General features: G+C 43.5%; 1 protein-coding gene and 1 long non-coding RNA gene across 9 annotated transcripts; one reads left to right on the top strand and one right to left on the bottom strand.

Annotated features, from left to right (window-relative positions):
- Positions 1-17,396: 17,396 nt before the first annotated feature.
- ADCY9 (adenylate cyclase 9) lies at positions 17,397-113,203 on the bottom strand. 4 transcript variants are annotated; one of them, XM_074841192.1, is made up of 12 exons: positions 112,310-113,203; positions 111,079-112,198; positions 94,354-94,404; positions 65,246-65,418; positions 59,839-59,943; positions 55,359-55,576; positions 50,581-50,683; positions 47,357-47,565; positions 39,326-39,485; positions 36,225-36,373; positions 33,199-33,240; positions 17,397-27,208 (listed from the first exon to the last, which is right to left on the bottom strand). In XM_074841192.1, exons 1-12 carry the CDS (start codon positions 112,775-112,777, stop codon positions 26,020-26,022), a joined length of 3,987 nt encoding a protein of 1,328 aa, XP_074697293.1. In that variant the 5' UTR covers positions 112,778-113,203; the 3' UTR covers positions 17,397-26,019. The 4 variants fall into 4 exon arrangements, with proteins under 4 accessions (XP_074697293.1, XP_074697290.1, XP_074697292.1 ...); XM_074841189.1 differs by having other exon boundaries at positions 111,079-113,202; XM_074841191.1 differs by lacking the exon at positions 59,839-59,943 and having other exon boundaries at positions 111,079-113,203.
- A 570-nt stretch (positions 113,204-113,773) lies between these two features.
- On the top strand, positions 113,774-123,915 carry LOC141930341 (uncharacterized). 5 transcript variants are annotated; one of them, XR_012625275.1, is made up of 5 exons: positions 113,774-114,316; positions 114,462-114,570; positions 115,080-120,987; positions 122,394-123,237; positions 123,744-123,915. It is a non-coding gene; the product is annotated as an uncharacterized LOC141930341 (long non-coding RNA). The 5 variants fall into 5 exon arrangements; XR_012625273.1 differs by lacking the exon at positions 123,744-123,915 and having other exon boundaries at positions 115,080-120,088; positions 120,591-120,987; positions 122,394-123,715; XR_012625274.1 differs by lacking the exon at positions 123,744-123,915 and having other exon boundaries at positions 119,918-120,987; positions 122,394-123,715.
- The last annotated feature ends 1,757 nt before the right edge of the window (positions 123,916-125,672 follow it).

Below are 125,672 nucleotides of genomic sequence, written 5' to 3'. Positions count from 1 at the left end.
GCTTAGCACATTTTACCACACTAAGCATGGCTCCTTTCAATCAAATGCGATCCAAGCATTTATTAACCTACTTGGAATGACTGCATATTTCTTTTGTGGAAGTAAATTTGTTACTATAAATCTCATAGTTCAGCTGTTTTTCTCTCTCTGCATATAGCTTTCTTTTTTTTTTTATTGGTAGCAGTGCTCACAACAATGCAGTGACTTCCACATAAGCGTCTAAGATGACATTTGGAAATGCCCTCCTTGCATTCTGGCTGACAGTCCTTATTTTTTGCAGCAGCAAAATCTGATGTTCCCATGAAAACTCTGCCTGAGCTTGTAGTCTCACCATCATCCTGTTAGTCACCCGTCTGCAAAATTCTGCTGAGCCTTTGCAAAGCCAGGCCATGGGGACACTGACTGCATTTTTCCCCTGCCCTGCCATTGTTCTGGCTGGTGGAGGTAGCCACAACAGTACAGCTCCGCTGAGCCTTGCTGGTCCCACCGCCTCAGTCCTCCTCTTTAGAGGAACTCTAAACTGGTGTCAAACACAGCTTTAGTGCAAGACCTTTGGTCATCTCTAGGAGCTTCATTCCTGGAAATTTCTCCTTACCTTGCCAAGAGTTAATCCTGGCTTGCCCACCAACCTGTCAGCTTTTTGCTTTGGGTTCAACTCGTCACGCTGGTTAAAAAACTTTATTTCTTATCAGAGACTCTGTTGAACTCCCAGAGTCACCCAGAGAGCAACCCCAAGCTTTTCTGTAGTGTCAGCCTCTCTCCATTGCCTGAGTTAAAAGCCAGCTCTGTGAAATGTTTTGGTTTTAGGTGGCTGACAGGTCCCTCATCTTCTATGCAAGTTCTCGGAGAAGGGTGAAGCCTCAGAGGCGGCTGCCCTGCCCTTGCTCAGGCACCGTCATGTGCCACCATGCATCCCACAGGCCCGCTTGGGCAGAGACCAGCTCCAAAGGCGAAGGCACAACAGCACTGTGCCTCTGCAGACCCTGCCCGCCCTCCCAGAGCTGAGCTCTTTGGAAGGAAATGGTCAGCTCCTCCACAGGACTTCCCTGCCCTACTGCTCTCAAGCACCTGGTCACCACTCAGTCTGCAGGCTCTGCTCAGCCCTCTCCTTTCCCCCGAGGCACCTACATTTTGCATTTGGTGGCACTTCCAGCAATGGAAATGCCTGGTGACTATGGTTCTGTGGCTGGACACGTGCAAACCCCTCTAGCTTATGGCACACGAAACCTCTGCAGCACTCAAGGCCCAGCAGCTTTGTGGGTGGCCATCAATCCATCCCACTGGCCTGGGGGTCCCCCCACAATCACCCTTCTTGGTGAGCCCCCCAGCCTGCATCTCCTGCAGCTCACCCCGAAGAGGAACAGGGCTGCTCATCCCCCTCAAGCCTTTGAGCAAGGCTGCGGCCTGCACTCTCCTCCCATGGAGGAAAGGGCCCCCAGCGGCGACCAGGAAGCCTTTCTGGGCTGGGTCTCTGGAAAACTGTCCTGCTGAACTAGTTCCAATTTGTATAAAATTCTTCAATATTCATCAGGGCAGGGAGCCCACTGAGCTGGGTCGACGAGGTGAATACATTAACCGCCTGTTTGTTCCTCCAGCCTCGCTCTTCCTCCACCACAAGGATTCTTTCCTTGTTTTAACAAAAAAAGAGCAACATCCACAGGAGCTCGGAGCTCAATGCTGTCCAATTCAAAGTGGGACCTGTTGTGGCCCAGCCCCACGTTGCTTGAAGAGCACCCCACTGAGCCATGCTGTGGGTGTCTGGTCCCCATCAGCTATCAGGAAAGATCTAGCTCCAGGCTCACCCTTGGGGTGGGGGTTGGACATGGTGGTCTCTTGAGGGCCCTCCTGCTCCAGAGCTGAGGTTCAGGAGACCTGGGGCCAAACCAGACAGGCTGTGGTGTAGGGCTGGACATCAGGAGAGCGTTACAGTGGCAGATGTCAAGCAGAGGAGACTCCTCACTCTGGTCTGGAGTTAGGAATTGCATTTTCTAGAAGTGAAACTGAATGCTGGTTGTCTTCTGGGCATTTCTGAGGGACTGGTAGAGTTGGATGATGATGGCTTTTTTTCCCCTCTTTCTAGCAAATAACAGATTTGTGGAAAATTGCACTTTTCTGCAGGTGGATAACTCTTGCATGTTCAGGTATTCAGTGAGTATTCAGAAAACCCCTGAGGTTTCAGCTTTTGGAATGTGGAAAGCACTGAAACCTTCTGATCTATTAATTGATAAAGAAAACATTTAATTTCCATGCTGCATGCGCAAAGCTTTAAAGACATCTTTTAGCTCTGAAACTGGGAAAATAAAAGGAGTAAGAAAGGACAAAGTGACCAAAATATATCGTTTCACCAACCTTCCCCTCACTGAATTTTGCAAATCAGTTTGATTCAAACCAAATTCCTTATTTTTTCTTGTTACGGCAACAACCAGTTCAAAGGCTCCACTGTTTCTCCAGCCCTGTGCTTCTCTCAGAGGACTCCTTGGGTAGGGCTGGCTCTCGTGCTTCCCACTTGGATGAATCTCGTTTCCCTTCTATTGACTGGAGTTGGCTGCCTGAATCACACCTGGCATCTCCGGGGTGCTCAGCGTAGAGTGCGGCAGAGCCAAACCCAAACCTTTCTGTCGCTTCACTCCAGAGTTTCTCCCAAACACAGCACGAGGGCTTCAGCTTGTAAAACCTTTTTCAGCAGAAATTGCCTTTCACTGTGCGTTTGCACAGTGCCTAAATAATGGGCTCAGGCAAAAATAGAAATAATTGTTGTCATATGGCTTCTAGCTCAGGTTAAGGGGATCAGAGCAGGGCAGCAAAGCGAACTGTTGTGGTGGTGATAATCAGCACAGGAAAAACTGGGATAATTTCCACTGGAAAACCTGTGTGAGAGCAACTCTGAAGAGGTGCTCTACTCTGTTGCTTTCAAGGTTATCAAAAAAATGATCACCTCATCTCAGCTGTGATGTCCCATTCTGTGACATTAATGGCAGGAAAATTTAAAGCCGAAGGAATCTCTTGGCACAGTATGTAATTTGCCTGGGGAAATTAGTTTCAAAAAGGATCAGAAAGTTAAATACTATTGCTGGGCTTAAAACGAAGGTGAATAATTTTATAGACAAAATAATATTTTTCTATGATAAATTATGTAGAAGGCAAGAGTAATAAAATGTCATGCTCCAGGGTATAAAACAATCCCTGTAAAGGTCAGGAAGCACTTTTAACGTACATGCACATCACCACGCATTAGTGCAGATGCATTTTAATTCATTTGGATTTTGTGTCCTTGATTGGACACAATACTCTTCTCGCCTGAAGTTCCTCATCAAGGCCAGACACCTTGTTGGCTGGACCAGGCGAGAAACCTTCCCCGGCTCTCTCAGATTATTGCTCCCTTCCTTCAAGCATAAGGGTGGATTATTTTTGTTATGCATGTCACTCCTGTCCCATTCTTGCAAGACTCGACACACTGTAAGGTCTTGGTGGCATCCCGCCCTCTGATTTGTGACTCTACAACTTTGCTGTTACAACACTGTCTCTAATTACAGCAGGATTAACTTTTTGAAGCAACCTGTCCACCTTATACACTCTGCTTACTTCCTACAACGCTGAATTCAACCGGTTGGCTGTCGATGTGCACAGCCATGCACACACACTCTAAGGATCATCCTAGGTGGCTTGTTTTTCTCTTTTCTTAAGCCAACAGCAGATTCAGTGTTAGGAAGAGAAACTCCCTTTTTTCCTGCTTTTCTTCCTACCCCACATCAGCCATTAAGGCTTATCTCAGCCTTGTGCTTAGCAGGGGAGTGGAGCCAGATCAGCTCTGAATTGCCCAGCCCGGAGGTCCCATCATCATCACCCTGGAGTGGTTCTTGGCAAACTACCACGCTTTGGATCTGTTCCCCAACTCCAGCACACCCAGTTTATGGTCACGTCTATTAAAGCAGACTGTAAGCAACCAGCCAGTTTGGCCCCTCTGCCAGGTCAGCTCCACTCCCTGTGGCCCAAGCCCACATTTCCCTGCTTCTCTGAAGGCTTCTCAGCTGCCTTCCAGGCTCTTCTACACAAGAAGGCACTTGGTGCTCATTTAGGGCAATTTACCAGGCTGGTTTGAATTTGAGAGCTCTGAAATACACTTGTGAAATAAAACCAGACCCAACCTTTTTACAACGGCTTTCAGTGATGCTCACAGCATCTCAAAACGCTTGGGTGGAATTTGCTTGCGAGCTTTGGAAAATTACCCTCTGGAAGAGAGCAAATTGGGGAGAATTCAAGCTAGGAAAGCCAATTTACATTATTGGAGTGTTAAACCAGGACAGAGCTCTGATCTCAAACCCGTATTACAAAAGCAGCCGAAGACTTGGTAAAATACAGGATTTTGCATGGATGGAGACTCTATCAGGAAGAGTTTATAACTCAAAACACCACAAAATGTAGCAGAGCCAGCACAAGCCCAGTTGTTGGAGCAAGTGCAGTCCTGTGAGCCCAGACCACGTGTGGAGAGAGTGAAGCAGCTGGTAGAAGAGTGACATGAGACTTCCAGCTACGGAGGTGACCAGCCTGGACTGACGCCCTGAGACACACGGTGGCACTTGGGTTGAGCCTTGGTTGACAGCACCAACACCAGTTGCCACTGGGCTCTCGAGCCCCTTTTTGTGCCCCTGGTCCTGCCTCCTCCTGTGGTTCCAAGGAAAGGGCCAGGCCAGCCCAGGGCAGCCCAGGCTGAGTGGCTGGCACCACTAAGGGTGCAAACCCACCACAGGGTTGCTTAAAAGCTTCTAGGAGGCGTCCAGTGAAGAGGAGGACCTGGATGAGGATTTCACTCGCTCACAACATGGCGCTTCATTTACCCTCTTGTGGCTCCAGAAGCTGGTGCAGAGCTCTCCGTGGTGGAGCCCAGATACCGATTTCTGGGCCTCTTTGAGGGGTCTCCCAGGGCTGCTCCTTTGGCGGCTTCTCGTCCTGCTGAAGCCAGGAAACTTCCCGGCACAGTTTGGCAGCAGGTGGGCAGCCTGGGGCTCTGGACATGGAGTTCAAATCCCTCCTGCTAGACATCCTGGGCTTTTTGGAGAGTTGCTGGAAAGAAGTCTCATTCTCATCCTTCTCCTCCTTTGGTCTATAAGTGGTTGCTGTCGTGACATGGCCCTGGTTTCCCCTGAGCCTTTGAGCAGAGATGCTCAGAATTATCTCTGCCTCTTTCAGAGCAAAGGCAGCCCCATCTCCTTCTTCCCCGCCTCTCCTTGAGCAAGCAGTGACCCTCCACACTCCCACTTCGGTGTGATTTCCCACCATGACACTGGGATAACTTTATAGCTTTGGTTACGAATTTGGATCATTGGCTGGCTGTGCGGAAACCATCAAAAAACCATCCCAAAAACTCTCTGGCTTTGTATTTTCCTGAACTTCCACTGAAATCATTAGATCATCTTTCATTAGATCATCTTTTCTGCATTTTTGGATGCCACAGGTCATTGCATTTCATGTGAACGCTGAGCCCTGTAGCTTGGGTCAGATCAAAACCCCACAGCCCTCAGGAGAGCAGAGCTGCTGGGGGCTGAGATGGGAAGCGAAGAGGTGCCAGCGCGGCCCCAGCGCTGCCAGGGAGGGTTTAAACGCTCACAGCTCGAGCTGGGCGCTCCAGCTCAAAGCAAGGGGGATGATCCAGGCACCCCGAGTCCTCTCCCTCCCCGGCTGGCACAGGGCACCGAGCTCTCAGATGGGGTGATCTTGCAGCACTGGGGCAAGGCAAGAAACCCTCGTGGCTTCACCTACCCAGCTCCCCACTTGCAGGCTGAGCTGTTCCTCCCAGAAACGGAATTAAAAACGTGCGGTTGAAAATGAGCTAATTTTGCTTTAAAGGCTGCAAGCCCTGGTGAGTGCACCGCTCCCCTTGCAAATTGTCGCAGTATGCAGTTACTGTCGCTGCGAGAGAGCTGCAGCTTATTTCAAGGTTGAATTTGTCCAGCTTCTCGTCCCCGGGACATTTACATCTCTGGAAATAATCTGGGGACGTTGCAGTCTGTTATGGAGGAGTTGTCGTTTTCCTTGGTCAGATCTCTAGGCAGAAGCCTGGTTTTTAACAGTTCAATGTCACTATATACCCCCTTCTTTATATTCTCTGTTTTTTTTAACATTAGGGAAAACATATATTTTATTTTCAAGCTTTTCTTTGCAATTGCAAGGACCGGCTACTTTTCTAATGACGAGAGCTGAGTATCTCCTGCATTCGTGTGACTGCAACCAATGACTTTAAAAACTCCTTTAACTAAATCACTGCCCAGAATTTATCAAAGCCTCGCGAGGCTGATGTACATGAGGGCTGCTGACACCCAGCACAGAACATATGAGCCCTAAAGTACCTAAAATTATCTTGTGTTAGCTTTTGAAAATATGTCTCCACCCTCCATTCAGAATGACAACTTTTGGCAACAACAAGAAAACAGAAATGACAGATGGTAACAAAATCTGGTACACAAACATGACAGTAGGCAATATAATGAACATTTCACCCACTCGTTCATTTATGCTAATCATCGCTTTTGAGCAACCTGAATTGTTATGCCAGACAGCAGCGGATCTGAAGCATGGCATAGCAAATCTCAAAGGGCCACCAACCTGAAACCAGAATAAAACCCCCACCGGGCTACTCGTTGTGAATGAAATTAAAGTATCGCTAAACTACAGCCTGCTCTGACGGCTGCTGAAAAATCCCTCCATTCCTAAAAAGCACATTGAACTCTCCTCCTGCCCGGAAATTCCTGCCCTGAAAAACACCACATCCACAAAACAGAGGTTGCCCAGTTTTCCTGCTACCCAAAGCTTCATCAAAACTCACATGAACCAGCAAAAATTTGCAGGCAAAGATAAGAATTAGCAATCTTGCAGTAAATGCATCTTGTGCTAACGAAACATATTTTTTTATGGGAACAAAAATTTTCTTTTAAAAATGCTTTCCTCCCAGACTAAGCTCTCTGGTATGAATTCAGTCCCCGTGGGAAAACATTTACTCTTTTATTTGAAGCCCACTTATCTCATGCTGACATTCTCAGTGGAAGGTGCTATGTCACCCACAAAACTCCTTTTATTTCCTATAAAAATGTAAATCAGCCTATTTTTTTCCCCAACAACCTTATGTAATGAACGGTATCCTTGCTCTATTATTTTGAAGACTTGCTTTTAGCCTCTATTTTATGCAGAAATCTGTAAGGCTGAAACCATTCCTCCCCTTCCTTCCCTGGCGTTGCAGTGCTTGCTCCTATGCCCGCTGACGCAAAGGTCTGTCGATGTGCCTGGGGTGTTTAGGACCTAAAAACATCTCAGAGGGCAACAGCAATGCTGTTATGTTCTCCTGAGGGTATAAAATAAGCTTTCCCCACAAATAAATTGCCAGTGCTTTCAGGAAAAAAGAGGCAATCTTGAGCAATTGCCCTTAGAGCTGGCCAAGATGTGTAATTGTACAAAACTGTATACATCTGTAATTACAAATGAGGCCAGTCCTTCATAATGAGGATTTCCAGACACTGCCCTTTGCAAGACCCAATTTTCATTTGCTTACAATGCTGTCAAACGTTACCTACAGTAGATTAAATGCTCTCTTCTGGGGCCAGAATCGCAGTCAAAACTCACAAGAAAAAAAAGCAAATTTCAGCCAAAACAGTGCAGTTGCTTTTAAGGGGGGAAAAAAAGTACTATATGGTCTTGGTAGGTTTCCAGTAACCAGGTCTGCAAGTCCTACACTCAGCCTCAGGAGCAGGGGTTGGAGATAATCTTTGTGTCAGTGATGTATCTCCCATTGTCCTCACGAAGATCCACCCAGATTTGTCTGACCTGGGGGAAACTTAGCTTCTCCTGCCTTCTGTCTTCTTTCCCTTGTCATCTCCTGCCCTGGATGAAGCATCCCAGCCTGTTTAGTTGTTCCTTGGGCGGAAGACACTCCATTTCTTTGATCATCCTTGTCGCCCATTTCCACTTCTAGTCCTTCTTCACAGAGAAATATACCTGTGTTGAGTCGAGGGGATCTCAACAGCATGGAGCGGTCAAAGCACAAGCCCACCATGGATGGTGACAGGCCAGACCAGGGCTTTCTGTTTTCCTCTCTGCTTCTGCCTCAATCGTTCCTAAAAACGATGCCTCAACCAACTCCCCACCTCGGCAATGCTGCTGCTGGAGAAACACCAGTCAGCAGGGCGGGGGCCCTCCAGAGAGCCCTGAGCTGCAGTGGTGGCAGCCAGAGCACACCCGGCAGGGTGGGTGCGTGTCCCGCACTGCGGTCAGCGGCTCAGCCCGCCCTCAGGAACGACGCCGCTTGCTTTCAGCAGCCCTGCCCTCGAGGAAACACTCTTTGGGACTCATAAGGCTCCTCCTCGGCTGGTTCGTGCCTGTAGTGGCTCCCAGCCCACACGTTGTCTCTGTTGATGGCAAGAAGACATTGCTGGATCTGACTTCCCCAGATCTGATCCCATCTCAGATCAAGGCCCTTTTGGAAGCACCTATTCACACGTGCACCAGACAGCATCTGCTGGAGACACTTCTTCCCTCCTTCCCCTTGCTCTTAACAAGACCAGCCTCCTGCCCAGGCCACTGATGCCCATGCAGCCCAGGATGCTGACAGAGCGTCTGAGGGCTGCGCACAGTGCTGCAGGTCTAGGATGGCCCAGCAGCAGCACAACCTGGGCTGAAGATGAGGGCGGTGGTGGTTGGGCTCAGCAGCTCTCACGGCAGCAACAACGTGTGGCACAAGACTCCCTGTGGCTGCAGAGTGGCCGTGGCCGTCTGTGAGCCCAGCACCTCCTCCAGCCTCTCCCTGTCTGTTGCAAACCATATCAGCATGGACAAACAGACAGTCAGGATGGCTGCGTCGAGTGTGGGGCCCATCAATCCGTAGGTACAAGTGCCACCTGTTAAAAGATAAGCAAATCCTTTTTTTTTTAGGGTTTTTCCCAAGGCTTTGCACACACACAAAGGCTTCCCACCCCCTGCCACCTATGCCCCCCCCTCCTCTGCCCAGTTTCAAAGTTAAGAAGCCAGAGGTGATGTTGCTCTGCTCCACTCCAGGGTGTGGTGAACTGCCTGGCAGGTTGTCTGGTGGGAAGGGATCTGGCCAGGGCAGGGTGAGGAGGTGGGACCTTCTGCCTGTTGTTTGCCATGGAGAAGGGAAGATGTCTGCGTCCTGCTGACAGCACACACTGCTCCCAAAACCAGGAACACCAGCTTGGGAGGATGCTGCTCCAATGCCATGGCTGAAGGAGGCTTAACCCTGTGCCCTCGGTCACCTGGGGGGGGGTCCCACAACCTGGGGTCCCTGGGTGCCCCAGTGCTGCCTGGCCATGGGGCACCCACTCTGGAGTGGAGTGTGTGGGTGCCGGGACGTGTCAGCAGATGGTCTCGGTTGCTTTGCTGCAGCTCTGGGGCCGGGACCCCCAAGAGCCTCCAGCTCTTGCCGGACCGTCCCCACGCCTCCAGCTGGGGTTTTGCCCGCTCGCTGGACATGCTCAAAGTTCACCGTGCTATAAATACCCGGGTGCAGGGCTGCCAGCACGCTCCTGGCCGGGGGGGCTGCCAAAACCAAACGGGGTTTCATTGCAATTAACCCTTTGGGTGCGTGACTCCCCTCTATGAGGTTTGAAAAAAGAGGAATTCTCTGATTCAAAATGTTTCTAAAGCCAGAAGAGTGCAGCAAACTCCTTCTGCGGGCTGATTCCTGCTGGGAACGGCAGGAGCAGAGGAGCACAGGGGGACTGGGGGACAGTGCAGGGGACGGGTGTTTTGTAGCCGGGCACGTGTACAGCCCCCTGTGACCCCCTGGCTTGGGCAGGTCCTCGCATCAGGGACACGGTGGTGTGGGGCCAGTGTCACCTGTGTGTCCCTGCCCGCCCCCCCCCAGAGCAGAGGCTGCCCCTGCGCCCCGCGCTCCCCGCAGAGCACAGCCTCAGGCTGCCCAGCCCCACGTCCTGCCCTGCGTGGCCCCACAGAGCGTGACCCCCACGCCTGGCACCGGATGGTCCCGTACCCCAAGGCCCCACGCCCTGCACTGTACGGCCCTATACGCTGTGACCCCACAGCCCCCCGGCCAGTGCTGCCCAGCCTGCCCCGCGTCCCCGGCCCCACGTGCAGGTCTTGCTCCTAGCCACAGCCAAGCAGAAGGGCTAAAACACCTCTGACACCCCAAAGGGCAACAGAAAAGCGCTAAATCAGGATAAGCTCTGACCCTGGCTCTGGAACAACCTCAAAATGTGGAGTCCCCGGTGGTGTCGGGTCACCCGAGATGGAGCACAGCACATCGCAGGGTGAGAAGGGGCATGAGGTTCCCTGGGAAGACCCCCAATACCCTGTACCTGAAGCTGTACAAAGCCCTTTTGTGGTGCCAAATGTGACTTTTCAACCACTTCCCTGCCATGAACCTTACCATGCTGGGCTGATGGTCGAGCCAGTCTCCAAGGAAGAGCCTCTTCCTCCTTTTATCCTGTTCAAAGCCCAGGAGATGGACAGCTCGGAGCTAAGGGCAGACGACACACCAGCAGCAGCAGAGCTGAGCCACCCGGGGAGCCCCGACGGGCTGTGTGCGACCCCGTGGCTCCTGCTGAGGCTGGACGTAGCTCAGTGCATGCATGGCCAAGGGACAAGATGGGCTCAGGACCAAGCAAGGTCCTTGTCCCCAAAGGTCCCCAGCACCCAGGATGCCAGATGCGTCCTTATTGCTGTTGGATGCCACGGCCCTGCCTGGCATTTGCTCGACCAGTTTTTGGGTTACTCGGGTCATTGCTCCTGATGCTGACCTGGGTCCTGCCCCACCACAACACGCTGTGCCCTGTGCCGTGCCCAGTGCCCCACGCCCTGGCGGTGGCTGCGCTCCCCACGCCAGCCCAGAACGGCCGATGCCCCGGAGTTGGGCATCCCCAAGGCCCATGGCCACGGTGTGCCGGACTCTGTGCACCACGTACGGCGCCGGAGCAAACGAGCCGGGCGGGTGGCACTAGGGGGAGATAAAGGCCGGGACATGCCGGGCCCTGCACCTTCGCCAGCCCACTCCTGTCCCCGTTTTCCCAGGGCCACCCTGGCCCCAGCTGCAGGCTTCTGCGTGTCGCTGTCCCTTTGCTTTGCAGGGTCTTTCCTGGCATCTTCAGTCTTTGGGAAGCACCTTTAGCAACGAGGGTCCTTCAGGCGCTTACACCTTCTTGCAGCAGGTGTAAAAGCAAGAAGCCGCCTTCTGCCACGTACAGATAGCACAGGGGCACCCAAAAAATAAACCCAGGAGGAAGGAAAACAGCACATGATGCCCAGAACAGGGTCCAGCAGTGAAAGAGGGGTCTGGGGACCCGGCCTGGAAGCAGAGTGACACACGCTGCAAGACCTCAGCTGGAAACTCAGCCCATCGCTGCCCCGGCTCCCCTTTCCTGGTGCCCCCACAGGTACACTCGGCATCGGCACAGCGGTGCCAGCCCCCACGGGGACCCTACACCAGCAAACTGGGCACATCCAGGGCTAAAACACATTTCAGGGGGATCTCTGGCTCCAGGCACCACCCCAGGATTGTGCCAGCTCCTCTCCTCCCCTGGATGCTCCTCTCTCCGTAGGCTCCCTGTGATCCTTCTCACGGGAGATGGGAGGATTTCACCAGGCAGAGTTTGGGGGAGCTCCTGGGAGATGAGGAGCTGAACCAGCAGGACCTGCCCCATCATTGCTGCTCATGCACAGCCGGATCTCACAGGCACCCATGGGTGCTGCAGTGGGTGCTGCGGATCAGCACTGCACACTGGGGTAAGCACGGCACGACAGCAGCTCCATGGGGCAGGTGCAACACGAGGCGGGGAATTTTTGCTTGTACTTTCGATGTATTAAAAAAGAAAAGGTAAATCTTATCCCCTTTTCTGGGAGGCGGGATTCAGAGCCCGGCTGGCCCAGCAGTTCTAGAGTTATAACCACAAGTGATGAGGATAAGGGTTTGTGCATCGCCCACGATGCCGTGTCGTGGTGCTGTGCCCTGAGTCTGTGCTCACCAGGCACATTGTCAGGCTCCCCCTGAAACACCTGCGGAGCACCTGCCTCCAAACCCACCAACCTGCCCCAAAACCACACACCTTCTCTCCCCATTGCCCACAGCCTGGATTTGCAGAGGGTTTGGGCTTGTGGCCTTCCCAGATTCCCAGTGCCGGAGGGGAGCTGGACACAGTGAGGAGGGGTCAGGCTTTGCTGGCAGCTCCTTGCGCAGAGCAAAGCCCGTCCTTGGGTCTGCACTGGCCGCCAGCACCTCGCCGAACCCTTCTCTCTCCCACAGGAGTGGAGGGGCTCGAGCATGGGCTTTCCGCGTCCTCCACCACGGCTCGGCGAGGGTCCTTTGGCTGCGAAGGGGTCCCCGTGCCCGTGGTCACACCGTGGTGCAGAGCAGCATTGCTCACCCTGCAGTCACATCTCTGTTTCACTGATACTTAAAATTTTTTAGAGCTCCAGCTCTGAAGTTTTCAATAACCTCACTCCTAAACTTTGTGTCTGGCTGTGCTGGAGGGAAACGGGGAGGCCCGAGTGGCTGGTAACTCGATAGTGACATTGGCCTTGGACCAGGGTGGTGGATGCAAAGAGGGAGGAAGGCGGAGGGGTGCCCGGGCCAGGGTGTTATCTGAGCCCCTGCGGGAACAAGGTGTCTTTGCCATGATGTGAGCTGGCAAGAGCAAGAGAAGGGAAGGAGATCCTCCGTCAGCGCTTTGCTATGCGTTGCGGCTCCCTGTTCCCCGCTCGGACACACGGACCCACCGCCGCGGTGGCAGGACACCCGTCCCCTGGGCTGTGCAGTTCCAGGGTTGCTGCACGCCAGGTCCTCGCTCCCTCCCAGGCCTGGAAAAATTCACGTTCTGCTGCATTACAAACATGCTCAGAAAACAGCAGTTTGGTGCAAAGCAACATCACTGCTTTTCCCAGGAGGAGAGGTCAGCGAGGTGCATGCAGCAGCACCCCGATGGGTTACCCCTGTGCGCTGAGTGTCCGCCGAGGGGGCAGCTCTGGCACCACACTGTCGTAGAGAAGAGCTAGAGGTTTGTGCTCAGCCCCCGTTAGAGCTTGTAAACCCTTTGGGGGCTCTGGCACAAGTCTGGGATTTGCACTGTCTCTTACCCAGTAGATCTATGATTTGCACCTGGGAGTAAAGGCTCATTTTTTCTGATATTTTTGAATAAAATTAAGTAAGGACAAAAGCATTCCCTCTGACTCTGCTCACGTCACCCAGTGCTGTGACTGCAGCACAGCTTCCCCACTGCGAAATGCGTTGTGTGCCACCAAGGGATGCAAGTTCAGGATCCTGGGCTGCAAACGGGCAGGGTTTGGGGTTTATTTTAATCGTTCCCCATGCAGCAGATGTGCCAGCCATGGGGAAGGCTCAGGTGCTCCACATTCCCCAAACCAGGCTGGAGCACTGACTGGCAAACAGGTACCCGCACCTGGAGATTCAGTTTGGAGAAGATCCCATTGGGCTCTCAAATGCTCTCGTGTCTCTGCCGTCAGTTTTGCTCCGTGCACCGGCAGGGACGCGGGGATTCGCACGGCAGCAGAGCTCGGTGGGACACAGCCCCTCGCTGCAGCGAGCCTGTCGCCCTTGAGTGGCCTCTCATTGCAGTTCTGGGTGCTGCCACCCCAGCGTCTCTGAAATCATGCAAACTGTGCCTTGCTTTCTGCCAGGAACCACGTCAATCACCCAGGTTTTCAAGCTTCGGGTGTCCCCTACACACCCTGGTCCAGGGGCTGGAGACTGCTGCCAGTAATTGGCATTAGCACCCGGCACCACGTCATCACATGTGTCAGGCTGGTGTCCGAGCGGGGCACCCACAGGTGCTCTGCCAGACCCCACAGCTCTCCCACACCACCAACAGCCCCTGGGGGCGAGAGGAGCCTGATCTGAGCGTCACCACAAAGCTCTGTGACAGCAAACCCTGACAGCAAACTCCTCCTCTGCACATCGTCTGGCTTAAAACACCCTCACGGCCAAGCGTGGGAGGGGTCCGTCAGCGCGGCACCATGGGGTCAGGTCTCTTCTGGGGACTTGCCCAAAGCTTTTCTACAGCGAAGCCCCTTGGGCAAAGCTCCTGGCTCCGGCTCTGCCTCCCCAGCCCCGACCTCTTGCCCATCAGGGAGCTGCTGGCCCGGAGCCTCTTGCCAGCGTTTCTCCCCTTTTGACACATCAGAAAAGTTTCCATGCTGCTTTTTTGCTTTTAGCAAATCATTCCTAAGATCACATCATCCTGCCGCGTGTTTTACTGGTTCATGGCCAGTCTCACAGCTCGGACACGGCCTTTGAAAAACGACATTTCACCCCCAACATGCACCCCCGGCACTGAAGCCCAGTCCCTCCGCAGGCAGAGCCGGGCTCTCCCCAGCGGCTCCCGCTCGCAGGCGCCTTGTGCCAAGCCTAACGTGGTCGCTTGTCTTAAAGCGTCGAGTACAAAGCATATGCAGGACAGATGGATATGAGGTTTATAAGATAATTAAGCATGTTAATGAAGTTCATTTGCATCTAGCTCTTAAATTCCCATAAACTCCGCAAAGCTGTGAAATGAGAATTGCTGCTCAACACCACAAAGCAACAAAAATTTAGTTACCAAAAGCAAAACATTGATTAACAAGTGAGAACAAAAGCCGGCTGCGGCCCGGGCGAGTGAAGCCCCGGCAGGTCCCTGCTCCCCCAAGCACTGCGGCAGATCCACGATGCCATCAACGGGGGCTCCAGCGGCCACGGCAATGGAATGCAAATTGCTGATGGGCTTTGGCTGGGCAGAAACGCTGTGAAACCAGGGAGAGCGGGGGAAAAAATATTCTTGCTTCAAAAAAAGATTTGGCCCCAGAGCTGGAGGAAAAGCTTTAGTGGTGTGAAGATGAAAACCAGTCACCGGGCTCGAGCACCCTCGCTGCCCCGGCCACAGGCTGCACCCGGAGCAGGTCCCGGGCCGGCAGCAGCGGCAGCGCCTGTCGGTGAAGCCTCGGCGATGGCGCAGCAGAGGCGCGGGTGGGCGTCCCCACGAGCAGAGATGGAGTCCAGCTCTGGCTGCGCTGCCAGGTTGTGGGGCTGAGACCCAGAGGGAGCTGGAGCAGCCCCAGGAAACTAGGGGAGCAACTGGAGCTTGGGGATCCCCAGGGAACCCCCCAAGGATACCCCCGGAAAGGGGTCAGGAGCTGGCAGATGTGCTCCACACCCACCTTCCACTGCACTGGAGCCCGAGGGCAGCCGGGTGTCCCTGCGCGGGCCGAGCCCAGGCCAGCAGCGACCCTCAGGCTCCTGCCGCCCGGGGAAGGTTGAAAAACCACCTCTGGTGAGCTGGGGAGGGCACACGCCAGGCAGAGTTTCCACCCACCCAGGGCTTGTGGATGGTGAGAGGCTCTGGCAAGGCGAACATTTGCGCCTCTTACCCCAGAGCTGCTGGTGGCTCCTCGGAAGCAGCTGACCCCAGCGCAGCTGGGCAGCCCACAGCGGCCTGGGAGCCCCACGCCACACTACCGCACCCGGGGGGCACATTAACGCAGCCCTCCCAGCACCCAGGGCAGTCCTAAACACACAGGAGGAAGAAACGAGCGGCTCCAGATCTCCCGCGGGTGCAGCGTGACTCAGGGGTGGGAGCTCTGGCAGATGGGAGATGCAACAGCCTCCAGGTTGTCCTGGTTGTCCCTCACCATCCGGCTCAGCCGAGGATACCAAGCTGCCCTGAGGCTGCCTATGGCCAAAAGCAGCCTGGGCTTTTGGGAAGTGCTGTGAAACGTGTCCCTGAAAGATCTCTGGGCTTTTCTTGTAGCCACAGTCCTCATATAAACTGAACAAACATAGGATGCATCTTTCAATACACACAAGGTGGGTGTACAACGTGTTCCTGACCATGAACCAGAGCACAGAAAGAGAAGAAACTTGAACGTGGGGTTACCTGGGGAGAAGACAACGTAGAACTGAAAAGGAAAACAGGAAGACGGGCTTTATTTGAAATGCCTTGGTAAGATTTATTAAAAAATATCCCTTGGCAGTTGACAATCACCACGATCTACAGTAGGACCCCAACTGGATAACACGGGAACAGCTTTCGCCCGCAACAGAAGGTGAAGACCCAGGAACGCTCAAGCATGGCTCACACACACCTACTGGCACGAAAACCCTGGGGTGGCCTCGAGGAACACAGTGCCAGCGCCGGCTGCAGAGCCAACGCACCACCCGTGCATTACACATGTGCTCCGATACTTACCTTGTCTTTGGGGAATAAAAACCTATTTAAAATATGAAGGAAAACGACAAACAAGCCCTGGAGAAACTGGACTCCACCTCTCTGTGATTCCAGGAGGACAAAGCTCTTGGTCTGCTGCAACCCGGAGAGCCGGGGGAAGGCAAAGGCGGACGTCCGACTGGACCCACACAAAAGCTTACGGCCACATGGCCCCGGCGGCCGCACGTGTGGAGAGGAGAAGGTTTGGTGCGGCAGGAGGGGACGGCGGCGGGTCTCCGGTTATCGGCGGGGAGGAGCGAGGAGCCGAGCGCCTGGGTGAGGAGGAAACCTTCAAATCTTCCAGGTCAAACCTCCCTTTGCAAGGACTCGGGGCTTCACTAGGGTTGGTTTTTCCCCCAGAGAAACCCAGCGAACATACAGTGGGATGCTTAAGAGAGACCCCGAGGGAGGCAGGGGGTGTGTGGGAGGGACGGACAGACAGACAGGGGGGCTTTGCTGCCGAGCTGCCTGCAGCAGTCCAACACCGTCAGCTCCTTCAGCCGGACGGGTTCAGATTTTGAAAGCATGAAGGCTCCTCTTCTCAGAGAGCCGCTCCTGGTCAGCCATTTCTTTTTCTGTGGACTCTTACTCCAGAAGAACAATGCCTCTCTCCACTTTCCAAACGGATTAAGAGAATCTGAATAAGGCACTGGTATTCCAGAATAAACCATCAATGCTCTTTGGTAAAGAAAAAAAAAAAATAACTACACAAAATTCATCCCCAATTTTGGCTAAAGCAAGCTCCCCGCGTGGAAAAGCTCTCTGCCGAGACCTCCCGCCACAGCCAGCGGTGACAATACGATGGCTGCAGAGGTGCTGCCGCCGGGCTGCTGCACAGCCCCTTCCCAACACTTTAGAGCAGTATTAAAATGAGGAAAAATGAGGAAGGAGTCGTCTTCTCAACTGGCATTGGGAACATGAAGGTCGTTTACTGCCAACTGACACATGAAAGTGCAGTGGGTCTGTGTGACAAATTCCTTTCGCATTTAAAACGCCTTCTAAATATGCACCTAATCAAAAATTAACTCGGTGGTTTAGTGATTTATCAAAGAAACATTGTGAAAAGCCAGATCCAAAACAAAGGCTGAAAAAACTTCAGTTCCAAACTATTATTCTTTGAAACAATGTGCAAACGGCACAGGGGTGCGTCTGAAGTCGTGCTGGAGCAAAAATAAAAAAGCAAACCAATTTTAAGTTGACATAGTGTATTGTGAATTACTTTCTCAGCTTTTCTACATCTAAGATAGCGTGAAATGATCTGCCATACAGTAAAACGGTTTAATATACAATTGATTACAGAGCCGTAGTAACGAGTCGGAGATAATACGCGGTTTATCTATATACATATATAGCTTAATATTTCACAGATACAACTTTTTTCCATTTCGGTTTTGTCAACGAAGCATAGGCAGAATATTTACAGTGAAGCCGCTGTGAGGAAGCCCCGTCCCCCAGCAAAGCCCCGGCAGAAGCTGCCAGCTTCCCCCAGCGGTGGGTGTAAACAGGCTGGCGCTCTCTCTTTTTGCAAGAAGGGAGTGGAGAAGGTAGCGGGAACACGGGTTTCGCTGGGGTAGGAAGAGAAAGAAAACAGAGACGTCACGAAGAAACAATTTCCAGCTGACCTGAAGACTTCAAAATGTTTTAATTTGCCTTTTGTTTTTTTCTTATTTTCTTTCTTTTTAACTGGAAACTGTTCTCCATTAATGTTTCAATTCATAATTCAATAACGTTTCAATTACTTTCTCAGTTAACGCTTTCTCTGCCATCTCCACGTGTGTTTCTGCAAGGACAGGCAGTGCTGAATTCTCGGGTAATACTGTCGAGGCAGCTTTCAAAGAAAGCAGGGGGTGGGGGGGAGCCCGCCCCGCTGCCCAGCTGACAGCCACTCTATAAACCAAAGCCAACCCTGATTTGAGTTTCTCACTTCAAAAATAATTTCTCGCAGGCTGTTTGTAATGGGGTACCACCGCTCCTGACGCGCGGCGACGGCGTGTGCAGGGTCCCGGGAAGGTGCGATGCTGTACGAGCTGAGGTGGGGCAGACCCAGCCCCAGCCCCAGCCCGCAGTCAGACGGCGGCGCCTCCCTTTCCAGTGCACGTCTTTAATAACCAGCTGGAATTTGCTCACATGAAATTGTGAGCAATTTCACATGAAACCAACAGGCCAGGAGGGAAGATGCATTTACAAAGGCATCCAAGAGCCGTCGGGCTGACCGTGGACTGGCTCAACTGAGCAGGGCAGGGGGTCGCTGCCCCCAGCACAAGCCTGCCCAGACCCCTGCACCTCCCCAGCCGAGCGGGGCCGTTGCCCTGCCGAAGCCCACCGCTGCCCGGGCACGGCTGCGGGACCCACACGGCGGCTCCTCGGCTCCGGCCCCTCTGCCAGGTCCGGTTCCAGGGGCACATCCAGCTCCTTCCCGACTCACCCAGCTTTCCCATCATCTACATCCCTGCCTTCTCCATCTCAGTGCCGCAAGACCAGAAAACCCTGGGGGTCGGAAAGGAGGAATCCAGCCCCTGCTGCCAGCAAAGACGTTTTATGCTAAATTAAAAATACTGTTCCATGGAAAGAAGGAGCTTTTCTGAGCAATGCAATATATAAACATCAGCCCTGGGGGAGCAAGGTGACTTTCCTGAGAGCACAAGGGGGGAGCCTGTCTACCTCTTCCTGGGTTATTTGGTGAGGGTGGCCAAGGTCCTAATCATCTTTGGATACTGCCGCCGCCTCCTCGCAAACAGGAGACACCCACCATTGAGCTGAAAAAATTCCCAAATATTCAGCACAAACTTAAAACTGTGTTTTGTCTCTCAGCAGATGTTTGGAGTTGTTAAGGCTCTTGGCTTTGAAGAGTTTATTACTTTGGAAGTTTAAAGCTGTACTCGCAGTAGGGTATAACAAGTTTGTCTCAGCATATATATATTCTATTTTTTATATATATATATATATATAAAAAATAGAATCATAGAATGGTTTGGGTTGGAAGGGACCTGAAAGATCATCTAGTTCCAACCCCCCTGCCATGGGCAGGGACACCTTCCACTAGAAGATGACCAACCTGGCCTTCAACATCTCTCTCAACATGGTCTCTGAAAACGAGAAATTAAACTGGGGAGAGGGTTACTCTGGCAACTGTGGACTCCTGAACTACTACACATGAAGAGAAACATCTGACGGTGCTGGTGGGACTGTGCTGGTACCTGCACAGTGGCCAAATCCTGGTTCAGGCAGCAATTAGAGCAGACCACTGCAATATTGCAACCTGCCTCCTTTGGGCAATTTCTAGGGGCAACAGCAAGATGGAGCTATACAGCTAATATTAGGAATAAATCACAAACGAAGCTCTGGTCTCACTCAAATAAAGGCAAAGTTTCGAGGATGCTAAAGAGGAATTTTCCCTGGGCAAACCCGCAGATGTACCACATGCTGCGTTCTTCCCTGCCCTGAGCTTAAATCTTTCAACCACAAATTGATACAAACCATCTTTCAATTGCAAACTAATATTTAGCCAATGCATTAAGTTAGAAACAAGCAAAGATGTCATGACTAAGGGAGAAAAGAAGGAAAAAAGTCGCTTTGTTTTGACTCATCTGAAGGAGGATTTGAGAATCAACACTCAAACTGGGGACGTGCGAGGTTAGAGCAACACCACTTAGAGCCAAAACTTAAAATCTTAGTAAGTGTTCCCAGCCACGACCTTCTGCAGTTCTTCAGATTCAGCAAACACTGCAACTTCTGGAGATTAAAATACGTGTTGTTGCAGCGTTGTTGCAGCGAGCCAGAAAACGGAGAGAACAGAACAAACCACGTAAAGGCTCAGGCGTGAGAAACCAACACAGCAGCCTCGGGGCCTTTCCAGAAGTGTAAAACACAAGCGGCTACTTCCTCAACACTGATTCCCAACTTGGAGACACGCGTGTGAAGCAGCTGCTAAAAATGATGTTGAACATATTGCATCTGGAGCAGCGCGTGTGGAAACGCTGGTCCTGCTCCTCGCCAGCCTTGGGCCTGGAGGCTTGGTTAGCCCGACAAATGTTTAGCAGCTACAATAAAGTACCAAGGGAAAAAAGCTTTAAATATCTTCTACTGGTCTATTTTTTCCAAAATAATCTTTCTCAACAGCTAATGTTGACTCCTGGAGGTAAGTAGCAAACACTTCTATACACGTTGTACAGCCCAGCCACTTATGTGGGCTGAAGACAGAAGTTAACTCGCCTGATGAAGGCTTGAAAAAGGTTTTACGCAGAAAACTTGCATTACTTTTTTTCTAAGAGAGCTTCACAGAGCGTCTATAAAGCACCTCAAAACCCTTCCCCATGGCACCGCATGAACTGAGCCACTATTAAGACAAAATACTTTTCACCCCTATTTTATTTTCTACTTGAACCTCTTCAGAGCCTGATGTGCATTTTAAATGAACTCTAATAAAACAAAGATAAAAAGCTCCTCGTGTCTGATTTTCACTGACCAAACTCTTCATCGCTCTGGACAGAGTTCAGAGGGTGGCATTAAAGCAGATTTTTTAAAAATAGGCCCATTTTAAGACTCCCTGATCCCACCACAGAAAACGTGCTGCTGGGCAGCCAGGACTCTGCTTCCCAACCAAGAAACCTTTTCCCTGCAGCAGCCAGCAAAGACATCACACCCAGAAACTAAGGATGAGCCTTTGAAACAACCTGACACCTCGTTTCACATTCACCTTCTCCTTTTCTCACTGACTGCAGACCTGGAAGCACAGGTTATGGTACAGAGCATCCCCTGCGCTGTGTACATTTGCACAGCAAGCCAGAACCCCACCGTTACGCTGTACCCTACGCTGCTCGTGCTGCATTTCTGCAGACTGGGGTCTTCCACCTCTCTGGTTTCCTTTACATTTTTGGTATATTTTAGCAGAAAATGGTCCACGATTTCACAGCTCTTGACTGAAAGATCTTCAGACCATCGGGGCACTCAAAACCTGAACAACTACAGCGTCTGCCAGAATTAGCGTTACGATCTCCAACTTTATTACTGGACTTCACAGAATCGTACTGCTACTGGCAGTGGAGGATCTTCTCAGCAACAACAAACAGTAGTTCAGGTTTTTCCCCCTAAATGTTGCTCCCTTAGAAATCAAAACAACGGCTACAGCCTGCATAGAGACCTTGAAACAAAAATAAGTTGGAATAAATGACTTTCCTGCCCAAGCTGCTGTTCCACATAGAGCTAGCCAAGTCTCAGGATTACTCCGAGACCCCAACTGGGTTTTCACAGCTGTCTGGGCATCGAGATGGTACCACCAGGGCGCTGGGGGATCCCTGCACCTCTGCCTCGACTGTTGCTCTTTCCACATGAAAATCACTCTGTATTTACTGTCAGACCACTCCTGTGACAGCTTCAGCATTTGGGAGAGTCACATCAATAAATAATTACTGCATTTTTAGCAGTTTTGTAATATTTAACTAAAACAGGACTTAAAAATTTGCTTCAGCAAATCCCAACACTGACAGCAAACACTGGATTTTATTTCTTACTCTCTTCTGCTTTTGCACACTTCCTAAAACTCAGGGAAATAAAAGTTTTTTCCACTTGTGGTGTGACAAAAACCATATTTTTTCTCAGAATTCTTAAGCTTAATTATTGGGATGTGTCTGCTGCTCCTCCTGTATCTTCTGTCAAGCAGTTTACCAACAACACAGGGAGAAAGCTGCAGCTGTGACCAGACAAATGGACCAAGATGGACCAAAGCAAATGTACTCTTCCCCTCTATATTAGGAAACAGAGGCAAACAGCAGGGAAAGCAGCATCTGAAGCCATGACCTCGCAGCAGCAGAGTTCAAATGCTGCTGTGCAGTACGGAAGATGCAGTTTAGCAAAGGTGAGGAGGAGGGTGGCAAGAACCACTTGTCCCATTCAGACTGAGCAAACAAGACCACAGCAGGGAAGGAGGGAGAAATCAGACAGTCTTTAAATTTGGCAAAAAACCCCAACTCAAGCTGCACAGTTAAATAGCCGATTGCATTATATCCAACCTCAGGCGCTCTCAGCCTCTTGTGATGTTGCAAAATAAAGACATGAAATTTGTAACTGCTCCCTTGCAACATTTTTTTTGTTGTATTCAGAATTAAAGTTTTAGAAACAGGTTAGTTAGCAATTTAGAAATGCCAGATATCCTAGAAGCTTGACTCTTTAATCAAGAATAAGCTCTTCTTTAGCTAAATGGCATGGGTACAGTGTCTGGTTTATAGCTCCTTGCATTTTTGCTCCGGGCGCCTCCTTTCTGCGTTTTAGGCCTGAAGTAAGAGTATCCAAATACTTATTTTTTGTAAAGCCCTTGGGGAGTCCATCCTCCCCACCCCCATTTTGTCACATCAAAATCCTCCTGCGCTTTGTACTCTTGCAGAATACACTGGCCAGGAACCTGGCCAACTCCTCAACTTTTACACCGTGTTCGAATTGCGCTGGCACTAACAGAACAAGCACAAAAGATACTTTAATGAAATGAACTTTGATCACGGCCTCCCACAAGCACACACGTGTCACAGCTGCAGAGAGGAATGCAGAACCGCACAATGCCATTAAAAACGCCTCCGGAGTAATTTTTGCGAGTATTGGGACATCTTTTCAAAGGTGTAAAGGGAAGGTGTAAAGGTTCGGCCCCCACTGTTTTACAATAGAAAATAGGTATCTCCTTGCTCCTTGTGCCTGGGAAAATCTCACTAGCCAAACCGTATGCTGAGAGCTTGGCTTCTTGATTTCATTACTACACTGCATTAAAGAGAAGATTTAAAACCTCTGAAAGAAGACCCGCAGTCTCAGTTGTTGAATGCCTGCTGCTGTCCTGGTGGCAATAAGCAAACAGGGGTACCACAAGTTACTCGACTTTTTGTGACTCTCTTCCCAGCTTCAGAGTTAAGGCAGAGTAACATCACCGACAGTCCCCAGAGCAGACAACAGCCCTTGATTTCAGAGTCCACTAACGCTTCTGTCCTCAGTCATTTTATTTGCTTAGTGCCAACAAAAAAGAGGCCCTGTTTTTGGTTTGTTTTTTTTTTTTGTATTCTAATGTTACCAGAAACCCAACAATACTCCCACTGCACCACACCATGACAGCATGGGAGCGTTATTTACTTTACAGGCTGGAGGATGAGGCTTTTGTATTCTGCAGTGCACTGCTTGAATAATGAGAAGGAAGGTGCTCTGGGCCTGGGGCCCTACTCCAGCACCCTCTCCTTTCAGGTTTAATCACAGGGTGCAAACCTATCACTGGGTGCAGGGCTGTTGCTGGTGGAGGTTTAGCTATTGTGCAGCGTCTCACATGAGAGAGAAGCCGGCGTGTCTCGACTGAACTCTGCCATTGCAAACAGCTGATTAATGAGAGAGAAATGCTGGGTAGTCGTCTATAAAATTGGGAGAAAGAAGTGAAAGGGAGAAAGGTTTGAACGACTCAGACACTAATATAACACTAGGAGGCATGTAAACAATTCTGGGCCACGTTAACTCCTCTACCGTAAGAAAAGAATACTGACACACACTTCACTGAAACGAGAACCCTAAAAATGGTTTCAAGAATACATTCTTCAGATGCAAGAGGTATTTGCAGAATTATACTACCTGAAAGTTGGAAGTGCAACCCACTACGTGGAGGGGGGCGGGAGGGGGCTAGTTTTAATCTACGGTGAAGGAAGGCTGCTGTAAAACTGTGCACTGATAAAAAACTTGTATTGTTGCTTGTCAGGAATAGCCCCCAAACAGGCTACAGCATCTGTGGCAGAAGGGCATGGGGATGAGTATCCCCTGAATTTTTGTGTGCTGGCAGACTGAGCAAGTAAGATTTAATTTTAAATAGTTTTCCTATCAAACACGACTTAGACGTGCGTAACCAGCAGCTTTTGAGAACAGTGTGCAGAGTCTTGTTTAACTAACCAAGATCCAGAAATCTCACAGATTTACATTTGACAAAGACTTCAAGGGCTCCGTGCTGACCGTGGAGTGTAGATGGATCTCAAATAGCTGAATAGGTACTTCACAATGTACGTATTTATCACTCAAACTCCAAAAATCACATCGGGAATAAAAAGAAGTATCCTGACCTTAGCTCAGATGGAAAGAAAGAATTAAAAGCCACAGCTATACGCAGACAGCACAGCATTGCATTTCACCAGCTGGCTAATGAACTTATTTTGGACATTGTATTTTTGGCATTTCACCCTGGCTAATGAACTTATTTAGGGCATAAAAATTCTTTCAGTTTATTTGGTGTCACAAGGAGTTAGCTGAACTGGAATAGCTGAATAATTAGTATTATCCAAAGCAGGACATCAAATGGAAGTGAAGGAAGTGATGGAAGCATGCAGAGGGCAAACTGGTATAGTCTAAGGCCCCCAGCCTGCAGTTCCCTCTGTGCAAGCAGGTCCCTGGGCTCCCGCAGGTCTCCAGTCCCAGGGACCTGCACAGAGTCATCTGCAGGACCGGGAAATTATTGTGCTTCTCAGCTCACTAGAAAGGACTCTTTCCCTATTCCTGCTTTCAGTGGCACGCAGGGAGCATGCTGTTCTATTCCCTGCTGCAAAAGCACAGTGTAGGGGGGGAAAAATCCTGAAAAATATTGTGCAGCACCATTGACTCAGTACAGAGGGAAGCTGGGATACTCAATTGTGTTTGGTGGCTTCGGAAGTTTCACCAGCTTTGAAACAAATATTGCCTAGGTAACATCCTCACAGTGGTTGGTAGTTCAAAGAGGCTGAAACACCATCTTATTACTCTTATTAAACCAATTAACAATTCATCTCTCCTGATCCCTTCTGCCCACACACACAAAACCCCCCAAACAAAATAAAAACAGGAATAAAATAAATAAATAAATAAAGGCATTCCCAAAACATTTATTTCGCTTTTCTCTCTCTCTCAAATCAGACCAGCTTAGAGATACCGACTTCACCTACCTTCGCAAATTCAGCTAGTGTATGGAGTAACATGAAACTGCTTTAGACTCGTCAGACCTGAATTGCAACACTCCTGTGGTCACTCGTCTGCTTCTGGAAACCTGTCCTGAGAGCTGGTGATGTCCGAACCCTTATTCCATTCCCACATATCAATAACTCAATGGCTATATGGAAAAGAAGTGTATCCAAAGCACACAATGGCACATTAAGGTTGAAGAAAGCATTGGTAAAGGAGAATAAAACTACAGCAGCTGTTCAGCCTACTCTAACTAAATGTTGAGCCACTGCAGAACTCCTCCTCCAGCCCAACACAAAGTCAAATTGTGTCACCCCCTCGCCAAGACATTCTTTCGTGGTACGTTACTGGCACTTTATGTCAGTCTCATATGGTAGATACATGCACATTTGTCTGTGTGTTTACATACAAAAGGTCTGATAACAGTAAAACATTGTTCAGAGAGATATAAAAAACCCAAGGAGTTGCATTAGGCAAAAAAAGTGTTTTGTGAGAAACAACAATAAAAATGATATAACCACAGCTTTTCTTTTTAAAATTAGATAAATACCCAAAGCTATGATTTCACTTGGGGCCTCTGTACCTTGACAGGGAGTCCAATGGAGTATATCTGAAGGCACTTAATATCCTCTACTCAGCTGTAAGATGGTTGCACAGGGAGCTGGGGAGCTTGGGATGTGATTTGGGGCATGGAGGAGAGAGATGGATGAAAACAAGCCCTGAAGAGCTGTGATCCACACAGCACCAGGCGCTGAAATGAAAACAAACGTACAACCCAGGTGTTGAGAAGGTCTCTCTTGAAAAAGAAAATTGCCAACTGCAAATGTCTTTGTGTTTCTATTGACAGAGCACTTCATGCAACTCTGACAGTGCATCATACACTCTTAGAGATATTTAGCTTTGTCAGTTCATTGACCTCCTCAGTTCCCGCTTCCTCACAGTCAGTCTTCTCCGCGGCTTTGCCAAACCTGCACCTCTCCTCTGCTTTCACTGCATCTTTCTGGAGCTTCTTGGCGGGAGGAAGGATGTCCTTGGTTTCTGAGTTATCTGTGCCATGGGCTATCTTATCAGAATTCTGTACAGAAGGCACCAGGTTGGCAATCTCATCCGTTGGAGATCGCCCAATGCTGCCATCCACTTGAACCCGAATGTCTGGAGATATAGACAACTGGTGATGTGGCACGATCCCATTGTCCATGCATTTTGGGTAAAGGTAGGTCTTCATCTGACCTTTCCCCTTCACATTGACTGTCCCCCTATAGTCAAAGTCATACCCCATCTTGTTGAGGATGCGGTAGCTCTCCTCACTCACCTGTATACGACACTCGACGCCAGTGGTGTCCATTCTGCTCGCAATGTTCACAGTGTCACCCCAAATGTCATACAACAACTTGGTGGTGCCAATGACCCCAGCTGTGAGGGGGCCGTGGTTAAAGCCAATCCTAAGTTTAAAATTAAACCACAGCATGTTGTTGTTGAAGTCATCCACCACTCGCATCATTTCTTTGGCAAATTCAAAAAGGGTCTGCAAATGTCCATGGGGATGGTTGTTGTCCTGACACTGTGAGGTGTTCAGTCCTGAAGCAGCCATGTAGGTTGCCCCAATTGTTTTGATTTTCTCAATGCTGCTGTAATGTGGTTTGCTCAGCAGCTCATCAAAATCCCCGATCAATTCATTCAGGACTCTGTAGCACTCTTTGCCTCCTTCGTAGTTCTCTTCATAGAACTCGCTGAAGTTCACAATACTTGCAAAGATTACTCCGCCGCTGTCGTGGTTTTTGGAATAGCTCTGGGAAACCTTCAACTGCTCAGCCACGTGGTACGGAATAATATTCCTCAGCAGCCAGTCAGCTTGATCCCTCATGCTCTGAATTTTGGTGCGATGAAGATCAGCCTCCACATCTCCATGGTAGTGGAGACGGTAACTGACCTCAAACTCTCGATTCAGAAACCAGACCAGGAGGAGCAGAAGGAAGGAAACCAAAATCACTTCTTGACCGATCAGGTCCGCTGGCCTCTTTGTGTCATTTGGCACCGAACTGTTGCACGGGCTCTTTCTGGAGCTGGAAGCAGAAGAAAGGAAAGAACACAAAACGTGCATTTAAAAACACAGAGTTAGGGCACTGCCATTTCTGCTCCGTGGTTAGAAATCCTTTGCTAGAAAAAGAAGTGTAGGAAGAGTATGTTACATACTAAATTATAAAATACACTTCAATAACTTTATCTGCTGTTAAACATGCTAAAGAATTAATTTCATTCTTAAACTCACTGATACTTACTTAAAGGGATATCATCGGGTTCACAACGCAGAAATTGCCCAGACTTTACAGTAGTCCTATTTGAAGGACTTCACCAAGGAAACAGTTATCGTTATATCTAAATATATAAGTAAAAGCACCACGTGTAAATACGTATATAAAAATACTTAACAATGCCTGTGTGTGGGTTTAGATATATGTGTGCACATGTATGTCCGTATGGGGGGGGGGGGGTGCATGTGTAAGTTTTGTGGAATTTATCTTTTTTTGTATTACCTCCAATATTCAGAAACATCTGCTTTATCCTCCTAGTGCCTCTCCCTTGTTTCCTCAAAGACCAGTAACCTTTGCAGTGTGCCTTTACTGTTAACACATGAAGGTTTTGGAAGAAGATAACCCTGTACAAGACACTTCATGGAGAACTGCATGGAAGTGGAGAACATGGAGCTCTCAGCTGACATCTTTTGTACATTATAACTACTGAAGCTTTTTATGGTGGAGATGGAAAGTTTCTCAGAGTGCCAAGATTAAAAAAAATAATTCATGTCTCACATAGATTGAGAGTAATATTTCAAATGCTTTCGACAATTCGTCGACTGCCTGTGCAGATTATGAAGCACGGATGGAGCACGCTTCCAGTGCCAAACCGCCCTTAACAGGGAGACATCTGCAGTCTACAATCTCAACTTTCTGAGGAGATGCAAAGACACAAATTTAATCTGAGAAGACAACACCTATGCAATCCTAGAAACTAAGTCTGAACCCAGACAGATTGGCATGCAGTGATTTCTGGAGTCACTTAACTGCAATTTTTTCTATAAACTTATGCCAAAGTTTAAGATTTGATATGAGCAGACACATGCTGAAGTTTTTCAAGTTAAGAGATGGTTTGATAAGGGAAAGCATCACATCAACCTTTCTCCTTGAAAAACAGAAAGGCAATGCATATCTCAGTGTCTGTTTGTACTTCTCTTATGAAGGTATGTTAGCAAACAAGATCAAAACTCAAAGCACAACTGTAGCAACAGCTCAAAAGAGAAAAGTCAATTTGTTTCTGTAACACATGAAAACATTTCCAAGTTCAATTTGTTTCTTTATGTCCATGGGGGACATGCTTCCACTTCTGAAATTGAAACAGACATTTTAGCAGCTGAGCTGTATTACAGACGCAGTTTCTCTTTCTGAATGTTCAATTCTCAAATATTTGATTGACAAAAAAGCACGATGAAGCAAAAACATAGCACAGTTGTGAAACAGGTGAACGTGCACAATCTCCGATAACATTTGTACATGCTATGGTCTTTGTATCTATTAGCTTTTATCGTAGTAAGCCTATAGGAGAAAGAGTTTCTCCTACGTAAAATATTTACAATAGAGAGCTTACAGGTTGAATTTCAGATTAAATATAAGACTGCATATTATGTTGGAAATTACTCCTTTTGTTTTCAGCCACAAATACATTTCTCCCAGAAGTGAAGGTATATTCATTTTATTGGTTCGGTATTAAAAAAACCAACACGAGGGAAGAATGAAAGGAGGAGATTACTCCCAACTCACAGAATAGGTCCCCACAATCAGGTTTCTGTAATTGCTGGTGTGTTGCTGTATAAGACTCCTTCCTTTCTCCCTTACAACTACTTTTCTCAACATAACCTCTGTTATGAACCTACTCATTTTCTCCCTAGAAAGACAAGTCAGAGACTAAGACAAAGGCTAAGTTATTAATGACTAGAATAGTAACTATTCCTGAAATACAATCCTTGCTACCTATTTTGCAGGTGGCAAAATACCCTTCCAGTTTGATAGGTTTATAAAACAAAATGAGCAGAGGACAAGTAAGAGAAAAACCTTAGAAAATAAATAAGGCTGGAGAAGGTGAGGAATGAATCTCAGTTAAGGAGCACGACTCAGGTTCTTTTCAGAACAGTCCATTATTTCCCATATCTTGTGGGAAGAGATCTGCTAGAGGATCTGAGCAACGACATGTTACTCCTTTGAGAGTACAAGTTTGATCCAGATAATCTGTTCCAACATCAAACAACCCTGCCACAGGGATTTAAGTCATTAAAGGCTTTTTATTTACAGTTTATTGTACAAAATACTCCTCAAAGTACTTTAATTCCTCTTAAATGAATTAGGCAAGCACCACAAATTTTACGTTACAGAAAGTGGCTTGTGTTGAACGCAAGATCTGCCTTTTAAGAAGAATCTGCTGCCTCCCGTTCACCACTCCCGACGTACCAGCGTGTGCAAGCTCTCAGTCATCTCCTCAAGCGCTGGCCTGACCTTGTTTCCCACGTGGGTGTACAACCTTAGAGATCTGCATGTGAAATAACTGACTCACTTGTAAACTGACCTGATTTCATTAATAAGGTAATGGGTTAGTATCTCAAAAAAAGAAGGTGCAGTATCTTTTCCAGAGCAGGCATTTTTGATCACGAGGCAACTGCTACAAGCCTGAATACAAAAAGCCACGATGCCAGCCTGAAGGAGGCAGCAATTACATCTTACTCATTTGGAAATCAAATTTCTGAATGTTGCAGCAACCAAGTTACAGGACCTACAGGACTATAAATCACCTTACAGAATCAGTTATCAAAGATGACCTGAAGCTACCCTTTAGAATTAAAAAAAAAAAACCAACCCACACACCTATTACAGAAAGGATCACAAGCCCTCAAATCTTTTTAAGGTCTACTCTTTATGATGTGCTGCAGGATAAAACTGATTTTAAAAATAATTCAAATTTAAGTCTTAAGCCGACAATGTTCCTTTAACTCAAACTGGTGAAGTGCTTCCTGGCACAGATGCCTAACTATTAACTTGGCATCTTCATCCAGGCTGTGTGTTGAATATGGAACAAGTGAGAGCTCCGGAGATAGAATCTCCTTTGGCTTGATCACAAATCATAAAGATAATGGCTTTCCACTTATAAAGATTTTTGGAAAGCCATTTTGCTTCTGAGCCAGTAACCTATGTTTGGATTTGGATATCTTGCTATATTTAAAGAGGATGCATGCCTGCTAAATCTTAAAAAAGAACGCAGTGGTGGAACACTGTGGAAAAGGGAATTCAAACTGCTGCTTTCGATGCAGAACATATAGTGGATGCATATAAACACATCCCCCCACCATGAAGCAATTTTAGTCTTCCACTCCGAGTAGCCTATCACTGTTCCTCCTCGAGCAGTCAGAAACTGGAAAATTATACACCCTACCTGCTCTGAGATAAGAAATAAAGGAAAACGAGAAATATTTCGTGCTTAAAAGACAAACTTTATGGTTTTATCTCCTTTGTGCTGAAGAACCAGTCAGTCTGGAAAACAAGGCAAATTCCATATTTTGGTTTATTGAGCATAGCGTGGACAGTCCAGAGATGAACTTTGTGCTAAGACCTCATTACCATTACTAGTATCTCACTTCCCAGGCAACATTAATAATTATCTCAATTTTTGATCAAGAAAAGGGAATAACCTCATTAAAGGCATGCGAAACAAGTAAGTTTGTCTGGCCCTCTTAGAACACAGGAAAAGCTTTTGTGCTGACTGGGGTGAACAAGAAACATTTTTTATTTCAGTGAGAAAGGAACAGCAAAAAAGTTTGTTAGGATAAGGGAGTTTCAACTTTTTATTAGTCCATCACCAGGAAAAAGGGGAAGTTTTGTTTGCACAGTACTCTAGAAATGTGGTATACAACAATGTACATTAAAAAAGCCCTGAAAAGAGAAGACAAATTCTGTTGCAAATTAATGGGAGAAACAGAATAGGATTAACTCCTAGTTCTCTCTTAACTTCTACCACTTAGAAGAATTGTGGTAATTTACAAGTTTGGGCAGCTTCAGACCAGCAGAGCCCAGACTGTTAGCAAAGATCATGCTGGACTGTCACAATTCCTGCATTAAAACAGAGACAGTGACCAACCAACCTGACAAAACTGCTGCCAACAGGCAGAAAGGGCAGTGCTATGTAGTATTAACTCATGCACAACATACATACATTTTTTCCCACCTGAAGGAGTGACAGACAAAATACAAATATCGCATCTCATAACAAAAAGTTAAAAATTAAGTTTAGAAATGTTTAATAAGCAAGATATTTTGGTCACTGCCTTATTTGGCATTTAAATTGCAAGCTAGGATTTGCAAAGCAGGCAGAGCACACTCCGTGTTTGCAATAGCATCTACTGCATGTTTTGGTTTCCTACCCACTCCTACCTTTCCTTGTCATGAGTTAGAAGTTATATATTTACGGAAGAAAAATATTTGCATGCAAACAATGCTTGATAGCTAATTTTTTGACAGATTTCTAATAAATCATGATGTAGAAACAGTCACTGAATGGAAGACTGGATTGTCAATTATTTAAGGCAGAATGAATTATTTATTAGTGATTAGCAGCTGGTCAGGAGCCTGCTAAGCTGTTGTCAGTGCTGGGCAAGACGTTTGTAATTCTGAGCAGCACAAAAGGTTCGGCGATTTCACAAACTAATAATAAACCTCTAAGGATCCAAACTCAGCCTAATCCTAAGACATTACTTCCAGTGAGCATCATGCTTTAATATTTCGTGCGTTGCCTTTTCAGCAAATTCCCTCTGGTGTTTTAGTTTACAAAAAATCAAGCCACCTCTGTTCTTTTTGCTTTAACTTTCCATTCTGGATTTAGTGAACTAGAATTCTGTTATGAAAATGAAGTTATCTTTCATGAATCAAAGCCATACAAAAAGGAAAACCCATGTAAAAAAACCCCAATACTGTAATAAGCGCTAACTTCTTGGTGAGTAAATATCTAACAGGAAAGCACAATTACCATCTCTCTGTACTTAAAAACCAAACGTTTTCTAAACTACCACAGCATTCATGTAGACGACATTTTTTAAAAAGTAATTTTGTTTTGATACACACTCCCAGGAAAAGTAACGTGCTCCTGAACACACATTTGTTTAGATGAATTACTGAGTCACATATTCACAGGGTCATGAGTTCCATCAAGTACAACATCGCCCCAGTATTGCCCCCAAATTTGTCATTACCAAACACATACTTTTCTAATACCAAAGACCAATAAAACCACTTTAAAAATGGTATTGCAAAACTTGCAATAAACCCATGAGAAATTCAACACTGAAATAACCAGAGTGAATCTTTAACGTGTATATTTATAAGGGGCTATTAATAGCCAAGGAAAAGATTTTTGCTTGTTTAAGTCTGCAGGCTAAAATTTCATTTGCTCTCAATGATACAACTTGCTATCCTGCCTAAGCGAGCTCAGTGTGGCAGAGAGCACCCGGACTGTCATCACCAGCATGTCTCCATCCCCATGAAGGCAGCTGGCTTCACAGCCAGCTTTTTCAGCTGCAGCTCCTCTACCACAGGGAACTCTCACCTGGCCAGCTGTGGATAGCATCCAACTCAGAACACTTCTGAATGGTGCAAATCAACCAAGGAAATTAAATAAATAGCTCATGATGCACAGATAATGCTTTAAAAACTTCTACTACTAGAAAACAGATGTTATTTTATATAGTTCCTCCATAGTTCTACTTCCTAGAAATCAAATTTAAAAAGAAAATAGCATTACATAACTCGGTGACTGCAGCATCAGCTCTCTGATGACTTTTGATCATACCTAAGTCCTCTGTAAAGGAAATTACGTACACAAGGAGCTTAAACACAACTTGATGAACCAATTTGTTGAATTCCCGAGTGTATTACTGTGGATACAAAGCTTTGCTCCATATAATTGACTGAAAATGTTCCTATCCCTAAATATAATGACGGTAATTTTATATAAAGCTTACCTGAAGTTCTGTGCCAAATCTAGATGAAAAGTTTCTATGGAGCTGAAATAGAAAAGCATTGATTTCAGAAGGAAAGTTAAAGCAATAAACAAAGTATCCTGCCCAAATTTCAGTTACCATTTTAAACTTTTCTATTATTAGACCATAGGACCAATAATTGCATTGCACACTTGATCAGCTTCAGACAAACTTTGTTTGAACGTGACTTATCTGCACTTTTTGCTTGAAAGAAGCAACCAGTCAGACAGAGATGCAAGCACCTCTAAAGCGTAACCGATGATAACGCGGTCAAGGTGATGCCTGGAATGAGTAATTGTTAAACAATCCAATCCTACCTTGGAAACATGGAAAAGCAATTTCAGAACTCTAAAACCCAGTTATGCCTTCATCTAATCTGACCACATAATGCAAAGATTTAAAAAAAAAAAAAACCCAAAACAGAAAACCAAACCCCCAAACCTCCCCAAGACAAAAAAAAAACCCAAACAAATATAGAGCCTATTTTTGAAAATGCCATTACAGAAAATAAGTAGTTCAAGCAATTTTTGTGTTTACTTGCATTATAATTTCTCTACCACAATCAAGTATTACAATTCTCAGGATTAGTTACTTTTGGAACAAGAAGTAAAGCAATCTGCAGAATGGATTTGCCTGTGATGCATACAAAGCTGCAATTACCACGGTGACAAAAAATATTACCCACACTAATGATAAAAGAGAGGAACAAAAAAGTGATTATTAACAAACAAAAGATGGGTCTCACTAATTCAACCTGCATTATTTTTGTTCATGATCAATTCTGTGTATCACTTTTTCAGATCTGCAGTTGAACAGCTCTGTTTATTACTTTAAATATTTATTTTTAAAAGATGAAATACGAACATATTCCATGATTTCTGTACTTTGCCCATTAATGGTCACAGCTATTCAAACCACAGGCAGAAATATGCTATCATTAGCAAAATTTCTTAAGGTAATGTTTCTTTAACATTCATACCACCCGTTTAGTAGTCAGCAAAAGCTGATGCTATGAACTGATACTGCTATTAACTGCTCGGGAACAGCCTCCCAGTCCCTTAATAAAGTTGAAATGCAGGAAAGTCCCAAGTTTTGTGTCTTTCTTTCTGCACAAAGTCTTAATACAGAGACTATGCACAAGCTGATTCAGTAATCACATATATAGTTTTTTTCAAAATTTTGTCTGGATAAGGAATTAGGAGTTACAATTATGGCACCAAACCTTCTGATTTTCTTCTGCAACAAAATGCCTTTGACATGGATGCACAGAGGTCTGTTCAAACGACCACTCAGGGGATGTCAACCACTACGATACCTTTTTCATGCTTTGGCTTGACTGCCTGCCTTTGTATGAAGACTTTTGGTACTACAAATATTTTATATGACCCTATTTTAAAAGGCTCTGCTGTGAAACAGCATCTAGTTATGCCACGCCAGCTCCGTGCAGACACACTAGTACACGTGCAGTAGCTTAGTGAGCTGCAAGAACCCCTGCTTGAGGGGAATTATGGAAGAGTAGCCAGAGAGTCCAGAAATGGCACCAAGCGTTTGCTCTTCACTAACATCCCTGAAAAACCAGACCTGGGGCTAGCTTCTCAGTGAAGCTGGTGGTTGGACAGTGAAAGCATCAGTGTTACAAAGGAAAAAGTCAGCAGGTGGAAAGTCAGCTTTCCTACTGGGAGAGGGTCACTCAGTGTGCTGAAGGAGAGGTGATGTTAGGTAAGCTGGACAACTAAAACCAAAGGGACAAATCAAAGACGAGAAAGGGGAGGCATCCAGAAACTAAACACTATTTCCCTTCACTGAAGCTAGAAAGAACTGTCCTGCACTCCTTGCCTGAGTGCTCTGCAGACAGACAACAGGATTTTTCTTTAGTCTAATATGATCTAGAAACAATCTGTCAACTGACTCCAGTTCCAAGTTATTTTTTCTTTCCAAGGAAAGACTTTCTTCCTACAACCCTTACAGCCACCTTCAAATTACAGATGTGAAGAGGTGATAAGAGGTGACTTCTGTTCTCCTTGTCTTTTTTAATATAAATTAGATCGAGATTAAAATAGACCAAAGATACTTGAAGAGGGGACTAAAAGCTCACACAAAAACTCACACAAAACATGTATCTTCAAACTCTTTTTGGTTTGTTTTGGCTTTTTTCATATTTTTCACCACATGATTCAGCAGGCATCTGAAGAAGGAATAGGAACTAGAATAATCTAGCATAAGAAGTCCTTGTAAAGTCCACACTATGGTAAGAGTGCCAAAGGCTGGGGTATTTCTTAAGCCACTGAGAAGTGCAAGTTGATTATAAAATTTTGACAATAGGAGTGGATGGCTGGAAGGACTCCCTTGACTCTCTTGGCAAGAAAATGGGAGGAAAACACTGCAAACAAGTTCTCGTATGGGGAACATTGCTTATCAGAGGAAAAACTGAAAAGCCTTAAGGTTATTGCACAGAAACTGCATTAACTTGATTCCTCTGGTTACTGTCTTGCAGCATCCTCTGAAAAGGCAGGAAAGTGAGAAAGGAAATAGGATATTATAGAATCCTACTAAATCTAAGCACCTGCCTTCCACAGTGAAAAACTCCTTGAGGAAGGAGATAGAAGAAAGATACATGGTTCCCAAGGGTAAAAATAAATCCAGAGGTGTGAGGAGAAACAAATGGGCTCTCTGGCACCACCAAACGCCTCAGAATTTTCTTAATAAAATAGATTTTCAAACAAATGGTGAAAAGCAATTTTATGGGTCTGATAGGAGTAAGGGTGCCCTGGAAACACGTCAGTTGAGGACAGAATTTCAAAACAGATTACAGGAAAGGGCCCTTCAGAGGTCCTCAAATCCTTCAAAAAAAATGCAGAACTCTTCCCAAATAAAATTAAGTTTGAGACACTGGAGAAAGTCATGGCAGATACTAAAATCCCATGCATTAGACCCTCACTTCAGAGGCAGAAAAAACCAAATTTGTTCATTTAAAACACAGTCTATGAGTGCTAAGGTGTGATCCTCACCTGTCTGGACACAAGGAGATGTAGAGCAGAATGAGAAGCACTGCTCCTACTACGGTTGCCAACAGAGATCGCATCCAGGAGCTAAGCTGGCAGAAGTTACAGTACTGCACGATGGTGATCAGAATCGCGCAACACATAAACATGGTGTACTGCAACAAAGAGAGAGAGCGTGAGTTAGCTTCCTCCTCCTGACTGGAGCCCTTCTGCACATAAACGCCAGCATAAATTAAAGAGTGTGTGATATGAGAGAGAAGGATCTAATTTTGTATGTATTATACGCACAGTAAGTAATCCCTCACAGTGTCTGTATCAGGAGACAGCACTTGAAGATGGAGGTCTTCCCTTCAGAGAGCAAGAAAACTTTTAGCACAGGTAGTTTGTAGCAATTTTCCCTAGATGGGGTTTTGTATTACTGCATTACACAACCATTATTTCAGTAACTCTCAATACCTTCAGCTTACCTTTGCAAAAAGCTCAGTGTCTTTTCTTATTAAAATTAAAAAAAAAAACCAAAAAAAAACAACCAAAAAAAGATAAAACATTCATGGTAACCTCCTCTCACTTGCTGGGGTTAGACCCTGCCTGTTTTAAACTGAATGTCAAAATTCCACTGCACTGAAAAATGTGGAACACATTCACCCTCAGAAACTTCACCCAACTGCCTAGTTTTAAAAACACTTATTAGAGGACATCATCATACTGGCCAGCAACAGGTGAATTAATTTGATAACAAAAGACAGGCATCAGTCATTGTCAACTGATGCTTGGTAACACTATCACTTGTGCCAATTTGAAAGGGCAATTTTAGATTTTCTGTTCTTTTTATCTCAAAAAACTTTTCCCTTTCCACATCTCTACTGGATAAAGAAAAGGAAGTGCAGGACACATATATTGCCCAGAATGTCTTTATTCCCCCAAGATACAATCTTACAGTGGTCAAAATTCTCAAGCTGACATGCAAATTTTGGTTTTATCAAGAATATTCATGATCATCCAAGCTAAAACAGAGGCTCCACAACTGCATTATGGAATTCTGTTCTAGCTACATACTGCATTTCACAGTATCAAATGATCATTCTCTCTCATTTTAAATTTCCTTTGCAGCTGAAGTGCAGAGACTGCAGACTAGCAATACTGTAGCATAACAAATAAGCATGTGATTCAGAAGTAGACACAGTGTATGGGAAAAAACCTTACATAATTTACCATTTTTAAACCACAAGCACAGTTGTTGTTTTTCTAAATGACTCAAAAATGGATAAAAGGAATTTCAGAAGTGTCCATAAAAAAACCATAATTTAAACTTACTTTTTTCCCCCATTTCAGGTCTCCTAAAGTGGCAGAGCACTGGTTCTCACTCCAAGTGATGCCCCAGCATGAAGCCAGCCTATAGAGGGTCAGTAAGTGCTGTGTTTTACTATGTATGCATGGCTTTGGAAAGTTTTTTTTTTTTCATTGCTGTTTTTGTTAATTTTGATTTTAATTATTTTATATCCAGGGAGGGTATAAAATGCTATGAATAAAAAAAAACTTTGCAAAACCATGTCATAGTAAAATATGACACTTACCTGACCCTCTATAGCTTAACTCCATTTCCTAGAGCTCCATGACTGTTGAAACACTGAGCACAAGACGAGTTGGGACATCTCTTGGAGAGTGAGCCAACAACCCCACGACTCTGGAGGACCTGCAAGAGGAAAGAAAGCAAAGTTCATTCTCAGTTTGGTGATGAACACCACCATCTTACTGCTGCTGCCTGAAGCATTTAGGCTAACAACCTGATCTCTGCAGGTATTGAGAATACACTAATAAAATAATTCTTCAAACATTAGTTTCAAATGTTTGGAGAGACGATCGATCAAGGATGGTGATGAATGGGATGAGATAAAAATCAATGGACAGATTTGAAGGGTTTCAGCTCCCTTCAGCATAAGGAAAACATTCCTACAATTGGTTTACTAGTAGTCATGAGGGAGGAAGACCATCACTAAACTGAAAAAAAGAAAAAATATTTACAGTTTAAAAATAGTTAACTAACATTCACCAAAGGGAAAAGCTGCAGAATGATTTTAAGTATGGGATGTGAAAGAGTATCAAATACACTCTTCTGTGACTGTGATAACCATGGAATGTAAGTTTAAATCAGGAAGGACCAAAAAATGTCTGGTCCACACATTCCCATGGAACAAACACTTCCTAACACCCAGTAATAAACTGTGATAGGAAGACTGAGGGGATCTGCCTGTTACCTACGCCCAGGGCCCTGAAATAGCTAGAGATTTGTGAAACAGAATTTCCTGAAGATCCTGGAAAGGAAGAACTGTACACTGTACTACCTAAGAGAAACTTGCAGAAAAACAAACTTTCATCTCTGGTTCCAGTCCATTTTATTCACAAACAGTTTTTAAGTATCGATTTTATGCTACACTTCACCTTTAAATTAATTATTTTTCCCCCTCCTCAATATTTAACCCCTTGTTCGCCCCTTCTGAAAGTTTTTATTAAAGGAGACACCAAATCCCCTGCGGACCTTTCTGTGGCTGGGCTAAATACGCCAATTTTTTTCTGCTCCTTTTCAGAAGACAGCTATTGCATTTCTTTACCCATTCCTTCAGCCCCTGCACAGTAATCATTTCTATGTACCAAGAGCTCTCTCATCTAACTCTGCAAAGAAAAAACATCCACTGCTAATACTGGTTTTGCTGTTGAGATTCACTAATGTGCGTGCAAAGTTTTTAAGTACACACGGCATCTGTGATGACAAACTCTAAATTAAAACCAGAATGAATGCAATGAAAAGCCTGAGATACACTACTTGCATTATCTAGAATAAACACCTGGAGAAGCGTTCGGTCTAAGAAAAATAAGCATGTATGTAGGCAGGTATCCCTCTCCTCTTTTGTATGAGAGTTTTCAAATAAGCAAGTGACTGTATTTACATAACAAACTAGGCATTTCATCATACACAAAAGCCCTTTCCCTCTAAGGGATCTGTATCAAACAGATGTAAAGCACGAGGGAGGTGAAGGAAGACGGCAGGCAAGCAACAAGCTTTGTTAGAGCCAAAACGTCAGATTATGAAACAGAGTTCGACAACTTACATGTATATTTGTTTCAAAATCAGAGGTGAAGTGTGAAAAAACTGCAAGAGCTGGGAGAGAAACCAGGATTGCACCGAAAAAATGTCGAGGCAGCCAGCCAGATATCACCTCCAGGAGACGCTTGGTGCAAGTCATCACCTCCTCCAGAAAGAACGCCATTCTGGAACAAATGACATCACAGATCGAGGCATTAATTTCAGGGCATCGCTTCATACATCTAATTTACCTGTAATAGTATAACTTCAAATCCTTCACTTAAGACTGTGGGAGCAATCACAGCACATTACATGCCATAGCACCTGTTGGTAATTTCAGGAAATAATCCACCTTTGCTGACAGACGGCTGGTTGGTTGCTCTGGCGAGGGGTGTCAGCAAAGGGAGGGAGAGCAAGTGGGATGGTGCGGTTTGAGAAAGCAAACTGAAATCCAAATTTCACTTACGTGGAAGGGAAGCGTAGAAAAGACTTCTCTCCATTCATAAATATTTAGCCTTAAAGCAGGTGGGGAGAGGAGAAGCTTTTACGAGTTAAAAAAAATATTTAAAATAACACCAGAAATGTTTGAAAAGCAGGGCTGTGTACCCTGCAAACAGCTCAGTCACCCAGAGGCCGTGCAAATCCATGCGGTCTTGACATTACACTGCAATTGAAACCAGTTCTCCCAGTTACAACCACCCCGACAGAAGTTCCCGTCTGCAGTCAGACTCCGTTCCCTCTCATTAGGGAAGGGGAAGAAGAGTGTGGGCTGAGAGCTGGCACCCTCGGCAGGCAGCAGAGCCCGAGAAGCAGTTGCGATGAGCACCTCGGAGGCCAGCTGGCAGCTGACACGCTCCTCCGCTCGCCTGTTGGTATCTATCATAGCAACCCAGTTGGCTCCGCACAAGGCAGGCGGGAAGGAACGGTTCTTGCCTCAAGCTGCCGAGAAAACGACGGCCCAAACCTGTGAAGTGCTGAAGGAGCCAACTGCAAGAGCTCTGGAGAGCAGCTTACTTCTTAAAATGAGAGCATTTCTAATTGCTAAAAATGAATAAGGAAAGGTAAAAGGATGCTTTAATGCTTGAGAACGCTGCATAGAAAACTATTATTTATCTACAGAAACAAATCTTGGGATAACTTCCTTCTTAAAGCTCAAAACCATCAGTCACTCTAGAGAAACTGCAACTGCTGTTTTAAGTTTCTAATTATTTTTATGAAGACATAAAAAGGCAACGTAGCACAGTTAGCTTCAAATTCATCCATACATGTGCATGGATGTAATTATCAGAATCAGTCTATGCAGGTAATTCTACCATCCTAATAGTGGACTACAGCAGAGCCCAAACAGTAAATAACTACTGCTTTTTTTGGACAGAGATGCTCACAGCTAGGGAAAAAAAACCCAAAACAACACACACTAAATATGAAATTAATCATCTCCAAAGTTACACAAATTATTCCATACTGCCTATATCTTTTAAAAGAGAAAAGCTATCCACTGATTTTTAACACTGTTGTCTAAAATACAAGGTATCACACTGGATGAAAGCCTGATACAAAACAGAATAAATTTAAAGTTCTTTATGTGAATTTGATACTTATTCCACACCTTTAGGTATTGTTTATGAATGATATTTTAATTCTCTGGTGTAGACTTCTGCGAATTTTGCAACCTCAAGCATTTTTTTGAAGTGTCAAGAGCTCTTCTCTAATTTACTATATTAAAATCTTACTTAAATGCATAGAAGATAAATTTGGGGTAACAGGATGGAAGACACTGTAATACACCAGGGCCCCACGAGAGGGTGCTCACAGATCTGTTAGTTCCTAGTTTAATGGACTTCCATTTACATCAAAAATTATAGCTGTATTCCATCATAAAAAAAGAATTTCCAACAAAGCACAGAAATTTAGAAATTGTATATAAAGCAAAATGAAATTTTAAAAAAGCTCCACAGGGTAAGACTTGGGTTTTCTGAAGCGTTATATACTGTCCGAACTCAGTTGCCTCTACCGTCAACGACAGAACTATCCTCGTCTTCAGTGGCAGCCAAGTTCACCCAGTATCGAGTACTTCTGAAAATGCCACCCAAGTTCAAGCCTCTAAAAATAAAGTTCAATTCTCTCAAAGCCTACGAATTAAGATTAACATTTACAAGGCTGAACTGGGAGAAAGGAAACCAAATGGGGCTCCAAGGCAGAGCACTCCCCGGGCTAAGCTCCATGCCGGTGCTCGCCGCCGGCAGCTGGGTGGAGAGCCAGGAGAAGCCAGTCTCTCCGAAGGCAGATCAGCGACACCTCTGCCCACGCTCTGCGTGATCTTCCATGTCGCTCCCATGTAGGCTGGCACAGAAACCAGCTCGGTGGCACGCAAATTGCGGCACATACCCAGTGCAGCTCATGTCTCTCACCCCAACCCACACAACAGCAACTCCATGGTGCAGAAAGCTTTTTAAATTTTTTTTTTTTTTTTTTTTTTTTGCCAAGCCTCCATGCCAGGACAAATTCTTGTGGGAACTATAGCAACAAATCCATCAGCGAACCCGATCAGTTAATCCTGCGATGAGGACACTTCTTTATTTAGGCAGCTGTGTGTTTCAAAAAAGCTAGTGCAAATTCCAGGACAACACCATTTCTCGTGATAATGTTTACCTTCTTGCGTTGATTTTTTTTTTTTTTAGTCTGGTATTTATCGCAATGCTCTGCACTCTGGAATTAAAATGATTGAAATCTCATCCTTCACAAAGCAGCGAAAGCCTGTGAGTACAGCACAATCCTCCCATCGCAGGAAGTAAGAAGCGCATTAAATCCAGACAGCAATGAGAGCTGCAGACAGATTTAATGGCTACAGGGCAGTATCAGTAAATAATGCAGTGTCAGTGGGTAGCTCAACAGGGCTTAAATGCTAAAGTATCCGAGATGTTTACACAAGCTGGAGTTCAAATTAGTAACTTTGACATAAATGATTAATGGGTAATGGAGAATGTTACCATCATTTCTGTATTTACTGGCAGTTTAAAATCAATTCCCATAGTTCAAATCAAAACCTTTTGGCATAGCAGCAATTTGGTGGGATATTAAATACCGAAGTCACAGATGTTAGAAATAAATAAAGGCAAACAGAATACATTGTTTTCCCTTGCATCAATGCTCTGTATCACTCACATTAACAGAACGGGTTCATTAAGCTCTAGTAGCAGAGAACAATGTCTGTTCCTGGTCATCAGGAATTTAAGAAGATCCAACCCGCTGGCCACAGGGTCTCTGCTGTGGACAGACCACAGGTGTTAATTTAGCAAGCCTGGGAAGGTGAAGTACCAGGCAAAGGGCAGTTTGGCTTAGTCAGACAACAGCAGTTTCCCATTCTACTGTTTTGATTGTACTGGCTTTCTTCATCCAGAAGATATTTTTTTTTTTTGCTCTCTAGAAAGGTCCTTCCAAATTCGTGAATCAACTTCTCAAGTGCTCCCACCTCCCACTCTTTTGAACAGGGTTGAAATATCCCCTATTCTGGCCTCATCTCTTCATCCAAGTCTTCACTGAAGGATGCTATCAAAAGCAACGCTTCTTTTTAAACAAACTTATTTATAACAAATTTTACTTGAGAACAAGAACTAGATGTCAAAAGTATCTCATAAAAAAAATCCTGTATTTATAGCTAAAATAGCAGGCAGATGTCTTTTACCTGTATTCCTGCAGAAGCATTCCTAAGAATCCCAACTGAAATCTCACACGCTGTCATACGCTCAATGACATTTCCCAAGGTATTTTTATAAAACAGCAGAACTTTAGGACCTCTTATGCTTCAGCTGTACTCATGAAAGTCAAAGTCGTCACATTTCAAGTGGGCAGATGGACATTCTTTGCACTACATTTACAGAACAGTAGATGACATCTTCCACATGCTTACAAATGAAGCACCATTTTTTGCGTGCAGCTTTATACAATTAATTTTGGAGTGGCACTTGTGATAACCGTGGGATCCTCATCTATTGATACTCCAATAATTTATTATCAGACACTTCAGAGGAATCAAAACATCCTTCTCCCTTGTAAGCTTTGCTCCATGCGGCCTTCTGCTCTTCTAGAACTTCGAAGTTTTAACTCGTTTCTCATTGTACAGGCAGTGATAGCGCCCTCCTCTCCCACTCCTGCAGCTGACTAAAGGTCTTAGCCACAAGAGCTGTAGAGAGTACTTCCTAGGCTGAGTCCTGGATTCAATTAAGAGTTAGACTGATTTAAAGACAGGGTGTTTTGCATCATGATAATGAAAATACAATGAGAAACTTAGGCAAGAATTTTCTGGTCCTAAAATAATCCCTTTTCCTGAAATTCTGGGATTGTGCCCAGCATTGTAGTCCAATCTCCTCCCTTAAGATATCTCAGTGGTATTCTGTGATTGTCATTTGGGATGACATTTCTGCACAGGAAGTTCTGCACCGTTTCTGTGCATAACGAGTGGTCAGAGTGAGCAGTCCTCACTTTAAAAAGGATCTAAAGAGGAAAAAGATGATTTTCTTCTTTCTGCTCGAGGGAACTGTACAGAAGTGTGTGCCTCAGGCTGTGGAGACTAGAGTGGCCTGAAAGTGTATTTTATCTATTTACTATATATACTATAAATTCAAAACAAAAAAGCCCCTCCGAGCCAAACTAGATTCCTTTTCCTATGAAGTCCCCCCTCAAATACACCACTGCCATTACATTTAAAACTGAAAACCTACCAGAAAGCTTTTGAGATTTTTCATCTACAAAGACTGCTCTCTTTTGGTGTATAGTATGAGGCTATTTTCAAGAAGGTACCCTGGGTAAAATCTACTCAGGTCGGAGATGATCCTGTTTTGTACTTTAAGAGATTTACTGAACTGTTACCTTAGATGTGATGATCAGAGTTAAGCCACATACAAATTCTATCTCATTAGTCGAGGAAAGATTGTGAGTGTGAGCCCATGGCAGCAATTGCTTGGAACTGTGGCATAAATAGAGAGTGATTTGCAGACACTATACTCCCACCAAAAGAAAGGAAAACCACTTCTCTCACGTGCACAACAGGGGCTCCAGCAGCAAGGGACACCTGGTGACTACTCCTACATCCCTACTCCTCAGCTGCCAGTTTGACGGGAAGGGCAGCAGTCACTGATCCCATCCGGTAATTCCCATTTCCCACAGTAACCAGGAGAATTTGTGGGGTCTTGAGATTAATGGTCAGCTTGACTCCAGTGAATGCAGCAAAATGACCACCAATCATCTGCACTTGTAGTAGCTGTGCAGGAATTGCTGATTCCCTGCGTGCCCCAGCCTCCTGCGAGTGCCCAGTAGGATAAAGACAGTCCTGCACGCCACCAATACAGTGTTTATTGAAAATCTGTTATTACTACACCAGGTGGGACTATGTGAGTTTTGATGGCTGGCTACACAGTGTAAGATGTTTCTCAACCTGTTTTTCAAATCAGAATCAAGCACAAAAAAATTATTATTAAAAAAAAATTATACTTTTAAGACTTAGGAGTCATCCTGAAACACATGCTTTTTAAATCTCAGTGACTTTAAATGAGGCATCCAAGTCAGTTTAGAAAGTAAAATTCGAGCTTTAAGCCAACATAGTCTCATGGAAATATTAGAAATGTCAGTGGCAAAACCAAATAGTGTTAAGAAAACATTCTAAAGCCACTAAACTCACCTTGGTAATGGCCCAGGCTCTCTACCAGAGAGCATGGCTCTTAACAACATAGTGCTGCAATGAAGCTAAACCTCTGTACAGCCATACAAGAGCTCAAAGACAAAACCACTTTGCAAATTCTTGACCATACAGGTGACATATTGAAAAAAAACAATCTTCCTTTTCCTTAAGAAGCCCATAAACCACCAATTATAGAACACGACTGAAATAAAACCTTATGTATCTACATATAAAATTTCTAAGATTACAGCAATAATTTTTATAAATGTTTAATTTTTTATAAATAAGAAAAGGCAAACGCAATATAGCACTGGAAAAACAAGTGGGAACAACAATGAATTGAAAAACACTAAAATGGAATAAAAATTCACCTGCAAGGTGAACGAATACAAATTTCCTCCAAACATACCTGGATAGCAGAAACTAGCTCTTCTGCAAAGTGGTGGCTGAGTTGTTCAGAGCTGAACAAGTTCAAGGATACGATGCCATGGCCACCAAACCCAGACTGCCTGCTCACTGCTGCCTTCCTACCTCTCCTGCCTGGTGCGATGAAAGAGCTGCCTGGGCACATTAAGCTGACAAAAACACTTCCCCCCCACCCAAAACAGAGTACAGAAACTGTTCTGCGAAGAGGAACATGCACTTCTGGTGCAAGGGAGAGGACAGAGTATCAGTTAATCCAGTTTCGGATGCTCTGGAACAACAGTCCTACCAGTTCAACGATCTCCCAGTACAGGTCTTAACACTTTATGAATTTCTAGATTTTCTAAAGACTCCAGAAGTACAATACTATTCAAATTGCAACAATCAATTACACCTGCTAAAAAAACATTATCCTTAAAAACATCTCTCCTGTCCATAAATGACCCCTCTCTACTCCCAAATGCCAGCTTTCATGTAAATATGCCTGCATACATTTATATGCACTCAGTTACAAGCTTGCTTCAGTGAGTACTAATCTAGTACTTTTTAACTGGACCCTGAAAAGTCAGAGTGCAAACTGCAATTTCTTGTTTCTTTTGAAACAACAGCAGAATTGCTTCTAACTTGTAATTACAAAAGCATTTGAACTTACACATACCTGACTGATTTGCAGAACTACAAGTGCAGACACACGCTTCCACACACCACCCTTATAACACGCTTTTGTGTCAGAAGGAAGTGCAGTGAAAGTGGGGGATGAGGAGGGCAGAATAAACTTGCTCTCACAAGTATAGACAAACAAACAACTTATTATTAGGTCTATCATCTATGTTAATAACAGGTTACACGTGGTATCTGTATAAAATCAGACAACACACCCAGGAGAGCATGAGCTTTACTGAATGCATGCACAACTGCAGTCTTCTGCTACACCTGAACGTGTTAGTAACTCCAGTGTGCCTGGGGGAAACCCCACGTTAGGTAGGAACTGCACAGTAACCGCTCACCGACTAGTTACAAATGCTGGGCTAAAGCCTGCAAGCGTCCTCGAAATCCAGAACACACGTCCTCTGGGTGACTGGGTACGAGTCAGGAACGAGGAGTCGCTGTTAAATATCAGCTATCTGCACCTGCAGCCAAGCCTCACCTCCGAGGGCACAGGAGAGGCTGAGGTGCAGGGGTGGCAGGGACTCATTTATGAATTCAGGGACTGGGGATTCTTCGCTGCCGGCTGCGAAGCGGCAGTGTCAGGGCTGGCATGGCCGAGCAGAGTCCTGCAGAGCCACCCCTTCTGCAGAGACAAACTAGTGCCCCTTCCCTTCTCAAGCAGCAGCTGAGTGTCACACAGCCCAGGACTCGGGGGAAATGCTGAACTCCAATTATGTATCAAACAGGGAAAACACAAACTATTGGAATATTAAACCCATAAGACTTGAAACAGAGATTATTAAAAAAACTAATTCTGGACAGATGCAATGTGACTTTCACAATTTTTAATTTTTATTTTTTTTTAGAAAAGGACTGCTCTTTGCATTCCTGATAAATTATTTCAGTTTTAACACCAGAATGGTGTACTTCCATCTAGGAATTTAAAGGCAGGGGTTTTTTTCTTGAAGGACAGATAAAGGTTTTCTGTTTGAATTCCCTCACTCTGATGGCCCTGTGAGGGGAGAAGATATCCAGTTGCATGTGGCATCCCAAGGAACAATAAGCAGGGGCAGGCATGGCGTGCAGATTCTGTTTCCTTAAGTGACCTCTATCAGAGTCACCTTTCTCTCCTCCAATTTCTAGACCTCTCTTTGCACAAGATCTGCCTTCTTGGCTTCACTACACTGTTCTCTAAATATTACAGACAGTCCAAGTGAGTTCCTGGGATGATATCAAACAAAATGTTCCCAAGCCAGCCACCATTTTAGTTCTCACTGCTATTTCAAGACTTTCTTAGGCTTTATTTACCTAATTGAGATGACAAGGGACAGCACCTCTAGCAGGATGGCGATGATGAACACCACGACTGCTGCAGGTGGCGGAGGGGACGCGACCATCCCGTGTTTCAGGAAACATGTGATAGAGAGTATGAGGAAGACTGTGGTGGAGAGGAACACGTCCAGGAGCGAGCTGAAGGTAGCACTGGCAAATGTCTTCACTGGAGCATTCCTCACAACCTGTGTAGAATACAGGGATTGAAGGAAGGGATGAAAATGAGCAAATGCTATTTTGCTGAATTCAACTGTACCATAAACAGCAGCTCACAAAAACAAATCAAGGAATACAGAAATTTTTGCCACTTCATTAATCCAGCATAAGCACTGGTTTGAACCAAGAAACAGAAGAGGTAGTTCAATGGCTACCACAGTTCCCTGAGAATCAGTTTGTGTTGAAAAAAGGCACTGGCAGCGCAGCCCGTGGGTCTGGGGTGATTCCTACAGAATATTACGATACAGAAATAAACCATATGAAAATTGCCTACTCTATGCAAAGAAACATAAACCCCATAATTACTAGCAGATAAAGCTATAAGAAGTTTTCCTCAAGGATTTTCATTTAAAACAATAATAGATCTTACAATAAATGTTTTGGCTCCAACAGTTCTTTAAGAAAACCCTTCAAACACCACTCTGCAGAAGCAGTTACTTGCCCGTGGCAGAGTTCACATCTCCCTTCCAGACCAGATTAAAAGCAGCAATCGGGATGCTATGTCATCTGAATTGATCAGAGCCCAGGACACCAAGTTCTGTTCTTCCATAACCCCTTACCACACATTCCCATCCCATCTTGTCCTGGCCTCAGTGCCTGTGCAGCTGTGCTCTGTGCTACTTTGGCCAGTCCAGCTGAAAACTAGATCATGAGCTCCATATCCTGGCTTACTCAGATGAGCCCAGTCTTATGAGTGTTTATATCTGCCCAAGGGACCACAGAAAGCAAGTTCCAATGAAAAACAAAAAGTATGTTACCAATATCACCATGAAGTAGCCCGGTTTGAGTACTCCGGTTTGATCTGGAAATTTCTTTTGCTCCTCAGAACACTATCTGCAGTCAGCAATATTGGGAAATGAACTTGTTCCTCATTTGTACCTCTTTGCAACCGAAAAAATTCAGCTAGCATCATTTCAGTGCCAAAATTACCTTTTAATCTGAACTGTAGCAGAACCCTGTTACTCCACACAGAGAGTCACATAAATTGAATTAAGGAAAGCAGCACTGTACCCTGGAAGTGACAGCATTAAAGATGCCCTAATAGTGTTAAGTAGAGCCTTAATTTCCTAACAAGAACAGGCTAAGCAAGCTCTTGGGAAGCGGAGCTGCTTACAGAGAACGATCACAAACTGAGCATGCAGCTGGTACTGTCTAATTAGAGGTAAATTCAGCGGTGTTGGAAGTTACTTTCAGCAACAGTCCACTGCAAGGCAATTAAATAACCAGCAGTGCTGACAAATCATTTCACTCTCCCAAGAGAACATTTTTTTGTTGTTGTTGTTGATTTGGACCAGTACTATGCTAATATTAAGGCTTTAACAGGTCTTGCCCCAATGCTGCAGAGTTACTATCACAGAGTGAATATTCCCATTTCCAGGGAGGTTTACATAGTACTTTTAAAATAGTTTGCCACTAACAAAATGCACAGACCACATTCCTGCTCCTTCTATGAATTTCCTACATACCCCCATTAACAGGTCTATCGGTATACGCTTAACTATCACTGCTTCGCTTCTCTTTCCAATCTTTCCATTGGAAAGAGCCTGATTTTCTGTTTTCTGTAGTTTATGCAAATTTTGCAGGCTGTATCCCACGGGAAGTTTCTCCCTGTTGTTGCTCATGAGCTTTATTCAGAGAGATACCACTGGAAAACAGTGCTGCAGGATGAGTATGGAGTTCCTGAACAAAGTGAACAAACTGAACTGCAACACAACTATGCTTCCCTTTGTTTAAAAAAAAAAAAAAGTTAGGTCTCATTTGTAAACATTGGAAAACAAGCAAATAGAAGCAATAGCTAAGGACAGCATGACAACGCTGCTCAGCACAGAAAGCAGCCCATCAAGAGAAAGCAACAAGCAGGAGAAGCAGAAATCCTACCTGCCCTCAGATGTAGGACATAGTGGGAAGAAAAGAAATCAACACCTACATTTATCACGATGCAATTCTGCCAGATGGATGGCCCAAACTAATAGCTCAACGCTACTGGAAGGGAAGGGCCCATTCCCCTTCCTGCTGCCGGACACTTATCTTGCACTGGCTCTGGCACTTGCCAACCTCTCTGTGAGCTGCTGGTTCAATACAGCAAAAAACAGATCCAGATGGAAAAAGAAAAAGCCCCAAACAGAAAAACAAAACATGAATATTTTATGCTAGGCTAGTAAAACCAACTGGCTCACAGCAGGGAAGCCTGATAAGCACCAGAGCCATCAGAAGGAGCAGGGAGGAGTAGGAACAAGAAGGGTAGAGTAATTGCCCTCTTTTGGCAGCAACTTTTCAGCTGCTGGTGGAAATGCAGCCTCAGTTAATACTGACACTTAATGTCACTATATGTAAACTTAAAACATCTTGCTTAAAACAACCAGGCAGGAATATCTACTGACATGGAAAGCCTGCAATACTATTAGCACCCAAGGGGACTAAGGACTTTTCACACTCAGTGCAGAATCCTGAAGAAGGCACCAAGTTCCTTACAATTTACTCCCTGTTCCTTACAATTACACAGTGTTTTGAATTGCCTGTTTCTGAATGCAGCACACTTACAGAACTTATGACATTTAAGTTCAGAGCAGGTTTGGGTTCCACAGGGATAACCATGAGGCTGTGACATGAACAAGAATCAAATTCAGTTGATGAGAAGGCAAATAGCATTTGGTCCTGTCCTTTCATCCTAGCATGGTTCTCTGGCCTGCCTAAAGCCTTAAATCATTAACCTGAAAATGGAGAAAAGGCAGGTGAGAAGTAATTAGTGTATCTTGGTGGACTGTGAAAATATATTTCCAGCCTAAACACTGGACTAGGCTTAGGGTATAGCACAAGACAGGCAAACTGACAGGAGACTGTTTTCAGAGGCAGCACTACCCAGTAGTAAATCACATTTGACGTTTCATGACCCTTGTCATCAACTGCAATGAAATGTGTTAAAAACAATGACAGACAGTTGCTTAGCAGATTACAGAAGGAAAACAACGCCAGGAGAAACATACCTCTTCCTGATAGCTCGTCCTGTAGGCCATCTCCAAATCCTGATCCAAGAAGTTCAGGCTCAGCTTGTTAATAGGTGGTTTAAAGAAATAGTCTTTCATGAGGCTGAGGAGAAAAGACAGTAACATCAGTTTATTCAACTGCAACTCTTTCAGAGCCCGCCCATTCCATGGTTTCTGTTTCAAGGCACACTGGTGCTTGGTTTTGAAGTTCCTGTTGCTTTTCTTTGCTCTCAGTCAATGAGGTACCCCCTTATCCACATCACTTGTTCAGTCAGAGGAAATATTTTATGAAAAAACTGACAGAGCAAACGTAACATTTTCAGGAAGAGACTAACAAGTCCTTTCAGAAACTTAATGGCTATAACCACGGATTACTATAGATAACTGTAATATAAGCCAGCAAATAGTAAAGGTTAATTGCTGCCACAGAAGCACAACCTTAGGAGACGCATAGTTGAGGGATATTTGTGTCTTAGGTGGAATTCTATCGTTCAAAGCCAGCCAAGGATGACAAAGGTGACAATTGGTTAGAAAAAAACCATTGTCCATTTTAGAAAACGGCACTTTCTTGTTATTTCAAAGACACTAAAATAACTCAGTAACTCAGCTGGGAACATTCTCTTAACGATCTGGGCTGCAGAGAAACAGAACCTGAGGAGATGGATAGCTTACATTTATTTCTGAAGCAGAAGATTTGAAATCACCAGAATCATCAACAAAGGCACTGACAAATAATGAAACTAGCTCACTAGGACTAATGAACCAGGAGGCAGCATCTACCAGAGGGTGTTTATGCACTCCTTCACCTTATCTTCCAGCATCAGGTGCAGAAAAAAACCCAAACAAACCTCAAACATTAAGAGAGATCTCAATCATTAAGAAGTTGTTCCTATCCCCCACCCTCTGGAGCGAACATAGAACATTTTATGAGTTTTACATTAGTTGTAAGAAGTTTATGAAAGAATTTTTCTAATGACACTGACGGCACTTGATCTGCAAACCTTTTCTTTCACTAGTAGGTGTCAGAGCTGAAAGGACTCGACGTACAGAGCACCAATGCCTTCTGCCCAATGGTCACAGAGTAAGGTCACGCCTGCTTATGCCATTTAGTGCTGGGATGGCCCATCGCCCTCTGCTCTGTGCAGTCCTCATTTGAGACTTCAAAACACGCTCTTGCTATGAACCTCCTTTCATTTTCAAGCAACCGATTCCACTGGTTATTTACAGTGAACTAACTGTATTTGAAATTGCTGTAGAATCTGAAATGGGACATCCTGCCTTGAAAATTGTAGCACCGGAGCAACAATTAGAGTGCTATCTAAGCAAAAACCAGAGATGCACATGAGATCAAATTCTAAGCAGATGAAGAAGCTGAAAGATCCTACAGAGCTAGTCTGTGCCTGAATCCATTTTTTCAGGGGTTTGTTTTTGGTTTTCTTCTGTTTATTTTTTAACAACACTTGGCAAAGGGGTTTTTTGGAAGTACAAGCTCCCCAGCACAAGATGGCATGTGGGAAGCATTTTTCTCTTGAGATGCAAGACCAGCCAAACACACATCCCTAGACTGAAGCTCGAGAAGACAAAAGACTTCAACCATGAATATGGGCAGATACTTTATAACTTTTAAACATTCTGGCCTTGGCCAATATATTAAAAACATCAGGATACTCTGAAGGAATGACAGGACACAGTCACTTGAGTCCCCCTTCCCTCTTTCATTCTTCATTGTCTTCCCTCCCTCACCTCTCTCAGATGGTTCTAAGAACATCTTATAATGTGAATTTTGCAAGCTTTTTTTTTTTTTTTTTTTTTAAATATTGTTGAATTCACTTTCTTCCTCCAGGGAAGCTCGACAGAGTATGGTGGTGATGTGCTGGAGCTGCGATGGTCTAAGGATGTAGGAAGAACAACGGAGTTTGTCAGTGCAGCACCAAACAGAAGGTATAACATGATGACATCAGGGCGAAGGCAGCATTTCTGATGTCAGCCAGCCATACCATGCCAGTCCAGCTCCATGTCAACAGTTGTCTGTCTCAAGAGGAAGATCCCAGTTTAGCCGACTAAACAGAGTCAAATGCATAATCTGCTTCCCAGAAGCCTCCCCCAGCACAAGTGATTTCTGTTTTCCCTGAATCAAGCAAGACTGGGAAGTGGGAGATGAAAGAAACAAACAAATTTTAAAAGTATTTAAACAGGAAACTGACCCAAGGAGGGGCTGAAAGGCTGCACAGAACCTAGCTTCGTATTTCCCTGGGACTCTGCTCTGTAAGCCTAAAGAGATCATTTGTAAGTACCGTCCTGATCAGCGCATGTGTACTTGTTTCTTGTACTTCAAAAGGTTTATAACCTAAGGAATATGTAATTTTTCTTGGAAACAAAAAATCTAAAAAGTGAGAATCCTTTGAGGGTATCCCCAATGAAATTAAACATTTTGTACTCTTACACTTTAGTCTTCTTTTAAAACACACAGTAACATGCAGATGACCATGAACAAAGCATGGTATTTTTACAGTCGTTGTAGTAAGGCCAGATGCAAAGCTCAAACTATACACTTTGCCAAATATATATAATCAAGTTGTAAGAAGACAGAAACTGTTAACTTCTATGAAAAGGATTCTCATATAATAATGCAAACATGCTGCACTAACACTGGCTTTATTGTTATTTTTAAAGACAACTGGAACTGTGCTGAGGTATCAGCTCCAAGGTGAAATCTCAGCATGCAAAGGCACTGGCCACTCATCAAACTCTCAGCCACACACCTGAAGTCTAGAAAGAAGCTGGGAAATGAAAAATATCACCAGTGTCCAGCATTTCCTCCAGGCTAGCCCTAGGCAGCTTCCTAATGCAGTGTACAGGCTCCCAAGTCCTCCCTGGATATGTTTAACTCCTGCTGGTGGTACAGGAAGCCTGCGGGATTAATTTATGCACCTTATCACCATATCTGGGTCAGGTACTTTCTGTTAATATAAATTTATGTCACAGATCAGACCACAGCATTGTGCACCACAGTGGAAATCGCTGCCCAATGCTCGGGGAAGCTCACACTTTGCGGCTGTTGGTTTGCAGTAACATAAAACCAAAGCAGCAAAACTCCAGTATTATTATTGCGAATGGGGTTTCAGGTAAGATGACCAAGGGGAAGTTTGGACTTCACCCCCCTCCCTGAGAAAACTCAATTTTCCCATCCAAACACCCTCACAGATACTAGCTTTGTTGAGACCAACAATACATTAACTTTTATGGGAGGGGTGCAAGAATGTTTTTTAAAATGACTTATTACATGTAACTTCACATTGAGAAATGTTAAAAAGGATTAATGTAAAACGGTAGGCTTAAACCATTTCGCATAGACCTAATTAATCAGAAAATTATTTTTGGAAAGTTATGTTTACGTGAACTGAACTCAGCAGAGAAGTTTCCCTGGCAACAAGAAATGGCCCACTTAATATGGTAATGATGATATTTAATTGAGACCAAAAAAAAGCTAGGCTTTGACTGATGTCAAATCATAGTCCTACTTTTTCTCTTTCTGAATCAGAAAGAGTTATCCATTTTGTTAGGGGAGGAGGAAAGCACCAGCAACACAAGAGCTTGAGCTAGGTATCTTCAGCAGACCTACGGCATAAATTAAGCTACAGCTATAACTTAAAATTTGCAGCATGTTAGTTACATTTTAAACAACAATCCAATTTGTTCTTGCTGATTTCCGCCAATATTTGGACTTTCCCAATCCGTCTGTCTTCTAATATTTGAAAATATCAGCTAAACACCTATTCTCAGCCACTAATGACAGACCACACACAGAGGGGGTAAAAAAAAGGAACCTAAATTTTAACTGAAGTTGGCTACAGGAGAAAGGCAATCTGAAAAGATCTAGAGAAGAGACTGGAGAAGGACTGGTGTCCCTCCCTCTCACTTCTCCCTGCTTTAGTCATGTTTTCAGCTAAGATGACAGTGTCCTTGTTCCAAGCAGCCTGGGGTCTATATGACCATACAGTTTCAAGGATATTTAGATGAAATATCCCTAATCTGAGTGGAAGCAGTGAAGCAAAAATAAGAATAGCCATAAATAACAACAAACTCAAGTTATCTGCTTTGTCGCTCCAGTCAAGTCACTGCCATAATAAGGGAGATATGGTTGTATGTTTACAAAAATCACACACTACTGAATTTTGGAGAACTTTTTTTTCTCTGCCCAAAATAAGATTTTTTTTTTGTTTGTTTACAACAGAGAGAAACTAACTTTACAAAATGCTGTAGATAGGTAGTAGGTCCATGAGAATTCACTCCTATTAATTCTGCTTCCAAGCCCAGTATGATTTCTAGGTATTAGTCACACAATGTTATCAGATATTGTTCTTTTGCTACACAAGAATGTGAGTTTTGTGGTTCAGATTTTATGCTACACTTTTAATTGCAGAGGAAGGTCCATATTATGTGCATAAAGAGGACTTTTGAATATAAAGATACAAGTTCAACTTCATGACGAGTCATTTAAATGAGTATTTTTCATTTTTGAAGACTCAACTGAAGAACGACGGAAATGATGAAAAACCTAGCTTTACATATTCCCGAGCAGAATGTTTCTGACATCAAGTTCCTACTGTAGTTGAAGCACAATATAGACTGAGATCAGAAAACATATGACATGTTATATGCTAACAATAATTATTATTGGACAAAAAGCATACAAATAAAGATTAAAGATATGGGGCCCCTGTTACTACCTTCTTGCCTTTACAAAATTTTATATTGTACAGCTTGATTTTCCTTACCTGTCTTCTTTAATCACATCCACAAAGTGAGCATCTGTCTTTTCTCTGATGTTTTTGAACCTCAAAGGAAGGAGAGCCGATTGATCCAGACTCACTCCACACCATTTTCCTTTCTCTTGCAACATTTCATAAAGCGAGGTTTGACTATTGCTGAGCTTTTCTTCCTGTGGAGGACTCAAAAGTCCATTTTGAGTCTTTGGACTGTGTCCTCCTGGAGCCTGAATGACAGAAAGCAAAACACAGGTGAGGAACATCAGTGGTTGAGAAGGTAGACAGAAGAGATTTCACAAAGAGTTGAACGTTCTTCCCTCAACACACCGAGCTTTTACGTGATCATGTCAAAGACTTGCCTTGAAATCACTCACACCTTCCGTAAGTGTATGCCTCTTCAGGTGTCATTGTCTTGCTTTTTATATACCAAGTTTCAGAAAACAAAGTCCATTTTCACACATGCAATGAAGACCAACCACAAGCCCAAATTTCATTCACTCATCTTAAGGTCAAGATTCTTCTAAAAAGCTTTTTAAACACCTACCTAAACTGTGCTAACTTTCCACAGGTCATGAGACAACTTACCCTGCCAGCCCTTGCAGATCCTTCCACTCACCACTACAGCCCTGCTACTTTCCCAGACAGAGCTTCCTCCTTTCTCCTACCTGTGGGAACAGCCCTTTTGTACGTCTCAACATCCTACAAAAAATTTATTCTGCAAATTAAACTACGTTTTCTTCACCGACTAAGATATACTACTTCTTTCTGGTTTTCTTTTGTCGTTGTAATAATTAATACTGCATTTTAAAATTTTGACATCAGCTTGCAATACAGCTTTGATACACAGTATTACCAATTCTGCTTTCGTTTGTTTGAGAACACAAATTACTTTTAATCAAAAATCATGGAACCTGAAGTTCCATCCTCTACATTTTGTTTGACCTAGACCAATATGTACTGAAGTAACTCCAAAAGAATTAGACAACTAAGTACGGTTAGAATGAAAATGAACTGCAGTTAGTCAGGATCATTTTCAAATGCAAACATACATCAAACTTAGCATATCTGAATGTTCATCTCCTCGCCTCCATGTCTTATCATTTATCACATATCATTTATCCTCATCCTGAAACCCACTCATGACAGAAGTTTCTTCATTCCTGCCTGTACAGCAGTCAGCACAGCAGTGACAAGCTCCTCCAGAAGACTATTCTTGGATGCCACTGCAGTGACCATAAATAAATACCATAAATATCATCACCACCCCAACCATGCACTGAAATATGTTCCTTAGATTGTAAAATCAACTTAGTTAAAGTTAAGAAATATCTGGTTTCTGGCTGCCCATGCAAAATTAATTCAACCTCCTTGCATATCTATCCTGTAAAGCAAACGAGGCACATGAATATAGGCAGGTATAACAAAAGGTGCAGACACAACCAGCGAAGACACAAGACTAATGGAGCAGCAGGAGTATGTCACCTTGTGCAGGGAAGAGTCAGAAAGCCCTCAGGCTCAGCTTCCTATCACTGCCAAGACCTCAAGAGCTAGAGTCATAACAAGGTGTGTTGGAGTGGTTCCCTGGAGCAACAGGAAAAGGAGGGAGGTGGGCTGTGCTTCCCCTTCCTCCTGCCCGGGAGGGACGCAGGATCCCCACCCTGCGGGCTGCCCCAGTGGAGGCGTGAGCCTCGAGAGCCACGTGCTGGGAGCCAGGAGATGAAAGGATTCCCAGTCTACTCCCTTCTACCACTCACAACAGTTGTTTTGGCAGCTTGCAGGTGTTCACAGCACAGTGACAGCAGCTGACGAAGTAGAATAGGAAATTCAGTAGTTACCTTGGTGTGCTGCCAATGTTTTGCTAAAGAACATAATCAACAGAAGAGAAAGGTGATTTCAGCAACACATATCCCAGTAAAAGCAGACCAAAACCCCTTGGACCGGAAAGGCACTTGCGTATGACAGAAGGGCACTCTCTGGTAAGCCAGAGGCACAAGAACTTCTCACATAAAAGGTCACCAGTTTCTTTTCTAAGGGAAAATATTGAGCAGCTTCAGAGCAAGTCCTCCTGCAACCCTAACAGGTTATCTAGCCTACCCAGAGGGAACATGGCTACGGAGCACAAGATGTACTGCAGAGCCAGGGTAACCTCTCTGGTTTTGAGATGAGGAGTACTAACAAAGGCAAAGCAAAAGCAAATTGTCCAACAAGTTGCTGGAAGTGAAGGGTCTTCATTGTTTGGTTTGTTGTTGGTTTTGTTTTTTTTTTTTTAATTTATGCTAAAGATAATATTTGTTCAGAGCACTTCCCAGAACAACTTGAGGCCTAAAAAAAACCCCGAAAAGGTCATAGTTATCACCTGTCTTCTTCTGGTAAAGAATCTTTCTCCTTTTCCTCATTCCTGCAGTAGCCACCATTACCTGAAAAGCAGCAACTGAGAGAACAGAATTTTTGCTATGAGCAGCTCAAATAAAATATATGGGCTCCTCTGCACTGTTTGCTTTCCCTCTCTGTTCTTCAAGTTCATCTGAAAAATGCAGTAAAAATTTCTGCTCTTTCAGAGAAGGTCAGCATGGACTTCTCTTGGCCTTTTCTCTTTAGCTCCTTGGCAAAGGCTCAAATCCCTAAGAAAATTCTTCCCTTCAGTCAGCTCAAGGTTTTCCTGTGCTGTCTCCACTCCGTTAATCGTAACAGGAGGGGATTAGAGTGTGAAACTGCTTGTGTGTAAGGAGAAAATCCCTATTTATTAAATGTTGTTAGCTCCAATGTTACTGTGGTTTCTGATGGCAACAGGCTGTACAGATTGTTTTGCGCACTCAGAGGTCTGATGCACCATGTGACGGTTTCCTCTCATGGAGAGACAGGGAGGCTCCAGAGGTGGAGCAGCGACGTGGCATGGGAAAGGAACAGACTCCAGAGATGGGTAGAGGGAGCTTATGGCTCTTCTTCCCAAGAAAGCTGAGACTGCAAAGGAGATTTGGAAATCAAATGTCACAGCAACTTTGTGCATGCAGCTGTTCTTTAAGCTTTTAGTGAAACAGGCATCCCAGGCTTACTGGATAGCCACTTAACTGCTCTGATTTTTGACGTAGCAATAACTACACCAAATCAAAGAAGGACATGTGATTTGGTCTCCACTAGCATGTTTCTTCCAGTGGAACTACAGACATTTTATTCAGCACAGTATAGACCTCTTCTAAGCAAAGTTAGATGACTTGCTGATTAACACAGACGAAGCTAATACAGCTGTAGTAGGAAGGAACTTATAGGATAATTCTGATGAAGGCAACATATGACACTAGGCAGTTGGTACCTAAGGAAAATCTCTGTCTGCAGTTGGCTCCTGGAGATCCCTGGCACGGGGGCAGAGGCAGCCCGAGGAAGAAGCATCTCATGCAGACCATCTTGGCAGCCTGAGAACATCTCCCACAGTGTTTTCTATCTTAAAGATCTCATGCTGTTTTGAGACCAGTACCTGCTGGCCACACTGCTCGCTCTCCCTCAGGGCTGAAGGGATTATTATATTTTTTTCTTAGGCTGTTTCCTAGGAACCCTGGCACAGCCCATGGCCTACTGCGTTACATACCATTTCAGCCCAGTAAGGCAGTCCCTGCTTCTGAGCTTACAATTTAAGGATAAGAGACAGCAGGTCAAATACAGAGAGTAGAGGGACAAACACGTATTAATGTAGTAGCCCATCAGCAGAGTAAGTGCTGGCAAGTTCCTCAACTAGCTCTATATGCGAGAAGAGTTGTAAAGACAGATGTGAAGAACAAGATAGCTATCTCTGAGCGTGTTTATAAAATGATTCCCCCCAAGGAAGAAAAGCATTAAACTTACTTGAAAATATAACAATCAGGTGATGAGCACTGGTACCCAGTTTGCATTTAGGCATGAGCTTAATATTCAGGAAGAGGTGAGAGGCGACAGGCAGAGCAGAGAGGCTACGAAGGCCATGAACAAGATGACAAATAGGCAATGTCTGGTATTGCAGAGGAAGTAGGTGGCTTCAGTGAGAATATCTAAGCAACAGGCAAGGAAAGCAATCTTGACAGCAGCATGCTGAATATGTAAGACGCTGTATTTGTCAATCAGAAAAAGGATGTGAACTGACTTAAAGGCTGTGAATTTCAGCTATGCGTGAACAGGAGTGACTGTCTTAGAGCTACGATGCAGAAGACATTGGCAAGACAGGCATAACTTGTGGCTAGGTGACACACAGCCAACTGGTGTAAGGGACGGAGAGTGTGGTAGTGTTGTTTGTGCCTCTTTCTTTATGTAGCCTCAGAATAATTTAGAGTCCAAATTTTAGGTCCTTCTCAGTGTCAAACTGGGGGGTGGGGGCTGGACTACATTTTAGAACACAACCGCTCCAACTCAAACTCAATTCTGCTGCTTAAGAGCTTGAAAGGAAAAGCAATGCAAAAATGAGAAAGCTACCTGAAGCAGGGAAATAAGGGAGAAGGAGGGAAGTGATAAATACTTAAATTACCTTCGTACTGTTTTTATGCTCATCCTGACAACCATTTTGGATAGCTCCTTCGTCTATGCTGACATCGCAGTGGGGAGCAAGGGTGGTACTACATGAAGGGCAAGGCTGCAATGAGACAAAAAAATTTTAGCCAGGAATGTTCTGGTGTCCTCGCAGTATTATGCAATTTGTAATTCGGTCCACTTGTATACTTGCGGCATGGTTAAAAGATAAACAAAGCTACAGAATGGGAAGGAGGGAGCAAAATTTGACTGGAACAGAACGCACCATTTCAAAAATAAATCACAGATTTTCTGTTTACTGAAGCTAAATCTAATCCAGGAAAGCTTTACTCGTGTAAGATCACAGATATACTGTAATCGCTGCATACTAGCAAAGTACCTCCCCAAGAAGAATGAAATCCTCTTTAGTGAGAGAAGTGCAATTTTCTTGTTTAAAAACTGCCTGCAAAAGGATCTGAATGGCATTATGAGTGAAGACTTAGCACAAAATGCAGCAAAATTCAAAAAAAGCACAAAACACCATGATGCATTATGAACAGTACAGGGAAATGGAAAGCAACAGATCTGAAATGAATAAAGGGAAATACTTTTTCATATAGTGCTCTAAGACAGTAGAGTGGAGCTCAAGCTATCGTACATTGTTGGAGCCAAACACCCAGCAAATGTCACAGGAAACAAAGCAAGCAAAAACATCAGGACTTGTAATAGTGGCAGGTTACGCATTTTGGAAGCAATCTAAAATGTGACACTTCAGCTTTTAAAACAACCTAACCCCGTAGAGTTAAAATGTGATCTGCTTAAGGGGAACTAACCCTATATCTAGATCTTTCAAGTTCTTCATACTTTCCTCCAGTCCTGGCAACGTACAGGCAGGATCCTGCATGGGAGGGACGCTGTGTCTGATCCCTCCTTGGCAACTCCTCTGCTCTGGAGACTGTTTACTGTTACCAGGCTTGCCAGAAGTCTACTAATGGGTACAGAACCAGTCACGGGGAACGGCATGCTAAATTCAGCACGCTATATACTAAATGGTAGTAGGTGATCCACTAAACATCTTGATAATTTTTCCAACAAGTAACTTGAGTCTTTTGTCCCAAACTCAACGCCCCACGTCCATTTTATCTGTCTATTTTGGACTCGGGAGGAACTCGTTCGAGCCTCTGTAGTTTATCATCCTCCCAGTCCAAAACCACAACAACTTCAGCCTTCAGGTTCACTCCTGATTTCAGAGACCAGAATGCAAGTCTTTTCAGAACTGACTTTTCACCCAAATCATGTGGCATGTTTAATTTTCAGGTTGTTACTGGACGACATTTCTCCCAGCCCACCCTTCCTGTGGCTGCTGATCCACCTAATCACTCAACAATGCCTCTCAAAGGCTTTCAGGAAGACTCTTGAGCCTTCTTAGCAGCCAGCAGCCATCGTATCTCCTGTTCTCAGGGGCACAGTCCAGGCTGGGGCACTGAAACTACTATGAGTTTCCTAATCTGGCATCAGATAAGCAAGTTACATCCAGTTCTGAACCTGTACAGTCTGATCAAATACCGGCACACTTGAAGAAACTATGAAGTTGGTTCTCAAATGGTTTTGTTTAAATATAGTCTAGGACTAAATATCATGAATGCCTTGGCCACTTTGTGGAAGGCAATATTAGATGACTTTAAAAACAACGGGATAACGAGCCTTCTATGCTCCTAAAGCGTTAGTAGATTTATCCATGGCAAAAGTCAGTTAATGGTAATAAAAACCAAATACCTCTAACAAAAAATAAAAAAAATACCCCTTTTGATCTTGCTAATAAATCAGCAAGACCAGCTCAAACTCTTAGCTCCTGGGGTTAAACCAGAAGGCAAAAATCTCAGAAAAGAAGTCCAACCTTTTGAGAAGAGGCGGAAGTCCATCTGACTTACCCCATGTGTTCAAGTCAACTTCCTTCTCTATTGTAGACATTCACACAAGCTCAGGGCGTATGTGACCTCATCACGATGAATAATACATTAATGTACTTTCAGCAAACATCAAGACAAGCAAAAGTACTTTCTGTTTTCATACCAAGTGATGATTAAAACATTTTTACAACAGCTTATGATTCCTTGTCAGGTAAGGGATTTTATAAAATACGATAGGAAAAATAAACTGACACCAAAACCACTTAAGCAGGTTACAGTGTTTTCATTCAAAAAAATCAGCTGCTATTATAGGTTTACTTATAGTTTTTAGCCCCTATCTTCACCATTTTAATTACGTACAGGCATTTTATTGATATCCATACTGCAATAAGGTCTGCAATAAAATGAACTACAGATACCCTGGAGGAGAGGAGGAAATACAATTCCTTTCATGTATCAATTACTGTTGCATTCTCCTTCCTGACTTTCCTTAACAGATCTTGTCTGCTAGAACATCCGCTCAAGCCCAAAATGTGAAAGTCATCCTTTGCATCCAATATGGCCACTTATTCCCTTTAAAACAAAAATATTTCAACTTGCCTGTAATTTTGCCCCTCCTACTTAGTCTCTTTTGCAGAGCTGGAGTCATCTCCTCCTACACTGACACTGTTTACAGCTTTGTATTTAAAACAGTTGGCATGTAAGTCATGATTCTTTTGCAAATTATCGTCTCCAGACCCTACCAGCAAGCTGCAGGCTTTAAAAAAAAAAAAAAAGAAAAGAAAAAAAAATCCTGTAAAAAAGAAACCCACTCCTTTACAAAAATTGTGCATGATCTGCAATTAAATTGCATGGTTGTTCTCTGTGGGGATTTTTTAATATACATATTTATTTATTTTTTTAACACTGTAAGACCTACTCTAGCATGGCTGGCAAATTAAATGTTCCTTGAAAGCATCACCCAGCCTTCCTGGTCCACAATCACTCCAATAACAGACTACCCATCAGAGAGGAGGCTGGTGCACATCTGCAATCGAAAGCGTGCTGTGGAGTCTGGAATACCTGTACCTAGCCATGCTGTGAGAAGCAAGTACACACTGCACTGTTATGCTGCAACTACAGTCACAGAACACGTTTTTAAGCAAGTGCTCGGCATTCACGCGATTGCTTCATCACTATGCTATACGCATTCTGACACGGTTTGTGGCACGCATTATACGGATGCTTATCAGACCGCAGGGAAATCTGAGTTTGTGGTCATTCAAAATTCACTCCAGCACCCGTGTATTTTGGGCAAGACAGACACGCTATTTTCAAAGAGTTGTGAGGCCGCTTAGGAAATCACTGGCCAGACCTGCAGTGCTCCTGGTGATGAATAAACCCAGGTACCTGTAAGCATAAACTCGATGCAGCAGCTTTAGCACAATGGTAGATAGGGTATCCAAGAAGGCTGAAACTGAGCTGGCACTTGTCCTAGATCATCTTCTGAAGCAGCTTCTTTTAGCTTCTCCTACACTTATTTGGATAGCCACGTTTGTACTTTTGCACTGTGCAGACCATCATTCAGCATTTAAACAGCAATTAACTGCCAGCCAAGATGGTCCCAGAGCAGAAAATCGGGGACAAGGCAGTAAACAAAACATCTTGGGCCAGCAGCATGCCCCTACAACGCACACTAGCTTTTTAGGAGTAGTGGTGCATCTGTATCTACCCTTCCACAGAGTAAGTCACCCCACATTTTAGAAAACACATACCATAGGCTGATCCTTAACAACAGATTTCATCTTGGACTTGGATCATTTTAACAAGTACCACCCCAAGTTAATACATAACAAATTTTATCAAATCCTAGCTGCAGTCAGGTCAGCCCTGTAGTTTGCCGTAGCTTTGCCGTCCCCCAGTTACAACTTACTTTGCTGTCTGACATTAACACGGCATCCTCGCGTTTTCTCAGAACAGCACCTTTAGTTTTACTGCTTTGTTCAATCTCTCCTCTCCCCATTCCGCTCCACAGACCAGCAGCTCAGTAACACTGCTCCGCTTGGTACATTCTTCTTTCTTCCCTACTTGAAATAAAGGAATTTCTACCCCTTACTGTCACATCCGTACCTCTGCATGGCCACACACCGGGCAGCACAGACAGGCTTATTTGTACAGATGCCCACCGACTGCTCTGAGATGTATTTTACTGCCTTATTTGCTAGTACCTTCACTGAAAGGCAAGAGAGAGCTGGAAAGCTGGTGCCTAAGGGATGCCAAATATATTCTTTCTTACACAGTAGAAGGAATAGAAAAGTATCACCAGCAACTTGGATGCAGTCAAACCACACACAGTGCATATTTTGGGGAGGGATAAAGATGGCTACAGTTATCTTTTGCAGTTAAACAGTCCTGGCTTGCTCTCTAAGGAGCTTACTTAACTCGAGACTGTATCTTTGGGCCAGCCTTCCAGCTGATCTCACTTGCGATCCAGTGTTTTTAATCCAAAACTTAAAACCGGGCACAGAAGCAGGGTAAAGGCACCCTACTCACGCTCTCCTAATCCAGACAACAAACATACTGGCAGCAAAAATGGAGTAGCATGGAAGTCACCCCCTCATCATCAACTCTGCCAGCTCAATCTCAAACTCATGTTGAAGAGATCCTCTCAGGACTAAACACACTGAACTCTAAGGACAGTGACCTGCAGATGACCACCCATGGCTCTGACATTTTTGCCCAGCTCAGGCAACCCAGGACGAGGAACTCTTAGCACAAATGAAAGCAGAGAATAGACATCTGTTGTTTGGGAAATCTGTTCTGAGCTGGAAGATGGAGAGTAACAGCAAAGCTTCGAAGCAATACGCATTGTTTCACAGATTTCCTTGTCAAGAGATCTTGTGAGAAGTGTGAACATAACAAAATGTCACCATTTCTCTAAGCTGAATCCATACAAATCATTGTCCTCAGTTCTAGATACAGGTTTCTAGAGCAAGCAGATAAAACACAATCTCATTACCTACCGGAGCATTTTCTCCCCCCACACAAACAATTCTGTTATCTTTTAGTGGGGATGCCTGTTATATACTCATATGAAAAAAAGGTACATGACCTGCACAATAGATGAACAGCAGAAGCAGGTTACAGCAAAAGCAGAAAATCATAGAAGTTACAGTAGCTGCATAAATTGTATTTTTAATTCCCCATAAAATCAAGACCATTGAAAAAACAGCATTGACCTCTCAGTCCTGAAATATAAAAAAGAATATTTATTTAAAACCACCTTTAAAAAGTGTTCACCTTACCTTAGGGATGGCTTGTCATCTGGCGAGGTGTTCTACTTTGTAAATTTTTTCATCCCTCAAACTACATTTTGTCACTATATATGCATATATACAGGTATACATACATATATATTTATATACAAACATATAAAGCAGTGCATAAACAAACCTGTAAGGTTTCCCCATCCACACATCTCTCCCTGATTTGCACAGTTTGAGATCTACGCTGCTTGGCTTTGAAACAAGAACTCACCTTAGTTTTTTCCGCATGTTTGAGGGTCTTTGTCAAGTCACCGGCGTTCTCAGCTGACGATGCTCCCTGTATCCTGGCTCCGTCTCTGGACTCCAAGCCAGGAAGCAAGGCTTGTGAACAGCTGCAGTGGGGCTCCTTCACCTTCTGACCAGAGATCAGATAGGTCTTCAAACCTACAGAAAAAAGAAACAAACAGTGAGAACTGAAGAAAGACAAAAATAACTGCAGAAAGACAAAAATAACACTCCTTTGGACTTCTCAGATATGAAATACAGTAACTTTCAGAGCACTATCAAGGCTCAGGAATACAGCACACAAAGACAGTGGCTGGGAACTACCACCAGGAATATAAAGATGCTCTGTGTAAAGTGGTGGCAATTAGGATTGCCCAACATCTGCTGTCCCAGACACAGACTACTCAAACACAGCAACAGCCAGGACTGACATGTACTTTCTTTATTCCATTTCCACTCATGTACTTCTGAAAAATAGAGCTAAGACCGTATGTATTCTCTTCCAAGCTGCAATTTGAGCTCTCACATTAACTCTTTACTTCTGGGAAGGATTTGCAGCCTGTTTTTCACTGATATCTGTGTTAATATTCTGCTTCTGAAAAATCAGCATATATTCCTCCACTTGCTCTCTCCATTTGTCAGAGAGATGTCGTCAAGATTGCTTAATGCTGGTAGCACATTGAGAAAGGAAATGGCGTTTAAGTGCTAGAAATTCTGTTGGGTTTTCATAGTTAGTGCAGACTTCACATTTTTAAAGAACAAAATCCATCTCTCGCACGTACGCCCACACACGCCCTCTGCAACTGTTGTATGAATTGAAGCATAATTGGAAAGCAGATCCAATATTAAAGGCCAGGCTGGTAAATACCATGTTGTATCAAGCTGAGCTGTATCAAAAACCTGTTCAAAAAATAAAAGATCTAAATTTTGTTTAGAATATTGCTTATTTTACTTCCTTGAAACTTTGCACTATGATGTTCTGGGCTATTTCTAGGCACAAAGACTAGGAAAGAGCTACTAATCACACCGCTTTCTGAATTCAAATGAGTTAAATTTTATTGCCACTGTATGAGAAATCTCCCACTCAGCAAGGAAGGGCACTGACATGCTCCAAAAAAGCGTGGAGGTCATCAGCTCGCAGAACTGGAAAGCACTCATTATTTTGTGGCACCAGAGACTGTTGTTCCATGTGATTCTGCAGCCGACCTCTCGCTGCCCGAGACTCACGGGATGGCTGCTGGCTTTCTATCTGGGTCAGCTGTGCAGCAACCCCCTCCCTTTTTCTGATAGTTGTCACCCAGTTGCAGCCAGACACATGACTGTCACAGCCATCGACTGCCTCTGTCCATAGGATGAAAGCTGGAAATAAATATGTCAAGTTACAGCCCTTGGAAGAGGGCAGGTTTCTGTTTCTTGTAACAAGGTCATTCTCTCATAACCTTCTTTACAGACAGAAAATCATATTCTATAAACCTTTTTTTATGTCTGTAATATGTAACACAGACAGTACTTTGTAACCTTTCTAATAAAAATAAGTTAGACATACTAATAGCAATTTTGCAGTTTCTCTGTTTATTCCACTAGTAACTTAAGCTCTTGAACGCTTCCACCACGAATGCAGAAACCTGCATCCATATTGACCATTTCCACCTCAGGCTTAAAAGCTGCTCTCATAGAGCTCCAAACTCCGGAGCACTCACGTCTTTGAGATGTTACTCTAGAGCAAATCCTTATTTTTATATCGTATATAGTAGCACTTGGATTTTATTTGGCAGTGCCACTTAATAAAATCCTGAGCTGCTGCTGGCTTCCAGATGTAGGGCTGTCTCTTTAAAACTTATATTGATGGGGGCTGCCATTTAAGGAATTCACCACAATCAGCTTACAATTATATGTTTACTGTGGTAAAAGCTGGAGCATTAAGCTTACTACTTCTATTTTCAAAAGCTACCTTAAAGCAACAGGAATTTTTTTACCACTCCTATTACTCCTCTGGGTTTTTTTCTGAACAAACATATTTTCTTTGTTTTTTTGTATTTTTGAAAAGGCACTTTTTATGTCTTACTGTGCTGCACAGCATAATTATTTTGTCATTCTGATGTATACAGTAAAATTATCTCCAGTTTGAGCTCCACACCGAAGAAAAAGGGAAAAGGCTACAGTACAGCAGTAATTAAAAATGTGTTTGGGAAAGCAGAATCCACCTTCGCCCCAACCTGAAACCACAGTGGGCTGCGGCTCCTCGACCCTGCTCCACCCCTCGTCCTTCCCATCCGCGGCAAACCCACCAGCCTACAGCCACTATGACATGTTTTGCCCCACAGGACTGAGCTGCAGGGTTTAAAGTTGGCTAAAATGTCTGGTTGTTGGCACCAAGAACTATAAAAATCTCTTTATTACCTCTTCGTGCTCCCCAGCCCCTGAACAAGAGGCGTTATTTGAAATGGGTGACTTGAAATTGGACAGAGAAAAGCCACTATCCTGCTGAATCACAGCATACGTTTAGCAAGAAGTCAGCAGGGCTACTCCTAGTGCTGAATGCAAGGTCAGGGTCTCCAGAGAGCAAATAACAAAAAAACGTTATTTTTTAAAAGTTTTGGAAAATTAGGAGGTGTAAGAATCTTTCATCTTCACAGAACTTTACTAACATCACCTACCTAATATTTTGTTTGTTAATAAATCCTGCTTATGATAAGAAAATTCAATTTGCTTTGGTATTCCTTGCAATTCTGTGTCACTTCACAAAGCCACTCCTACGTTCAGTCTGAAATATTTTGGTATAAAACCAGGGGTCATTAATTCAGAAGAACTGTATCGATGTAACAAAAACGTATTTCACAAGAACAGTACTCTTCCTCCTTCTACACGTCCAATGAATGAGTGCAATCAACACTGTCATTTTCCACACAAACGGTGTATGGAGTGAAAAACATTCACACCACCACCCAGCACGTTTAAATCAACTAGGTAACACCACAATCTCAAATGAATAAGTGAACAGAGGAGCTGCTATTTTATGTGAAAACCATCAAACATGGTGCAATTTTGGTGCGTGTTGCTGCGCAACAATGTAACTCAAGACATGGCAATGAAGAAAGTGCTACGAGATGCCTGTACTGCTATTTATGAAATCAAAGCTCACCCTTTCTCCCCCCTCCTGCCATTCTCAATCTTACACTTACTTCCTTCCTCCAAATTTATTCAAAATAAATGCTGAAAAATAACACAACCTCAAACTGCCTGATAGCAAATCTGTACTCTGACAGGCTCTATCCTGCAGCGCATTTCTGCTTTTTCCAGAGATGGCTCTTGGAAGCAAAGACTGGGAACTGGCTACAACAACCCACCCCACAACATACCAATTTAACGTATATAGTATTTTCTGCCCTGGGGGAAAAATGAGCTACGTTGGTTATCTTTGAGAAACACAAGCCATTTCCTTCACATGTCTTCAAGTTCGGAAAATCTGTAAGCGTTATAAAGAGTAACAGCTCCTGCATGCTGAGCCAAAACTTATTTCTTGAATTCAACCATTTTGAATACTGACATGGCAGTGTTTGTAAAGTGTATTTTTGTCAAAACAGTTAACAGGTGAGATCTCCATAAAACTGTAGTGGGTTTATTAGTCCTATTACTGTTGAATTTTAGGAGCAGTAGGAAATTTCTGTACTTGGTTTCTGTCTTCAGATAGCTTTTTTTTTTTTATCAGTGGTATTTCTCTGAACTTACAAAAAAAATCATCCTGAACACTAAAAAATACTCCTAATAACAATAAAAAAAAAATCATATGCATGTACTCACACACAAATTATTTTCTGTATGCACAAAAATAAACAAAAGTATAAATAAGGCTGTGTATAAACATCCCAGTCTTCAACCTGGTTTTGGTAGCGTGAGAAAACCCGGTTGTTGCAGAGCGAATGGAAAGTTCAGCAACGTGAGCGCAGGCAGGGGCAGGCAGAGGTTGGGGGCCCCCTGCCCAAGCGCTGCCTCCCTGCCTGCACCCTGCTAGCTGCTGGGTTATACCGGGATGGGTCAGGCTGCAGCAACTCTGCCATCCTCAACTGTAGCTGTGTTTGCAGAGAAAAACCATCTCAGATAATTAGTGGGAAGTCACTTGCTGGTAAGGTACAGGGAAAGGGAGAGAAAAGATGTTCTGGTTCTTCAAGTCCTTAATTAAGTCATTTATTTCCTTTCTTTCAGATCATTAATCCTCGTGACTTCTGGACAGAAGTTGCTGTTACACCAATTTAACCTGATTTTTACATAGGTAGAGGGCATTCCTACATGCATCTTTTAAAGATGGGATGACTTCTCCTACAGATCAAGAGATGGGGGATTAATACAAATACTGATAAGCAATTCCTCGGTAAAAGAAGATTCAAGGTTCAATTGTTGATGCTTCTCTGTATGGAATTAAAACTTTTTAGCCCTCTATTGATAGCAGACAGGAAAATTACTTTCTCTCTGGCAAAGTGAATGTGTCATACTTCTCATGTCTCTATCTAATGAACTTCAAATGCTTTTGAAACCCTTTTTAGCACTTATTCTAAGAGACACCAAAAAACAATGGGAATATTTCAGTCATGGTCTTACTGATTCATTTAATAAAAATATAATCCCACTCTTCTTATATATCTCTATTCCCGCCTCCACGAATTGCTTCACCTTTTTAGTTGCAGTATGGGGAAACAGAATTTAACTAAGAGGTGACCTTCCTTTCCAGAGTAAGTGCTTCCCAGTATACAGCCCTCTGTTCTGTAAGACTAGTAATATTCCTTGTATTGATGTAATAAAACCCAAATAGTATTGATTATGCCCCCTTTTACCAAATAGCTTTATACTAATGCTTCTCCTTCATTATCTTTCCATCATTCCCCTTAGAGTCTACATACTTTAATCATTTAATCATATCTCTTTCCAAATAATTAAGTACAAATTTACAAAACTAACTGAGCTCTATTTTCACAACCCCCTACTTTTGCGGTATCTTACCTCACAAAATTAGAATTTGCATGAAAACTGTTTCATTGTGAGAACCACAGTGTCTGTCACCACTCCCACTTGAGGGCAAGAACTACTTTCCAGCTAGAAAGTAATTTTAATCACCTGCTGCAGTCCACTGTGATGAACAACGTTAGCTATTATCTTTCAATAATTTAGTATCTCATTTTATATAACTCTGATACAAGTAACTAGTAGTGGTATAGCAAGGTCATAAAAAAAGCTTTGCAGTTCAGGACTGGCTTAGCTCCTTTATTTCTGAACTGATGAGTGGTAACTCACTTTTGGGTCATGCTTCTCTGCAATCAATCAGCTCTTGCTTTCTCTTTTTAGAAATACAATGAAAAGTTTTCTCCACGCCTTTTAAAGACATCATCTTTGCACTTTGCCAAAAATCTGGGAGTGAAAATACTGGTATTCAGCCACTACCACTCCAGGGAAAGACCTACAGTTAGGTTTCCTCATACAATAAAATATGTTGCTATACAATTTCATTAGACTCTTGACTTGCTCTGTAAAATAAATTATTAACTGCAACTTCTGGAATGTAATATGACAGGCAAATAACAATTGGGGGGAAAAAAAAAGAACAGAAATGGATTTACTTCTTCTAATTGCAGTTTCTTTTTGACATATATCCATCTTTTCCATGTTGTTTTTTTTCCCCTTGTCAAAGCTTAAATAATTTTTCAGGTACCAACCTAGCCTAATGTTTGTGCAAGAAACAATACAGTGTACACCATCATTCCAGGAGCTTTAACATCCTCTGGGTCCAAATTGTTGCTGAATCTAAAGGTGATTTTCAGTAGCAAATACTCTCCCTCGTTCTTAAAATTCAATAGTTGCCAAATCTGTATGTATGGGGACTATTTTCTCACTTTATTAGACCCACTCTTGCACAGAGGGTTCATGCAAACCTCTTCCTTCCCCCCAGCACAACATTCTCATCTATTGAACTGAGAACTGGTAGTTTACACCACAACAAGAAACCTCAGAAGCAGCAAAAGCCAAGCAGGGCCACTGACCCGAGCGCCCGACGGCACTGCACAGCGGTACCAACGTGCACTGGTAACACGTGCAGCTACTGGAAGGATCAACTGCCCACAATGTTCAACTAGAACACGAAATGCTGCTCAAAATGCTTCAACGTTAGAAACTGAAGAACAGAAACTTTCACTCTGTATTTCACTAGAGAGCAAATCTGAAAATGGATGAATTGGAAATCTAAAATCCTTTTCCTAGATAGACTCCGTAGCCAACGTAACACAGATCAACTGAGGCATCTTCAAAGAGGTACCCAGTAACCAAGCTGAACTGAGTGCCAAGAAATGTGCAACTTTAAATGTAAATAGGGTTACTTACATTTTTTTCCCTATTCTGCAACCTTTATTTGTCAAAAGATTGTTACACGTAAGAAATAACTTCAGAAGGTTTTCCCCCTTGACGCTTCTAATAATTTCATAATTAAAGTAGTTGTGTACGCAGAAACAAAGAGAGAAGCAAAAGCTCAGAGGAACATTCTTACCTGGGCAACAGCACATGGTAAATACAAACCGGATAATCACAGGGGTTGTGATATCCCTGCAAAACATCTTTCAGTCAATCGAACTGACACAGTTGAGAGAGCGAAAATGCTATGCTCGAGTAGCTATTCTACATCACAACTTGATGAAGTCACTCTGAAGCTCAGCTCTAGACTTTTGGCTTTCAGAAATACAGGCATGTAAAGGCCTACAGGTATATTTTTAATTTCAAGGAAATGACTGCATTGTAATTAGAGTGCCTAGAGACAAAATTGCAGCCAAGCATGTCAGCAACTGGGGAAAAAAAAAAAAAAAAAATTAAAAAAACCTAATCAATTTCTGCTTGAACCTCTGAAGCAGCCCAGAACTCATGGGACTGTGCAGTGCCAAGGGCCGTGCTAGGAGGCCACTTACAGGACAAGCACTCGCAGCACCTCCCTCCCCACGGAGGCATGGCCAGATGATCAAACATCTGCTTGCCCGTGCTGAGCAGAGGAGAGTGCAGGGCTTCTACTGCAGAACCGTACAGGTTCCCTCCAAGGCATCGTGCCCGGGATGCAGGGACATTAGCCTGATCTTTAACTGCAAGAGAAACAACTTTTCCAGCAAGTTTACAAGATGCTCCAAGAGTGGAAACAATTGCCTAACCAGCCTGCCAGCTGTGCCCAATGGGCTGTGCCAAACCGAGTTTATCTGATTTCCTGAAGGAACTACCGGCAGCTCTGGTTAAACAACACCAGACACAACATCTAAAAAAGTGCTGTTCTCCCTCACTCCTCAGGAAGGATCAGAGAGAAAGGAAGGGGTACTGTTCTTGGTATTTTGCCTTTACATTTAATCTTTACTCCAGCTACAAGGCTGTAATAGCTCCCACCCCACACATACCCATGGGGTGCTGCTTTTGCTTGCTTCTGACTACAAACTCACACTTCTCTCATTTTTACTTTTTCTAGACCTTCACCTTTTTCACACCTTCCCACATAAACTAAACAGGATTTTCAGAGATGAGTAGAACATGTTTCTATAACCATACAGCAAACGCATGTAGACAACTTCCCCAGCATCACTGAGATTTACTCCTCTTCCAGGCACAGCATCTCTCTTGCCATCCTTCCTCCAGGTACCAGGGGCAGCCGGACAGACCACTCCTCTCCCTCAGCACACGACCTCGTCCCTCATATCCAGCAGGAGAGGTCAGTGCTGTGAGGTCCGACAGTCAGAGACTTCCTTCTTGCAGAAGACCACAGGCAGAGGTGTCCTGCATTGCACAGTCCCTTTCTCTTGTCGTCTTCACACCTGAAAGCCACCTAGTCCCTGCAGAGCCAAGCCAGCAAGCTTCTTCACACACAATTAAGACTTTTATGTTATTTCTTATAACCCCTATATAAAATGCTTGCAGATTTCTACCACTTCTGCGTGATGTGTGGTTTATGTGCAACATTGCACACCACAGTGGTTTACTGAACACTTCAATATTATTAAATACAATCTAAAAGCCCCCACATTATGATATCTATCTTTCCTAAAAAATAGTGGTGGAAGTGCCAGGAAAGTCAGACACAAGGCATCCTACCAGTCTGGTGAATGGCTGTGTAGAATGACATTAAAAAAAATTTATGAGGTTTTTTGGTTTTTTTTTAAAGCCCTAAAAATACTCTTAAGAATTGTCCTGTTGTAGTCCTGCATTTCAGCTTTTTTATCTCCAGATATTTCAGCAATGTAGCTGGAAACCGAAAGCACACCACTGTCTTTTATATCAATGGGGTTTTTCTGTCACTCAAATAAGACATCAAATGACTTTAAAAAAATGAAAGTCATTTTCTCCAACCTGCAAAGCGGCATTTCCGATGAAGCAAGTCCCACCCTCTAACCCATAAAAACCACTTCCAGCTCAGTGCAAACAAAAGCACGTAACCCAAAACACCTGGATTGTAACAAAGCAGCCTACCTGGAAAAGCACTTTGAATGTATGGAGCAACATTTCCTGTGGCTAAAATTAGAAAGGGAATTTATGAGCCAACTTGTTATCTTAGGTCTCTGGAAAGCAGAAACAATGATAATAAGAAACAGAACTTTATAGACTGGAAACACAAAAGAAACTCCAAAAAACAAAACCCCAAACCTATCTTCATAACCTCCAAAGAAGAACTGCAAAGAGCCAGAGAAATCAGAGGCATCTTCCGTATTATGGAAAACCACTGTTTTTCTTATGCCTCTTTTGTTTAGCAAAATACTTACTTTTGATCAGCTAACAGACAACAGTGGGTTTGGAAAATGCTGATCAACAACATATGTGTAATTATGGTATTCAACATCTGCCAGTTTTAAGTGGGGAACCCTGTACCCAAACCCACAATCTACATTTATAGCTAGACTGCAGAAATAAAGTTGCAGGCTGCTGGTCTATCCTCCTTTGGTCTCTTATCTTCTCACCTGTGTGGGATAAAAAAAACAAACAAACAAAAAACAGGGGAGAAAAGGGCCTAGGCAAATTCACACGGATGTGCAGCTCAAACACAAAGGTCTACCACTGCTGGCTCAGGAATAGATTTGCATATGTATTTTTAAACTCTAGTGGCAAAACGAAAGACGGGCTGACGAATGAGACTGATCCCTACCCTGGGGTTTACAACTGCCCTTATTTACTTTCTGCTCCACCAGCTTGGCCGGTGCCTGTGTGCCGCTAACCACAGCCTGAAAGTGAACGACAGATGAGCCCATTCTCTGGAATGACTCTCTGGGTTTTGAACTCATTTTTTTTACTCAATACAGTGCACAGCTTGACACCTTCATAGGAAAGAAAAGTAGGTTTGAGTCAAAAGGTAAGCCTCAGATTTTTCAGTCTTGCCAGGGGAAACAGTATGCTCTACAAGGGAAGCTTGAAGTCCAGCAAATTTAGTAACGTGCTACAGATAAAATATTATCTATATCCTAAGGGTTCCTCACAAAACCTAGGAGATATATGATGTTTCTACATTTAAAGCAAAAAGAGGACCTAATTCCAGCTCTAGGATATTTGGGATTAACTGGTAAAGATACCGTCTGGCTTTTACTCACACCCCTCAATCCTTCTGTAAACTCTTTAGCAGTCTTGGTCTCTGTAATACCTTTGTGAAAAAAAATTCCATGATGCAATTACATGCATGAAAAAGCATCTGCTATTATCTTACAGGCATTATTTTTCACATTTATTGACTATCCCTTTGCCCTCCATATTAATTTTAACACCTGGGAAGGAATAAGCATGATGAGAGAAAATGAAATTTTTGCACAATGCAGCTGCCAAAACAAGAGTCAACCAAGCACACAGGGGCACAGCTTTTACAGGGGGTTCAAGCTCCTTCAAAAATGGTAATATTCCTACCACAGAATACCTTGTCTGAAAATATACATAAAGAATAATAAATTAGAAATTGAATCTATGAATATAGCCCATTTAGAAATTCAACGTTTGCTTCACTGGCTGGATTGTGAACGAGGTGCCAGAGCTGAAGAAACTGCAGAGGCAGAGGAGCAAAAGGGATGCTTTGCAGCAGGGATGAAAGCTGAGCACTCTCAGCCCCATTAAAGCCACCCTCCAACACCGCCCTGCTCACTACTACACACACTGTAAACTGTGAGCTGCGGTACAGAGACATACGGCCTGCTTTGCATGGTTGCAGTGATGTAAAGCAGATGTAAATACATTTTAGATACACAACGTGGCATGCTAGGGACTGTGTTTTAAGAAGGATGATAAGGTCACAACACTGTAAAGTCTTTTGAAGACATTAAAGAGAGAAACTTTCTTCCAGTTTCTTGTTTTGGGTGCAAACGTGGGTTTGGGTTTTTTTTCTCCCCCTTCATAACTGACAAGAAAGTACCTCAGAGTTCAAAACCAGATGGCTAAGGCAATGACCAACATCAACTTCTGCCTAGCCCTCCATTTTAACAAACACAGGTCTACATATCGAGACTCGGGAGTTCCTCCGTAATGCACCTGAATTATGTGCATCCCTGGACTTACATTAAAGTACAGCCAGTGGCCAGGCCATGATAACAGCATGGAAGTCAGCAAGATGATGGAGGAAACCTTTGGGAGCAGCTTCCCATATAGTCTGTGCAATCCAAGCTTTCAGTCAGGCATCTGTCAACGTTTCCCTGGTGAATTTGTACACGTGGGAAGTTCTGACATTCCAGATCTCTCAAAGAGTGCAATGATCCTTTGGGGTTATGTAGCATCTACTTCCAAAACTTCCTTTTATTATAAACAAAAAAAGAGTGTTTTCAACTTCAAACTACATTTTACTGTGGGAGGGAAACAAGCGCTCAGAAAACTGCACGGAGGATATCTCCAAGGCAAGGACTTCAAACAATCTATTTAAACAGCAGCATCATAAAACAAAGATCTATGGATAGGTGAGGATTTTTCAATAAAAATTCCACTCCTCTAGACAGGACAATTATACAAAGCCACAAGTATTCCAAAAAGACATCCTATATATTAACTTTTCTTCTGCCCACATACTGGCTGGCATACCTCAGGAACTACGGATGGCTGTACTGGCCCTCTCCTAAACACAGGCAGAATTGAGTAAATTGAAGAGAGACAGAGAGAGTTCAAGTAAAAGTTTTGTCAGCTCTAGGCTCTGAAGAATGGAAATTTATTAATTTTAAACTATAAAGGCATGGCCAGATTGAAAGCAGTTAGAAGTTTATTAGAAATCCCACCCAGGAAAATTTCACTCAGGATGAGAAGATGCCACCTATCTTTTTCACTGATATTTTAGAAGTGATGAATAGCAAACGTGCAGGATGCACGAAAGGATTCCAACAAAAAACAATAGTCTGATGCAACTGGAGCCTGCTCCGGCCCTTGGTAACAGAGTGAGCTATTGTGGCTCTCGGTACTAACATTTTTTTAATAGAATCCAGACAAGAGCATGCACCAATTTAAACAAGACTTTAGGAATCTATTTTGTTATACTGGTGCAATCTCTTTGTGTTGACAGGACTACAATCAGGCAAATTCTTTCCCTCTTGCATAATGCAGGTAGTCTGGATTTGACATGCTAAATCAGCATTTTATTTAAGTCAGGGCAATCCTACAGGCTAATTATGCCCTTGCACAGAGCCATGCAACTGCACTGTTCTCTATGGACTTGCAGGCAAGTAAACCTGAATCAATTAAGAAGCGTGCGTGCAAACCTAGTACGAGCTGGTGGGCTCTGCAGGTGGAACATTTTTTGGCTGGTCATTGTTAAAAATTCACAGTCTGACACTTAAAAAGTAAAGTAAAAACCAGACATCACACTGTCATCAGAAGTTTTCTTTTTTTTTTTTTTTTTCCCAAGCAAATGACCAAATAATATTGAAAACCCACAGCAAGCACCCCCATTTTGACTGATGTCAAAATGAAAATACATCATCTCGGGCATCTTCATAACCACATATAAGAAAACTCTAACTCATGTGTTTCCAAATATCTGTCACATACTGGTAAGAATGACCCTTCTCATTTAACCTTTCCTCAGTATTAGCTATCCACATGTGTAATTTGTCACCTCTTCCTATTACAAAAAGCAGTAACAAAATAATGGCAATTATTTGAGAAGGCACGGCAGGGCTTTAGGAACTGCACGCCACTGGTTCTGCTATTGAACTTCAGTGCAAAGCTTGGCCAGCTTTTCTCCACTCTACTCTGCAACTAACCCTAAATACTTAATTGAAAAGAATGAGACAGAAATATTCTCCAGACAATGAGAATGTTTGGGGAGATTTTACCAAAGTACATTCACTGACATCACCTCAAATAACACTTCATTAACTTGATTAGTCTAAGTCATACTCAGAGTACATAAGAGATTTGTCCTTAAGGGAACAAATTTTTTAAAATAAATTTGCATATCATAGATAATTCCTGCATTAAAATAAGAGGATATTAATTTTTTTAAAAAGTCCATCTCTGTATCAGTTTTCAAAGCAAAGTAAAATAGCATCATTTTTCCACCTGTTACCAGGGCCTACCAGCACTGTTTGAAGAATTAATGTTTAAATCAAGTGTTTGTTAAACACATTTTATTATTGTTAAATGAATTAATAATGATATTTTTTCCCCCATCCAAGCTCTGCAGCTCTTCGGTCCAAACTGAAGAGCTCCATAGCGAGGAAGCACAGCTTCTACAGAGCCTGCAAAAACGTTGCTCATCACATGGCAGACGGACTGGAGCAGAGCCAGCATGTTTCAACAACATGGCAATCCAGCAATCCCCCTACCAGGATCGCCAGCTGTGGGAAACGTGCGAGCACCAAGATATTTATTCAAATGGACTACAAGAAACCAGATAAATAGAAATAATGCTGCACCACTGAATTCAGTCATTTCACAATTCCCCCAACGTTGTGCCTTGTGCAATACAAACAGGCAGTTGTAATTCAAGGTAAGTTGTTATTCATAACTTATGCACCACTTGTTTACATGTGGTTGACAGTTTTAAATAGTTACTAATTCAGTACTGAAAAATAAAACTAATGCAAATAAAACTGCTGCAGGAGGCACTTCAGAGTAACAATATATAACAGTAGTATAAACACTGGTAAGGTGGTAAAGCAATTCCTAAATGCAGCCACCACATAAGTATGCATCACTATACAGCTATATTTTTAATTTAATTGGCAAATATCAACCACAGTATCTGCAGTGTCTCTAGCACAAAGGAAAGATTAATTTGAGAGCCACTGCTGAGAATAGCTACTGAGTGTTGTGTCTCCATGAGCAGAGTATCATCTTTTCAGTTTATTTCCCCTCCTTAAGTAAAATATATAAACAAATAATCCCTCCCCAAAATAAAAAGAATTTGAAAGTCCCAAAACAAAGTTAAAAAGGAAATATTTCCAGAACTATGTTTACTCACACAGTCAAAACGTTTCTGAAATTCCTTCCATTTCCTCCCCATATAACATTCAGACAACCTCTAGTCCTGACACGACACATTAACTGTCCCCTTCCTCTTCACATGGTAGCCACAGTTTCAGACTCCAGGTCAGATCAACAACAGGGATCCCTTTTAACCAGGACATGGCACTAAACCCACCATGGAGACCAACCATGTGTTGCTACACATGGAGCAGACCCTCAAGGACAAGACGGCACCTGCCACCCAGCGTGAAAGGTGCTGTGCTCTTGGTGAGTTACACGGATCAGAAAGACACAGCCAGCTTCTTCACTGGAAGAGTCTTATCCAACAGCTGATTTGACTTTCAGTTGTTGCCAGCCACTGATCCTTAGACTCTGAATTTATGGAGTAGTTATTAGGGGTCTAGGAATGAAAACCAAGGAAAACCAGTCTGCTGAGAGCTGGCTTTGAGTCTCTAAGCCTGACACCACACCCATACTCACAGGAGTCTGCAAACCAGAACAGGTTGAAAACCACCATAAGAAGGGATCTTCTAGAACATATACTGCCTTCTCCCATTGTATCACTGTCCAGTGGAGTACACTGCATCTCTTATTATTAGAAAGCAACATGACGGGCAAGAAGGGTGATGACACCCCCTTACCACAACTACAAGGACAGAGAACAAACTTTCTGTCACATGAGTAGCTGTTGAGGGTCTTCAGCCCATCACTCAAAGCTCCCAGCCTACAGGAGCCAAACACCTGGGTCAGGAGACGTTAGAGCAAACACAGGTATTGTGTGCCAAGACTTAAACCATGCTACCTCTGGTCCTGTGCATTCACCTCAAATGCTGTACCACTATCCAGTTGAGCAACTTGCACTTCACCAAATAACTAACATGATAGATTAATCATAACTTAGATGAAACATGCCCATAAAATATAGACCATATGTAATGAATTCTTTCATGTATCCGAATGGTAAACTACCTGATGAAATGAGTAGTGAGATCTGTCACTTGTTACTCAATGGATTTGCTTGATCATCATTACATCACATCACTAAATCTACCTAGTGTGAATGACATTAAATAACATGTAGTTAAATAAACATTCTCCAAATACAAGTCCGGTGACATGTTCCTTTGGCTTGTTACTGTGTTTGACATGAGTTCACCCCCATACCACGAAAAACAAGTCTTTGCCCAGTGCTGATACTCAAGCCTAATTTTAAGAGTGAAGAAGATACTAACACCCCCGGCTGGCAAGCAAGGAGAAGTCTTTCAAGTGACATAAAATGGACATGGATAAAATCAGCATTTCTGGTTTTCCAAGGTTTGAATGTTCCATAAATCTATTATTATTCTCCACATTTGGACCAAACCTGGCAGCCTGCTTCATACCAAAGCATGCCCCCAACAACCAGCTCCTCTGTCAGCTCATGTCCCATATTCAATTTCTTCATCCTTTGCAAAAACATTCTCAGACTTCGTGCTAATAACTAGCTGATTACATTTCAAACTTCCCTCAGGCTAAAAGTTATTACTGGGGAGTACAGGAATGTGTCTGGAATGCAAAAACAACTGGGGTGAAAATCAGTGGGCTCTGAGCTGATTATAAATAGTTTACTACGGAAACTCATCTCCTCTGAAAAAAACAAAACCAGAAGACAGTGAATGGCCCACTATCTCCTGTAGTTAATCTACTGGTGAACTGAAGCTGCCAGTCTCCTAGCTCTTAGGAAAAGGTATCTCGTATCTACACAAAACACAATATAAATAATGTTTCTGTTACACTTGCATGCTAGATAGCTAACTACACTGAGTAATCTGTTGATTAACCGATGTAAAAGACAGTAGTTTCAGGATACACCAAATACTTCACATTTTGGAAAGAAATGGGGAAAAACTACTTCTTATAGAAGCTTTATTTCTGGTTAAACGATACCACAAGACAGGTTTACTGACAGAAAGTTTCTGTCATGAGAACTTACTTTAAGCCCATGCAAATTCCTGCATCACCCTCCACCTTGTAATGCCCGGGCACCTTCAAGCAGAGTATTACACCATGAGATCAGCAGACACAGCATGAAAGGAGCCCTGCAAGGTACCTCCATAAACAGGCCCAGGTACTTATGGAAAAAATTAGGGGATCACTCCCCCCAGCTTGATTTTTGGGGCTTTGGGCTGGTGATGTGCTGTACATGTGTAACTTAAATCCCTTCTCATTTAGACGTGGAGTTGTTCTTAACCACTTTGAAGCAAGGTGTAAAGGACACTGGGAAAAGTAAAGATCACATTTCAGGTCTCCAGAGGAAGATTCTTGTGAAAACTACCTATTTAATTGCAGCCATACCTGTTGAAAAAAGCTTTAAAAAAATAAATCTAAAAACTAAAAAATCAAGCACAGAAACAAAAGAAATACCCCCTTCCCCCACCAAACCCTAAAAAAGGGCTCTTGCTATACTTAGTAAAACTGAAATAAATCCAACAAAGGCCAAACAGTTCCCCAACCCCTGTATTTGCTTCTGTGCTGCTGTTGCCATTTGCTGTCAGAGAATTGGAAGGGGCACCTCCATGGTCCAATTTCTTTGTACTTCTACCAAATCACTTGCCTAATGAAGTCTTTCATGATTTATTTGAAGATCCAAGCATTCAAAACCAGAATTCCTCAATGAAGAATAAAGCATTCTGTGGGATTACTCTTTCCCTGAGGTTAGGGATCAAGGTTTCTGAGAAACACGATGAATCACAGTGGTTTTAGCTTACTCATCTTAAAAAGTGGGGCTTTTTTTAATCTGATAATAAGCAATTCTTTTTTTCAAAAATACCTAAGAAACACTATGAGCTTGTTTGGATGAGAATATGCTTTTTTTTTTTTTTTTACCCTTGCACTTGTATATACTATTTTATGTAAAAGGAGCATTTTATAACCACCAACTGTTGACACTTTTTAGTACCACCCCGAGATAACGATATCTCCTCCTGGTTTAGAAGCAACTGCATATCTAGAGTATAGCAAGGCATCTGTAAAACTCATGAGAAGCATATAAAGCTTCAAAACAGGAAAATTGACAGTGTTAAAATCACCCTTCAATTTGCAATGTCTTCCTTCAAGGAAACTGAAATTAAACAACCAACATAATGAAATTAAAGACACTGGTATCATGAAATGGTATTAAGCAGAGTGCATGACTTACAGGTGAGTTCACAGGTCATTCAGTACATATATTCCCTATCACTAACATCAAAACTTCAGTCACACAAGTCTACATCTCAGTTTTCACACCATTTTTGTGTACAGTGAGATCTCTATGGGCATTTTGCTCTCCTCCTGGGTGGACCTGACGGCACTTCACTGTTCTGTTGCTCTTCCACACCCTCCTTCCTTAACCATATATAAAAATTACAGAAGAATTTTATGTCAAAATAAAGGGTACCCTTCCAAATAATTACATTTAAAAAGCTTTGTTAACAAACTGTTTAATAGAAGTTTACTTAGTGAACACAGTTAAAATTAAACAAATACGTTATGAATATATTTTTTAATAAAGGAAGACATGTCAATGCTGTATCATGTAGAAGTGATTTTTCTCCCTTAGAAAGCATCATCATAGGGTATCTAAGAACAAACAGGAAAATCAGAATTATAATTGTATTAGAATATATATGAGCATGCAAATATGCATTGTTAATACAGCAGTCTTCCACTGGAGCTTATAGAATGATCATTTCTTCCCCAGGAAAAAAAAAAAAAAAATCAGAAGTTGTACCAAAATGGGCAAGCCAAAATTAATTGTACAGCTAATAATTTTCCAAGAAAGCTTTGCTGATCTCCCAGCACACAGCTGCAGCTCTCTGTTTAACAGAAAAAGGCCCGACAGGTTACACGCATGGCCAAGCAGTTTTTGTTCCACTTCAGACACTTCCCTGGGCTGGAAACCTCCATTCATGTCTCTCAGGAAAATGAAACTTCAAAATGAACAGCATTATCCTCCTGTAGAGCACAGAATCCAACCTAAAACAAACTTTTTGCACTAAAGCCATAATTCAATGTCTTTATTTCCAATTAGCTGCCTCGTCCAAGAAAGGACGTTTTAATTTCTCATTGATCCAGGCCACTGGAATTTCATGTAAGAGTTCACTTGGGAAACTGGAACGGGAACATATAAACTTACAACTGAGAAAGGAAATACTTTTCTAATAGTTACTGGAGGGCTCCACTGAGTCATAGCCATCTACCAAAGGTATTACACAACAGCTGGGTGTCCAAATTGCAGAATACAAAGTATATATAGAATATGGAAATCATACAGTGTTTCTTAAAAAGAATTTCTGATATGAAGCATATAAAATTTTTAAAATTATTTTATTTATCAAGCTGCCACGATCTTAAGGAGCAAGTTCTGGTTTTAAAAGGAGGTGTGCTTTTCATCTTTTATGTCAGAAGCATAGAAGTTGTTTACTTTAGAGGAAAACTGATTAAGGCTGCTCTCCCATTAGCACCAAAGCACAGGCAAAGCATTTGTCTTTTCAGCTGGAGCTGCATGGTGCACACATCCAGAGTAGCTGCACTTTCCCTCTGAGGCAAACCAACAAGCACAGAAGCCTGGAGATTGGAGAGGAAAAAAAAAAAAAAAAAAGAGGAAGAAAAAAAAACGTAGCTGTGCTCAGCGAAGCCTGAATCTGATCTTTTGGTGTGAAGCCTGTGTTGCTTTTAGATTGCCACTTTATCTACTGGAGGGTACAGCAAGTTCAGGAAGAGATTTGCCAACTCAAACAGGGAACTGTTGTGAGGACTATCACAACAGCTACGCTCTGTTCAAGATAACAAGGTGATTTCAGGAGTTCAACTGAGGGGCCCGTAACAAGATCAGAAACCAAGATCTCATGGAAAAAAAACAGTTTCAGGAAGACACAGAATAGCTACTGCTCTCAAAAGCAAATAAATAAAAACACTGGACACTGAAGTAAGGCTAAGCCCATTTTTGCCCAACGCACTAAAACTGCTGGGCAAAGACGCTGATCCCAAGAGAGAGGAGCACGCAATACAGAACCTGCCCTGAGAAACCAACCCTGCTGAAATGCTTCACTTTGCACGCTTTTTTCTGGGAGAAGAAACTTAAGAGGACATCACCATCTTCTAGTCCAAAGCAAAGAATCCACTGACCTCCCCAAAGGCTCTTCATCATCTTTATCATCTGTGACAGAATGCAAACAAGAGCAGCACCCTGGACCATGCCCCCAGCGCAACTCCTCACGCTCCCGCAGCTCTCGCAAGCGCCTGCAGCGCTGCTGCTGCAGCCCAGGCCCTCCTGAGCGCCAGGATCTCCTCGGCACCCCACGGAGGTATGCAGCTGAGGAGCACGGATTCATGCTGTGATTGCAGAAGTGCCTCCGAGAAGAAGCCCGTTGTTGAACTCTTTGGAAAGTGAGAACAAAAAAATCCTCCTTTCCCTCCCCCTACTTTTGCTTGTAACCAGATGGATCTGCACATCTCCATATTTACATGTTTTTGTCCCCTCTGTTTCTCTCATCCTAGTGAGGAGGAGTCAATCTTGTAATTACATTTTGAAATATTTTTCCTGAAAAAGGGGGGATAAAACCATGGATTTGTGTTAAACTGAACGCAAAGTGCAACTTCCAAGTCTTACACTGCACTCACAACACAAGGGAGGTGCCAAGAAAGAGAAGTCAGAAACAGGCCCTAAGCCTGGCAGTCCAAAGGGAACTTCTGGCCCGGTTCTTCCCTGGAGACAGGCCTGGACCAGCTCAGAACCACCAACAGGTTAAACATCGGGACATGCTTCACAACCAAGAGTGGCAATGGCCTCTGTGGATTGCTTATCAAGTTGCACGCCGCCTTCTCTAGATCCTTTCTGCAAACTCCTCTGCTGCCAGCAGTACCACAAAGAAAACTCCTTGATGGTCCTTGCAAAACAGCTGAAATCCTCCACATAATCTGCAGGAAGGAGGCAGGAGACTGATTTTTCCTTCTCTCAGCCTCTTCTACTCTGCTTGCCTCCACGCAGATGAGTCACGGTGGTTATGGAGAACAGAGTCCTCTCTGCCTTAACAGTCTCAACACAAAAGCAGGGTTTGGTGCTTCCCCCTCCCCGTTCTGCTGTGCTTTGGAAGTGGTTTGTTTTCTTGAAGCTGAAGAGGTAAAATACTGGAGATTTCTCAGAGTTACTTGTCATCTCGTGCTGGTACAAAGGTTTGGTCTGCCTCCTCCCCGTGGAATGCTGCCAGGGAGAGCCATCCTGATGCTCAGGGGGCTGAAGCACACCACGTGTGAGGACAGAGCTGGCTTTCGGCAGCTTTGAGAGGAGAAGACTACAACTACCTAAGGGGAAGGGAGGGTGAAGACAGAGCCAGGCTCTTCTCAGAGGTGCACAGCGACAGGACAAGATACGATGAGGACAAGTTACAGCTGGGGAGATTCGTAACAACCAGCTCTAATTAAACCTCTTTTGAGCACAAGTTTGAACAAGACACTTTCAGAGATCCCTGAACAACCTGTGTTATTCTGTGAAGCCAAATGGCTGCCACATAGAAAAGTACAGGAAAAGCTTTGTTTGTCTCAAAGATCTGCTATGTGCCTGTTTGGTTCAGATTTTCATTGATCCAACAGAGGAATACATAGGCAGGGAGGAAGTTTTCATCATATCTGATTTAAAAAATTCCTCTTTGTGCCCTAATCTTCACGAAGATTTTTTTCAATTCAGGTAAATCTGAATTCACCAGGAATTTTGTCTGATTGATAAAAACCGTGGGCAAACACTGCTCAGAAACCATCATCACCATTCAGAACAGCAGCCCTGTAAAGATACCTGCATCTTATACAGAACTCTGGGTGCTGCAATAAACATAAGCCTGTGTATTATTTTTAAAAAAAAGAATATATCTATCTTTTTCAGTTGAGAATTTAACATGTTTCCTTCAACTTTTTTACTATTTCTTCAGAAACAACACTGTTTATCATCAAGCGTATTAGAAATTCCCACTCTCTTCTCTGACTAATTTCCACCATAACCTCAACGTGGCCTTGGAAAACACTGACCACATATATTGAAATTGTATTTATGCACCAAAGGCTTCATGAAACACCTTCAGTGAGATGCCTACATGGGGCAAGACCTTCTAAATCACTCCTGATGTGCAGTGATAAACTGAATTTCAAGTCCTGTCATTGAAAGAAGAAAGACAAGAGATGAACTGGTTCACCTGACTCAAAGCATGAAGGTTAAAAAAAAGCATGAATTTTAAATGCCAAAGTAGTTATTTTTATCACTCCCTCTCATTTAAATTTAAAGCAGGACAGCACTACTGATAGGTGCTAATGTTGTTGAAATGCGATGGGAATCAATAGTTTTTTCAGGAAGAGCGAGCGCGGAAAGGAGATGAGCAGTTTCAAGTCTCCTTCACCTCTGCCAGCAGCAGCTTCAACCACATCCCGGATACTCAAAACCCAAATTATCTCCAACACCTTACTTCAGCCAAATACACTAATTTTTCTCTCATCATCTAACAAGTCCCTAGCTCTCAAATTCTCAACAGCTCTTCCAATATGAGTTAACACGATGAATAAAAAATATGCAGCATGTTGAATTAAAAAAATCTGGGAACAGCTTTAACAGCTCTGAATCTGCTGTACAGATTTTATTACTCTCTTGCACAGTGAAGCAGAGCGTACTTGCAGCAGCCGCCTACTTTCCAGTTCAAAAGAACATGAAGCTCTTATCAACCATTACACTACACATTTCCAGGTTGAACGAGAGTCCAGACCACAGTTTGATGAAATGTGATTCCAATTCTCACTCTTCATATGCACGTCCATAAACTTGCCACTAAGACCATACATCACAGCAATATTCTTTTGGTAAACAATTTCATTCTTGTGTTTAAATTGGTTTCCTTTACAAACTTGCAAAATTCTTGTGCATTGGGGAAAAAAAAAAAAAAAAAGAGGGTAAAAAAAACCCAGGGAACAAGAAAACTGCAAACAGTGAAGTCATGTAAAGCCTTCATGGCAAAATCATTTTGAATTCAAATTTAATTGGAATATAGCAGCCTAGGAAATTATGGTTCTAAACCACAAACAAGCGAGGGAATGTTTAGTAACCCCAAGCAAAAATCCCCTGGCCTCTCTAGCAGCACAGTTCAAGCTTGAAGCTTTACGTCTATTTATAGACCTCGGGCACATATCACTACAATAGTTGATTGTGCTTTGCAGCTGTTTTGTATATCTAGAAGGGCAGGAAAGAACAGACTGCACTTTGATCTTTCCCTTTTTTGGAGTATTAAAACAACAACAAAAAAATGCCATTAGAAAGGACTCAATATTTTTGAATCACAAGGGCACATGTTCCAAAAGCCACAGCTTACACTAAACATGTAGGGCTTAGAGCTAACATGTTCAATTGTTTACCATTATTATAAATACGGGCTGCACAAAATATTTATTCTAGAAGCATGCAAACTATTTCACCTATCATGAAAACATATGCCAAATCTAATTATAGGAGTCTTTCCTCCCCAAAGCATCTGTTGTTACGTGACACACACATAAAATTAAGATTCAACCTGAATGTAACTGCATCATAAATTAGCACTTAGCATATCTCAAGCAATAAAAGAAATTAAGCGTTTGCTCAAGATATCATTGTGGGATAAGAATTAACTACATACAACCTGTAAAACCTGCTGGCATTAAAGCTTTATAAATTACACAAGTTAGTATCTAACACTCCTAAAGACACTACTAATATATATTGTTCACGGAAGTCAAATCTGTGATTCCTGCCTTACGAAGCGTGCTGGCCCTTTCTGAGCTCTGAGGTTAGGGAAGGATCCTTTGGCCACCCTCACGTTCTTACTATGTGTGCCACACTAACAGTCAAACAGCTGGACAACGGTCAGTACTAGGGTGAGAAAAACCTCATTTTTTTAGCAGTAGAAAGGAAATAAGCCTAAAGTGAGCACCTTCAAAGACCTGACTGTACCATATCTAGCCTCCCTGAAAAACATTTCTAATCAATTACTGATAGGATTTACAAGCTGCAATAAAATGTAAAATAGGATAAAATAGGATGTAAACATACTGCTTACAATTACTATTTAAATGAATTTGAATAGCTCGTTTCCAAACAGCCATGTGGACTGAAGTACATGAAGATGTTTAAAACATAGCAAATGGGCAGCCTGTAGAAGTGATTAAGGAAAAAAAATAAAAAAGAGCACCATTAGAAAAAAATAGAAGGTAAAAGGAGCTTGTAGCGAGCCCTGTAGTACCACAACCAGACCTTACCAACTACGCAGTGTGCCTGGGTATCTTCCTGCTGCTGTACAGCAGGCTGCAGGGCAACCTTACTCTTTCACGCTTTCCAAATGTTGATTCGGGTATGTCAGAGAGAGCAAATAAATTACAGAATTAGTGAGATGGAAAAGTAGTAGTAGGCTGCAAGAAATACAGCAGATCAAATGGAGGGGAGACAAATCTGTAAAAGGAAAGCTGGCAAGATCGGACTTTTGTTAAGTGCTAAACAGCCTTAGAGTTATCTGTACTGCACGATCAGCACAGCACATTTGATTATGAACAAAGCTTTTAGACTTTTAAACATGTAAGATAGGACATTAGATAGTACTTCTTAAAAACCTCATTTTAAAAGAAAATATTTAGGTATATTCATATCCTGAACACAGATTTATTTCTGCTGTGGCCTATATCTCTCCGTTGCATCTCTCTCGTTTGTTTAAACCAGAGTTCACAGGGATAAAGATAACTTTTTTTGTTTTTAGAGCACTTAAGAGACTGTTCTTGATTTTCATTAGCACTATAATTATATATTAAATTAGAAACTAATCTATAAAATAATAATTTACTAAATATTCATATTATGGTAATAATAAAAATGCTACTACATCACCCTGATCACAGGTACATGAGTGGTAGAGCAAGTATTTATTGCTAAAGATATAACCATGTTTCACTGTATATATTTGAACAACTACTGAATAATGAATAAAAGTTATTGATATAATTCAGTCAACGAATAATACAGCTATGAACGTTACTTGGGGACATGTTTGTGTTGTTCCCACTTGCCTTTCCTAATACTTTGACAACCAGATGGCTTAGTTTAAATGGAAGCAGTTGTTCTTAATCCTCTGTCCCCCCTTGCTGGACCCACCTAGTGACATGAAAACATCCTTGCTGTGAATATTATAATCCCATCATGAGGACAGCCAGGTACAAACAGAAGTTGTCCGGCCACTGTCCTTGTGCTGCCATGCAGAACTAATCGTGTATAGGGCCACTCTGACCAGTGACCAAAAACTCCACTCTGCCATGAAGACTGCAGGTGGCTCAGGAGGAAAACAAGGATATAAGTTCCCACCAAAAGAGATTGCTACTAGAGAAAGTAACGCAATACGGCGCCTCACCAGTGGAGAGCTCGTGGTCTTGGAAAGGAGTCTGCAAACCACAACTTCAAAATATGACTCAGTATTAGCAGGCAGTATTAAAGAAAGAATAAACAAGAGAAAAGTATGAGCTGACAATGATAGCAGCAGCATCTATGGAGAGTATGATAATTAACATTTACAACTGCGCAAATCACGGACAAATTTATTAATCTGGTCTGAGCAAGCTACGTTTCAGAAAGGGAAGAAAACACTCTGAAAGGCTCCAGTGTATTCACATTCTGCAGTGCAATCCAAGACTGAATTTTTGCATTTTAAACTCAGTATTTTAAGAGCTGGAAAAGCTGAAATTTATAAGCATCTCTCACACTCTTCCCTTTTACAAAACTTTTAGTAAAAGGGTGTTTTACACACAAAATACAAACTTTCCAAAGCAGATTTAGTTATAATTATCAATGGAATTCCAGATGAGTATTACCTGTTATCATAATAATTTTTTTCAATAGAGGGATGCCCCCCTATAATATTATTTCTAAAGTAAAACACGTTAAACATTAAGTTCAAATGTCAGGTTGGCTCAGGCTGAGCTAAACTTTAGCGTACAGCTGTTGTGCAATGTCAAAGCACGCTGAAAGCTTCCATCTCACTGGTTTCGTGCCCACGTGAAAGCCAGCCAGTCTTGATGACACAGATAGGATACAGTAAAGCTTGTATAATTACTGCTAAACACAAGAACTGTGCTAAAAAAACACTTATGCTCTTCCTTGAATCTACAAGAACGGGAAATCCAGAGGAGAGTCCCTCAACCATGGGACAAGGCACTTCAAGACACAAGGTACGATAAACACCCTATTCTTGCAAAACAGAAGTGCTAAAGATCAAGTTCCAAAAAGAAGGAGAAAAACCAAACTCCGTTTGCCTGATGAGATACCTGAGATGAGCAAAGTTAATTAACAGTATCTGTAAGGGGCAACACAAGCACCCCTCCACTTGCCCAGGGAGTGCTGCACACCTCAGAGGCCCCAGATTTTGAGTTGACCACCACTGGCATTTGATGAAGCCAGCCTCCACTGCCTGACCATTTTCCTCATTTTTGGATTAGACAGACAGCTCCAAATGCAGCCTGGAATATGGATAAACCTCTGGGAATGATAAACTTCGCTGCCTGTTAATTTGTGTTTGCTGACAAGCAGATCAGACCTTCGCAGGAGATGAGTGACAAACGCGTAAGGGATCTGAGGCACCACAGCTGTCAAAGATGTATTTGTGACCAATTCGAGAAACACTTTCCCAAATATAAATGCAACTTCTAAAAACCACTACCATTTTATCAAGCAGTGGTGCACACTAACAGACCCCTAGAAATATTTTTACAATTGAAACACTACACACAGTAACTGCTATTTATACTTCAATGTCAACCTTAAATATTTACTTTCCCACTCAGTTTACATTATGTGCCAACAGAACACTTCCTTGCATCATTTAAAGAGCCTATAGAAATTTAAAATTCTCTGGGCAGTAAAGGAAAAATGTTATAAAATAATTCAAACTAAGAGGAAAAATCTTTGCTACTTTTTATTCAAAATTGAATTTACTTCAAAGATACACGATTTTTGCAAATACTTAGTTTGCTATATTCCTCCTGATAAAATAAAGAGACTTTTTTTAAAAAAGCAAACTGTTTTGAACTTTAAACCTCTATCTAGGCTTTACATCGCTGCGACCATTCATCACTCAGCAGCATTATGTTATTCCCCTGCCCTATGGCTTCTGAAAAGCCAACAATTCTAGTTAAGAGTAAGTAAATGTTTATACTTTTAATCTGCACATCACAAGGCTGTATCAGCAGTTACTGGACATTTTTCCCAGAAAGCAAACGGGCTGGGCAGCTGTATTTTCACAAGAAATGTTGTTTCCTTTTATGGCCCATAGAGTCGGTGGCTGTGGTCTGTGCGGGGGGAAGGCAGTGAGCACCCCGTGCCTCATCCTACGGCGCTGTTATCCCTGGACAAGCTGTTCTTCCCATAGTCATCCTGATTCTTCCCTTCCTAGTACTCACTTATTTTCAAGAGCAAAAGAGAGGCTTCAGATCGGATGTTGTATTATTCACGTTCCATTTTGCTCTATTGTAAATCACATAAATCCACAGTTAAAACAAACTACTCGGAGTAACAAAGGTTTATGGTCATTTCCCAGCTGACCAGTGATGGGCTCCTTTCCTGCAAAGGAACCAACAAGGGGCTCGGCTACTCTACTGCTTACTCCACCATTTGCATCTCTAAATTTTCATGTTATTAAAACCAGCTCAAACGGATTTTGAAGAATGAATGGCCTGATGATTCACTGCCAATTCATCAACACTGAGGTTACACAATGTTCCAGATTATGGCCCATATAAAATTGAAAGGATGACTATGACCCTTTCCAATCAAGTTTTTGGCTGTTTCTTTGGGAATCCCGTCCTGATGGGCACATTAACTGGACAACTGCAAGAAAGAAAATAAGAGACGAGGGGAAGCGGGAAACCCCTGCAGCAGAACTGCTACAGACCAACGAGGAACATCTGTCCATCAGCAGATCTGCTGCGCAAGTTTCCAAGCAGCCTACCCTGGCTACTTACTCCCATTACTTCATTTACTCCCTTTGCTTCAGCTTTTCACTCCTTTAGCTTTACCAAACACTGAATCAACCCTTTCTTGTGGCTTCAATCTCAGAGTGGAAACCTGGAAGAAAGGACTGGAAGGAAGGGAAGGGGCATGGAGAAAAGTAAGAAGCTGGAGGTGGGGAAGGAAAACATTTCTAAGATTTTAAAGACGGTAAAACAAATTTCCGAATGGCAATTGGAAATTCAACGCTTCGAATCTACATGGAGAGGGGAAGGCCAAGGAACCATGCAGCCATCTGAACACTGCATCACATTATAAGTAGCAAAGTCTCATCACTTCCCCTACTTAGAAACCCTGATCTTGCTTCTGCCCCTTTCCTAAAACAAAGCAAAAGCCGAAAGTTTGTATGAAGGTAAACTCCAAGCAACACTTAATAACAAACGCTGCACTAGCAGAGAAGCCTCTTAAAATGTATGCATTTTCTCTTGTGTTTCCTTAATTTGAATAAAAGTTACAGTAATGAGAGGAAAGGGGAAGAGCTGGCAAAGAAAGGAAAAACCCGAGTGCCAGTGAGCAGCGGCAACTAAGGGATACAGCCTGGGTAGCATTAATGCCAAGCCTGGAGCCCAATTTGTAGGGATGCAGCTTTGCTGATTAGTTATTTGCACAAGCTTACAGACATGGGAAAACTGCAGAACATTGACGGGAAACACCTAACCTCCTGTAACAGAAAATCCTGCAGAGAAACACATCGCAGCCACCACCAGCACCGGCTGAGCACCAGCCCGGTGGGCATTCTCTTGTCCTCCAGCAACAACACATCCAACTCCAGCAATCCTGAAAAAAACCCCCTGTGTTTGGCAGCGGGATGGAGAAGTTTAAAAACCCATCTCTGTCAAAAAATAGCATTTAGTTTATTTGGCTAAACCTCAGGTCTATCCCAATTGCATCAATCCCACATGAGCGGAAGACTGGAGAAACAGGCCACCAGTTCTCCCTGCTGTTTCTTGGGACTGCGCTGTATCGTACCCAGTAACGGCTTCAAATTGCTCAACACAGCTTGCTTTCTAGTAAAACAGCCCCAGTGAGACAAGTGAAATATTATTTATACTTCACTTTTTTCCCCAATCCAAGTTTAAAACTTGGTTTCCACAACCTGTAGATGGATAGATCAAAATGAGTTAGGGACACAGCTCCCACTGTAATACCAAATTGCAAATTAAATGCAAGGTATAGCCTGGACAAGTTCAGGACTTGTGAAAGTTCAATGTTGTAGAAAATATTTAAGTTGTAAGGAGGTTACAACGGGAAATTTAAATTATTAGTCTGGCACTGTTACATCAGACTTGAACAAAACCAAATAAAAGACTCAAATTTCAAACTCAGAGAACAAATTATTGAGGAAACTGGATACAAACATACACTGACAGCCTTTCTGTACTAAACATGACCCTGTGCAATTTAACAAGAAAATTAAAGACGTAAAAATTAATAAAACAGATGTAAAGAAATCTTTAGGTAAGAACCCTTGTATAAGTTAATAAAAACAATACAATCCCCTAAAACTTCCTGAGACCCTTAAAAATATATTACTTCAAGGCAACAATTTTCCTGATTATGAAAATAAACAGAATTTAAAAAAAAAAACAAAAAACAAAACACACACACACCAAAAAAAACCCCAAAGCACCATACAAAACTAAACTATGTGTGTGATGGGGAACACAGTCTCAAGTTTTAGGTACCTAGAAACAGCCCTTGAAGCAATGCCCCCCCAAGGATATTTTGATCGTAGTCACATGCTTTTTCTAAGGTATTTTTATTTAGTCTTCCTTGCAGATAACTGCAAGGAGAGGACAGCTAACGTGATATTAAATTAATTATTTGTCGTCTCCCCTCATAGCTGAGAGGGGCATTAAGTCTGAAATATTACCAATAAAACCATTAGGCTTACCGACCTCAGAGCATGTTCTCTCACACTCACATATTGTTTCCACGACTCGCCAACTCTGTCTCAATCAAAAAATCAAGTTTATTTTCTTAATCTTTGATACAAGTACTTTCATACTTACCTGCTTATCAATAAGCAAGCCTATACAATTGTACTAGTAGATAAGAAAAAAAGTAAAAATAAGAAGAGAAAATATTTGCACGACACACGTATGCTCTTGTTTACACAAAGCCAAAGAGGAAATGGATCTTTTACTATTCGTGGCTCATACTTTCACCCAAATCACCTATTTTTTCACTTTCATCTTACTGTTGGCAATATAAATTTGGAAAATATACAGAAAGAACAGCTCACACAACAACCTTGCCAAATAGTTACGTCTGGTTTGGTTTTGCAAGTTTAGACAGTATGAGTGAAGTTTCCAGTTAAACAGACCTGGAAACGTTAAGGCAAGGCTCACAGACCAGCGTGGAATAAATTCCAACGACGAATACATTTCTAATCACAAAACTTACCATACAAGTGTACCCACAACAAAAAACACCTTCAGACCAGGGATTACCAGCGCTGCAAACCGAGGCCTGGCTAACTGAAGTGGAATTGGATTCGGCTGGCCAAGGCAAACATAGATAAGCACAGAAAGAGAAGACATAACAGCCAGATTCGCTCACACGCAGGCACCACTGACCTGGACTGTCACACCTACCTGCCGGGGACACAGGCTGCCTCTGCAGCGGAGGCACCACTTCACTGACAGCTAGAATGGAAAGAGACACCCAGCTTCTATCTTGGCATTTTATATGGCTGCAAAGCATACAAAAGCAAAACAACCCCCTCAAACATTAGTTTGCAATATCTTTTTTTTTTTCAATTCTGAACTAACAGAATCGATGCCTTTATTTCTACACCTACACATGTGTACATATAAAGATAAAAATGAGTATCACTGCATGTTGCATTTCTACCAATAGGAAAAACTTCGGTAATGAAAAGCAGAGACTGATTAAGTGTTAAAAAAACAAAAGAAAGAACATTAACCCTCTGAAGCACCTCACTCTGTTCTGCAGCTGTCATTAGGAGGTAGGGCAAGCATACAATTATCTGTTCAACACCACATTTTCATTCCAGAAATGGGTACCATGACATCAACACACATCTGGGTCACCATCTTGCAACCTGTGTGGGCAAACCTGTGTCCATGTGCCCCCCCCAGGCTCCTACTCTTGGGCTGGGCTACCAAGACTGCTGGGTACTATGCTTTCATAGAAAGGAAAGGCATAGCTTTAGCATCACATTGTCACTCCATGGAGCTTTTGATGACAGCAAAGATCATCTCTATCCACTTCAAGTGCAGCAGTTCTCTTTTATTCTGTGTCCTGGACAAGTCAGACAGTTCATGACACGAAAAAACCCAAAACAACAATCTCCCCCCAGCTCAGTAAATCGGCAACAACTCTATGGCAAATAATTCAAAAAGAGGATTAAAATTCTTTTAATGCCATCTTGCTGAAATACTGCATCGTTATTTACAGTGGCATGGCTAAGCTGTTATAGCAGCAATCCATCACCATGCACAGCTTTCTAGAAGGTGGTAAGTTATCTTCACAGGAGTAATAAATGCTAAGGTTGAGAGGACTGCTGACCAGTTCAGGCGCTCACCTGCCCCAAGGCCAGGCATCCAAAGCAGTCCCTACAGACAGCTCCTTAACTTCCACCCAAGTTGTTGTTGTCCCGTCCCCCCGTCCCCCCCCCCCCCCCGACAGCCTAGTGCTTTTGCAGCAATTTAAGTACAGGGCTTCTTGCCCCATCTCCTTTCCTCTCCGCAGGCAGCCTCCACCATGGCTGAAGACCATGGCTATCTCTCCCTTCCAGCTTTTTACTCCAGACTAAAACTGCAATTCCTTTGCTCTTTTCTAGACATCTAACTATCTTGATTGCTCTCTTTGGACTCTCTCCATTTGGTTCCCATCGTTTTTGTTTATGTTTCTTCTATTACTGAAACAAAATTTATGAGATTTAAGGACTAAACAAGAAACACCCCACAAAAAGCAACTCGGGTTAGCTTTCTACAGATTGCAACTTCTTATAATGTCTTCCCTCACACTGTCACCCAACATCCCTTTGATTTCCACTGCCCCACTGCCTCCCAGTTTTTCCAAATACCATCAAAAAATTCCTCTCTAATTTACTTCTCAGAAGATACAATCTAATGGGTAATTAAAAATACAAAAGAAAATTTAGGAATAACTATTTTCCCTTAACAGCTTCCATCCCATTAAAATATTTTTGCTGCTATAATGCCTACAGGGCTTATCTTCAGTTGCAAGAGAACAAAGAAAACAAACACTGAAAATGTATCTAAATAAGCCACAATATTTTGAGAATAGCTACCATGGTGCTATGGGACCTTGGAAACTTGCAGCAAAATATGTGAGATATTGCTCAGAAGTAAGTTTTGCTCTTCAGTTGTATGGCTAGAAACACTGATACCACCAGTTATCTGTAAATCTTACCTTTCCTATTTCACATCAGCAAATTGTATTGGAAACACTATTATCACTCCCACCACAAAGTCCACCACTACCTTCAGTTGTTTATGCTTTTGAATTATTAGCAAACGAACATTAAAGAACATTAAAGTTAATAAAAAGGGGGAAATAAACTACAGCATTAACATATGATCAACTACATTACATTGTAAATAGAAGTACAGAGTCATTTTGAATGGGGGGGGACGGGGCGGCAGGGGGGGGACACGACACACAACTGCTAAGTTTGTTTATAAAGGAGTCTGGTTCTCTTCCAAGTTTCACATTCCACCCTGAAAATAACTACTTAAAACAGCTGTCAGGTTTTTTGGGGGGGAGGGAGAATGATCTACCACCAAATATGATCTTTCTTTAGACGCGCACAAGTTATCATGGGTAGCAGAGCTTGTGCTTCACTGAAAAAATTCAACTCCTATGCGGCCCCTAAAATCTGCAGTCAAGAATGTAAAAGAGCATCCAAAAAGAAAAACTAACCTCCACAGAGAGACCCCAGCATCTGAGCTCACAAAATAGAGAAGCACCATCGTCTCCATGCTCAGAAGACCATGGGAACTAATCATCTCCCATAGGACCAAAAAATCAGCAATTAATCTTCCTTTCACTTCAGGTTCTTTTAAAACATTTTTTTCCCCCCAACCAGCTTCTTAGTAAAGTAGATTTTATAAAAAATTTAAAATTAAGAACACGAATATATTTAAAAACTAAGTAATCAAAGCTACAAATCTCATAATAGTATATTTTAAAGGCAAACATGAAGGAACTCAACAACCTACTGACTCTGCTGGTAAACATTCCCATTAGCACTTACCTTTCAGCTTTTCACCTATCACATACACTTGCTCTCTCTGCTGTCTTGGCTGATCAAACTGCAACTAACAAGACATAAATTTTTTTGTACAGTGTATACCGAGAGTTCAAAACCTCCAATTTTTCCACACAGAGACACATTCACAACAGAAGTAGTATTCACATGAACAGTCATGCTCATGCTAAGTAGTCTCTGTATTCAAACCAGTCAAATATTAGTGGGATACATTTACTGAATCAATCACTTCTTCTACACATGGGACAAGTAGAGGCTCCTCCATGTCTTAAAGGTCTTGGAATTTACTTTGGGGAGAGCTTATTACAAATGAACAACAAAAACCATCTTGGATATACTGTTGCTGCTGCAGTATGCTCTTCCATCTCCAACATCCAAAAACCTGGATGCTGTCTCAGGAAACAGCATGAATTGCCCGAAATGCTAGGCAGCATCAGAAACCTTTAGACCATTAAAGAAACACTTCCAAATGTCACTTAAAACTCCTCTTTCTTCTAGAGCTACTGTAACACTGCAGTAAGAAAGATAAATCATTATCTGGTTTGTATTAAAGAAAAAAAAAGACTGAAAAATATAGTTCATGACAATTTCTCCTCTCTAAGTCTCAAGGCACAATACTTGGCTCCAACCACGACTGCAGGAACTAAAAACCAAACAAAAAGATGAAGACAAGCAACTGGGAAAACATCACTAAAGAGTACCTGCCACCTGAGCACAGGAAAGTAAAACAAACACCAGACTGCTCAATGAGAACTCACCGAGGAGATACAGTGGACATCCCTCCTTACAAATACTGCACCTACCCAAATCCGTGAGGAGATTTCAAACGCTGCTGCACTGAACCCGCAATTCTTCATCCTGTTTTTGAAACAACAATGCCTGGTATCTCCACAGTTCCCCCCACCAATTCTCATTCTAATGTCCTAATGCAGAGTCACCTTTTTAAGATCTAATTATTTTACAAATTTTTTATACTGTCATACTAAAAAGGGAAATTACAATTCTCCCCTGTATTCCCCCTCACTTCAACACAGGGAGAAAAATGCTATAAGGTAGAAAATACAAGACCATGATGGGATATGAGAAAATATTCCCATCTCAGCACAAAAAGGGTATTTGCAGACAAGCAGGTCCAAGACAGAATTATCAAGCAATACATCCTGTGTCCCATGGAACAATACTAATTTTAACTACTCACTCTTTAGTCTATTTAACTCTGCTACAGTAGCAAGCACCTGAATTTCCGAACAAACCTCAAAAACATCATTTTGGGAATAACTGTCAACAAAGCATTAGCATAGCTTCTCATCAATAAATGAGCTCATTACCCTACCTCGGCACATACCAGCACTTCATGTCACTCATTCTACCGCAAATACATTTTAGAAGTGATCAAATGTATGACTGCTAGGGATTTAAATCTGGTTTTAGGAGTCACACAGTAGAACGTACAGTAGAAATCTCAGTTACAGCAAGCCAACACTTCACTGTCACATTTTTCAGGATGTGTTTGGTAAGCTCCACATAAAAAAAACCCAAGACCACCACCTTACATTAGCAATAGTTAAACTCCACACAACAGGAAACTGAAGTAAACTGTTCCAGAAGCTTTATTAGAGCAAGCAGGAACACCACAGAACACAAACACCAAGACACCTGACAACAGCTATAACTGGAGTTTGATTAGGGATGACTTACCTCCTCTGGCAGACTATTGAATGGGCACCTCAGAAAAATAATATATTCAGTCAAATGTCTAGACAACATTCTTTCAGGAATGGGCTACACAGCTACAGATGAGTTTGTTCATTAAGAAACTAAAGATAGGGACTGTAGACAGAGTTTTCAAACCAAGCACTTGGCTCCCTCTTACCACAGTATCCATATACAAGTAACATACATTTAATCCACACTAGTTATTTAAATACCCAGTGTTCTTGCCAGTTTGTGTACTGTGCCTATGTGGTAGATTTTTGTCCCCTGACAACGGAAAGAGTAAATACTAGAGAGTAAAATTTCATTCTCCATTTTTTATGGCTCAACTACATATTAGTATAAAAATATCCAAATGTATATAAATCAAGACATTTATTTTAAGTTTTCTTGAAAGAAAGGGCATTTGGAGGAGAGTTTTCTTCAATTTATGAGACGTGGCAAAGTCTTATCACAAAAAAAGCTAACTATGCTCAAAAAATGAAAACTATTTCTTTATCCTACAAGACTCTAGCAGAACCATTACCAACTCAAGCGTAGTGATGGGATCCTTGCTGGTTTTGCTAGATTACGGCCCAACACTGAATTCAAGCTGCCATCCCATAATGCACACCCCCTCTGATGCGTGGAGTAGGACAGCACATCTGGAGTAAGTTACCAGCATTACCAACTCAGTGCTGCTGCCTTCGCTGTGTGAGAGTGCACCTCGCTGGGCTCAGCGCCACCAGCTCCTCACCCACTGAGAAGACCAGGTACACCACAGACTTCTCAATTAACTGAATGCTGCTTCTTGTCTGAGAAGTGCCTCATTCTATAAACAAAAATCAAAGGATGAACGCTTTCCATGACCATCTAATATTAGCTACACTTCACTGGCTAATTTTCCAGAAGATCATCTTCTAATAGTCATTGCGACAGAGTTGTAATTTTACATATACAGTGAAAGGGCAATAAAAATTCCCATAAATACTCCCAGCCATCCTTCTTCTGATCCCAAAGTCTACGTTTATAGCTTTAACTCTTGTACTTAGTGTTCATTTTATACTGAATCACCTCAATACAGCAGTAAGGACTTTTAGAACACCATTTTGCTTTACTTGTATTTGTGAAAGTCATTTGCTACATTTAAAGTTGTCTCGTTTAGGTGAGCTATAGACACACTCAATGTATATTAAATGCAGTTCCTGAATTGAGTATTATTTATTTCACCCACACAGACTGTTGTGTTACCATAATGCCCCGAAGATCACATTTAACACATACAACCACATTATTTCCACAAATCCATAATTCTGCTATTAAAAAAACCAGTTGGCTCTTCTTTAAAATGAAACAACCATAACGGTAAACTTTAACAGAGTGGCACTTGAATTAGGAGGATTTAGTGTTTAAAAAGCTGCACCACGTATCAGTGGGGTATGGTCCAACTCCTGGACTTACTAAGCAGTGCAAGAATTAACAAATCCTTTACTCCAAATAATGCACTGTCAGCACAATCTAATGCAGCCAAGCCTTCTCCATTACAGCAGCAGCAGAACGACGCACACAAACTTATGACCGGATCGGCTGCGTGCTTGTTTGTGGCTGATACTAGGCTCATACAAGTCCAATAATAATTTAAGTCCCAAAATACATATGTAATGCAGTTTATCTAAGTGTTTATCAAATATGCTACTTCAATGAAGCACTGGCGAGTGCAGAGGCTTAGCAGGCAAATATCCTAGCTTGGGAAAAAAATCTTAATCTAAATTTTAAGACAATTTCCAACTTTGTCACCTCCTGAAATCTTGGAGAGAATTAAATGCTTAACAGATGTACTACGTTTTAAATACAGCCACATCACGCACGCATTTTTTTATAACACTTAGAAAACACTGTGCCTGATCAAAAATGTCTTCCGTATGGTCTGATTCACTTTCAGTACCCGATTACGGACACAAAACCGTTACCGACCCCTGAACAGCAAACAGTCACCAAACTGTCTCCGAGCAGGGGTAAGCACCAAAGCACAACAGTCCTCCCAGTGCTTCATCAGGGCTCAGAAACCAGCACCTTCTTTTCAGTAGCCTTTGCCTGCACATTGAAAAAAATCTCATCCTTTATCTCCTTCTTTTCCATCCCCTATATCAGACAAAGCAAGAGGCTGCAGGCTCAGTTACCGGGAGCACGCAGATCGTATTCAAACACACCTCCACTCCAGCAGCGACCACCCTCCTTTCCCAGCGCTGGTCTCCTGCACGCAGCGCTGCGGCGCAGGGCAGAGCCCACGCCGGACTGAAGCCAGCACGGCTAAAGACAAGTGTACTCTGAAAACCTCTCCGAGATGCAGCTCCCACCTTCTATTATCAACAGGTAGGCTTTATGATGCTATTAAGCATAGATAGCTAAGCAAAAGTTTTATTAAAAAATGCCACCCATTTGATGAACATCTAGTCATGCACGCTACAAGAAGTGGGTGCTTTCCAAGTTGATTAAACATGATTCAAGCATCTGATTATTCAGAAATAATGGACTGCAAAGACAATTCAGAGTATTTTCATGTAAGAAACATCCAAAGGATGCACATATTTACTGAAATGCTATATACACACATATATATGTATGTATAAACAAAGCAAGTAACAACAGCTTTATGTAGTTAAGATTTTTGGACTCATTTGTGGAAAACTATCATCAAATACCAAATTAAAGTATCTGACACGTAAGAAAACGTGACTTTGGTGAAGACTAGCAGACCTTTTGTTTACCTCTGTATCCACAGCAAATTCCAGCAGCACCAATGTTTCATAACTGAAGATATATATATTATTTTAATATCCTCAGCAGAAAGATTCAGTTACTGATCACTATGGATTCCAGAACCTGGGGTGAGGCGTGGGGTGTGTGTATGTTTCTCTTAAATGGTGTATTGGGATTATGAAACAACTTACAATAAACTCTCATCCTCACATGGTATTTTTAAGAATGCTCTCTGCTTCTAGTTGATGCTGTAATGCCAAGCAGCAAGTAAAACGTTAAATATTATTCATATTGTCTCATTAGTAACTTACATGTACATATGAGATAGAATCTCTTTCATAACCTGTATCTTACTAGCAAATAGGGAGCCAGACAGAGCAAAACAAGTAAAATCCTTTTGCTTTCCTACATACTGTTATCAAATCAGAACCAAGTTTTAAAAACTGGAACTAGGTGGGAAAGGTTACAAAAGTCTTGGATAAAAGTCTGGTTATCTGCTGGTGTAGTATCCCTGTGGGCATGTGAAACACTGCAAAGTCTCCAACTCTCTTCTGGAAGCCTGTGGCCATTTCTTCTCTTAGTGCAGTCCAAACACAGACCTCCTAGAAACACAGACAGCTCTTACTAAGCATCACGCTGTCTAAACAAAGGAAATTTGGAGCTAATGTTGTACCTGGTCTCTTTGCAAATAATGCCCTTACAGGAACATTTCCTCATTACATCCTGTCTTTAACACTGGTCCTGTCAAGCCGTGAGCATTTTCCAAAAGATTTATCTGTTGTGCTTTCGTCCAAGTTGGTCAGAGGTTAGAGGCACTTAGTACCTTACAGGACGGACTTCACATGTCCATTAAACAAGAGTTAAAGACTGCAAGAATTCAATTCCAAAAACTACTGGGAACAGCTATGCAAAAGCTTACCAGGGAGGTCTTTGGAAAATAGCATATCTAATGTATGCCCTGTAAAGAAAAAAAAAAACCCTAACTTCTATTCCATATATTAGGCATGTGCATCTAAGTCAAACACCAAAGTTGCACATTTAAAAAATAACAAGATTCCATTTCTGACTCAAGTATCCTTGTTTACCTAATGAATGTAAAGAATTAAGCACACAGTATCAGAAGTTCTTCTATGCTTCCTGAAGGCTGAATCAATATTTAATAGCATGTTTGAAGTATAGACTTTTTTTTGCTTATTGTGCAGTTAAGCACAGTCAACCAAACCACCACCATTTTGTCTCTTAAAACATGAATAGTTGTTAATATCGTTATTAGTGATTATTGATTAGATTTGCTTTCCACCTTCTCCTCCTACCTCTCTTTTCAGGAGGAAAAAAAAAAAGGAATTTTTCTGTTAAGGCCTACAAATTAACATGACTGGAAGGAAATTAAGTCTTTACAGACTTAGTTACAGACAGCTGGATTTAGATGCTTTTCAGCTCTCTTTCTGTGTGGCCCCTCTCCTCCCCTTGCAATGGGAGGACCTCTGGCTTAAGGAATCACGTGGCCAGCAGGAACCTTCCAGCCCATGATGACATCCACACAAGTGAATTGGAGTCAACTTCAGCTGACAGCTGAAGGAAAAAAAAAAAAAGCAAATTGCTCTGACTAGTAGATATTCAAAACGTTACACGTATTGCAAAAGACTTTTCCCTTTGTTTGCATGCTTTTGCATACGTTGAGCAGCAGACAGAAGGACAGGTCCATTAGCAAGCTAGTGGACTTTATTCCACTAGTTCCTCTGCACTGTTCCCATTTTGGAGATTTTACAAGTAATGCTATTTTATGACAGTAATGTGATTTCTAAATTTATCAAGTCAAGTTGAAAACAACAGCTTTAGAAGTGCAACAAGAGGAACAGTAAGTGCTATCAGTGAAATAAAGACTTGCAAGATAATCATTGTTATTTATATGGTTTGCTAAGAATTTCCACATTAAGTTACTGTAACAAATAGAGACCCAAAAAGTTTTCAGTCAATTGTAAGGGGCATTTTGAGTCCGAGAGATGCTAGCTGAAAAAGGTCATCTAGAATTCAGAACCATGAAAAATATATATCCCTAAAGCCATGTATCTAGTAGGCCTATTGCTCTAGGTTAAAACATTCAGGGGAAAAAATGAAAGAGAATATTCATTTGATGAAAACAATTTGGTTTGAAAGGGCAGTACAGATTTCTGGTACAGTCCAATACTGACAGATGCCTAGCAAGATAAGCGTAACCAGCCAAATCTGTCCTACTGCCTAAGACAGTACGAGTGCCTCAACGTGACGTCTGGGTGAAGAAAAAGCTGTGGTACAATCTCCAGTCTACACTTCTCTTCCAACTGCCACGTTATATTTTCACAAATTATTACATGGGAGCAACCAGCTACATTTTCAAAATCTCCACGGCTTTATTTTAAATCGAGTTCCAACAATTTCCTACAAACCTACGGAACAGCCTTCACAATAATGCAAACTTATATAACAGAACCTGTTAAAATGTGTTAATGAGACTCTATTGACTAGCTGGCTTCTTTGCAATAGCAACTCCCACTGGAAGTTAAAAATTTAAAGGCTAGGAATTTTTTTTTCTTTCTTTTCAAAGGACAGAAATGAGATTGAAAATCATCTAAAAATAGCAGAGAATTTTCAAGTGTCAGCTGTAACAGAAAGAGGAATGGCTGTCTCTCCTTACAGAGCCAGGATGGATGGAGTGAGCTTGTGATTCAGGATCAACAGAGAGGTAGCTTACACACAAACTGTAGATGGCAGAAAATAATTTTAGTTTAGTAATTTTAGTAATATTCCACAACAATCTACAGCAACTTGAAATCCAATGAAACTGTACTTTGTTTTAAAGTGGTGAATGTAAATTGTTCTATACCTTGCCTACCAGGAGGAAAAGTGAAGTACATATTGTGAAATAACTGCAAAAAGAGTTTTAAACAACCCATTCAAATCATGCATCCTCCTCATGACAGAAGATGAATATAAATTATGTGTCTTTGACTTTGTTTTGTCTTTTCCATCAATCTTTTTCCCCTAAAAGCCACAGTGTCAAGGCTTTTATTTAAAGAAGTTTTCTTGCATTTAAATAGTCCCTCACCTACCTATGAAGATTTACTGATGTAAACAGGAAGAAGGAAGAAGAGAGTTCCAATTTGTTATTTGTAGGGTACCTGATTACATTGCAGCACCTATATTTTGGGTAGCCAAAGAGAGAGACATAAATGAAAGACTCTGCAGATGCTGCTCATCGAATGCAGCAGAAGCCATGGTGTCCCTCCAATACCACAGGACCTCGGATTTCAGCACTCACCTTTCCCATGTTCTGGAATAAAGCCCCACTCCTGCCATGCTCACTTAACTCTTGTAGGATGTAAAGGTCTTAAGGTCTATTGAAGCTGTTACTTCACTCTACAGTGCTTATATAGGGCTTATACACAGGCAGAGCTGCAGCACTTTACAACCAGACTGTCAGGACTTCGGTGACTTATTTGTTAATTAGTGGCAGAACACACAATAAACTGAAACTGGAGACCACGCTGTTAAACGAAGTATATTGTTAGAGTCAGTCCCCATTCCGTACAAAGTGGAGAATCTTACATAGATACTAGCTATGCTTATAAATTATTTTTCACTGTGTGCAGTCAAATTAGCCTTTAACTACGTTATCAAAACTCAAAGCCTCAATAGCCAACATCCAAGTTTCCCGTAAATAATAAAAACAGCTTAAGCGTGAATATTTTTTAATTGAGGTATTTTTGTACGTGGTCTTGCACAAATAAAAACAAGAGCAACTCAACATTATCTTCCTCAAAATTTGGAGAAATTGTGACCTTCCTGCAGAGGTCACAAAACCTACCTGGCAGTGAAGCTGATCAGTACTAACGCACAAATACCTAGGCTTACTTTTAGAAAAAGTTATGCCATTGCATCATGTAAAATATTTGGAAAGCTCAATAATCACCAGGTTTTCCTCCAAAGTTCTTTCTTTTGTTCATAGCTATGAAACACATCTTCATCATGTGAAGACTTGACAAGAATCAAGTTGAGCAACTATCTTCACTATTTACCTCCTTTTCTTTTTGCTATTACATGGTAAAATTACAGATCACGTCAAAATGTTAAATCAATGTAGAATTTACTTCTTCCTGGCAATATGCCTTCATGCAAATTACCTCTAATTATAATTCTTCATCTGTCACTGAATACTTTTCATTTTTTAAATAGAGGAGTGAAGTCAACCTGTGTATGATATTTTCAGTCTCACACCTGAAAATAAGATCATGAACTACTACCTCAATGCAACAGGTAATAGGTCAGATTATGCAAAATTGCTAAACGGACTAGTCACTAAAATTTTCTGTCTCAGCACTCGAAATTTTGTTTTGTGGGAAAGTGGAAATACATACACATGCCTACTTCATTACCACGTTAAAAAAAAAAAAAAAACCACATTTGTTCTATCAATTGTTGCCTGAGCGTCAGATTAGTATCAGAATACATGAAATCCAGAATTGCGATGTCTGTCACAAACGAGTTCAATAAATATAAAAAGCCAGTATCTAAAGATTTACATTTATGGAACATGATTAAACTAGAGGTTGAATGGGAAGACCTGCACAGGAGCTGGCAAGACACGAGACAAGCACCTTAACCTCCTGCACTCACCCCAAAACCACTCACTAGTTAGAGACTAAAGCTGCTCTTAGCCAAACCACAGGGCAAAGCTGAATCTGTGCAGAGCTCTCTGCAGGGCTGTCCTTCTAGATTTACACCACGCTCAGCAGACTGGGCTCAAAAAAGGTAAGGAAAACTTTCATCTTATCTTTCATCTACCTATGAACTTCCAGAAGCACATGACAGTCACGGGTCCTCTGCACACAGGTCTGGTAAAAGACAGAAAGACGGGACAGGCAGGGAAGACTTCAAAGCTGGCAGGGTGTAATCATGGTCCCCCCTGATCGGCTGCAGAGGGGAGGAAGGGGAGAAAGATTCAATGACTTGTCTCTTCACAACCTTATCCGAGACTTTTGTCTTTCAGAAACACCCGCACTGTGCTCCCTGTAACCCAAACCTGAAGCAGCAGCAGAGTATCAGGTCACCAGGCAGAGCTGTATCCCATGGTCTGCCAAGGGAAAAGCATCCCAGCGGTCGCAGGTTGCCACCGTGTAAAGAGCTAGGCTATTTACGGAGAAATAATAGCCTTAAATTACATTTAAAGGTTTTAATATCGAGTAAAACAGTGACTTTAATAACTGAATTGCTTTATTAAAAAAATGTGTAAAAGTAAAGCAGATAAGAAACGTGGAGAACAGTGAAAGACAATACAGCAAGCTGCAGATCTTTGATATGCTTTATCAGGCACAGCCACCAGTTGCTAGAGTGAACTGGTGGATTTTCACGCAGTAAGTGCTGCAAAAGTTGACCTTCCCTCTGAAGCCATCAACAACCCGGTTTGGTTAGTGGGGTGACGGTGCACAAGATCCACTCACATTTTTTCCATGATGAAGTAAATGACAAAACCAGAGAGAAAAAGCATGTCTGTATCTTCAAGGGCTTCTAACAGAAATCCAGCGCTACAGCCAGTCCTTGAGGCAAACTGAACAGGGAGGTGTCTTGCTGCAGAAAGTTTGGGAATTATTTTAATAGAAACTTCAATAACCATGACTCTGATTAGAGTATCAGCATACACACAAATGCCCCAAATGAAACCATGGTTCTGCTGCGCTGTGCTCTATAAACACAGAGAAAGCATTCTTGCCCCAACACGCTTATGTATTTTCAGCACTCAAAAAAAGATGCCCGTGACCCTGGTATTTCTGGAAGAGTTGCTGGCTGGCTGGCAAACAGCAATATTGTGACCTCCTAAGTAACAAGAAAGAAATGCAAACCACCAAGAAGAACAGAGCAAAACAAAAATATTTCCATAAGCAGAACTTTTTATATCCTGAGAAAAGATCTGACTCCAGAGTTCAGAAGGGACACATTGATGTGTATTATGTGACTCTCAGTATCTCATAAGTCTTCAGTAAATTTGCTAGGAAGCCCAGCAAGGAAACAGAAAAAGTGAATTGTCTCAAATCTTATGGCAAAATTATTATGGAAGGTATAATTGAACTGATGTCTAGGGTTTATCTGTGGACCTCAAAAAAATCACCACAACATTGCTCTCCTGCGTTCCCTCGCATCCAAGGGGATCAGGTGCTGTGAAAACAGATGGCCTAAGCCATCAAAAAACAAACAGCAGTCACAATCAGGCAAAACCACTGCACGGTCCTCAATGGCTCACTCTGTTTGTTTGTTTTAGACACCATCTCCTTAATTCAGAAGTCAGAAACAGGAGGGAACATACCAGGGCCCCACTTCTTGCGATAAGAAACCAAGGAAGCAAAGGAAGACGAAAAGATATTTCCATCCTAAGATTTCAGTGAACCACAAAACAGCACGGGGAAAGAGAAATTTAGTTTTGCCTCATCTATTCCGAGAAAAGGAAAGGAAAGACAACTCAGGGTACACTTACATTAGTATTTCAAACGAAATGGGGAGCATGGTTTTGAAGCAGTTTGCCCAATTCACTCCCATGTACCCTGCCTTGCTGCACACTGGAGAGCTGTGCCTCGAGTCCTTCTGGGTGAACTGAGCCAAAAGACTTGCTCCAGGAGCACGCTTGATGTGCTCCAACCACAGAGGTACTTTTGTTCAAAGACCCAGTCCAAAACTAGTCTTAGGCAGAAGTCCTGAAATGTGCATAACGTGGACACTGAGTCCTCAGCACCTCCTATTTTGCTCTATAAAGAGTTTACTTGAGCATGTTGACTTAGCCTCAGAAAGATAACTATGGCTACTGCAGCAGCTCAGACAATTAGGAGATAATATACTAGACATACAACATAAAAAATAGGATATCATTAAGATACCAAAGGTTGAAAGGAAGCTGAGAAGTGAAGTACCGGTAGGAAAACAAAGCTTATGTCTGTTATCTCCACAGCACTTTCATACTTGAAAATCGAGTACGACATATGACATAACCACAACAAACTTCCTCTTCTCTATCACCACTATCAATGAATTCTCAGGGAAAATAGTAAAGCAAAGCTTGGCAGAGGACAATTAATTAAGAGGTGAAATCTCGGTTTCCTCTTAAATCTGAGAGCTGCTCCTTAACAAAACCCTCCCCTGCAGCAGGCTCTAGACGCCAGCCTGTGGCACTGCTGTTAAGACTGCTTTTATCATTGCCTTTTTTTTTTTTCCCTGATGCCATTTACCTATCAGCCAAGTAATCTGACTGCAGAACAAAGTACTGAGGAAACAGGAAAAAACCAGCAACCCTGCAGCATCCACCATGTGCCCCTGAGGGTCTGGGCATGGGAGGGAAAGGGACTACTACGCATGCCACAGACCTGCGGATAAAGGTGGCCATGGCAGAGGTCTGCTTGGTTCAAAAGTACACACAGACTCTGATTTCTATAACTATGTAAGACATTGATAAAAGATGGAAGCTAATTACAGTTCCACAACAAAATACAGAAGGGGAAGGGGAAAGAACCCAACCCAACCCATATTCCTTGTTAAAGTAATTCTTACCACATGCTCCCGTTGCTTTCATAGCTAGGTTTCAGGATAAGAAGACACTATTAAAATGTCAGTCCACAAAGCATACTTCACCTGATCTAGATTGCATTTCAGTTTGTTCATTTGTAGCGCCCTGGCTAAAGCAGGACCTGTGGAAGGCATTCAAAGGTGCAAAATCCGAACCACTGTACTGACAGGACACAGCAGCCTATGCCCTCTTGCAATAAATGTAACCAAGGACAGAACAGAAGTCTGAGAAAGACCATGAAAAAAGCCACTCCCAGCATGGGATATAATCGCTCTACACAGTGCTCTTGTGATGTCCTAGAAAATATAAACAAATAAATAAAAATATTTAAGAGCAGTATGGTCAGTCTCCACAAGTAAGTTCATGTCATTTTGTGATTAATGATATTGAGTACAGTTATAAATTTAGCAAAAATAGTTAATTACAATTGTTGCTGCAACACAGCCTTCACACTGCATCTGGCTGTAAAGGAGGACGGAAGAGGGAAATATCTCAGGGTTGTTTCTCTACAACCTATTCAATTTATTTTCAACTGAACAGCAAGACTCAGCTTAGAGTAATGGAGAAATTATGCCTGACCCTTTTTTTCTTGAAAGCACGCTTCCACTGAAATACATCACTGTCAACAGTTTTCAAAGAAATTAACTGAATTTGTATAACTAAACAGAAAGCCAAAGCCCAGGGACGAACATCTGCTTCAGCTCTACAGCTTCCAGCCACCAATGTCACTGTCGATATTTCTCCTCCCCGTAAGCCTCATTTCAGCCCTGTTGCCATATGCATGTGGACGGCTAGCTCACCAAAAATAAGTATTTGTGTCACATCAAAATAAGCACCTGCCACAGGCGAGCAGACTGCCATTACCGCTTCTACCACTGTTTTGCAACACTCTCCCCCCCCCCGTCCTTACTCACTGACCTTTCTACAACCATCCTGGCCTCGTTCTGTATTTGTTGCAACGAGTATCTCTTTCCTCCATCACAATGCTGTCCTATGACTCCTGCAGTTTCTTCCACTCTGTTCCCCATGCTTACTTATAAAAACGGGTACGTTTATAAACAGAACAAATAAACTCACATAGCATAAGAGGGTTTGCAACATATTCCACTCCCATTTTGATTTGGCTGCTCCCCACCTTGGGCTACAAGCACTGCAGACAACCATACCTCTGCGAGACAAAGGCACAGCACTAAAGAGACACAGCTTTTACTAAAGAGACAATTAAACCCTCAGCACGTACAATCCTCCTGCACGCGTTTCCAAGTGCTGCTAGAAAGCAGTCAAGGGTTTCATTTCAAAATGAATACTCTGTAGAAAAAAGAAAATCGGACCCTTAGCCAAGCCATAAGAGGAACCGAAAGATCCCTCATTTTCTTTTCCGATGGGCAAATTTGCAGTTTCATCCCCAAATCTTTAGAGCTGCAGAAACCAGAGCATCTGCCAGCTCACTGAACCACCTGAGTAACTTTTTCCAGCCTAACTTCGAACTGTAACAACTTGCTATATCAAACTGCCAAATCTACAGTGCTCATTTCTTTCTGTGAATCCAGCTGTCATTTTTCCCAAATGCCTTCGCAGTCCCAACTCTCCCAATGCCAAAAAAAACTTTTCACAGATATACATAATTTTGCAAAACACATATGCTCTATGTATGGCACATGAAGTCAATTAACAAGTTTACTTACTGAATTAAAGGATGACACACAACAGTAAAACACAAACCTCTTGCAGACAGCAAACACATTAACCTTCTCCTCCCTATGATGTGATACTCTCACAAGGAGCGCTAAGGAGTTTTGAAGTCTAACTACTTTTTGAGTACCCCAGATCTTTCACACTTATCTCTGTAGCATCTTTTATTCCGTAATTCCCACGGTGTTTCTGATCACCAGCATGCGGAGTTAAATGTGGAACGTGTTCAATTTGCAAGTCAGCAAACACAAAACATGCACCAGGGAAAATATATTCCCTTATAAAAGAAAAAAAAAAAAAAGGCTGAGCACAAAAAAAAAAAAAAAGTACCTTTTAACTGGTCGGCTACCACGCTCTGTCCAACTCGCTCAATCACCCTTCCATCCTCCATTTCATAACGATCATCCAAGTATTTTGCAGTGGCTTCTGAAATATGGACTTTTCCAGCCACCCCGAGCTGCTCCATCAGATTGGCCAAATTGACATCATTGGACCACACATCGAACTTGAATCTCCTCATTCCCAAAATGCCACACAGGACTGTCCCAGTATGAACACCCACTCTCATGTTCACCATTTCTTTTTTCTCTTGGCAAAACTGCTCAATGGCTTTAATCATTCCTAAGCCCATCTCGATGCAGCAGTAAGCATGATCTGCCCGGGGCTCTGGGCAGCCAGCTACGCAGTAGTAACAGTCTCCCAAAGTGCTTATCTTCTCACATTTAGTGTCCTCACACAGACGGTCAAAACGTCCAAAGAGGTCATTCAGGAGTCCCACCAGAGCGTGGGCAGATTTATTGGCGCTCATTTTTGTGAAGCCAACAATATCTGCGAACAAAATGCTCACTTGCTCTATCTGCTGCATTTTAAAGGGACGGAATATTATGGGGGTTTTCTGTATGGAGGGCTTCTTCTTCCTGTTTTTGGGGCTTGAGGTGGAATGACGTTTGATGGAGTTTTCACTTTCATCATCCCCCTGCTTCATTAAGTCATCGGCTATTATTCTTGGCATAACAGAATGAATCATCCTCTCTTTCAGGGCTTTTTCCACTTCCAAGTCTTTTCCATGCATGATGGATTGCCCCACTTTCAGGAATGTGCTTCTCGATCTGACTTCGGACATGATAAATAAATGAATACCGATGGCGTGGATGCAGATGTGCAGGAAGGCTTTACTCAACAGCTCCCAGTAAACCGCACCGGTTCCGAGAGGTGTAAAACAGTTCTCATCGCGGAAGTGATAACCAAAGGTCTCAAAGAGGACCGAGTACGACAGTCCCAGAAACAAGCTTAAATACAAGGGTAAGTGCATCACCGTGTAAAGCAACAAGAGCACTTCAATACACATAGAAAAACTGCCTACTTGAGAAAGACAAGTGTCTGTGGGATCTGCCGGGGCAGTCTGATTGGACATGTCACCACTTCCTGAGATAGGTTTCAGAGTCTGGAACTGTGGAGCAAGAGTCAAAGCAAAAACCAGGAGGGTGAGTATCAGCGAAGTCCATACGTAATGGCGGGCGTAAGTCTTAGTGAAAGTGAACACAAAAAACACTACACATACCAAGAGGAAGCACAGAGCCGGCACCATGAAAACAATCAGTTTCTCTCTCATGTGTATGCCGAAGTAGATGCCCCAGAGAAGGCAGGCCACGCCGATGTAGAAGAGGGCATAGCGAAACCTGCGCTGGGTCTGCGGGAAGCATCTCTCCATGCAAGCCTCCTCTAGGTTGTTGGAGTCGAACTTGGGGTTCCACCACTTGGAAGAGGCCCTCTCGAAGAGCTGCGGCAGCTTCTTCGGCCGGCGGAGGCCGGGGCCGCTGCCGCCACCTCCGCCGGCTCGGCGGGTGCCCCCCGACTCCCCCGAGCTGCAGCTGGAGGAGATGCTGTACTTGCAGTGCTTGGAAGAGGAGCAGCCCTGGTGCTGCTTGGGGTTGATTTTCACCGTCACGCTGTTGCTGTCCCCGCTGGAGTCGCAGCTCACCTCGGTGCTGTGGTGATGCAGCAGCTGCTGGTGCGGTGGGGAAGCCATGTTGTCAATTCCTCCTGAAGAGCCCGCTCAGGAGTTGGGGCTCTCGGGCTGGGAAAGCCACCGGGCTCCTCGGAGAGTCGCCTCTAGTCTCCTCCCGCCGCCACCGCCGCCTGCGCGGAGGGGCGGCCGGGCAGCGCCGCGGCGTTCCGCCGCTCGCCGGGCTCGGCACGCAGGGCGCTGGGGCGCGGGCAGCCCCTCATAGTCCCCTCGCCTCGCACGCCTCCGCCGGCCGGGCAGGGCCGGGGCTGCCGCCCGCCGCTGGCCCCGCTCCCGCAGCCCTGCCGAGGCGCGGGGCGGGCGGCCGCTCGCTCAGTCCCGCGGGGGGGACGCCGGGCCCCCGCCGGGAGGGGACCGCTCCTCCATGTCGGCTGCAGCTGGCCGCGGCTTCCTCCCCGCGCCCGCCGGGCAGCGCTCCCCTCACGGCCGCCGCCAAGGGGCCGGCTCCCGCCGCGCCGCCCCCTCCCTCCCTCGCCCGCCCAGCCGGGACGGCACCGGCGGCCGCCCCCCGCCGGCCTGCGCGGGCCTCCCCGCCGCTCCCCGCCAACGGGGCCTTGGGCCCTCAGCCGCCCCGCGCTTTCCTGGCGCCGCGGGCAGCGCCCGGGCGAGACAGCGAGTACCCTGCGGCGCCCCTCAGCCCCGGCGCGGGGCTCGGCCGCTGCCTCCTCCCCCTCCACCTCCTCCTCCTCCTCCTCCTCCTCCTCCTCGCCTGCCCGGGGCCGGTCCCGTCACCCCTCCCGGCGGGGTGGTGCCGCGCCGCCGCGGGGAGCTCCGTGCCCTGGCGGGGCCCGGCCCGCCCGCCTGCGCGCCGCCGTGTGAGGGGAGGGGAACCGCGCGGCGGGGGCGCGCTCAGGCGCGGGCGGCCGCCGCCACCATCTTCCTCACAGGGGTGGTGGGGGGGGAAGATTCGGGGGGGGGCTACGGACGCGCGCCCCCTTCGGCCAATGGGGCGCGGCGCCACGGCGGGAGCGCGCACCCCCCCACACACACCCCCGCCTGCCCGGCCTGAGGGGCGCGGGCCGGTCCCCTCCGGGACGCCCCGCCCGGCCCGCGCGCCCCTTCCCCTCAGGGCCGGAGCGGGAGTTGTCCCTCCGTGAGGCAGCGACGCCCCCTCGCCGCGGGCGGGGAGGACTGACGGGGACAGGACTGTCCCCGCGCTGTCCCCGCGGCCGCCCGCCTTCCCCCCAGGCGAGGGGTCCCTCCGGCGGGTCCCGCCGCCGCTTTTAGGGCCGTGTTTGTTCGGGGGGGGCCCGTTGGCACGGCTGACATTTGCCATGCGCAAACAACATGTACTTCAGCAAACAATTCAACCTTTCCGCATCCCCGCAGCCTGCTGGAAACTTGATGGGTTATTTTTCTCTTCTCCTCTTTCTTCGCTTGTTTATAACCGACGCTATCTCGCCTGCACGGCTCCCTCAATTTTATTATCTCTTCCTCCCAGATGGCCCGTGTCTTTCCCTCCTTTGCAGGGGTTTCTCTCGGCGCTTGTTTCAGCTCCTTCCCCTCCTCCTCACAGCTCTCCATCCCTCACCCTGCTCACAGGTGATGTTCCCAAACGCTCCGGCCCACCAGTTTCTCCTCCTCCCGCGCCCCTCAGCCCCTGCTCTGCCTTGTCCGGTTTCTTCCTGCAGCCACCCGGGCCCTGAGGTGCCTCCGGCTTCCCTAAATCCCAGTTACTGTTTTCCAGGTGAGCCTTTTCCAGCTGCCCACAAAGCACTCTGCTCCAGCTGCCCTTCCTCCAGCGGCGCTTCTTACCCAACAGCGAGTCCCTTCCCCTCTGAAGATGACACCGTTTGGTAAAACGCACTCACTTTTTTTTTTTTTTTTTTTAAATAGCAATAGAAAATATGTGGCCACACATTTACTGGAACTGAAACCTGTATTTTTTTCCATTTCCTCTGTAAAGATATTACTTATTGTGCAGCAACCATGCTGTAAAATCTGTTTTTATCATCATTATTATTATTGTGAAGAAATTTGTATTTTCTGATATACTCAAATACCAAAATAATCTATGATAAAAAAAGTCCAATCAATAGCGGTAATTGTTTTGGTTTTGCTATGACAGAGCTGTCTCTCGAATTCCAACTAATGGCGCAGCTGATCAATATTTTATAGCGAGTGCTGCTTACCATGCCACTCTTACATAAACATTGTTAGGAAGAAAGAAATCCCTTAGCTGACAGAGCAGAAGGGAAGGATGGCCTCCTGGGCTTGGCTATTAATTGATAAATTTACTAAGACTTCTTTGCAACCTTTTTATTGATTCTAAATGTACTTTAAGTTACATTTTTACTTCATAAAGGATGATGAATTTATTTAACCTGGAGGATTAAATAAGTGCAACAACTTCCAAGGATTCAAAGATATTGTAGAAAATTGGAGGGAAAAGGACAAAAGTTTTTTACCTCAATGGCAAAGAATTGAAGGTAAAACTACGTGTGTTTTTTAACTTTGTGGTGTAAACTTACAAGATTTATGTTGTTGTAGAGATTGGGTGATTTGAACTTTGAGAGGTGAGAGGTACTGAAATTCCAGCATAAATTTTTGTAGCCTTTCTTTTTATGATAGTATTGGCAAATTATCCTTACTCAGCTGCCAGTCTGGATCAGCTGCATTTCCTTAACACCCCTCCGAAAAGAGCTAAAATACGGGGGGGGGAAAGAGGAAATTATTTAAGCCCTTATTATTTCTAAGTAAATCAGTATGTGGTTGAAAAGAACACCAGGGTATGTTTTCCTCCAGCTGAAGATGTGACTTTTCCTCTGGTTCCAAAAAAGTCATGATTTCCTTCAGTTCTTTGGTCGAGGGTGATTAAGAGTCCATGGGCAGTAAATAGGTAAAACATGTTTGCCTAGAGTGTAGGAAAAGTTGAAGCCCTTCGATTTGGTATTTATTACTGAAACTTGCTGGGGGAGGCTTTAGTTTTCACCTAAAATGAAGATGCGGGATGGTACCTTCATTCAGAATAAAACGCTGGGCGGTGGTTTGTGCGTGTAGAGCAGCCAGGGCGCGCAGGCGGCGGTTCAGGTGTGTGTGTGCTGCACAGAGAGTTCACGTGCACGAGTGGGCTCACGTGGCCAGAGGCCGCTCACGCGTTTCCCTGTGTGCACACAGAAGAGAGCGACGCTTCGGGCGGGGGGGGGTACGTGTGTGCGGGAGACGGAGGACAGGCAGGGGCAAAGCTCTGAGAAGCAAGAGAAGTGTGTTTTGTTCCCCCCGTGCTCAGTAAAGCGGGACTTTGTATGGTCTTAGAATAAACAGAATCACATCAAAGATACTGGCTACATCACAAGTTTTAACTGATTGACCCACATGATCCCAAACTTTGTCTGGCTACTAGTCAGAGACTGCTTTTGATCTCTGCTGATGAAGTAGTCTCCTCTTTCCCAGCTTTCGTTTACTGGTTTGAAGGACAGTGGAATGGGACCGAAGAAGACATCTGGCTTGCCAAAACCCTCCTTTGGTAAGCTTCAGATCCTGGTTTCAAGACTGTTCAGAATCCTCGCTCCCCCGAGGAAGCTCCCACTAGGTTTGTTACTCGTAGACTCCCATCCTGTTCCTCCTTTTGATCTTTTGGGTGAAAGAGTCACCCAGCACTCACCAGCCCAGCCATTCCCCAGCTGCCTCTGTCACATACACTGCGTACGCAGCAGGGAGCACAGCTACCTCAGAGTCGCTTTTGTCAGCTCTGTGACGGCTGGGAAGGACCTAGTGCTGCCTCCCGAAAGACTGAATTTTTAAAATCCTTATGTCATGGACACTACTCTTTCACTTTGCTTTTATCGTGAAGATTTTTCTCCGTTGAATTCAAAAAGCAGATTAAATACATGTAAGCACTAATCAAGAAATGCCGATTATGCTTGGATTTATTTCAAGCATGAGTAGAATTTGTCTTAGAGGGCAAGAAGTGGTTTGAAGTTGTATCTGTTATTTCCCCCCCTGCGTTCTGATCTGTTTTTATCCAGGAGGAGTTTAACCCCATGGAATATAATACCCTCAGGGTGTCCCTCTAAGGCAGAGTCTGTGTGGGTAATGTTTGTAGCATCCTTTACGGCAGATGCTTCCTCTTGCTCACTTTCTGAGCAACTCCAGTTAGCACATCTTGGTAGAACTGGGAGCTACCACACCGTGTTGATTTTGAGTCCCGGGTTCATTTTAGTGTCTGGTAGCTTGCGGTTGTGCTGTTTTCCTGCAGAGATCTCCGACCACCCTTCCAAAATAGTCTGTGACTGGTTTCCTTTCTCAGAGCCCGAGTGAGAGGAAATATTTGACAGAGCAATAGCTGGGCAAATGCGTATCCTACTTGCACATTTCTTTTAACTTCTTGCCACTAAATATACATATTTAGTCTATAGAATTGAATTTACTTCCCTCCTCAGAGGCGCAGCTTTGTCAGCTCTAACGATTAGCTTTTGTTTGACGTTCATAATATTGTACTTCGTTTATCTGATGGAGCTGTGTGGAACTATTTAGGGGGGTTCTGAAGTGTGACAACCCACATGATGCTTTTTTAGACTCCACAAACCGCCTTCACGAGGCAGAAGAATATGACATGGGAACTGCTGGCTAGAACAATGGCGTATATTAATGCCAGTATAGTTGGTGGAGCTGGGGAGGAGGAATGCTGTTTAGAAGTTTGTGGCTTTTATTGTACGCTGCCAAAGGAAAACTTACAGCCTGAAAGGAAAGGCGTCCTGGATGCCATGGGTGGAGACTATTGATCCTGTCTGGCTCTGCAAACAGTATAAATATTGGAGGAAAATATGTTAAAACCTGTTTCGTCCATCCACAGACAGAAAGGCTCAAGGGAGACAGCCCAGAATCTCCATTCCCTACTTTCCTACCTTAATAAATAGCAGGATCTCACTTTCTGATGAACTTCTGTGTCTGCATCCTTGCTGATGTGTGCAGCATTCACTACGAGCTTTGTTTTGAATCCTGGTAACCTCTAGGTGAAAGAACGCTTGTTATGGATTAAAAAAAACCAACAGCTTTTCTGAATTCTGTTCACAGACTAACGGGTAAACATTAGCAAATATTTTGGAGGATTGTTACTTCTCCATGGTTTTTCAAATTAGAAAAGTATCATGATGCTTATTTCACTTTTCCATAAAAGAAGAGCACAAGGATTACCTTTGACATCTTTTCCATATGAAGCCACGGAAGCTGAGTAAGTGGTGCATTCTTCTCACTTCCTCAGGGGAGCCAGGTTGGTTTCGTGTTCTGTATTTTCATCCTTCTGAAACTGCAGTTAAAATTATTCATATTACTGACACCATTTCATACCCAGATGAGATGCACAGATAAAATAAGCAAGTAAGCAGTGGAAGAGCTTTTTATGGGACTTGGACCTCCAGAGGAAGGATAAAACCTGGCCCAGCTGAGTGGGGATCACTGGGTTTTCCTTGCAGGCCATGTGGTCATGGCCTTCTATGCTGAGAGCAGTGCAGACTGTACCATGTATTTGGCAAAATGTCTGCCACCAGGAGGTGGCTTCACTCAAATATACATTTCTGTAAGATGAAGACAAACTTAAAATTTATTGCTCATTCCATTCATAACCAGAAGTTCCCCTGGCTTGCCAAGCTGCTGAATCAGCTTGGGTACCTCACCCTTGAGTCAGCAAAGCCTGAAATAGAAACTTGCTGTGTTTCCGAAGAGAGGAAGTGCCACTGTTGTCTGCAAATACAGCCACATCTAACGTGTTTTTATAACTATGAACGCTCGGTGGACGAACTTGCATGACACTCTGCTTCTTTAAAAAAAAAAAAAAGCGTTTTCTTACTTGAAATAGGAGTGTTAGGATTGCTATGGATGGGGCTGTCTGGGCGTGGAAGCGCCAAGGAATAAACAGCAGGAGAACTGCACAAGCAGCAGTCATTGATGGCACTAGACCAGCCCAGCACCAGGCCCCCACTCCATCTACTTGCAGCTTCTCAGGACGTTCAAATCAGGGAGACAAGGGACCGGCTAGAGCCAGGCTAAAGCAAAGGCTTAAGCCATTAAGAAATGATGACAAGAAGACAGGCTAGAAGCTATAAAACACTGATTGGAGATCAGCTACAGCGGCGCTCACCCGGGATTCCCAAAGGACAGTTGAGTCACTCTCACTGCCATGCTGTAACTCCGCTTTATAGCACAGCGTAAAATAGCAAAAAACAGTGAAAATGACCAACAGTTGTAGTCAAATAGTGGGAAGCGACACTGTAAAGTCATCAGCAGGACTTCCATGAGTAGGTGGAAGGCAGTGCAAAGGCATATAAAAATAGCCCCTATGTGATACAAATTAGGGAGGAGTTTCTGTGGGAAGATCCTGACGGAAAAGGGGAGTTCTCTTTTATGGGAGCCGTAAAAGGACCCTCAGGACTGAGTTATTCTAAACTAGTCTAACCAGAACTAAGCTAGCCTAAACTATTCGTATAACCTTGCAGTCAAGTTTCCTCATAGGATTACACTCGGTACGGGATTTTCCTGCAGTACTATAGAGGAAACAATACGGATTTGGAAAAATTGTCATTTCTGCAATGGCTGTGAACATTGCAATGCACAATTTTACCATTTTCTGATTTTTGCAACAGTGCAGTTGCAAATTGCAACGCATTTTATATTTGGCGTTTTGGATTATTCCACCGAAAAGAGGTGGGGTTGCGACTTTACCGGCATAATTGCAGGCTTATGCAATCACCTTGTGCACACGCCGCAGGTTTGGAAGAAAGACCTGCTGCAAATCCACAGAAAACCCTAGCTAGGGCATTGTCAGTGCAGCAAGGAATTACACAACGTAAAACTTCTGCTATGTGAGCACCAAGCCCTCTTTAAATTTAGGTTGTATAGGGAGAAGAGAATTGCTGTGGCGTTTTTGTGACTTGATCCCTTGTCTTTGCAATGGAAAGGTGACCTCGAGCGCTGCTGAGCTGCGAACGGATACGGTGAGAGCCATCGCTCTCTGAGCTGAGTAACAGAGCGTTCCCAACCGCATCCCCGAATAGATTCACTTTCTCTTCCCCTGGCTCAGGCTGTCACAGTGTATTTTAACTACAGATCTGTTATTCTGCACTGTGGGTGCCAGAATCATTTAAGAAAAATAACCCAGCTCGGTAATATTGGATTTTTGGTGATTTTCTTTTTTTTTTTCCCCAGAAAGGGTAGAAGAGAGCAGTCTTCTCAGCTATACCCGAGATGTCACCCGTGTGGCTGCAACTCCAATGCTGTCTAGGAATATAGATGACCCCCCACTACTCCAGCCAGAGCAGATATATCTGAGCAATTTAGCAATGATGTGACAAATGTGAAGTGGAAGGCATTGAGAAAGTATTATATAAATTTTTAGTTTGTATTTAAGATGGTTTCTACACACTTGTGTTCTATAAGCTCAGGAAAAGTACACTTTTCCTGTCTGCAAATCCAGGAACAAGTCATCATTTCAATTTATTGCTGTGGTGATAGGATTAATGCTTTGATGAAAAAAGAAAAAATCATACAGGGCAATTGGACCCCTGCCATGTTAGTGTGGCGACTGAAATCGGGGTGGCCCAACGCAGACCACTGATTATACTGCTAGCCGATATATTTAGCATTTGTACTGATTAAAAACTGATTTAATTCTAAACCGGTTGCTGCTGCACTTCATGCTTTATGACTTAAACGTTTTATTTACACTGCACAAAGAAAAGACGCCAGTAAAAGATTATTGTTGAGGCTTCAGAATCAAGTACTTAAAAATTTCTAAAAGGTGACACCAATTTTTAGCATTTTGACACTCTTAAATAATATCCATGGAGTGCTTGATGCTGAGTATTCAGGACTTTTGCAGGGCTATCAATGGACCACGAGTGCAAAAAGAGCAGCGAACACCTTCCAAATAATCATGTTTAGAGCTGAACATGAATGCATGTTTCTGCCACGCGCCCAGCTCTGTTTCCAGGGAACAAGATGAGAAGAAAATGTTGCTGAAAACACTAATGCATAAGACTTTGGCAGAGATGGTTATCGCATCTCCTAGTCATTTTTACCTATGTTGCTGCCCTGACAACTGCGGTATATTATGGAAATAAAATGTGAAGTCACTCAGGTCTGGGTTCTGCTGTTTGTGGATGAGACAAACACATTAGATGCCTTTTGATAGAAGTAAGAGAAAATGCATGCTTCTGCAATGAAGGAGAAATATTGGAGCTGGGGTACTGAAAACACAGCAAATATTTGTTAAAAAGGTGAGCTGGGGACAAAACAAAGTGGCATATAGGATGTACTGAAAGGTCATTGAGGGAGAAATTCAGTTCAACCCAGCAATTATTGACTAGATGCAATCAGGATTTAGGAACGGGGCCCTAATCCTTTTATAATCCAGGAATCTCCTTGAACTGGGCGATGGGAGTACCAGCAGTCACCCTTGATAAGCAAAAATCAAATAACCCTCGTGCTTTGTGGCATGCACGAAACTCTTAATGACAGTCAGGAAAAACCATAACCCATCACAAGCTTTTTGGTAATTTTCCACCAAAGGTTTCCCCCGGGGTGCAGCTTTCAGAGGATCTGCGTGATCTGTACCTACAAGAACTGCTCAGAGGTTATGTTTTAGGTAGCTGAGTTATTGACCGAAGGATATCTCGAAAAGGGAATTTGGTGCAGACCAAGTTGGCTGCTGTGCTATATGTGTGACCCCATCTTGTCACCACATGCATGAAATTGCCCCACGTATTGTCTGTTAATTTGGTGAATTATTTCCTAGAACACTTAGAAAACAAATCAAGGAGCTGAAATTGCCTCTCAGTATTTCTTCAGTCCAAACAAATAAACAAACAAGCAGATTGTGTGTCTTATGTGTCTAGTCAAAACATCTTGGTTATTAATATTAAACTCCTGGGTGCCTGGCGAACCTGCTCCTGAATAAGCTACAAAGCTGTATTGTGGCTGAAAATACTTTAAAAAGTCATTCCACCACATGCAGCTGGTATTTCTGCAAGGTAGCAAGAGCAACCTCTGCTCTGCCCGGTGGGGACGGCCGTGCCGTGCGGCAGCGGACGCGCCGTTGCGCTGGTGTGCGGCGAACGTGCGGTGCCAGCGGCCGGCTCGTGTGCCCGCACCTCGCTCGCCGCGCTGGCTCGCCACCAGCCCGCCTGGGCCCCTGTGAGGACGCGTCTGCCGAAGGGTGCCACACGCTCCCGCGAATCCCTGCAGGGGCTGTGGGAGGCAGAGGCACGTGGCCGTACAGAGAGAAAAAGCTCCGACCGTAAACTGGGAAAGTGGGGGCTGAGAAGCAGATTTCTTGGGCCAAGTGGCTTTTTCCTGTCTGCTTATTTCTCCTCTTTTACCATCCTCATTTCAGTTCCTTCCCCAGCTTTAGCTCCATGGAAGAGCAGGGAAAATATTCTATTCCCCTTTCAGTGTCGTAACATATTTACTAAATCCCATTTTTTATAACCCAAATAATGATTTCCATGGTTTATTTTTTATCTGGACCATTTAAGCTCTTAATCTGGATCTCTTTCTTCCTTTTCTTGTCGCGCTCGGTTCAAACTCAAGGCCCACGCCGTAGCCCTTTAGAGGCAATTTGCCTTGAATGGAGGTGTGTTGAATTTTAACCAGGTTTTCATCCTGCCCTGTCTTCCCTTCACAGCCGTGCTGCTGAGACCGGGAGGCACCGAGTTTATCGCTTTGCTACAGCCTCAAACTTCTTCTTACAAGCCAGAAATGTGGGCAGGGCTCTCAGAGAGATTATCATCTTCCTAACCTCAGCCAGACTGCAAACCAGCCCGCAACCCACCTTCTTCCCCTAAACAAGCAGCGTGCTTCGCTAACCACGGAAACTTCGGCAACACGGAGTCGCTGCCTTGATTTTCCCAGCAAGGCGCGGCACGGCACGGCACGGCGGCGATGCTTTAGCACCATTCCTGGGTGGATGTCTCTCCCTTGGAAGGAACAGAGCTTCAGCCTGGAGCCCACCCCTGCTGCGTCGCTCAGCATCCTGGGAGAGGATGAACACGTAGAGTTTGGGGGCTGAGGTCTTATTTAAATTAAGCTGAAAAATTAACACCCCATTTATAGGAATAAAGGATGCTCCTGGTGCCTACAGATACTGCTTTATTTAGAAAAAGCAACCTAATCTATCAGACTGTGGTGGTAGAGGACCTTTATGTACAGCAGATAATAACTGTCTTTAATTAGCTTTATTTACACAGTAGATGTCAACGTTGAACTCTCTAAATTAAAAGGGCAGAATGTCCTTAGTGGAAAAAGTGATTTTTGAAGCCTAACAACTTAAAAACAGCAGGAAGGTTTTTGCTCAGGCTGCCTGGGGAGAAAAATCACCTTTGGCTCAACAAAACAGGAAGAATTTCAAGCCCACAGCAGAAGTTTTTCAAGAAACTAATGAAAATGGAGGATTGTAGTTTAAACTGTTTTGCAATCGCTGGCCTCAATCCTGCAGACACTTTTGAGACGTGCTTAACTTTATATACATGGTTAGTTTTGCTGACCTGTGCGGGATTATTTACATGTGTAGATATAAGTACATGCCTGAGTGTTTACAGAGTGGAGTTTAAACTACAGCATTTGTTACTGAAAAAAATGACATTATGTCAAGATCTCCATAATTGGCTCATTGAGATTCTTTATGTCAGGAAAAAAAAAGCTGAGAAATTCAGGAATTAAGATTCCCGAGGCAGTCTCAGATCTGCTCCTTCATATGAATAAGATCTTTTTTTGTGCCAGATCATGGCATTGGGCCACAAAACTTATTTATCAGCTTTAAATAAAAACCCAACACCTTTATATAGTTTGAACCTACTGCTCATAGGATGATACTGTTTGCATTTCTTTCTGCTCTCTAATATATATCGAAGTTTAAAAAAGTATGTTTGGCCACTAGCTGAGACTGATATTTTTCCTCTCATCAATGGGAAGCAACTAATTGAAAAAAAAAAAATATATTTCAATTATTTTTTTAATTATTTTTTTAATATCATAGGACTATATTCTACCTGCCGTGAAGCGACTTATTGAAACCCCCTGAAACAGGAATAAATCACCTCTGCAAACTGGAGTTCTGCCGTTTATCGCCTTGTTTCTGTGCAGAAGCCAAACTGCCATTAAGCTGACTCACATTTTGGCATTTTGTGTTTATATACAAGATGACGATGTTTGCAAGCAATGGGAAAAAAAAAGTCGTTCATCGGCACTGCGGTCCTGGCAAAGTCTTTTTCTTCTCTGTGGCGGCGGCAGAGCCTGGGGACGTGGCCAGAGCCCCGGTCTGGCGCGGGGACTGTTGCTGTCGCTCTTTGCCGCCCGGCGCCGGGTGAAGCCGGGGCGTTCCTGCAATTCCCTGGGTTTCACCCCAGACCCACTCCTCGGCCATCACCGCCTGCTGCGTCCCCAGCTGTCCAGGCTCTGGGGCTGCCAGAGAGCCAGATCTACCCGAATTTAGGCACGCCTGGTGCTCCCCCATCCCTCCCCATCCACCCTGACCCTCTGACCCTGTGCGGTTCTGCCAGCATCCTTCGTGGCTCTGAAAAGCCACCTTCGGCTCTCAGGACACTTTTCGCTTGATCTTTGTCACACCAGGTCCAAAATATTCAACATGGTATTCCTGGCACCAGTATCTTGCTTGCCTTAGGGTTTATTTTCCCTCGCTGCCCCTCTTTATCTCCAAATCCCTCACCCTAAGTCTTATCTTGGATTTTTTTGCCTTTCCCCAGGCAATGTCAGGACTTTAAGGACCTGCTATGGAAGGGATGGGGATGCTGGCCACGCTGTTTCCAACCCGCCATGGCGTGGCATACCTAGCTCTATGTTGCTGTCACCCTGCTCTGTCTCTCCTGGCATTCCCGAGATTTTAACCGCAGCTTCTGGCCGTGTCTCAGTCCTGTCAGTCCTGGGAAGAGGCAGAGGAGGGTGCCCCTTCATCCCCCGCCAGTGTAGCTCCTCTCAGTGTCCTCTGGTGAAGGCTGACCCATTGTCACCAGCCCCACATCCCACCCCACGGCATCCTGCCTTGTCCTTCACTGGGGAAGAACCGCAGCTGGAATAACCCAGGTGGACACCTCCATGGGAAAACCCTCTCCCTGGATGTAATAACCATCCCACCGTTCTGCTTTGCCCCGTGATCGCGCTTGTCAGCACGGCTCTGCCACAGACCTCGGGGCTGCACCAGGCCCTGTGAGATCAACAGCCAGGGCTGACACTTTGGGAGTGTTTGGCTGAGGTCAGTCGCCGTTGGCTGAAGCAGGAGCAGTTCTCAGCTGCTGAAAAACCCAGCCAGATCTGCTGCAAGGTGGAAACAAGTTAAACACTTTATGTCGGGGCAGTTGCAACCCTTCATCAAGCTGAAAGCACAGAGCATTCGGTTTTCTGCTGATGGAGAGGAGTGGGGCTCTGTGGGGATACCCAGAATTTCTCAACACTTCTTCAGAGTTTCTAAAATTCTTCAATTTTCTGCTTGAATGAGACAAAAAGATTTGTTGAAGCAGGATTAAATGTTTCGTCTGGGGGTGCTGGCAAGCATGGTGTGCCATGGCCCTGCCTATTCACGGCATCTCTGTGGGATGTGGGGTCCGGCAGCACCTCCCGGCTGTGCTGTGCTCCTCTGGGTGACGGAGGCGAAGGGGCCGAGCTGGAGGGACCACCTGGCTTCACGGTGCCAGCGGGGAGCCAGCACCCCTCCTGCCAGCACCCCTCCAGCCAGCACCCCGTCCCCAGGTCCCAGCAGCTCATCACAGTGTCAGCAGGTACCAAGAGCACCCGGCGCCTGGCAGCCTGGTGGGTTGAGGAGCCTCTCTGTGCTCCACTAATGATTTTACTGGGATGCTTAGTGCTCATGTTCCCAGCTTTTCCGACAGGTCCCCTCCCTGGCAGAGCTTTAGCATTTAGCTCTGACTGGGTACGGCTTGTACTCTACCCC

This window comes from Strix aluco, chromosome 15 (assembly GCF_031877795.1).
Source record: "Strix aluco isolate bStrAlu1 chromosome 15, bStrAlu1.hap1, whole genome shotgun sequence".
Taxonomy (NCBI): domain Eukaryota; kingdom Metazoa; phylum Chordata; class Aves; order Strigiformes; family Strigidae; genus Strix; species Strix aluco.
Note: the sequence above shows the minus strand (reverse complement) of the source record. Positions and strands in the feature narration are given on the sequence as shown.

Bases quoted from the DNA above. Each gene is read 5' to 3' on its own strand.
- ADCY9 (XM_074841189.1), bottom strand. From the start codon at position 112,777: ATGGCTTCCCCACCGCACCAGCAGCTGCTGCATCACCACAGCACCGAG. The intron at 94,405-111,078 runs GTACTTTTTTTT...TTTCCATTCTAG, and splicing joins GGTAGCCGACCAGTTAAAAG to CTGTCAGTGAAGTGGTGCCT. The intron at 39,486-47,356 runs GTAAATAAAGCC...CATTTGTTCCAG, and splicing joins TCCCTTGTCATCTCAATTAG to AATGGCGTTCTTTCTGGAGG.